This window comes from Oreochromis niloticus, linkage group LG2, assembly GCF_001858045.2.
Source record: "Oreochromis niloticus isolate F11D_XX linkage group LG2, O_niloticus_UMD_NMBU, whole genome shotgun sequence".
In the NCBI taxonomy this organism is placed as follows: Eukaryota; Metazoa; Chordata; class Actinopteri; order Cichliformes; family Cichlidae; genus Oreochromis; species Oreochromis niloticus.
In genome coordinates, this window is record NC_031966.2 from 28022628 (window position 1) to 28156995 (window position 134368).

At 41.0% G+C, this 134368-nt stretch overlaps 1 protein-coding gene across 4 annotated transcripts; it reads left to right on the forward strand.

Annotated features, from left to right (window-relative positions):
* The first annotated feature begins 6107 nt into the window (after nucleotides 1-6107).
* Nucleotides 6108-93845, forward strand: LOC100695922 (glutamate receptor 3). 4 transcript variants are annotated; one of them, XR_002056380.2, is made up of 16 exons: nucleotides 6108-6401; nucleotides 6854-7012; nucleotides 30513-30752; nucleotides 50186-50373; nucleotides 63176-63229; nucleotides 64256-64417; nucleotides 65142-65309; nucleotides 65689-65793; nucleotides 67870-67974; nucleotides 69817-70023; nucleotides 72058-72431; nucleotides 72934-73132; nucleotides 82686-82933; nucleotides 83712-83826; nucleotides 86689-86803; nucleotides 88225-88361. XR_002056380.2 is itself a non-coding variant. In XM_003445880.4 (16 exons), the coding sequence occupies exons 1-15, from the start codon at nucleotides 6323-6325 to the stop codon at nucleotides 88468-88470; spliced, it is 2649 nt and encodes an 882-aa protein (XP_003445928.1). In that variant the 5' UTR covers nucleotides 6110-6322; the 3' UTR covers nucleotides 88471-88472; nucleotides 92011-93845. The 4 variants fall into 4 exon arrangements, 3 of the variants coding, with proteins under 3 accessions (XP_005467962.1, XP_003445928.1, XP_003445929.1); XM_003445880.4 differs by lacking the exon at nucleotides 86689-86803 and adding an exon at nucleotides 92011-93845 and having other exon boundaries at nucleotides 6110-6401; nucleotides 88225-88472; XM_003445881.4 differs by lacking the exon at nucleotides 83712-83826 and adding an exon at nucleotides 92011-93845 and having other exon boundaries at nucleotides 6111-6401; nucleotides 88225-88472.
* Nucleotides 93846-134368: the final 40523 nt, after the last annotated feature.

The following is a 134368-nucleotide window of genomic DNA, read 5'->3' on the forward strand; positions in this document are numbered from 1 at the left end:
CCAGAGGAACTCGCTTTTATGATTACTTAAATTAGTTCCTCAGCAGGGCAGGAGTGATGTGAAGAAGCACAGCAAAGGGTGGAAAAATGAAAAACTGAAAGGTGAGTAAAGCCATAAGTGAGAAAAGTCAATGAAATGGGGTTTGAAAAGCCCCTTTCATACATTACAAGTCCTAAAACTTGCAAACTGTTAAGAAGAAAAGCGATGCACTTTTTTTTTCGTTGCAGAAAACTGCCAAATTGAAGCCATCATTGATGATTTAAAACAAATGGTCTCAGTGCCTCGTTATCCGTTAGATTAAAGCTCCAAGGTAATCTGCACCAGATTTAAGAATTTATCCAACCACCTGGTTCAGTAGCTGCGAGTCACGGGTGCCAAGCCTCTGATCGCAGCAAAGGAGGGTGTAGCAAAGCAGATGTGTCACACAGAGCCAGATTTGTTCTTGTCACAACAGTCTGACATAAGCAGGATGGACCAATTAATTATGTTGAGATTTGTTCTCTTTTGATTGCTCAAGAATTATCTCCGTGCACAACGAGCTTTGTTTTCATGTGATCTTGAAATAATTAAAATGTAATCATCAAAGTGGTGTTCTTTTAGCGACAAGAGCATTTTCTTTGGAATCCACCTGCGGTGTTTTGTTTTTATTTGGTGGCTTTCTTTTCGCCTTTTTCTCCCCATCTCCACCCCCGCCCCCCTTGTTTTTAAAGACCAAATCCCTGCGTACACCCAGACCTGCGGAGCTGACTCCCACTGTTCACCAGAGGAGGCTGTAGGCAGCGAGGCGCTGTCTCCGACACAAATGGAGTCACCAGCTGTTTTTTTTGACCTGGCAGCGAGGAGCTTCACTGGAAACGCAGAGGTTCAGAGAACCTCCTGCAGACCCACACATCTTGGCACAGATGCTCTTATCAACCAGTCGGAGTCACCGGCTCAGGTGAACTCAGCCAAATGAGTGTTGTAGAGTCGGAGACACTGTGGCCATAGATTACATCATCATATGAACCTTTTACACAACCCAGATGTCATCCAATGATACATTTTAGGCTTAAGAATATGAATATAAAAATATCAGCCATTTGAGTCCCAAATGCTTGCAACACTGTAGATTTTTGCTTAATTAGAGTGAGAGGAAAGCCTAAACTCGGATCTGCAGAGCTGCGTCTTAAGCCATACATAGAGGAAAAAAAGCCATAAAGCACTGCAGTGTTTGGACCTTTGAATTTAAAAAAGAAATTGCACAAATGTTCTGAGGTGCATTCAAATAAAAATAATGATTTATAAAGTATCCAAGTAATAATATACTCAGGAACAGATGGAGAAAGACTAAAATTGTTTCACATTTTGTTGCTTATGCTGATCCTGCATCCTGGATACCCACCTTTAAACTGTGCATGTTGTACATCTTCTGTGCTGCCAGGTTAATAAAAAGTTTGCTATTTGTAGCTTCTTTGCAGGAGCATCTGTATTTGAAGCATTGTCTTCTGTCATGGCTTCAATGTTGTCCTCTATCAGATTAAGATTTATTGTCAGCGCAAAGAAATTCAACTGTTTTTATTCCTCTCACGCTAATACAGTAGACACACAAACAGCAAAGCTGAAAGGCAAGTCGAATGCAATGGATTTGCATATCCCTTCATCACATATCAAGAATTTGCCTCAAGGGGCTTCACGTTCTGTAGAGCAAACGACACCCTCTATCCTTAGACCGTCAAGATGGATGAGGAACAGCTCTCAGTAATGGGCAACGCGGAAACAAATATGTAAACTCAAGCTTGACTGCTTGGCAGAGGCACAGCTGCAAGGTGGCAAGATCCTCTGCCAAGGCAGGAGCTAAGTTGGAGGTTATGATGCTGTCAGTTTGTCTTTTACAAGCTATAAAAAAATAGCTAAAAGCTGAATTCCATGAACTCAGATGCAGATTTGGATCTTTTCATTTGAAATTGGGGGTCAGGGAGGCTTTTGGCTTTGGTGGATGTTGAACAGTTTGCCTCTATAAAACACCACAGTGTGTTTTAATTCAAGTAATCAATATGTGACGGAGGTGCAGCCTTTCAGCTGTAATTCAAGGGGTGTTACATCAAATTTTCATTAACTATTTAAGAATTAGAGATGTTTTTATATAGACTCCTCCCATTTTCAGAGGCTCAAAAGTAATTTGGCAATTTGGTGACAAACAGCCTTGTGGCTAGGTAAGGCATGTTCCATTATTTCATGACAAATGAAGCACATTTAATGCCTCAAATTGATTCAAAGCACTTTTTATTGTAATTTTAAATACAAATTTTAAATACCTGTCACTGCAGGTGAAGGAGTCCATCAGTAGGCTGAAGAAAAAAACAAACAAACAAAATAAATGAATCAGAGAGAGACCGAAACTTTAGGAGTGGTTAAATCAACCATTCAGTACAGTTGGAGATAAACCATCTGGATTTCAGGAGCTTGACCACACCTCCAAACATGCCACTTCCGGTTCTTATCTATATATGACACCCCCAGCTTTACAAGCTGCTTATTCTCACTTTCTTGTCCCGCCCTCATCTTTTTTCAATTCTTTCACTTCTCATTAGTACAAAGGGATCTGCCAGGCCTGGGAGCCAACGCCATTCCCCTCTGAGGCTTTCCCCAAAACGCATCTCAATTCATGTTTAAGCCATTTGCCTTTATCTACTAAAAACACTGTCAAACCTAAAACGAGGATGTGGGCCCAGATAGTGAATCTTAAAAATGATGAATGTCTACGAAAGCTCAGCAACAACAAAAGGCCTGAAAACCCACAGAAGACAACTGGAGTGCATGATGGCAGATTTATTTCCATAGTTAAAAAACAAACAAACAAGAAAACCACTCAACAATTGAGACATGCCTTCATTAATGGAAATACAGGTAATCTACAACAATATACGAATCACTGATTATACTCGGGAACTGGAAGACCAGATTGAACTTTCCCTAAAAACATCTCAAAGAAAAAAAACCTTGGACTGATGTGAAGCCAAGGTGAACTTATATCAGAATGATGGGAAGAGAAAAAGTATGGAGTGAAACAGCTCATTAGCTGAAGCATACCACATCATTTGTCAAGCATGGTGGAGGTATTGTTATGGTATAGGTGTGTATGGCTGCCTGTGGCCCCTGGTGTTTATGGATGCTGTGACTGCTGATAGAGGTAGTAGGATGAATTCTGAAGTGTACAGGGCTGTACTCTCTGCTCAGAATCAGCCACATGCTACTGAACCGATCAGACAGAGCTTCACAGTGAAAATAGATAACGAGCCAAAGAGTTTCTCAAGGCAATGACGGAGATAGTCTTTAAATGACCAGGTCAGTCAGCTGATCGCAGTTCAAAATCTGCTTTCAAGCCAGAGAGACCAACAAACAAGCAGCAACTGAATGCAGCAGAGTATGTCAAGTGAGAAAATGCGTCACTTGGTGATGTCCATGACTTCAGTCAAAGGATTTTCAATCAAGGAGTGAAAACCTTTATAACCATTAAAATAAAACCTTATTTTGAATAGTACATTAGTTTGTCCAATTCATTATGAGCCTCTGAAAATGGGCGACTCTGTATAAAAAGGCCACTAATTTTAAAACTATTCCTAGAAAGATTTTTGTTAAAGCCCTTGAAAAAAGCTAAAACTCCTGCACCTCAATCACATCTTGATTGTTTGATTTAAATTCCACTGCCCTGGCGTACAAAACTACAAAAATCATGTCTTTGTCCTACAAAAATATGAGCCTAACTGCATTCAATATGTTCAACGTTTATGCAGCAACAGCAGAAACTTTCCAGCTGGCCAGGAGCCACAAGCACAAAAAAGTTTGAGAACTACCGAGATGAGGCAATCTGTGGCAATAAATAATAGAAACTCCTTCCACCTGCTGATTATAAATGATTACCACATTACACATGTTCACATGTCGAGATTATTTTCTGATCCTGGAGAAAACATAAGCTTGTTATGTCGGGATGACAAAATAATTACCCAGCAATCACGAGCAAATCAACTCTAAAAATAGCTGCACTTATTGCCTCCAGACCTCCCACAGAGGCACGCTGTCATTTCTAATAAATATTAGAGTTTCTGACTTATTTGCTCACACATCCTCTAATGGGCAAAGAGGAAGGTTCCATCCTGTTGTGTTAGGAGGAGGATGCAGGGAACAAATGAATAACTCTTGCTGGTAAGGCTTGCCTTGCTCTGAGCTATTGCCTGTGAATCATCGTCATCATCGTGAGATAAAAAGAAACATCTTTTCATCTGCTTTTTAGTCTTTTCATTACGCCTGCTTGAGTAACACTCCTCTCAAATCCCCCAAAAAGGCCGGATCAGATAATTATTTGTTTTCACATAGATTGTATCTTCACATTTACTGTAATTCCTGCAGAGGATAATGCGCCATGGCCAAAATGTCCTAATTGCAAATAATGCAGCACAGTCATCGTCATTTAATATCAATTATACTGAGGTCTTATCTCAATTACTTGGGCTCCCCTTGTAGCGAATAATGCTTTTTCTTTGTAGGTTTTGTTTGAAATGATGCATGATTAGGTTGGTTTACACAGAGAATCAGCATGTACTGTAAATGATCTATTAAATTGCTCCTTTGGTATTCCTCCAATTAACTGTTTTGCATCGCTTGTGACCAAATCAGCAGGTGGCCTCTCATTCCCCCTCAAACCACAGCCCGTTCTATGCTTTGGGAGTGACAACGTGTTGCAAACCACCGATGAGATTTTAAACCAGGCTATGGTGTGATGTGAATTTGTGGAAATAGCAGGCTAGAAAAGTCTCCAGGTCATGGTTTAACATTGATCATCATGACTTCAGCCATTAGGGTCAAGTAACCAACATCCTGAATTTTGGACACAGAAGCAATATAGGGACCAGAGAATCGATGTGATGTCATCGCAGTTTTTCCCCAGAGAGCTGCCCAGTGGGGGGGAGCAGATGTCATCTGACCCCTGGTGAAAAGGAAGTGTCACTCTCTGATGACGAGGTCATACAGCATCATTGCTCGGTTGACACGGGTGACTAACACACACCTTCACATGCATGATCCCGCTTGACCAGCTGCCCCATACTTGATCTCACTGCTGGCTGTTATAAATGCCAATAAGAAATATGACTGCGAGAAATCAGGTTACACCGTGATGCTGCCTTTTAATGCAAAATAAAAATAATGGTAGAAAGTTAAACACAGAATGCAAAGTCTGCCCTGTGTTAAAAGGAACTCAGTACATTGCAATATCAATAGCGGAAGCCCCAGTCATTTGGAATGCAATTAAAAACTCAATTTTCAAGGCGCTTTGGTGAGGGTGATAAATGGGCCAGTAATCCCTTAATTGTTCTCTCTTGAGCAGAATCACAGGGGTGATAGATGTTTCAATAGAGGAGTACAACTTAAAGTAAATAACACGAGTTTGTTGATGGCTGTCTGATATTGGATTATCCCCAAGTGGTCAAAGAAAGCCGAATATGTATTTTGTATGTTTATATTTTCAGGTGAGGTAAATAGAAACACTGGAGTGTGCATGTTTTTTGCTTTCTTTTAGACTAGTTTTTTTAGACGCTTTCAGGACCACGGACAGTTCTGTTGGCTCTGCGTACCCAGGGCGCTCTGGGTGTCCTACATGTATTTATCACACATGTAGCCTTCAAAGTGTTGTTTTCTCGACAGTGGATCTATACAGTGATAGCGGAATTTCTTGGACACAAACTTTTTAGATATACCACAAACGTGGAAACAGAAAAAAAAAAACCGCAGGTTGAATCATATGGTGCAAATCCAGCGTCTTCATCGAGCCTTGAAATGGAGCAACTACCACAGCGGGAAGCGGCCGGGCTGTACGGAATCATCGGCCACCTGAGATTGCAGTGTTTTTCTTTTTATTGTTATTTTATTTTTTTATCCTTTAATTGATTCATCCCACAGTAGGCTAATGTCGCAAGTGCTGCTCTTATAACTTGCCGTCGCTTGCTAATCTGACGGGCTGAGGCTTTTTTTAATTTAACATCAGATCAAGTTTGACCAACATTGGCGGATCCAATCGGAGTCCAGATCAGCTCCTTCTTTCCCCCACCACCCCCACCTCTCCTCCCTCCCTCTCTCCTTCTTGCTCACTCGGTCCCCCTCTCTTTCTTTAGTTGCAAAAAAAAAATGCTCTGCAGCTGGGCAGCACCTCAATGAATGAATTGGTGCACTGTGAGCGACCATCATCTATCCGCTGGATTTTCTTTTGCGCCCGGCTTTCAATCCAGAACATATGAATTTTCTTAGGCAGAGCCTTTTAAGGAGTTGAACAGACAGGTCGGAGAAAATGGCACAGCGCGTGGTTTTCTTTCTACTGTGGCTCTTTGACCGCTCATTCGCTGGATTTCCCAATCAGATCAATATCGGTAAGTGTTTTGTTGTTACACGGCTGCAGATTTGTGATTTTTGGTTTTAACGGACATATGAACTGCAAGATTGCGTTTTAAAGCGGATACAGCGCGCGGAGCTCTGCGCAATGATAAGAGACCAACTTGATTTCTCATATGTTGCAGGCTGAAATCCAGTGAATTTAAAAAATACATTAAAGCCACCACTGACTGTGTCACTGTCATCGTTAGGGTTTTTATTAAACATAAGATATACGTGACACTGGCGGTTCATCTGCGTTGTCCGAAGAGTTACAGACAAGCGCGCGGGTTAAAAAATAAATAAACATAAAAAAATTCGCATTCTTTTAAATAACAGCGGCGTGTTTTAAATCACTATACGGAGTTCTCCCTCACTCCTTAAAATGCCGGTCAGAGCTGGCGGTCGAGTGTGAGTGCTTTGTCTGATCTCGGGTTTTCATCTCTTCCAGGGGGACTGTTCATGCGTTCCACGGTGCAGGAGCACAGCGCGTTCAGGTTCGCTGTCCAACTCTACAACACCAACCAGAACACCACTGAAAAGCCTTTCCACCTCAACTACAATGTCGACAACCTCGAGTCGTCCAACAGCTTCTCAGTTACCCATGCCTGTAAGTCTGCTTTTTTTTCTCCTTTAAAAAAAAATGTGTTTCTGTGCACGAAAAGTGACCGCGATTATTCACGAGCTGATAGATGTTGCAGCATCTGCAGGAGGAAACAAAACAAGTTCTTCTCACTTCACTGTGATTCTTAAAGTCACAGCGGGGGAGAAAATTGGGACGTTTTCTCGCACAAATCTTTGTTCTAATAAAATCATATTTTTTTTCTTTCAATATATCCTGAATTATCTAGAAATTACTCCAACAATGGATAAATCCTTTAAACATTTAAATGTGTCTCTAACATTTTTAACGACATCGGCTACAGTTAGGGAGCACGCAGTGTTAGCACATTTATGGCACGGAGTTTTACATGAGCTGGTATGAATCCCACATTGTAAAAGAAGTTCCCTTGGCAACATGCAGTAAACATGCTGCCAGTTGCACAAACCCGGTGTCAGGGGCTCAGCCCTGGAGGAGTTCACATCTTGTAGTCCAATTTCATGGAGTTTATAGATTTTCAGCGTCTTTGTTATACCAAGTAGTGTAAATGTCTTTAATTTCATCACACAAATGATGTTTTGTCTTATTATTTGGTTATCAGCCTTCCCTTGTGCAACTGGTGTAACTTTGCTTAGTGGCTGATGTAGTAAATAACCTGTTTCTGTAATCCTTTTGGCTGCAGTTTCTTGAAATAAGCAGAAACAGATTCAACACGAACAAAACTGGAAGAAACAGGCTCCGGAGAGCCATTTTGTTATGTCATTTCAGAGGAGGAGTTCAGTTTAGGCTGAATGGCTGACTTTGTGGGCACACAGCTCTGTCTGGATGGTGAGGTTGTGTCCCTGTAACCCCTCTGTGGCACGCTCATAATGGCCCCTCTGACTCTCCCTGTGCCAGAGCGCCTCCGCCTGCTCCGTCCTCTGACTCCCCCCTGTGTTACAGTGCATCTCCCCCAGCATTGCAGAGTCAGCTCATTAGCACTCAGCCCTCATAGCACCTCACCGTGCTGTCATTGGGTGAAAGGGGAAAAAAATCCATAGCTCCCCGACCAACGCCAGCAAATGAGTTGGGCTCAGACCTGCAGAGGAGGTGGGTCTGAGCAGTGAGGGAGATGAAGCAGAGCATCCTATCACAGGCAGCAGAGCTGCAAGTGCCTTAACAAAGGCATCCATAAGAAACAATAAGCAAATGAGAGTGAATAAATAATAGATAGTACCATGCAATTTCACGCGTGTTGAAGAGGAAGGGAAGCATAGGAGAGGAAGGCTTGATATCAGAATCTAATTAAATTTGGGGGCAGACAGAGTTTTAGCAAAAGGAAGGGGATCCTGTGGGAGACGTGACCCCATTTCCTGCTGCCGTGTCTCTGCGTCTCCATCAAGAGCACTGTCTCAACACTGCCTTAAACTTCAGATGAGAAAACTCTAAACCTTTCATGATGCAAAGAAAAAGATGGGCAATCATCAATGTCACAGTGTGGTGCTTTAAAATGCATGTTTGATAACTCGTTCTCTGGCAGAGTGCTTACCTGCTACATCATATTAAAAAAAATAAATAAGTTGCGTGCTTAACACACAAAAAGTCTTCTTAATTGCAAAATCAATGCACGATCTGATGCCTTTGTCGAGCGAGTGCCCTGAGTCTCTTGTCAAGCTGAGCTCGCAAACTGCAGACAGCTCATGCTGAGCTCACAACAGTCCACAAGCACCTCCGATTGTCTCTACCGATGTACTGAACAAAATAGAGATGACGGTTATTAAATATCACTTATCTGCTGACTTCCAGGCCTAAGAGATTTTGCCTCTAGTGATTGAGGAGCTCTTGTGCTCCGGGTTTTACTTTTGTCAGCACTGCTGTTTGTTCTGCAAGCTGTCACAATTATTTAGTGGACATTCAGATTCTCCTTTGTCATCAATAGCCCCATGTGAATGACTCAGACCTTTGTCAGCAGCAGCACACATCTACTCTATGAACAGACGCGGTTTTACAAAAGTAGGGTTCAGGGAGTGTTTTGAAACAAGCTCCAGTGCTTTGATTAAGATGAGATCTGGCTTCTTTTTGTTTTTCTCTGCAGTTTCACATTTGATATTGCTTTAGTGAGCGTTCCCTCTTTGGTCTGGGACAGCCAGTGCCAAAGCTCTCCACTCTGACTCATCATAAAGATCACGCCCCCTCATTTGCTGCGCATCCTTTAACACATAATGCAATACTGGGAGAGCAACTAGAAGGCGTGCACAAATTCAAATTAAACTTCAGTTTAGCTGCTGAGCCTTTCAGAAACCAAGCGCAGAAATCCACGAAGGCCTGGTCTTGTTTCGGAACCATTTCTTTCAAGCTGGTTTGAAGCTGTTAGCACGTGCTGTTAATTGAATTAGTGGCCATCAGAAAAGAAAAAAAAACAATGCGTGGCTTCAGTAATCCTCGAGGCTTTGCTTTGTACTTCAGTGACTCGGCGTGTGCTTTTGTGGCAAGACTGTTGTTGCTTTGAAGTGACATCAGAAATTGCGAAATGTGTAATTACCAGCGGAGGGTTCCATAATAGCCATGGAAGCTAGGAGTCAGGAATACCCACAAAGAAGGCAGGAGTAGTTCAAAGCAAAGGGTACCAGTTTGAAGAAAGCACAGCAGACAGCATTAATGCTCCTGATGGTCACGGCTAGCCAACTTAATGGCACCACTATCCTTTTCTCTGCTGTTTACCCTTCTTCTTCTTCCTTTACCTGAGGCGGAGGGGGGAAAAAAACATCAAGCCCTCTCTGCCTCTCCTTGCCACGCTACTTATTAGATTACTCGCCTTGATTCCTGTTAAAGGCAAATTTTGCACTGCTTGGCTTTTGAATCTCATCTCGCTATTCCTCATTCCTCATTCTGTCATTAAGCTAATGGTGTGTGTCCCCTCTGCCAGCCTTTTTTACATGGTCCTACCCTTCTTTTATTGAATCCTGCAGCTCCTTAAACCTTGTAGCAGATGCTTTTCTGGCGCCACCGTTCACCCACCTTCTCCCGCCATTGTCAGCCACAGATAAAACCGTTTCACTCCGAGAGCGTGGAAAAGAACACAGGATAAGACTGGACATTTTGACTGCATTTGTCTTTTTTTCTAGTTACAAGAATAGGAAGAAGGACAAGAGAGTACCTGCAAGGTGCAGGGTGTCACTGTAAAGAGAAAGAAGGCGAGAGGAAAGGGATAGTTTGAGATTTCAGGAAAAGCACGTTTGCTATAAATATCTAACAAATATCTTCAACACAGCTCTGCATGTTGGACATTGTGTATGTGTTGCACTCGGACTCGGTGTCAGATTGGATGTAATGCAAGACGATCTCTGGCGATCGTACGTGGGAATACTGTAAGCATCGGAATGTGCGCGAAGCCTATTAAGGCACATTTAATTTAATGGCCGCGAGGAAAAACTCCAGCAGATGCTTGTATTTACACTGAGGTGGGGATATCAGCATCACTGATGAGCACCATCATGAATACTCCAGAAAGCAATGCCTAATATTTGTCTAGACACTTCCTTCGAAAAATCATCTTTACTGACCTTTACGCCCACTACATCTGCACATGTTGCTGAGAAACACCAACGGTGTCTTTACACCAGCGGCCTGCTCTGTGACTGAGCACATGTGGCAAATGACATATGTTGCGGAGCACACACTGAAAGAGCCCTTACTAAATCTTTGCATATATTTTAGCTTTTAGGGCTGTTGTTGTGGAGGTGGTGTTGGTGGTGTGAATGGACAGTAAACAAAGCGACAGGGAGATGTGTTTTTTGCAGTGCGTGGTCTGAGAGAGACAGGGTATGGCCGAGAGAGGCTCCTCAGGTGATTGTGGAGGTGCCACGGTTCTTGTTCTCGCAGGCTGTAACTCAGTTTGAAAGGTGTGACGAGGGAAACATGGCAGCTGAAAGAGGGAGAGGGAAGCTGGGGGGGAGGAGGGATAGAGACAAAAGACTGCAGTGAGAAAAAGCAAGAGGAAAAAGAATATAAGTAAGGATTTTTTTTTAAGGTTGCTAAGTGTGTCTGTGTGTGCGTGAGTGTATAACCAAGGCAGAGAGAGGGAGAGCTCTTTAGGCTATGGAGGGGGGAGGTTGTACCAGGACATGCCATCATAGTCCAGCTGTGTTGGAAGCACAGATGGGGGTTTGTTTGTGGATGTACGAGCCATGTGCTTATACACATTTGTGTATGCATATATGTAGAGAGACGTGCACACACCCTTAAACACTACAAGTCTGGTCTGGACCTTCATATTTGTTTCTGGGTAAATTTCTGTGTTTTGTGCCGAATGCCTCTTGACACACTTCATCATTCATCAAAAATTAAGGTCAGGGTAAAAATATGGTGGGCTTGCTCCATGATTTTGGTGCAAAAATAAGAGAATTTAAGAAATTACATAGTTTTATTATATATGCAGACTAGGACTTTTTGCAAAAATAAAAATAATCCCCCAAATTAAGCTAAAACATGTATTTCATAAGCACAGTGACTGTGCAAAATCCTCTGAGGCTAACATAAGCCACGCTACAGTGATGTGAATTTGAGGCCAGCAGGCCGGGGCTGTCTCAGAGGCCTGTTTGGATGGCTTGATATGGGCCTAAGTCAAATGAGTGCTACAGAAATGGCTGCGGATGAGGTTACATGCTTGGAGAGCTGCAAAGCCTCTGGGAGGGGAGCAGGATGTCAGCAGAAGAGGGTGACTGACAGCCCTGTTTTCAAATAACACACTTAAAATGTAAATTTAAACAAAAAAACAGAGTTCAAGGAAAGACGACAAGTTATCGAGTTAGGGACGCTCTGAACTGATATGTCAGCTATTTGTGTGAGACTGACTTAAACAACTGGACAACTGGAACAATGATGGATTCAGTTCTGTGCTGTCCTGTGTGCGCTGCATCACGTGTCAGCAGTGCACTGGGACACTCGCATAATTTAGCTACGAGCTCACGATCTCGTTTTGATTGTGAACAGGGGTCAAGTGAGTGGATGAAAACAGAAAAACACAACTCATATCGCCATTAACATAACAAGCTCTCGTCAACTTGATTAGCAAAATACATTCGGTAACTAAGATGAAGTGATAGAGAAACCTGAAATTTTTTGTCTTGATGCTACTTTGAATCCCATATGGGGCTTAAATGATTTACCAATCCTTGCTAATGGCAACTGTGTCCAATTAGGTCACAATTTGTAACATTTTTAATGTGTTATTATCATTATTGTCTTTTAGGAGCTACTTTGGAATCATAAGTAATTGTTAACACAAGTGCTACAGTAATAACTGCTAGTTTAGTAGCGCACTGCATCTCATGCTTAATGTTACTGCTGATACAATTCTAATGAGTTATCCTGAATTTCTTGCAGTTTTCTTGAAATACTCCTGGCATGATTTCAGCCACTGCTACTGTTTGCCACGGTCGCATGAGGCTTCCTGGTAAAGCCAACACAAAAAAAGGGCTGGAAAAATTCCAAAGGCCAAATCTCCGAAGGGAACATTATTTTGACCTAATTTGCTGGTCATTAGATGCCCTTCGCTGTATTTTATTAAGTCGGGCGCATAGCTGAAACAGTAATGAGATTCAAAATACAAAAACACAGAACACACTCCAAGGCAGTGTCAACACAATGAATTTTTAATCAGAATTTCAAAAGATCTTCTTAAACCCAACCTGAGGAGAAGTGCTGCTGTCGGGGTGTTATTTGTCTTGGAATCAATGTAGCTGGCAGATGTTGTTTGTTAAAACAACAGATTTCCTCCCTTGCCACCGCGGTGGCTTCAAATCTCCATTTATCTTTCACAAACGCCGGGCATTTGGCCACTTTCAGCAGCTGTGAAGTACGAAAACTATAAGGAAGTGTAAGGAAAGAGCTTTTTGAGTTTGAAATCAGCAGATCCCATGATCACATCAAACATTTGTGTTGCTGCTTTTAAAGATTTCTCCAGCTTCTGACAGTCATCAGTCTTTATGGGTTTTTTTTTTTCAGAGTACTCAGACCATCTGGCGAATGTTGGTGTCTTTGAATTGTCTATTGATTTTCTTTATGTATCTGCTCAGTTTTCTTGGGCAAATATCATAAATTGTAACTGATAAGGGGGAAATGGTTATAGATGAAATGTCATGGCACACTGAAGATATCATTATCAGCAGATGGCATTTGCTAAGATAGCCAAACAGAATGATTAGAATTTCCATTGTTTTAATGTGATAACTGATTCTTTTATATTGTGAGTGATTCAGTGATTGTGGGCTTTGAAAAAAACAGCAAGACAGCCCCATCTATGCTTCACACATCAGTTCACCACAACTCAAATAATGGTGTAGTTTCTGAACTATAAGTCAACAACGACAGGCCAAGTCTGCGTTCCTTTATTGAAGATGATATCAACGCTGCCCTCTGATGAACAAGAGGAGCTGCCTGACCACATAGAAGACGGCAATAAACACTGCAGGGACCACACAGGAGGAGACACGCAAAATCTTAGTGGTCCATTAAACAAATTCGCTGCTGTGAAGGAAACACTGTTTCCGACGAGGAATGGCGTATAAATGCTGTGCATTTTAAGTCAAAACCAACAGGGAGGAAGCTACAGGTTTTTTTTGTTGTTGTTGTTGCTGTTGTTGTCGTTTTTTCTCTTTCTATTTTTTTTTAACAAACGGCTCATCTCAGGTGCATCGGGGATGTGTGTGCCAGCAGTCTAGCTCCGTGTGATGGCTCTTTTCCATTTTGTTAGCTCAGTGAGCAAAACTTTTCGAGGAGAGTGGCCAATGTTGTTTGTGGCAGAGATTATATTTCATTTCAAAATGTCATTTACCTGCATGGAGCAGATGTGAAAAGCCAAGGGAGGAGTAGATTAAAGAAAAGAAAAGGAGGCGCATTTTCAAACCTTGTCACTTGTAAAGATCTGTAACATTGTAGTCAGCATTTTTCTTTTTTTTTAAACTTTTATTCTCCCTCTCTGTCTTTCTCATTTCTATCTCCACGTCTTAATATATATTTAAGCCCATTACAGTTATGTTCCTGCAGCTATTGCAGTCACACTCAGCTAGCTATTGGCTATTCACTAGACTCCCTGACAATACCCGTAATCACTGGATCAGTAATCCCCCTGCTTGAGCTGGAATAGCACATCCGCATCGTGCTTCATCGGAAGTTTCTGCATTGGTTTGGCTTCAATGAGTCTTAAAGGAAAGAAAGAGAAATCTCTGGTCTTCTTCAGAAGGAGCTGTGGACTGCATTGTCCTAACCAAGGTCAGACAGCGTTTGAATAAAATCCTTTTATGATCTTTCAAGAACCTCGAGAACCTCGTTCATTGACACCGTTGGTGCTGTCTAAACATACCAAACCACTTGGATTAAATCATCAGCAATTTATTGTTATGACGTTCCTCTGCATGTGTGTTGGACTCAGTTTTATTTGTGTGTGTGTGCTAAAGACAATCTAAAATGAAGAGGACGTCACTGTTGTGTTGTGTTGAATTCAAAACACCAACAGGGAGTGTCACGATGTACTCTCCCAACGAGTAAATATTGGATCACAGTGCGATGGGGCTTCCAGCTCTCCGTCTGCCGACTGAGCAGATTGATCCGCACGTTTCTGGCCTGTTTCAAAAGAGGCAGTCGCTAGCAGAGCCCTGCCAAAGCGGCATGTCTGTGCAGAAACAAGGGCTCCATCATAACTGATTGCTTGTGACAGTTCACAGTCGCCGGGCCACTGAAGCATCATAACCTTGTGAAACTAGTGGATGAGCACTCTAGCATACAGGCTGAAGGAGGGGAGGAGGAGGAGGAGGAAATAAAATTATTAGCATATTCCTTGCAGTGGTAGAAAAAACAGAGAAAAAATGCGAGTAAGACTCGCTGTGCCGTGAATGTGGTTAATATTAAACACATCTTACACAGTCAAAGACATAATGCAGACCAACACCTTTGCAGATTTACAGCCAATTACGGCAACAGTTGCAGAACAAAACCCCTAGCAGTGTCAGAGAGAGAGGGAGGGAGGGTCAGCTGGTGTGATGGAAGTGCTAATGACAATGAAACAAGAAGATCTTCTGGCAGGAGATGAGGAGCAGAATCTGCATGGCTGTGATCGCTTTAGTTGGAGCGAATGCTGCCACCATTACAAAAAAAAAGCACCAATTTATTTCCGAGTGTTTAAATCTACACAGGCGCTGTGAGGAGAAGAATGAATAACAAAACAAGCGTGGGTAAGATTCTTTGAATCTGTCGTGGGTAACTATAAAGTGCTTTTGGTGCTGATGAAGGTTGCTGTCCATCATTTTCTCCAACTCGCGTTGGGAAGACACGCATCAGGCAAAAATGTTTAAATGCGGCATGGCGGTGTGGTTGTGCTTTACATATTTCCTACTGGTATTCTCCCATCCTTAGAGCTCACTATCCCCATGAGTGAGAATTAAATGAACATGATGTGCTCTTTCAACCATGACCCTCCTCTCTTTCTCTCTCCAACGGTTAATTCGGAGAGTGCTGTTGTGTGGCTCTTGCCATTTCACACATGGCTACGTAAAACCTGTGGGCGGTAGCTCCCAGGCCGCTGTCCATGTTAGTGTGTCCATGCATAACTGTGCTGTGAAATATTGAAGTGTTCTATCATTCTACCATCAACTATTCGGTAGCCGTCAGTGCCATTCCTTAATTTTTATTTTTCAACCCCACCCCCTCCCTCCATTAAAAAAAAAAAATCTCGGTAGTGTGGCTTTATGTGGCGCAGTGTGGCCTGCAGATCAGGGAAGCAAACTTCATCTGGACCCATGACAGAGCTAATCCATCGCAGCTGCAGAATGAAAAGGCCGTTTGGAGTGAATCTATTCCAGAGGCCTCAATGGAAAGCTTCTCACAGAAGCCGGTGCCCTTTGCAGCCATGACAGCGTTAGAATGTGATGAAAAAGGACATGAACGAGTTCAGTGGATTAGCCATGTTTGTAAAAGAAGGGGACACTGGACGAGAGAGGCACAGTAGATGGAAAGATGAAGTGACCAGCAACAGTGTTAGCGCACGCTGGGTTGTGCACATGCAAGTGGTGTGAACTGGATTCTCAGTAGTTGACACAGAAGCTCCCACTTGTACGCTGGAGTTGAGTGTTTGGAATATGCTGTCAGCTGATATGTGAGATTTTATACATCTCTGTGGATGAGCCGCACCCGCTCTGTAGCAGAACTGCCATGGCGGCGATTTGAAGAGGAGCCAAAAGTAGGACTTTTGAAATTAACTTTGTGTAAAGGAATGTACAATATTTTTAAGGGTGGATGCGGAATAGCACCTTTCTATTTCTGCTGGAAATGGAGAGTAAGCCTGAATAACATGTATTTCTCCAGTGTGTCAAGGGCGCGCATTTCTCATCAGGCTCGCTTTATGTGCTTTTGCTTTCTTCTCAGGACTTTGTTCATTCTATTTTCCTTCTGCCCATTGTAGTGCTGCTAGTGCTGCTACTGTACATGCACCATCACTAAGCTGTAAGGGGATAGACTTTGGGTCTTTTATGCGTAAAGAAGCTTAAGTTTGGAAATTGCTCTCGTGTGGCCAAAGTTTGTGAAAAGTCAGTGAACATTTCACTCCCAATTTCTGCGGTTTGTCTCTGAGTAAAGCTTTTTAGCCCTAGGACACCATGTAACTGAATGAAATATTTAGGATTAATGAAGCCTCTTGTTGCACGAGGGGTTAACCAAATCTTGCAATGGGGACTCAAAGTCTGAATTTAATAAAATGTTATTATGAAATTTAGGCCAGAAAAGTGTGATATCAATCATTGTGTATTTAAAAGAATGATAAAGAGTTTTTAGTTGTAGTGTCAAGCCACCCGTGACATTAGTTATACCTAGAGTAATTTTGTGAATGCTGGTATCTTGGAGCTCAGCTGCATTACTAAAAGTTGGTCCACTGGGCCAGTCAGTCAAGCGCCAACAAAACTCCCGAAAGAGAAAGCAGAAATGAGCAATATGCAAAAACGGCTATCAAGCCTGTCCTTTGTTTGCAAAGCTGCTATTGTAAAAAAGTAAATGGGTTCTCAGCATCTCAGTAAAAAGGTGCAACCAGCTTTTTGGAGGTATGACCGAAAAGTGATCTGAGAAAAAAGCCTGACTTGAATTTGACTTGTATCCCTTCAAGGTAATCTCCTCAGGCAGCACTGCACCGCTTTCAGCACTCCCGCTAGTTTCACTCTGTCCTCTGATTATCTTTCTTGAACTGCTTCCATTTGATTTCATGATGGAATCCAAACGTGAACTGAGAGCGTCATTTCTGCTTCAAACTGACCCAAACTTAATGCTGAGGAACATCGCTGTTAGTCAGAGTTAGAGCTTTAGGTCTGACGCAGAGTGCTGTTTGGTCCTGCAGGTTTTTCCTTTTTTTACACCTATGCAGGGAATTCATTCACCAGCTTCAGACTGTTCATTCGGAGTATTACTGAACCATCCTAAGATCTCTGTGCGAGTAAAATCCAGCACAAACTGTGGCTCGTGCCATCCTGAGCGCTCTCACAGCAGATGGTTTTTTGGCCCACCGGTTTGAGCACCGAAACAACTAAAACCTTTATGCAGGCACGTGTTTATAATTGCGTTGCATCACAACGTGATCGATCGACCGCTGTAGTTTTATCTTGCTTGATATATGATTTCAACCACTCAACTGCACAAGATCTGATTTGTTATGCTATTTGTTTCATGAAGCCTCAGATGTTGTCATTGGGTGACATGCCTGGACAGCTGGAAAGAAGAAATTCTCACTTTGTGGTATTTTCAATTAAATACAGGGTTTAGGTCAGTAGCAAACAACTGGATGTTTATACATTTACCATTTCTGCAACATCCTTCTATTATTATTATAATTATTATAATTTTATTAACAAAACAGGACGGTAATTGATATTGACATATCCAGGACATGGACAAGATACAGATAAACACAACACAAACTGGAAAACAATCTACTATCCACCATGCTCCAACAATCATTGGAATAAGGGGATAGTAGAGATATAAGAAGATGTGTAGCGTGTATAATGTGGAAAGAACTGCTGTATAACTATATTCAGCCAGTGATCAAATAAAAGAAGGGACAAAATAAGCTAATACTAACAGTAATAACAACAATCTTTTTACATTCTTGCTTGATATACGATTTCAAATGCTCGGCTGCTCGAGGCTGCGTTTGTTGTAATATTTGTTTTAATGATGTCCCAGATGTTTTCACTGGGTGACAGGCATGGACACCTGTTGTCATCCAATTTGAGAAGAACTCAAAATAACTCATTTGTGGTATTTTCAATTAAATATAAGATTTAAGAGATTAGCAAACCATTGAATGTTTATTTATTTTCTGGAAGTTGGCCTGTTTACGGGGTTTGTACAGAGCCCTATATAAGCCTTATCCATTTATCTATGTCTCAAAAAATATAGCGGCTAGTATTTTGCTTTCTCCAGTCTCTTAGCCTCATAAAATGAATCTATTACAGAGTGTCTTTGTCGGGATAAAAAGAGATATTTTAAAACCTGTGGCTTATTATGACTTGATTACATTGTAGCATGGCGACTATATCAGGCAATATATCAGACTGCTATTAAGTCTTTTAATTGGTATGTGTGCCCAGCACATCCAGACAATGAAGAGTCCACTGAGAATAAAAAATAGGAGGTCTTTTCATCAAATGAGAAAAGAGAACCTTCTTGCCTGCTATACGAAGTGGATCTCAAGTGAAGCCACTTACCAAAAATCTTTATTTGTATTTGTGGGAAAATTGGTTTTTAGAAAAGTGTGCATGCCGAGGCCCCAGAATATAAGGGGATTACAACTTATTCCCTTACATAGCTCTCCGTTTTCCATTTCAGCCTCTCCCCTACTTCCCCCTAGCATTATCATTCAGGGACGGAGCACCAGCTCAGGAAGGGCACTAATAAGATGAAAAGTGGCGCTGGACTCTACATACTTAACTATGCCGGCACCGAGGCTGAGAAGGAGAGGGAAGTCTTTAAGTGATGCCTTCAAGGTTAAACAACTGGTCCCATCTCCTGTCCTCATTGACTTATTCTATTATTCTTCACTGAAAGACAAAAGGCTCGGAGAGAATGGGCTCGGAGAGGTGCTGTTTTAAAATTCTCTGTACTCTGTAATCAAGCTTCACAAAGGAAATCCTTCATGGCTCGACTTGGATTGTTCCGCCGTCATAGGATATGGATTGCAATATGAAATTTGATTAGTGTCACCGGGGGCAAAGGCTTAGTTTACACGCACGGTAAGCAGACCTCGTGAGATTGGCAGATAGTCATCCCGTCTCAGTTTCCCTAGGCGGCACACTCTTGGCTTTGCAGGTGCACATAACTCTGACTATACACGAAAAACAGGCATCCGAAATCCCCCTAAAGGACAGAAACAACCAGTCAGAAACATTAAAATCAGACGGTGTTCACTCTAACAGCAGCATGAGACTTTCAAGACTTCTTGCTGTTCCGTCTTGCAGATGAGGAAAAGAGAAAATGACAAACACACACTGGTTTGTGAGGCACAGATGGAACTGAGGTATACGTGAGGTCAGAGGGGGGAAAGGGAGCATTTTGACACTGATGGAAAACTATGTGTGCCTGCCAGATATCTACGAAGTTTACTCTTTTTTTTTCTTTTGTTTTTTTAACAATCCATCCAAATGAGAGCAGGAACAGGAGAGGTTTGCAGCTGCCAGGTATTTTTCCCGCTATGGTGAATAGAATTCAAAACAAGTCAGTTGGGTGCAGCACTCTATACCTGAAATATCACCACAAATCTTTACTCAGGCAAGCCCAGCTCTCCTGTAGTCAAGTCGAATAATTTAGAGGCATCTTCTTATCCCATTCCTTTAATCTCTTTGATGGAGCTAAGAGGTTTTTTCTTATGTCTTCTTTTCTTAAAGGCAGTCCTTAGGTGAGCTGTTTCCTGCAATTCAGCAGAGCCAATCTGCCCGTTTTATCAGAGACTGCTCTCCCACAAAGAATGACCCTATAGGTCGATTGTGTAAGAAGCTTATTACGACCAGTAGTGTTAAAATTAAGCAAATTCTAGCAGCTGCTAGTCTGGAAATATACTTTTTCCAGCATGTTTACTGTTGTGTACGGGTTTATTTCACCGTGTAGCTACTTAAGTTTCTAAAAGGGTCCCACATGTAAATCAAGCCCCAGCGTTCTTGTTGAAAGTCAAGTGCTGGCACACCTTTGGCGGCGCTCCATCCCTGTAGTGCAGTCCACACCCGTCTTCTTCCACGATGATCCACCATTCTCTTCCTCCATATTCATTTGTGAGGAAGGGCATGCTTTAGTCCCGCAGTGCTGATTGGGAGGATTAGTGGTATGTGAGGGACTTTGTCACCAGCTTTCTGGGAAATCCAATTACAGAATATCATAAGCCTTACATGTTTCACACTTGGCTGAATCCTCCTTAAAAATGCACACCGGCAGCCTCAAAAGGGTCAGCGTTTAGCAGCTGTCCTCGCTCTGTACAGCGGTGACATCCTTCTGAAGGTGAAAGGAATGATCATCTTTGAAAGGATAAGACAGGTCCTGTAGCACTCCTCTTGCCTCTGCATTGCAGCAAATGGTAGACTACACAAGCCTGACAGAGAGGGGATTGTTATTTGTTCAATGTAATGGGCCAGTATCTCAGAGCATGGCTGTCAAGGTGAAGCGAGGGCCAAGGGTTTAGTTCTGTTATCTGCTTCCACAGATAGTCCTTAATTGCATGTGTCAAGGAAATGACATGCAGTGGACAGGGCCAGGCAAAGTGAGATTTCTGCATGTATCGCTTGAGTGCTATCAAACTGATTTTCCCAGAGATGCTCGGCAAATTGCCCAATCTTCCAGCTCCGCCACTACAATGTTATCTGAACTTTAGAAATGTCCAGTGCATTAAACATAAGAACAGCACTCTCATGCAACCTCCTGCTCCCATACTCTGCATCACAATGAGCAGATGGCATCGCCACAATAATAAAGACATCACCACATGTGCAGGCCAGGTCCTCTGTGTTTGCAGTGTATGTCTGTTTGACCCGCACGGTGCTTTTCAGCCCAGTGTGTTGTTCTGCGTTCAAAGAAAAGCATGACGGTAGGACCTTGAGGGTGAAAATATCTGTCAGAAGGAGATGGAGTTGAGAGTCATTGAGTCCCTTGAGGTTTGTTCACCGGCCATGCTCACAAGTACAGGACTATATCACCAAGATGGCAGGTGGAGAGGAAAGGGAGCTGATGGGTGAAAGGCTGCAGAGAAAAACGAGGAAATATAGCAATAGTTAATGAACCTTAGTGATGCTACGTGCGTGGACTCCGGATCTAACCTGAGTGACTCGGGTCCTCTGGTCAGTTTCACAGCTCACTGTTTCATTCTGAGTCGCAGCAGTCGAAGCTTTGATGTGTCAGGCGTTATTAACGATGGCACAAAGGCTTCAGATGCAGACCATAAACGGGACCTGAGCTCGACATAGAAATGACGTCTGCTCAGTTCTTATTAAAACATTATTTGACAGGGAGAAAACCTGATACGTGCTTTATCTGTGCCCAAATGATAAGCACCACTTTGAGTAAATAATAATTAATCATTCATATTTTAAATGTATGAGTGGTTTTTTTTTTAGCATGGGTGTTGCAGTAATATCATATTAACATAACGTTGTTTCATATAGTTCACAGAGTCCTACTTTTTAATATTAGTACTAGTACATTATTATTTTTTTAGTATTAGTTTTCCTATTTAAAAATGCTTGAAATCAAAGCCATCACTTTTATATTTAACTAATTACTTTTATTTAATTAGATAAATTAGCCAATGTTGGAAACAGTCATGTAAATGAACTGAGATACATTTCCTTCTCTTTTAATCCTGTGTCTTCGATAACAACACCGAACACCTGGCTGTGTCTTGTATGGACTTATTGTTTTTTTAGGTCAGATATCAGCCTTCTGTGAGAATGCTGTAACACAATACGAATGTTCTTTGCTAAGAAGTTGCACAGCCAAGATTGCAGGCAGCCAGTCAGACCTCACTTTGATAGATATATATGCTTATTTGAACATTAAGGTTACTGGGCAGTTGCCTTTTTGTGTGTGACTGTTATTAATGTGTCATACAAATAGGGAATCTACAAGGTTTTTACAGTTTACAGTGGTGTACACTTTATAGATACAATAAAACTCACAAAGGCATTTTCTGTCAGTAATTTGCCTTACGACGCACTTCGGTGCAGCTTAATGTGGCGAAGGTGTGATATATGAATCTTTAAATGCCATTTACAGAACAGTGCATGAGCACACAGATTCAGATTAGGTTTGATAGTCAGTTTGTGACAGTGGCTTAAACGCTGTGTATAATTATACAGGAGACACAATACAAGAATGTGACAGGGAGCATCAGTTGGACAGTTTAATATGATTGCTTGAGAACAACATTTCATTGTAATGTGATCTCAATCTCAGTTCATTTCAATTCAATTTACAAAGCACAAGCACTTTGTGATGGTGGGAAGGAAAAACCCACTTTTAACAGGAAGAAACCTCTAGTGGAACCAGGCTCAGAGAGGAGCTGCCGTTGTGGGGCGAGAAAAGAAAGTTCAGTAAAGAAAAGAAAGTGAACAACATTGGTTCAGATGAAACGGTGGGATATGGCGATGACAGCGTTCAAAACAATAATGGTAGCCTGTAACATAGATGCCACTGTGAGATCAGTTACGTTGAGAGCATTTTCTTAACTGAAAGCAGTGCGATAAACATCTCTGAAGTTCTTTTAGCAACAGGTATTTTTCCCAGTTTTACCGACTGGCATGTTCACAGGTGGTAGACACCAAAAATCATTACTAGCAATAAACCACATGTCACGAAAAAAGAACAAAACATACAAACTAGAACTATACCCAGAGAGGCCAGTACTGGGACCTTATACTCATTTATTCAGACATAATAAAGAGCACCATGATGTAACACATGCTTACAATATGAAACAGCTAGTGTGCTTTTCAAAAGGCTTCTGTTGCACCACATGAGAGAAACTGTTCATTGGTGGTTTTGGAGTTATTTGTTCATGTTTGTTATATATATTTATTATACTACAAATATGTATATTTACATTGTTTATTATATCTTTTACCAAGGTGAAGGAAAATAGGAAAGACATTCTTTCCATACTGATTTTCATGTATATGTGTGTGCGCGTGTGTGTGTGTTTGCTTGTCTTCAAGACAGATCTCTAGGTGGGTGGGCTCAAGGGTAAGGGTGAAAAAGTATCCGTAGGCTGGGATCTTTATCCCTGTATCATCCATCATGCACTCCACCAGACTAACACTCACATACATGCTTCAGGACACATGTATAGCTGCTTCCTTGTGCTTGTATTTTTTTTTCAGCCTACACAGCAGAGGAGGTATATTTAGCAGAGGGGATTCCCAGCGTTCCTCTTTACATTCAGCGTATCCTTGAGAATTAGCAAGCATGCTGACTTAATGCCCAATATTTTATAAGGCCTCGAAGTCTTTTTTCCCCTCCCTTGCACATTGCTTATACATTTAAAAAATATGCAAATTCCTGCCACAGTTTTGTGCAAAAGGATCATACCTTTATGAATCACTTCTCAGCAGCCAGAGACTCCGTGGGTACTTTTACCGAAGTTATAAAGGCACGGTACCACTGAAGTAAACTGATTGATTCTGTATTCTCTGGTGTTTTCTGTGTTATTATCATGTTTTTTTTTTTACTGTTTTTCTGTAGTCGTATTGCAATTTTCTTTAGCTTAGGTTTTCACAGCACTCAGCTCTCTACCACACAGTACAGAGCTTTGTTAAACAGCAGCATGATTGTTTGACATCATTACGAGTCACATATCAGTAATGTAAAAAATATAGCCCTGTTCTAATACCCACTACAGATGTATTGAAGCGCGTGAGTGTTTGTACCGCATGCTTTTTTTTTTCAGTGTGTGCACTGATGTCATTTAGCCCAGCAGATCATGTGAAGTATAAATAGATTGGAGACGTTGATTCAGCAGGACTAGTAACAGCTTCCTTTTAACGTTTCGCGGCACCACTGCAGTTGAGTAGTTCTTGAATCCGGCTCTACCATTTGTGTTAACGGTTTGAGGCACTTCACATCTCTATATGACAAGACTTGATGCAATTCCCCAGGGCACTTACAAGCTATCTCCCTGCGACAGCATCCCTTTTTCAGAGCAGGACTGACTGGTCCTGATGTAGGCAGGCGACAGTGGGGGGTGCGAGTAGGGGGCGGGGGGGCAGGGGGCTACGGGGAACAGAGGGAGAAGGAGACCCAGACACAGGCAGGAAATGGAGGACAACTGGCTGAGAGAAGAAAGAACGGAGCCAAAGAGAGAAAGTGAGAATGTGAAAAAATGGAAAACAGCTAAAACGATACAATCAGAAATGACATTTACCGTTAGCAGCACCCCCCCGCACCGCACACCGTCCCAAGGCAGTGCAAGACCCTGGCTTGTGGGCCACAAAAGAGAAAAAAGGTTGTTTTTTTTCCTTTTTTCTTTTTTATGAATTAGCCGTGCGTGCCTACAGGACACCACATATCCCTCTGAACGAGCATTGCAGGCCAGGCATCTCAAGTGATGCATCAGAAATGTAACATCCCTGTAGCACTAGCGACTGTCCTGATTATGGAAGGGAATGAGGGCGGCACACTGTGTGTGTTTGACCAGTGAACTGGAGATGGGATGCATGGTTCCCTGCAGCAGGAAGGGGGAGTGGGTGGGTGATGGGGGGTGGGGGGGTGGTGGAGGCACAGTTAGCTGCAGAGGAAGAAAAAATGAAAAAAGGGGGGCAAATGAGATTGGAGAATGAAGAAAAGAGAGGGAGCAGATGAGAGGGAGTTATCTATGTTGTCTTGTTTACCACACAGTCCTCATACAAGCTCCTATAATGACTCTACATGCACACAGCTGTCTGAGGACTCTTGAGTAAATTAGTATTATTGAAACTCAAGGTGACACAGAACCACTGAATCTTATTATCTGATGTGTTATTTCTTCAGAGTTGGAGACAGGCCGCTTATTTCCAAGCGGAGCAAAACATTTCTATCACGTTGATTTAATTACAGAGACATAAAGCTGAGGCCAGGACATTTCTCCACAGTAGCCCCGTCCCCTGACTGTACCATGCTTTTTTTTTTCTTCCTATCCCCAACACCAATCTTCGGTCCACTGATGGACTGGGGGCAATATTATGGGGAGGGAACAATTCGAGTGTGGAAAGAGGGAGGCGCTCAGGTGGAAAGAGATCCTGCCATGCTTGAAGAAGATGTGTGCTTTGGGGGATGACCAGATGGCTGGGGCGAAAAAAAAAACAGGCAACAAAAGAAGAGGTCAAATAAGGTGGCGAGGACGGAGGAGAAGAGAGCGGAGTTAGACAGTGAAGGACGTGGAGAGAAGTGCCGTGTGGAGAGGTGTATGACACTACTCGGATTTGAGTTTGTGTCTCCAGAATCACACACAAGGGGCATCTTGATCCTAGAAGGTTAAGAAATACTGATGCAACAAGTTCTTTGTGTTGAGACAGCAAGAGATTCCCACAAGTTTATCCAAATGAATTTCCCTTTCAGTGCAAAGAACCTGCCTCAGCTTGATCGGTGTTTCTACTGATTGCTCTCTAGCTGCTATAAATAAAAATCCCAGTGTGCTGTATGTGCTCTGCTCAGCTGCTCCACTGTCTTGTTATTCACCCTTAAAATATTAGTATTCTTAAAAAATGCATTCTAATTAATTAAATTACATTTATTAAAATTATTGGCAAAGTAGCGATGTAGGAAATTGGTTCCGCTTTCAACAATGAAATGTAAAACAAAAAGAAAGTTACAATATCGCACAAAAGCAGGTGCCTTGATTTAAGAAAAAAAAACACTTACTCATCCCTTTTGTGAGTTCCTTGCTGTTGATGATAAGAGCAAACACGACTTTGTTTTTTCATCCTTTTGCACCGAGTTAAAAAGCAAGTTGCTCGTTGCTATTTTCTCACAGCAGATTGTAAAAATTGGGAAAAAAGGGATCATTTTTTGATGAGATGATGTTTCTTTTCCACAATCATTCAAAATCAACAGCAACTCTGTCGTAGTTTAGCTTTAAGGGGTTGCAGCTCATCTTCAGGCTATGCTACATGAACAATTCAATTGTATTTACACAGTGCCAAATCACAACAACAATCACCTCAAGGCGCTTTATTGGAAAATAAAGACCCTACAAAAGTACAGAGAAAATGCCCAACAATGACCCCTGTGAGGACCCACTTGGTAAAAGTAGGAAGGAAAAACTGTAGCGAGCAGCTGGTGGTGATGGGATGGAGAGAGGACACACTGTGGACACCTCTAAGCCTTAAGGTGCCATCTTTAGTTGGCCAGTACTGTTTAAGAATGGCGACACAAGTACGATCTGGACAATACAACCATCGCACAGCTTTAGATGCTTTTGCTAGGTCTATATGGTAATGCACGTGGCTACGTGTGGTTCATAAGGCAGCCCTATCCAATCACATAACCTATTTCACATGAACACGCCTGGTGCATTCCTGAATAAGTTGGAAGTCGGAATTTCCAAGTGTGAATTTGAATCTGGAACCCCCCTCAACTTGAATTCCCTACTTGGAAAGTCGGAGCATTCCCAGAAACCCTGATTTAACAAACCAAGATGGCCACAATGAATGTAAACAGTAGTAAAACTGTAAAACTTTTCATCTGTACTGCCACTGTTGTGTATTTGTAGCTCACTAAATAAACCATAAACCAAGCACTGACCAGGATCTATCCATGAATTTGCTGCAGCTGTGTTTTTTTAACAAGTATTATTCTGTACTGTTAATAATAAATAGAATGGCTCTACCATGCTAAAGGCCAAAACAAATCCTGTTCCGACATCCGACTTCTGAGGTATCTGGAACGCAGCAGGACTCTGGAGGTGGACAGTACAGAGAGACTGAGGAAAAGAGTGTGGAGCAGAAGAGTTCACTGTGAATATATCTAAGGGGTGGAGTTTGAGGATGCTGGCAGATCTGTTGCAGTGTGCGTAACTGGTGCATGTCTCCCCCCCAAAAAAGCAGTATATCAGTTTTTGGCAGAACCTACCCTCGTGGGATCAACGCAACACAGAGCTTTGCACTTCTGTGAGGGGACAAACCGTGGAAGAAGATGAGAGCAAAAAAGAGCAGTGTGAGCAGAGCGAGAAGGGATTTCATGGACATACATGTTATTGAAACTTAGGCTTGCTCAAAGCTCAACCTAATAAGAAGAGGACAGCTGAGCAGAGAGAAAGAGGCTGCCAGATCTGGTCCCATAGGATAGGTTCTGTGTCAGTACTGGGCCAAATTAAGAGGGAGTGCAGAGAAAAGTGGGCCTCGACGAGAGCTGGAACTCCTACTGGCTCCCATTCATTGTGGGAGATTGCACCACTTACCCAGCAGCACTTACCCACAATACTGCTGTCCATCTGTTGATTCACTTATCAAGAAGCTGCGTCGCGGCTGTGTGCGTATGTGCTTGGGTGTCTGCATCCGTGCACGTGCCTGCCTGTGGTGTGTGTGAGACTGAGACTGCTTATACCTTGAACGAGGTGTCTGTACCAGGACAGATAGGGGAGGGAACAGAATTAAAGAGGATGAGGAAAATCCCAGCAGATCTCCTATTCATGCAGCAATTGTGCTAAAGAGTCAAATACATAAGCGCTGTCGTGTTGTCCTCTGAGCATCAGAACGGTTTGCATATGCTGTAGCACAGTTCTTTACAAAGTCAGATGAGTCCTTGTGGACACAGGAAAAGGAAAACAAGTTATTTTGTGTGTGTGATTGCATCTTTTCTTTGATTAAGATGGACGCACAAAATGACAACTGTCACTTTGGTGATGGATGATGATGGATTTCTTTTTTTTTCAGTTTAAAGAATACTACCAGAGATTATTTAAAGAAGTGAGCAAGAGCCGAAGCGATATCTGATATGTTTCCCCATCATATGACTTATATTTTTTTTTCCATTAGCCAATCAAAAATACATTTTAACATAGCCATTGCATAAGATCGGCTAGAGCTTTTCTCCCCGTCATCCTACCGCTGCTCTGGAATATTCAAAGTGTTTACGGATGTTAAGAATGCTTGATTACCCAGCGGGAACACTTGAGAGTCAATCAGAATAAGTGAACAGTCATTCATGATAGGGTAGGAAAGCAAAACACACCTGTAGCTCTAAATATTAGTTTACACATTAATGGCTTCTGACTGAATGGAAGTTGCCCCTGCCTAACAATTTACGCCATCCCGCCAGAGTGCGCGATGAATACACAAACAAATCAAAACTTCTCTCAAGAAATGTTGCTGATCAAAAATGCTACTGGTGCTACTGAGATGTTCATTCCCTGAAGTGGTTATTATATAGTTTGCTAGAGTGAAAATGATTGTGTAACTGTTTATTTTCTTTTTTTTTCACCTTTGGTCTCCTTAGATAGGAGTCTTATAAAACGGGGTCTTTTTTGTGCAGCTAGTTAAAGTGGTTGTTTTTTCCCTCAGAAGCTGACCTTCTGGGTCAGTCTATTGAAATGTGATCTTCATTTGCATGTCTTAAAACTGTTTTGTCTTTTTGTTTTGATGCTGTTCACATTAGATATGTAACTGAAGCACTGTGACACTAAGAGACAGTCCTGGGCCACATCACACCTACTGTACAGAAGCTGATTGGCCAATTAAAAGCATGCTGCGAAGCTTCTGGTGTACGGTTTTTGTGCTGATGTTAATGCCAGAGGAGGTTTGGGACACTATGCACCTCAGCTCTGTAACATTATGTGGTCTCCTACTTTGTGGCTGAGATGTATCACTTGATCATCGGCCCGTTTGGCACCCCGTCGATGGCTCGAATTCGTCGACCTCTTTAAAACGACCCATTCTTTCACAAATATTTGTAAAGACAGACTGCATGGCTTGGCGTTCACTTTATACACTGTGGAAATGGGCCTGAAAACACCAAGAGGTGTGACCCAATACTTCTCATCATGTAGCGCATATTGGAGAATAGCAAGCGCTGTGTGCTGTTGTTGAAACACAAACATGTGTGTAAGGTCACCGAAAGTAAAACTAGATTCACTTGGCACTCGAGGCACAAAGAGTTGTCTTTTTCAGCTCTTTCGTGGGAGGCAACAGAAGCGACGACAGGCAGCAGCGGCGCTCACAGCTGCTGTGAATGCTGCAGTGAGTCGTTCACCGTGGAAGAGGGAGCAAAGCGATAACTGGTGGGAGCTCCTAGTGGGTGCGGGAGACCTTGAGTGAATGGCGTGATGTTTCTATCACTTGGCTGCCACGCAGACACACACAAATGCTGCAATTCCTGCATTTCTGAACCACTATCACTGGATCTGTTCCCCTTCTGATAGAATGCTGTCTCCATACTTAGTGAACGTTAACCCCTTAAGCCACAGGAAAACATGTAAAGGCTCAATACAGATCAACTGCAGCCTCCGTACATAAGTATTCACAGGAAGATTTTTTTTTAAAGCCCCCTTTTTTTGTATCACTACTTCAGGGTGAGACTTGAAATAGACAAATCAAAATTCAAATTAAAAATGCTTTTACCTATCACTGGATCAGGGGCAGTTTGGGGTTCAGTATCTTATCAAAGTATAGTTTGACATACTGACTGGAGAAACTGGAGCTACCAAATCTTTCTCCATCTGCCATAGCTGATGGAACAAACATAAAGCACAACAAATGCTCCATGTGCACACAGTCATAGGTTAATTTCTTAAAAATTGCTTTTAATAACTGTTGCAAGGACCTCAAGGGAGGAACTAGTGGTAAGACAGGGTTGCATACCAGGTTTACAAGAAATGTGAAAGCATTTTGGGGAGGCAACGCTAGGAATTGTTTTATATTGATTCCTTACTAGATTGTTTTCTAAATTAAGGGGTTAATCTAAAGCCGGAGGACTCAAAAGAGCTTATAAAATAATGTGTAATAATTTTAGCCACAAAGGCTTTCAGGGTCTTTTATTGGCCTGCTTCTACCGTTCAAAAAATTCAAGTCCCCCAGTTTGTAACTCACAGTTGGTACAATATTGAGTTCTCTCCAAACCTACTCTGAATTAGCCACGTCGATATATTTGATTGTTCATTCTATAAGATATGAAAAAGTTACGTACATTGTATTGCTTATTTTTAAAATCTCAACAATGCTGGCACAAAAGACAAAGAAAGTTTGATTTACTTTTTCGTCATTTGGGTTTAACGACGCTTAATAATGATTTGAAAGAAATTGAGAAATCAATGTATTTTTTGAAGCTACATCTTAAAAAAACAAAGACAACAACATTATGATTCTGACTCTTAAGCTATTTATGTTTTTAACAATTTATCAAGTGCGCTGGGCTTCCTTTAGAGTCATATGAACCCTCGATTGGATATTATTGAGGGGTCAAGTATCCAAAATAAAGTGTTCTTGCGGAGAGTGATCATGTTTTTTTTAACTCGTGTCCTTCATGTACTTTGCTGTCCCTGCAGTTTGCTCTCAGTTCTCCCGCGGGGTGTACGCCATCTTCGGATTCTACGACAAGAAGTCCATGAACACCTTGACCTCGTTCTGCGGCGCTTTGCACACCTCCTTTGTCACACCCAGTTACCCCACCGATAATGAGGTGCAGTTTGTCATCCAGATGCGGCCTGCCCTCCGGGGTGCTGTCCTCAGCCTCCTCTCTCACTACAAATGGCAGAAGTTCGTCTACCTCTACGACACCGACCGAGGTAGGTGACAGCGCGTGCCTCGACTCGGGACTTAGAGCCAGAATTACATCACGGAAACATGTTGCAGTGACTCAGAATGGCAGACGAACAGCAGGGTTAGTAAGGGATAGATTTACCCTGTAATGCTTCATGAAAGCCCTGTAAATGCTTGAACTGTTAACACTGCACTATTTTATACAGTGGTTTGGCTGTTATGTAAATGTGAAATAAATTCACCAGCAGCTCATAACACTGGTAATAACTATTATGCTTTAAGAGACGGCATGCTCTATGAGCTATAACCTTTGGATTCTTCAAACAGTTGGCTGCTTGGTGTCAGTTAATCTTCTGTTTAATCTTGTTGTTGATATTGGCTCGTCTTTCATCTGAAATGAGGTATGTCACAGCTGCTACTAAAATGTTTTCTACAGAAATCAGAGTCTCTGCCTGCCTGTGGGGGCTGCTTATTGTGTTGTGTCAATGAGGGTTCTCTGTAGTTCCCAGATTGCATTGCCTTGTTGACGCCCTGTATATGACAACCTGTCAACGTAGCCAAGTGTTCATTTCTGGGATTTTTAATGTCAGGTGAGAAAATGAGCTCATTATCTCCCCGTAGAATAATGATCCCCTCCTCCTACAAAAACTTCAATTTATTCAAACACCACCTGGGCAGAGGGGGGAATGGATATGTTCGGGATATGACAGACAAAGCCAAATTATGTCTTCCTCTTTGTGAAGGTGTCAGTAATAGTCACTACATATTCCTCCTGCACTTTTTTTTTATTTGCCTTGTTTATTTGCTCATTATAGAAAGGTCCTGACCTGCAGATGTGCTTCAAGCCACCTGTCTTCCCTTCAGCAAGATTTCTGCTTTTATTTAGTTCTATTTTTTCATGGTCCTGCCTCACGCCCCCACCTCTCTCTCTGTCTTGCTTTGAGGCAGAATATGAAGTGTGCTTTAGCAGAGAGTCTCTGTCTATGGGTCTCCAGGCCTGTAGGGTCTAGAGCTGAGGGCCTTAATCCTCCACACAGCCTGCAGATAATATGTGGTTAATTAGGGTCACTCTGACTAGGACACTCATTGGATCTTCCCTGCGGATGCTAGCAACCCACTCGTCCTTCAGCACAACCAATACTGCCCGTCCCCCATCCTTCTGCTTTTCCACTTCTGTCTGGCAAGTTAGACCGTCTGGGGCAGAGTGGGATACATAGCGGAGGTGGGCAAAATAGCCTGAGATAAAAAAGAGAAAACAAAAACAGAGGCGGTGTTATAGGAAGAGAGTGATAACAAACAGACATATAGAATAAAGAGTGAAAAAGGGCGATAGAGGGCAAAGGAGCGAGGGAAAATAAGGAGGAGGAAGAAACAAAACACCAATTCCGTCCAGCAATTAAGGCAACAGCAGGCGCGTTTGATTTACAGCCTGTTACCTGTGTACAGACAATTCCCAGTGTACAGTACATCGCCGTGCTGAAGCCCCTGCCAAGTCACTTTTACCTCTCTCCTTTCTGCCAGTGGTGTAAGACGATCCCTTATTAGTGGGAGGACATTGGCCCCAGGAGGGGATTAAAGTCGTTTATTGATGCACTCCATCCAGCACTTTGGGGGGCTTTGACACTTGGCTCATCAAGCAGACAGATGTGTCAGAGAACCTCTACCTCTGCTTATCAGGTAGTGCAGCTCCCTTGGCAATATGGACACCGACTGCTGGCTAAACCAAGAGGAGTGACTGAGGAAATGGTCTTCAAGGGTGCATGATTTTTTTACCTCTCTGGAGCAAAAGAGAGCTGACAGACCACTCTCTGCATTTTCAAAGCATGACGGAGCCTCCACCATGTTTTGCAGATTTCTGTAAACTCACGGTTGTATCTCTCTCCTGACCTGCTCCATACATATTGATGAGGATTTTAACTGAAAACTTCAGATTTGGATTCATCAGACCTCTTGCCATGGATTCAGTCCAGTTCTAGTGTAATTTGGCAAATGTCAGTCTTTTATCCCTGTTTCCTTCCCTTAGGAATGGTTTATTGACAACCACCCTCCACTGAGACCATTTTTAAGGCTTAGGTGAACAGTAGATGGATCCAGTGACAACCTAGATGCATTTCTCAAGTCCTGTGTCAGGTCCTGGATTTCTTTCCTGTTTGTAAAGGATACGACTTGCAGATATTGTTTATCTGGTGCAGATATTGTTTATCTGGTGTAGATAGTATTTTTAGGTCTGCCAGTTCTTCTGAAGATACAAGTTTTCTTTTATGTTTGTACAAAACACTGGTTCATCCCTTGAGTTAGATGCCTCTTTTATGTTTGAAGGACTCGTAGGTCATGTTAAAAAAATCTTTAAAAAAAAATCTCTGGAACTGGTCAGGTACAAGGACTAGAACATCCAAAGAAAAACTCTGAAAGACCTTCAGAAAGTCTGAAGAACTATTGTACTATTGTTCAAGACCCCTTTTAAACAGTACAGGAAAGTCTGGCTCCTGGAAAGCACAACGTAAAGAAACAAGGCGTGTCTCATGACTTTCGCACAGTACTTTAATTTAAAAGTTTTTTATTTAACTTTTCAAACTTGAATCTATCTCTCGGTTTCAGGAAACTATTTAAAGTTCTGCTCACGTACTAACCTTGTAGTTCTCATGCTCTGACTTACAGCTGACTCATGTGAGTGGGAGGTATGTTGTGCAGTTAGTCGCTTTTAGCCGGCGGCTTGCTGATTATATTGTGACACTATAGGTCAGCATCACATCAATTTATTCTTTTTTTTTTATAATTACTTAGTATTATTATCATTATTATTATTATTATTATTATTAAATGAGCTTAAGATGTCCTCCTTCGAATGACAGAAGTAGCATGTTCAACACTTTAATCTGTCACAGTGCTCTGGGTCTCTCTTTTTTAATTTTTGTCTGAAGATTGTAATTAATTATTAAAAAGTCTAAATTATGTCCCAATTCATAAGCCCTGCATGCAGGTGGCTGTGACAGATTTCTGACTTTGCAGTATGCAAGCAGTGAAATGAACAAATAAGCAGAAATCACAGCTGACCCTCTGCTCTGCTTCAGGCTCATGTTTGCCACAAAGCACCTGCTTCGATGTATTATTTTCTTGAGTGCTTTTTTTGCCTTTTAATTTGTGTTTTATAAAAGCATTGATCATTCATAATACTGGAAGCAACTTTGCAATTATTCTCCAAACTCTTCTATTAGGGATGGAAAACACACAGCGCTACAGAGGGAGAAAAAAATCACATAGCTGAGTTCCACCAAGAGGTTTTATTCAGTCAATAGAAAAGATTAATTACAGCCACACTATTCATTTGGCTCTGTTATTGGACTGGCAAAAAATGCTTTTAGGCCTCAGTGCAGTGCTTTCAGCCGGAGAGTGATGGTCCATATGCTTCAGGCTCAGATGTATTGGAGGGAAATGGAGGTAAATTTGTACCCTAAATGCCAATATCAGACAGCTGTTTGAAAGCAGACGTTATGATGAAGGAACTGCACTGGAAGCAAATGGAGCCTCCGTAGGCAGTGTTATACCAGCCTAATGAGTGGCTACTCTCCTCTTATCTGAGGTAATATATTGACAGGATACATTATGCGTGTGTGTTAATATGTGTGTGGATGGAACGAGATGAAAGATCCAAACAGCTACTACTTTGATTCAACCCACAATATTTCATACAGGAAAAAAAGACTATCCCAGCAACACTTCTTCTCAATATCAATAGCACTCCTGGAGTTTCTTCTTTTTTTCTTCTTTGCTTTCAGCTTGCATCAGTACATGAATTTCCCCTTAAAAGCTGGAGCTCTATAGGGTGATAGGGTGAAGGTAGATGGATCTTGCCCTTTCTGTTCTGGCGGTCAGGTATGGGCAGATAATTGCCAGTTCTGTGCAGCAGAGACAGATGATTACAGGCTTTATTGTCTCTCCCAGGCACAATCAACCCTGATTCAGCAATCTCACCTCTACTTGATTTATGAGTCTCTCTGTCTTTCTTTCTTTCCTATCTCACTTCGTTCTATACCTCTTCCTTATATGTTTTTAGCTTTCTCTTATGTCCCTTCCTCTTGGAGTTCACCGTTGTTGTATAGTAGACGCCGCCTTTCCTTAAGCACAGCAAAGTAGTCAAGAAATGATGAATGGGAAGAACAAACTGTAAGCAGTCATAAGAAATGGTGCATGTTTGACAAAGGAAAACAAATTGGGATTTTCAGGCTCAGTTAGCTCAGTGTGGATGTCAGAGCGGCCGTGTTCGTAGCACTTTTGAAGTAACTGGCCCTTTGAAAACAAAAGCAGGCATACTTGATGACATTTTGCTGGCTGGAATGAAAATTCTACCTGTCGCTAATGCCTGACATTAGCTTCGTGAGTTGGTTGTTGCTGCTATTTTTGACTTTTTAATTTAAGGGACACCTTTAGTATTACATGAAACGGCAACATAGTCGATATTAAAACAACAGAAATATTTCAAATGTCAACATCTACAAAGACCAGTTGATCAGTCATGAAAAAGCAGCCTTTTGTTCTTTTGAAGTTTATAGCCAGTCAACTGCTATACATAAAATAAGCAGGTATAATTAGCTAAAATGCTATACTGTGTAAAAGTCTTGAAACACACCTCATTTACATCATATTATATATTATGGAAATGTGCAAACAGCCAGCACGTTCTCACTCCCAAAGCATAACATTTTACGCTAGGTGACAAATCATCAGTATATGTTACGCTTTCAGCCACCTAACACATCCCTATATTATGAGTTCGGAAATGATGAAACATGAGAACCGTTTGGAATGAATCGACACATGTATGTTTATTTTACTTAAATCGCTTTAGAAAACACTATCTAACACGATTAAGGTGGTGGTTAACGTTAGGGATAAGGTTAGGGTTAGGGCTGGAAAGTGCGTTACTGCAGCAGCGTCATTCTATTCGATTTCATCCACAATCCGGTATGTAGCATAGGAACACGGAAGGTCACCTTTCTCGTTCCCATGGAACGCCTCGGGACGTGACAAATCATCGGTATATTACATGTCGGGAGTGCGAACGGGCTGCAACAGCATATATACAGTACATAAAGAAAAGTCAATACTTGGTATGACCAAATGTATTCTTCACATTTTGAAAGACCTTAGAAGGCCCAGAGAACTTTTGCTCAAGAAGATTTTAAAATATTACGAGACAGTCTGGCTCCATGGAACCAAATTTTTTGTTTTCTCCTCATGATGACTCCCTTGTTGGAAGTCATCATGGGCAGAAATCCTTTTTTTTCTCCTGAATTGCCCCTATGTGTTACATATCTCACTGTCTATCCCTTTTTTTGTTGCCTAGCCTGACCTGTCTCCCCAATGTAAGTTTGTATATTGTATGTATTGTATGTATGGTCGACTAGGTCTGTCATTTCAGCTGCAGGCAACTGCAACCAACAAATAAAGCTTATCCTTATCCTTATATAAACTTTTAGACAACCATTAATGTTACATAGTGTGGCAATAATGTGATGTTTTTAACTTTTTATGTCGAATATTGACTGAAATGACATGTTGTGTGATAAGTCTGCTGATGGTTGCTGGAGCGTAAGCTTCCCAGATCTAGTAAAATAAATGCTGCTTAGTAACCCCTGAACTCCGTTAGCATTCATTTGTATTCACTCCAGTTGTGTCAATACAATCCTGTGAAAATCATCAATGGGATTTTTTAAACGTAACCCCCAAACCCACAAATAAGGGTCTATTTAGGGTGGTGTTAGCTGGACCTCTTCTGCCTATTACAGTGTCTTAGGCTAGTTATCCAGCCATGCTAACAACTGCAGCTTAATCAGGGCAGATAATCCCATCCTAAAGCTCTGTCTGAAAAGACATGAACACACAAACAGTTAAGATGCACTGTATACCTGTAAATCCAAAGCTTGACAGGCCCGCTGTGACCAGTTACTGTTGCAAAGCTGGAACTGATCAATCTGTATGGGAGAGGAGCTCAGACTTCAGGAGGATAGTTGCCTGTTCATTCCTCTTTCATCTCTGCTGTGTCATCCTGCTCTAACACCGTTTAATTCACTGAGCTACCTTTTTGCATTATTTTATTTTGTCAGTCTGGAGAGACAAGAAGATAATAGGGTAAATAAATAATAATAAAACATTTCTGAAAGATGACGGAAATATGACCGAGTCTTCTGAAAGTGTGAAGGCACTTTTTATGTTTGACGTGTGAAGAAAAATTCACACAAGAAATTCACTTCCGGCTATATTTTGTCACAAGAGCTGGAGCCGCCACCTCTCGAAATCTATCATGACGAGACAGAAGATTTTAGCATTTCGTGCAATATCTATTACCACACCAAGGCATTGATGACATGATGAAAAGAATCCCGTTGTCTCCTTCCATCATCTTCTCTACCAATCAATATTCTAAATGTGATACATTTAGATGGAAAATGATCCAACACATAGCTGAAGCAGGGAGCGCAGAGCTATTTACTTTTATCATTTAACTGCTGACAGTTGAAACTATAGTGCTCAATGTCACAGGCCCATTACAGCACATAGAAGTCAAATGTTCTCCGAGCAGAAATCTTCCAGGTGGAAGCTGTATCCCAGCTTTTAGTCTTAAAAATATCCCCAGAGCGTGTTTTTGATTTACTCTGTCAATATTTTCAATGACCCCAACTACAGCTGAGTCACTTCAGCAAACTAATCTGGACCAATAAGGTGCGTGCAGAGTATTGATTAGAGCTTGCCGCAGCCACAGTGGGGCTGGATTGTTATAAAACATGCAAATGTCTACAAGCTGATTCTGATTGATTATATGGAGACTTTACAGTAGTTATTTGAAGCTGAACTGCACACAAGCTGTCCCCAAGACAAATATATTTACTTCCTAAACAAAAGTTACTTGCTCTTTCATTATCACCCAGGCAGCTGTCTCCCAGACAACAGTCTGAACCTAAACCTAAAACAAACAAGTGAGTCTGTGATTTCCATAATAGAGGCAATAATTTGTTTCTGTGGGTTTGGAAAACAAATAACTTGATTTTTTAAAATTGACCTCTGTGGAAAAATGTAACATAATTATGCAAAGATGTAGTTATTTGTTTTATAGTTCACTGCGGTTACAGCAGTTTTTGGTTTTCAGCTTGAAATGTTGACCAGGAAAGTGAAACACCAACTCAAAATGACCAAGTAACCAGCAAATCGAAAATCTGAGGTACAAAACTGAAAAGAAGAAATGCTACATTTGTGTGATAATTAATGTTACATTAAAAAAAAAAATCTCATAAATTATGCCCTTGTTCACTGTCAGCTAATTTTCAGGCTATGATTCCAAGCAAAAGCCACTCACCCGTAGACTATAAAAAGATGAAAACTAAAAGTAAAGCTAACGTGGGAAATGGCTGCATTCTGTCTAATGGGCAGCAGGGGGGGTGACTCCTATGGCTGCAAAAAAAAGAAAGAAGAAAATAACCCTGCAGCTCACATGATTTATGATCTCAATAAACATTATCCAGAAGAGTTTATGGCCTCCATCGGTCATTTCATGTCTTATTTAATTATGTTAATTTTGCAAATTATCCCCCCATTTAGAGGATAATAGAAGATAAAGCAGTGTATGCTTTACACTGTACTACAGTGTGGTTACCTCGCATTTGACAACTGGCTACTATATAAACATGCAGTGTCCTGATTTTCTCAGTAAGAGTCATCTGTAGCTCATAATGTCAAAAAACTCTAATCTCAGGATTCAAGAAGCAGTCTGCAAACAGGTGGGCTAGGCCATGCTGGCTATGTCCATTTTGTGTTTACAGGTTGGTTTTGTTTTAAAGAACGATAGTTCTTAGGCGCATGGTGGGTCTGTTATCTCCGTCAGAAGATGGTGACTACATGTGACAAAAAAGACCGAGTGGAACAAGAGTGACACTGACAGAGGACACGCTCACAGTGCTGACATGCCACTTGTGTGACGTGCAGAACGTCAGTACAGCACACTTCACATTTTAGCTTTTCAGCTAAGTCACAGGTTCGTTGTTATTTTTATGCATGAAAGGTTTGGAGCACTTTAATTTTGCTGAACTGTGTGTAAAAAATATTTGCAAGCACACTAAAATGAGATTAAAAAAATAATCTGTCAGATCCTATTAATCTGGAGGCATCAATCGAAGACCACTTGGCTTTGTATTAAACCGCCATGTCTCCCCACAGACACAGTGAAACAGGCAGAGAAGATAACTCCTGGCCTGGCACAACTGGCAGAGGAATGTGCCAACAAGGCCAGGAGGCTTTTGAATGGGAGGATGACCGCACATAGTTAGCTTCATCTCCTCTACTTCCTGCCAAGCTACAGAACACAGACAGATAGAAAGACAGATATGTGGATGGGGTGAGCAATCATGCACAGCCGGTTGTACTGTAACCAAAGCGAACTTTGCTCCCTATTCTTCAGCGATCCCTCTAATTGGCTATCCAGAGACAGTTGCCTTTGTTCTCTGAAAGAGTCAAACAATAAATGCCTCCCGCTGCTCTCCTGCAATGTCTTCGATGGCAAACCAAATCAAGCCTGGCCTTTAATTTGATTGAAGTGGTTTGGCATTGTTCTCACTGGTGTAAACAGCATAACAAATTAAGAGATGTGACACGTTACCAGAAGCACGAAAGTGTAGTGCAAACTACAATGATTCAACACAAAAAACATGAAATATTATTGCTTATTATTCTACACATTAAGCAGCAGTGATCTGGAAAAAGATTTTTTTAAAAAGACAAAGAAAAAGAAAACACTGATTAAGATTAAAAAGACTAAGCCCCTCCCACATAATAAGTGTGGGCATTAGCATTACATTTTTGCAGCCATCATCTACATCCCAAATGCAGTGGCTCCCTCAGTTTGACAACCGCAGCTCCACACAGCAATAGTTTGTACAATAGTTCAAAGGTTATCATAAAAAACAACCTAAAGAAACAAAACCTCTCTGAAAGACCTGTGATTGGCTAACGTCTTCCATCACAAGTCAGCCTGAAAAGGAATCCAAGAGATGCTGACATCTACTTTTCTTTTAGACCACTTAAATTAAACCATGCTGAAAGGTTATTAGGGAATTTTTACCCGGTAACAAAGACTTAGAGCCTCTCTTAGCTTTAAGAAGCTGCTGTTTTACATGCTATCTCTCTAGTTCGCATTTCGACCTTCAGTTTTTCATATGTGTGGAGAAGCCTAAGCGATATTTTTCATGCAGGATTACAAACCATTAGTTGTTTCTCTCCCTTTTCAATTTGTTAAACAAATTTCACACAAATAACGTCAAGTCAAGTGCAATATTGTCACCCACAACTGTTGATTTATACTCGCCACTCGCAATGTGAGATAATAAGTGTGAATGCCAGTTCTCTACTGAAACCATGTCTATGTCATGGACCACACTTTACTTCCACAGCTTTGTGGTCTCATCACAGCCATTATAATGGCACATCAGTTGCACCCAGCTGAGACTTTATGCAGACACACACACATGCACATACACCTCTTGTGCTTTAGTGGCCCTCTCCTTCACGGCGGCTTCATAAAAACTAAATTATGCATGCATCAGAAGAATAAATCAGCTTGGACACACTGACAAGAAAGGGCACATCAGAGAAGCCATAAAACGCACAAGAAAAATAATATTAAAGAAATATGGAGGAAGCTATACAACGCTGGCATTCTTTCTCACGTTTTTATTTTGTGCACATAAAGTAGTATCACTTCCAAAGTGACATCTCAATATACTGATAATCCAACCTGCAGCAGGAACCTGCGTGATTCAGCAACCCCTCGAAAAACTACAAGTCAAGCACCTGTAAAAAAAAAGCATCATATGAGAGCCATCGTCTGTCACAATAAGCACACAATAAACCCCCGTGCTCTCTCTGTGTCCTCTTAACTGAACCTGGAATAAAGCCATTTTACCACCTACCCATTGCTAGCTTCAGCAGCCATGAAATTACTGCTGGGAGCTTCTTTTTTCATTATAACAAAATGTCCTGGCCTTTGCTTCAAGCAGCCATAGAAGAGGTAGATTGCCTTGATGGTCGGTCCATGTCACAGGGCCAATTTGTTTGTTCGAAATGACAAATAAAATGTCATCCTCGAGAGTAAACACAAAAAGTAGAATAATATTTGGACTTATTTTGTAAAAGGCTCTGTCATTACTCTTTCTGTTTCTGCAGATTAGAAAAAAGCTGCTGGGAGACTTTCGTGATCAATCTATTGTTATCGTTATCGATCATCCCCTCTGAGACGTGCACGCACAGCTCGACATGTGTGCACACATGTCCCGCCCCCCCCTGCGTGTTATAGTACGTGCTGATAATATGTCACAGTATGTGTGAGGGATAGACAAGAAAGACTGACGGAGGGGGGGGAGATGGAGACGCTCTGAAAAATCTGTGGGAGGATTTTCAGAGTGGTGAAGCAGCTCTTCTCCCTCCTGCATATATGCACTTCTAAAGATACAGACAGCATGCTGCTTCTGTTTGATTTGACATGCGCTGTCTTTCTGATTAGGACAACACTTGGCAGTAAAACTGTTGTGGTTATAGGCCTACTGTAAATACCACATCAAAGCCTTGGCTACACACTTTTGGGCTACTTTGGCGTTTGCTTCACGGCGAATGCTACGTCTCTAAAGCGTTCTCCTCCTGTGGGCAGGAAGAAGCTGAGGAGCTCTGACACAGCGCGACCTGATTTCACATCACATCACATGTTTCTTTTTTTTAAAAACAAGTTGATCTGTTTCAAAGCCTAGTTTGTTTTTTTTACTGTTAATTGTCAGTTTATTGTTTTTTTTTAGGTGTTTGCTTTCGAAGTCAATAACACACAACCTGTGAAACCGCAGCCTATTGTATACAAGTTGTGTGGTTATACCAGATAAGACTAATAGTAGACCAGATAAAGCCTTCCTCCTAAGCCCAAGATTTTGATCTCCACTGCACAAACACTAGAGGGATCCTCAGAGCCCCGTGAGCATACTTAGCCCAGAGGCAAAGACTCACCAGACCTTAAATATTTTAACTATTTATTCTGGTTTCCTTAAAAGACAATAGAGGAAAAAAACCCACACATGGTAATGTCTATATAATAAAATATAAATACAGGAACAGTTAATGAAGAGTGAGATTTTGACAGCTTGAGAATTTTAAAGAGATTGTTGCTCTGTTGTTTCACAGCTTTTCAACTTCATCCAAGGCGACTCATTAATGGCACTCGATGTAGCTGTGCACCCGTAAAGAAGTGATACCAAATATAAAAACTGTCCAAAGAAAGTTGTCCTGAAATATATAAGGCTAGTCATGAAAAACATTTGTGTGGCTTTTATGACTTAATTGTAGTTAAATGTATACAGCTACACTGTAAAAAAAAAAAATCCTAGAAAAACAGTAATATCCCGGCGCCAAAATAATACCAGAAAATAACAGAAAATAACTTTCTCATAAAAATACGGTTATTTTCAGTAATGACAATACAGTTTGTTGCCCTAATGTTACATGGGATTTTGCCTTTTTCAAGTGCTTTTAAACATTAAATTAGGAACATGTTAATGTGATTAAACAATGACATTACCTATAAACAAGGTCAATGAATACTTAAATGTACAGAAATATACAGTTAGCAGTTGGTTTAAATAATAATGGATTGCATGCCCTGGGACAGACTGACAGAGGCGAGGCTGCCATATCGCACCATCGGCCCCTCTGGCCATCACCAGTAGGTGAAGTGTCTTGACCGAGAACACAACGACCAAAAGTGTCCGAGCCGGGGCTCGAACCGGCAACCTTCTGATTACAAGGCGAACTGCCAACTCTTGAGCCACGATCGCCCTAAACAGCAATGATAATAATAATAATTATTCGATGTAACAAAAGTTTATGAGACTCATTTTATATATTTTTCCATAGCATTACATTTGAATTTAACAGTTCAATCTTTCAAATAACGGACAAATATTTGTGAAATTATGATACATTTGTGAATGTATGTTAACAATCTAAATATGCATATGTACAGACAGATACATTTAAAAAACAAGAAAATTATGGTTTATTACATTACAGTGATTTTACATTTGAAATGTGAAATCACAGTCTATTTATGTAAATTTAATGATATTCTAGAAGAACAGAACAAAACTGTAAAATGCGCAGTAAAATACTTTTATATTAGGATTTTTTTTACAGTGTAGCTCCATAACATGTTTGACAAAGGCACTATTTGTTTGTGCAGTTCTTCCTCTGTACACCACCACGTTGGATTTTAAGGGAAATATCATCAAGACGTGATTAAAGTGCAGACATTGAGCTTTAAATCGACACATTTTACAAAAGGTTTGCATAAATTGTTTAGGAATTGCAGCCATTTTAAGACACATACATACACTTAGCATAAATATAAGGACTGTTTCTTTTATTCCTAGATAAAAATCCATTTGAGGCAGCGCCTGCCTGAAGCAACGTGCATCATATGACTAACTAACTGTCAATCGTCCACTTACTTATGAGCCTTTGAAAATGTGGGACCATGTATGAAAATATGTGTAATTCTCAGAAGTGTCACTGTTCACATATTTATGGCTCTAACTGTACACATGTGGTTTTAACCACATCTTTCAATGTGTAAAATGTGGATATGCTGTCCCCCAATCACTTTCCTCTAGTGTTAACCAGACATGCAGACATTTGACACACCTATTTTGTCATTTCTGCCACAATATTGTGCAACTAAATAAATTAAATTTAAAAAAAAAACCTACAAGATGCTTAATCTAGAAATCTGGAAAAAAGAACAAATTCACCTGCATGACTTTACCAGCAGAGGTAAATGGTTTAAGCATGTTTAAAAAAATTACCTCTGAATATTCAGTTTTCCCTTGAACTACACACTTATGTAATTATCTAAAACGCATAAAGATGACTTCCCAACTGTCTCCACAGATGTTCAGCGCAACTCAAGTATCAAGCCTACAATTAAGAATCAAAGGCATTATCTCCACCGTTTCCATTCAGTTGTTTAAGATGCCCTTTTAGACCATGAACAGTGCTCAGCGGGGCGTTTCAGCTCCCCAGAGACTCTCATTTACCAGAGGATTGACAAGCTAGAGGGAAGAGCAGCCACATTTACTGCCTGCTCAGTGGACAACGCCTCTTTTTCACATGTGCTCTTTAGATTTATCCTTCAGAAATTGGTTCAGATTGAACTGGTTTTACCTTCCATCTCTCCTTCTTTGCCATTAAGTGGTAGCTTTAGTTGTTTGTGGCCGCTGTTATTTATTGTCTATCACAGTGTGCTTAACATTGACTCATTTCATTATTTGATAAGATCAGTAGAGTTTGGCGCAGTATGGATTATTATAATGCCAGTGATAATACAGTGTAATGATATGGGGTAATATGAGCGAGTGCTATACTGCAGTTGAGCCTCAGAAGCTCACAGTCAGTCGTGGCTAATGCGGAGGTGTATGGCTTGAGGAATTTGCAATATTTCTCTGAATTGCCTAGTTAGGCTGGATCGGCTGTGAGATATGAGAGAGGGCTGTGAGTAATAGAGGGGGAGAGAGAGAGATGGAGGCCTGTGACACTCTGCATCGAACCCTAATGAGAGGCAGGGAACCAAAGGAGCTGGGCAATGAGATTAGATGCAACTCAATTCAATTACTGCTGAGCCGCCACGGGTGACGCTTCAAAACTCATCCTGTTAAGATCCGGTTCACAGACGAAGAAGAGGACTGCAGCTCTCACTCAGCCACTGTACGCTACACTGCCACAACATCTCATTCGCAACAGTTCTGATTTATAAGCACACGGGCCGTCTTTAGGCTCCTTCTGGATTTGATAGCAGAGAAATGCAGAAATAATTGAGTTTTCACCCATCGCAACGGTTCCTGCACCGCATGCTCCACAAACTATACAGTTGTTTCAAGTGTGTGTTTCAGATTAAAGAGCAACTTAACTCCACTTTTTTTTATATGGGGGGAAAAAAGGCCTATCCACCTTCACATATTCAAAAATTAAAGTCAGATCCGGACGCTAGCCGTCCTCTCCTCTGTCTCTCCAGTACTCATTATACTTCCTTCATCCTAACTCTGATTCCTGTTCACTGTTTGCTGAAATAACTCTTTTGAAGATACACATTGTGACTGAACACATAGAAAGCTGTTATGAGTCACCGTAGGTCGCAAAGGCTCCAAAGGGGAAAAACACACACACATATAAATGTTATAATCAGGCCTATACAAATATGAAACATCTCTGAATGACCTCACCTGTACACGGCGCTCAGGGATGTTTCAACACTGACAAATTCAGCCGTGTGTTTTCTCTTTCGCTGCAGTATTCATTTGTCAGAGTTAACATTTATTTTGGCCTGTATCCTGGCAACATATAGTAGAAACACTGGTGCACTTTATCAGTGGAAAAAAAAACACTGCAGCATTACTGGTGGCTAACGTCACCGCCTCGTTCTTTAGGGGAAGGACGCAGAAATGTTGTTCATCAGCCCCAAACCACAGAGGTTCATTTCCTACATACATACAGAACAAAATATCAGATAACTATAATTATAAACAATGAGTTTGCATAAGGGTAGTGATAAAATTTTAAAGGCATTTACGATGAAATAAAGTGTTTTATAATCTATCATCTGAGCGCTGATGAAATGGTGGGTTGTGCAGTTCTATAGTATTTAAAAGTTATAAAATGTTTATGTGCACGGTCAAGATTTTTTGGCATTTTTTGTGGCCAGGCCGTATCTTGAATGTGTAGTTAGAGTCATCACGCTTATAGATGCTGTCCACATTGTTTACGCTGTACGGCGTGTTTGAGTCGCAAGCGGCGCGTGAAAAGTCTTCCTGTCTCGATGGCATGATTAGCACCGAGGAGCATGAGCAGCAGAAGCCGCTGCATGCTGCACGCTGCATTTGTACTGCAGGGATTTATAGGTGGTGATAAGGAAGCCTTGTTGTTGTCGTCCATAATTTATGTAGTTGACTGTATTACATTTTCAGATGCAACACAGATGTGGGGCTCCTGTGGTGGAAAAAAAAAAAAGGTGTATAGAATTTATGGCTTTTTTCCATGTTGGAAATAAATATTAGTAACAAAAGCATTTATGAGGGTCTCCAGTGGTCTTTAGGAAGATTAATTCACTGATTGGCTGAATCTGGAGGATGGACTCTGGTCCAAGAAAGGTAAGTGGCTGATGTAAATCTTGGAAGAGCTGCATGAAGTACCAAAGACATTTATTATATTTACTTGCTGGTGGAGATGAAGAAGGAACTATCAGTCTTCTCCGGGCTGTCAGATTAAGTTGCGCTCAAAGGATGCTGTTCGGTTTTTTGATAGTCCCAATCAGAATGCATGCAAACTTTTATGCTGACTTTTGAGAAAACAGCAGCAAAAAGCAGGCCTAATCCTTTTCTGGACAGACTATTTACCACCACTAGATTCCATCTCTTAATTTCCATACAAATGTAAAACTAGGCAGGCATGGAATCTTCTGTGAATCTTAAATGAATCCAATTGTTCCCACACAGTCCAGGGTTTGCCAGAGGCAGAGGGGGAGACAAAATGCCGCACAAATCAGCAATTTCAAAATAAAAGAACTCTGTGATTGTAATCTGATTGACAGAACAGTATATCCCTCCTCCACATAGAAGCATAATTCATGTTTTTCACTTCCCACTTCATCTCAAAAGTGAAAATAGGATTTTTTTTGTTTGTTTCATTTTCTGGACAGCACACTGTAGATGCTTGCATATCTAAAGCCCAAATTTCCAAATCATTCCCGCTGCAAGAATTTAGTTTTTCTGTCATTTAAAATTATTCTGAGACATACCATTGTGCCTTTCGAGGAGCACGGGAATCACAGATTACACTACGCTAAACAAATAGATACACGCAGCCCTGAAAGAAATGAGCACCCTATCATTTTAACCCACATGCATGGCATGTCGTACACCCAATGTGATTAGCGTGTGGTAAATGATACACTGGCATTTTTACCTTTACCAGCCTTCTCAACAGTTTCCAAACCAACAGAGACCATTTTGACCCAGTTAATCTGCGTGACATCTCTTAATGTGAGAAGCTTTTTATTGCCGGGAAGACTGCCATGCTATCCAGCTGGCTTGTGGTTGGTGAGGTTGTGAGCATATGCCTCAGGAAAATGAATAATGCATCCATGTTATTCAAACCTTCACTATGTAACTTGTGCTTTAGGTAAAGGAGATCTGAGGAAGTTTAGCACATGAGAGACTGCTGCTCTGCTGCACTCATGTAAAAATGATGATAGTTTAGAAAATGTTTTTCACTTTAATTTTCACGTTTTTTTTAACGTAACCAGTTGCGCTTGTTAAAAGTAATAATTCTGACAAATTATATCTATATCCATTTATATATATTGATATTGTTTTTAACTCACTACAGTGTAAAGTTTGAGACCTTTAACCCTGGAAAGACCTGTTAGCTAGACTCACTCTTTACATACAGTAGTATGTAAACTGTGTTTTGCTACAGGTTACATTCATAAGCTATGAGCTGAATCCTTAGAGCCCTGTCACCTGATAACCAGGTTGCTGCATAACCTTGAGATCTGGCAGCTTAATGTCTCTAGGCAGTATGCCACCGCTCCTCTGGACAGATGACACAGTGTGTGTCGGTCTCCACTACTTGCTGTACTGCTTGCCAAAAGGTCGTCTGGTGGAGATGTGGCTGTGTGCTAAAGCAATGTTGGCACACCAGAAGCACAGACACACATGGTACAGTAGTCTCAAAGTATTTGGAAATCCAAAAAATAACAACAACAAAAAAAGAGAGCTACTTGACCAAATGAAAAAGAAAAGAAATGCAGAAGAGAAATGCAATGAGTCACAAAGAGGCTTCCTTGTTAGAGCTGCTGTTGTTGCTTCTTTGGTCTCTGTGCTGGCTTTGTCGGCTGTCTGCAGCCGGTTCACGGAGATAAAGTTGTACAGAAAAATAGCTCAAAATAAATAACAAAGGTAAAGTAAAAAAATAAATAAATAAAAGTAAAATGTTTACTTTGCCCACTTATTTCATATTATGTCAGACAATTTCCATAACAGCCTCCACAGACAGGTTTTAATGGTTACAAAGTCTGCTGGGTGTATTTAAAGGGTAAAACCACTCTGGTAGTCGGTCACCAGATTGAAGTTAAACATTGTTATTGACTTCTTAATAATGTTGTCTGTAATTTCTTCCAGACTTCATATTAAAATGCCATATCAAAATTGAATCTGTTTGTTTGCCTTTCATTTCCATATTGATGTAAAATTATGTTTAGCAGGCAAAAGTATCAGGTGTCTGAATGAAATGGCCCATGCACTAAACCTGCCAAAGTTTGGCTAAAAGAAGCTAACTATAAAAAATAAATTTTGTAGGTTGTTGGCATGCTCTTGGTTTGAATTTAGCAACCTTTGAAAGTTTTTAGTTGGATGCCAAGTCTGTCTGTCGTTTCCTTATTTAACAATATCATAGCATGCGTTTAGTGTTAATGTTTGTCGCTAATTTAGTCAATGTGAAGGTTAGCAGGTTAGAATGCCACAACTGCTGTAAGCACATTATACCTGACATAAGGTACTGCAGGTATTTAGTTCAAATTAATTCAGTAATGTTTTAATGTTTACAGTGCCAAAAGCAAAACTTAAGCCAAAAAATAAACACTAAACCTAATTATAAAGAGAAGCCAAATGGACTGTTAGCTAGCTGTGAGACAGTCAGCTAAATCTGGGATTGTTATTGATAACACAAGAAGCTTTGGTAATTCTGACTATAAATGATGTCAATGAACTTACATTCTGTAATGGTGGGAATGCTTATGCGCATACTGTTGTGTTGTTTGTCTTCTAGTACAAAAGCTAATGTGAAGGCTAGCAGGTTAGCATACTTTTCGACCTGCCACAACTGGTGTAAACATACTGTACCAGACAAAAGGTACTGTAGGCATTCAGTTCAAATCAATTCAATAATGTTTTAATGTTTATAGCACCAAAAACAAAACTTAAGCCAAAAAAATAATTACTAACTCTAATTATAAAGAGAAGCAACATGGACTATAAGCTAGCTGTGATACAGTCAGCTAAATTTGGGATTGTTATTGATGACACAAGAAGCCTCAGTAATTCTGACCATAAATTATATTAATGAACTTATTCTCTGTAATGGTGGGAATGCTTATGTGCATACAGTTATGTTTTTTGTCTTCGTGTACAAAAAATAAAATTTGGGATATGTCCAAAGGATAAACCATATTGAGGGTAAGGGTCCAAGCACTGCAATCTTGCTGGCTTTAGGACCACCAGGAATTCATTTAGTGGTCTGGCTTCATAATCATCTTCTGTTCTTAGCATAGACACATGATTCCCTTGGATTATTTAACATTTCCCATCCATCTTTTTTTTCATCCTTGTCTCTGCTTTGGAGCTTGGCTCCGCTGCCTTGAAGAGTTACTTTTTGCCCCCAACATCGCTGTGATGATGTTGCACAGAAACAAAATCTATATTTGTCTACATGTTTGCCAGAGCATGCTGTTGCTGAAAGATTATTTTTTCTCCTCGTTTCCCTTTCTGTATCAGCTACCCACATGACAGATCATGTGAATATTATAAAAAATGTGAAAAATAAGCTTATTGCACATAAATGTTATGACTGCATTCTGCTTGGCCTAATGATGTTTGATTTTCACATCCTCTTCATCACGTTCATGCCCATTTGTTATACACTGGAGACGATTTAAGCCACTTTTATTTCAGCTTGTCCTACATGCAATCTATCCCTCCAGAAATATGGTTACATTATTCATTGTGTGGTATGTGATTTGACCATAGTGTTTCTGAGCACTCTGTTAAATGAAAATATTTCACGTGTGAATTAATCATTAGAAGGGCTCATTCTCCATTCTTCTGGTATTATAATGATCTCTTGCTACCACTGGCTTGGATAAATCTTTCATTGTCTTTATCTTAAAATGAGTTGGCAGGATCCTCCAAGGAGACACGGGCTGCAATGTGTTTCACCGCACTGTCAAAGTTAACATGTGGCTGAGCTAAATGCCATAATTTAATTGATGCCAAGTGCAATAACATCACCCACTGATCTTTTAATAATATGGAGATACGATTCCTGTCCTTTCACTTCATTATGATACTGCCTTGTCAATATGCAAATGTGAATTAAACACACACACACAGGCACACAAAGTCTAGACTCTAGACAATATTCTAGTGGGCTTGCAGACTTTGTAATGCTATTTTAGATTGTAATGAGATGGCCTTTAACCTCTGGATTCAAGCAAAAACCTCTCCAGAATAAATTAGAAGCCACTCGGTTCTGCATAACTCTTGATGTGTGCCGGTCGAGTTTTTTTTTTAATCCTCTGAGTTACGCTCTCTCCCTCTCTCTCTCTCTGTAGGTTTCTCCATACTGCAGGCCATCATGGAGGCAGCAGTCGCTAACAACTGGCAGGTGACCGCTCGCTCTGTTAGCAGCACAACGGACGCAGCCGAGTTCAAGCGCATCATTGAGGAGATGGACAGGAGGCAGGAGAAGCGCTATGTGATTGACTGCGAGGTGGATAGGATCAACACTATATTAGAGCAGGTGAGCCTCTGAGCCTCAGTGTATAGGCATGCTCATTATATCACCGCCTACGCCTACACTCTACCTCAAGTCCTGTTTTTTTTTCGCTTGCAGTAGTAGCAGACTAAAACAGCAGATATTAAAAGGACTTATTTTATTATATACCAAAGTTTATTTAGCAGTCTTCTTGAACACTAGTTGCATTTTTTTCTTTGGCTGAGACGGAAGATCATTATGTCTAATAAAAATTGTGCACTTGTCAGGCTAGGTTAAAAGAAAATCCAGCATTGTGGGAAATGTAGTCTCTGTAGGTTGTTTATAATACTTACAGTCAGGATATCTTTGTGTCTTTTTTAAAGTGCTGCCAAAGTTTCAGTGTCGAATGACTGATGTGTAGCGTAAAAGGCGTTAACCTCCAGAACTCTGCAGGTCCTCTTAGCTCTGTTTTATCAGGTTTAAATTAATGTGTTCCTTTTTCACAAATGTATTTTTCAGTTGTAGAAGGCAGCGCTTTGTGGAGAAAAAGCTCCACTTTATCAGCAAAGTGATAAAATCAGAAAGAAACATTTAATCCGTCTATAATTTATTATCTAAGACTTTCAGGTTTTTGCTAATACTAGTGTTTTTTATGTGTGTGTTTGACTCACCATAGCTAATTTTGGAGCCAAACCTTTCTTTTTTCTTTCCTATACTCGCTCAGTTTGGGATCACCTAAGGCCTATGAGAAATAGCAGCAACGTTGCCTATTTGAAGAGCCCTATTTGGCATTGTTTGGTTGCAACGTCTGATGCTGTCTCGTTTGAAAATCTTTGTGTATTGAAGCTGCCCGTGAGCCCAAGGTAGCGAGAGGTCTGAGCGTGAGCAGCCATTTGAAGAGACCACTGATGATGCAGCCCTTTTAATCCTTTCCTAACAACCCAAAACCCCTCCGTTCCTCTATCACGTCCATTGCCTGAGGAGAAAATGAAAGGTCCACCAGTCCTTGTAGTAGGGGAAACACAATTACCATGAATAGATGAGTGGCTATTATGCCATGCATCTCCTCTGCTCGCTTGCTCCTCTCCAGCCTGCACCCCTGCCTGCTGCCGCCTGCTTATAAGGCAATCAGTTCCTGAATTGGATTCTGCTCGTTAACATTCATTTAGATATTGGCTTCTCTTTGCCTCACAATATCCCCTCAACGACTGTTAGTTTCACTTGTTTTTTTATGAATCTAATTTGATCCCAGAGTCATAGTTTAAAACAGAATTGCTTTTAGTATTAATTTGCTGTGTCTAATTTAATTCTTGAACCGCAAATTTCCTCCCTTTACAATCCTGGGACTATATCGAAATACGTTTCCGTTCAAAGTGTTGGAAAATGCTTCAGCTTTTAAGAAAAGCTTAGAACGCTCATTACACATCACGTGTGAGGCATATTAATGGTTGCGTTTTTAATTGCTTTCTCCCTGTAAACAATAATAAGGATGCGGGGCAGTAATCTGTTTGATGTTATTCTGTTCCTGTCTTTGTTCCCATTAATGATTTTTCTTTCTTTTTTTATGTTGAGCTCTTTCCTCCTCAACATGCGACGATAATCATCATCATTCATTTTTCTGCCTTGGCTTTTTTTTTCTACAGAGAGGGGGAAAATGTAGCTTTTGCAGAAGCTAACCTTCAAAGCAGCAGCGTGCTCAGTTTCGCCCCTTGTTTCAGTGACAACCTCAGCGTGGGATGGTTTTTTTGTTAGAGCTAATTGAAATAATCCGGCTAGCTCTGCCAATATAGATGAGTCATGAGGCATTCAGGGAAGCTGCTGGACTTCACTCTGCAGCTGCCTCCTATCGGGCCATTATACATTGAAACAGGAATGGACCGTCTCCCACGGGGGCAATCATGCCAAAAATGGCACCCACTGTCTGCTATGTGGTAAAACCCGCTGCTTCTACCTGCTGTAGTAGTTCTATTAACCAATGATTGTCGACAGATAGAGTTTAATCTATGGCGGACTGTTGGCTGAGTTCGAACAGAACCGGTGTGCAGGCGCTGGTGTCTGCGTGTCATAATGTTGCTCCAATCCGTCAAGGTCAGTGCCTGTTGAGAGAGGATCATGACGCAGAGCAGATCCAGCTAGCTGATTGCTGGGGGAAATGGGAATCAGCTCGGTGGCTTAGTTTTATGATTTCAGTCTGAGTAATCCCACTGCTGAATGGATTTTTTTTTCTTCCTTTAAGCAGACAATGATGTTCGTGAAGTGTCGTTATCTAGCATGGGAAAGTGACGAGCTTGCACAATTGTTGCACAGAAAGAGAAACCTCTATGCTCTTCATTAACACCGCTTTTGATACAGTGCCTGTGAACGCTCTGCTGGTTCGATCTAGTATATTTATTCAACTTCCAAATGTCAGTATGGTTTAAAAGTACAGATATTCTAGGCATCCTTAAACTTAACAGTTTTTTCAAGGTCTTTTTTTTTTTTACTTTGTACTTTTGAATAAAATTAGATATAATAGATATTTGGGTGTTTTTATAGTCATTGTTACTTCTTTTTTGTATTTTAGAATTTTTCATTTAATATAAATGAACAGCAAAATAAACTATCAAGTAATTAGACTGCTGCTCAAATGCTAATGCATCACAATTACAATTTCACAGTCAAAACAAAGTCTTTAAAAAATCGGTCATTGTGCATACTTGATACTTTAGGTACAGTATATTGTGCCATTCACAACTAGATACCGTAGTAAAATGTACTACAGTTCAGGGCTAGCTTGCATAATTCATCAGTGTGGTAAGAACATATTGTCTGAAGAAAATCAGCCGTGGGAAGCAGTTATAATGTGAAAGTCAAAGACCTCTGTGTGCACAGTTCCATTCAGGTATCAGCTTTACAAGTAGTATTACCACTAGCTATACAGAAGCACAGCAAACACACAGGTTAGCTGTTTACCTTTAAAAGAAAATAATTTGTAATTTAGAGGAGACTGTAGACCACTACTCTTTATCTGATGAATAACAATCTAGTAAAATGTTCTTATGTTATTCTTCTGAATAGCTAACTATATAAAAGGCAAGGCAAGCGTGGGCTCTGTATATAGCATCTTTCAACAGCGAGGTCATCCTGAGTGCTTTTTACAAGCTTTAAGAAGCCTTGCAATAAAACTGAACATATGAACAAGCTGAGAAGGTAGAAGGCTTTTTTTTCTCTCTTGATCAAATTACTATGATTAAATTGTTATTTAAGTGGTCGTGGTTCCCTTCTGAAATCATAATCAATTAATTGGCTTGCTTCAGTTCACCTACCATGTTCTTAAGTGAAGGTTTCTACATACAAACACAAAACAGAATGTGCCTTTTCTGTGGTTGGCGCCCACCCACCCACCTGAACGTTTCTTTTGTTCCCTTCGTTTTTCATTTGACATGATGTAAAAGCTTCATAAGAGAAGTATTTGCATACTGCTGCATCAGGCCAAGTTTTGTTTACTCGTACGAGAGCTGACTGAGCGTCCCTACAAATTTGTTTTGAGATGCTGAGGAGAATGCTACGCCCGGGCCATTATCATTTTATGCTGTAACAACCACTCAGGATTTATCGCCTATACAACTTCTCCATCAATACTGCACTGCAGATAAATTAACCCTATGGCAAACCTTCCCTTATGACTAGAATATCAGACCCTCTGCCAGCTCTGCTCTCCTAAACATATCCAATCAATGTGTTTCATTGAACCATCTAGGTTTATGATAGCATACATGGACCAAAATATTTATACCGTTAAAGGAGCCCTGTAAACAAACAGCGATCATCTCTGTATTGCTACCACTGGTGGTTTTTAATAGTGAGTGTATGTATTCCGGCCTCTGAGTGTATGCTTGTTTACTTGACTGTATGTGTTGTCATGCCTAATCTGATTCATCAGTGAGATTGCTCGTACATGTATCAGTTTCTGTGCTCCTTGCTGGCTGCCTCTTCTCCTGGGATTTCTGCACTGGAGTCTGCTCAGAGGCAACAACCTGCTCATCACTAGTGTAAAGAGAGACAGGCGGGCAAGCAGACAGGAAAGAAAAAAACAAAATAATAAATTTAAAAAAAAACACACACACACACACAGACAGACAATGGCATCTTGGACAGGCCCAGGGCAAGCAAGCTGTTCAAAGACAGGCTGGCAGTGAGCACCCTGCCAGCCACAAAGCTGCATTTTCATACAGGAAAAAAAACAATAAGAAGCGAAAAGGATTCACTGAAAGAGCAAGAAAAAAAAGTAGGTGTATTTGGGGATTTGTTAGAACAACATTTTGCTGCCTGTAGAGGAATTAAGGGTGGCCACATTGCCTCCCCATGGAGAACTGGAGATTGTCCATCCGTTTCTCCCCTCTCCAATAGAGAATTCTGAGAAAACCAGCAGTTCGATGTATTATAGAATCTCAAGTCTTTGCATGATATCGAATTTAAGAAAAGGGTAGGACGTTTTACCACGGGAGATAAGAAGTAGTGGGAGAGGGAGAGAATGGATGACAGATCGCCAGCAGCAGATAAAAGAAGGCTGTCAGCAATAAAAAGAAGAGTCTCGATCAATGTTGCGGATGACTCAGTGAAAACCCAGGGATGACATATTGTGACATGCTGGCAAACATGGATGTGAGTGAAGGTATTAAAAGAATGGGAGGAAAAAACAAATCTGAATAAATGCACTCTGGCAACCTCCGAGTTACAAGTAAAACACCACCTTAAACCCTCTCTTGCAGTCATCGCCCTTTGATTACAGATCGTTGAGAAAACTGCTAAGAAAGCGAGCTAATCTCTCTACTGATATAAAAGACGCTTCTGATCTCAACATCAGCTCGTTGCCCCCATGTTGCTGAAAGAGGGGCTGATGGAAGCATAGCTGAATCCGTGCTGCTTGATGTAAAGCTAGGTGCTGCTTTCAAATCCCTGACACCAACCTTGGGTGTTGAGGGCCATTTACTAACTGTGATTATAGAATTAAATGGGATTAAAGTGTTATCATTAAAAAGAATGTGACCTGCTGACTCAACCAATGAATGAGAGGCTGAGACCCGGGCGCTGTGACTGTGAGATTTGAACATGTTGCCATAACTGTGTGAGAATACAGTGTATAATATTGCAATATATAAACCAGAGGAGCCCCTTTCACCTTATCAGTCATGCGAAATTGCCTCGTTCATTTTCAATAAAAACTGAGTAAGCCATCTTTCTCTTTTAAAGTTTTGGCACACAAGCATGTGGCTGTCTCTGCTACGTTTCCGGTGATTTCTTCCTCCCAAGGTATCAACTCTAAGTAGTTCTTGTATCTCAGCGCAATGATAGACATAATCATTTGAATATGAGTCAGGTGTTTCTAAAATGTTCTGCATTTGGGGGAAGGCCAACACTTGTGCTCTCTTCAGGGGCATATATCACGGCTGCCAAGAAAAGCATCTCAGCCACAGCCGCTATTCGCTGTTAATTAGAGAGTGCTCCACTAAAAGCACTTCTACCAGCGCCTTGAAGTAAAAAATGGGAGTTCGAAAAAGGCGAAAGTCCTTTTACATCAAAGCATATAAAACTAAAATTCACCCTTCTGCCCCATCCTATTTGAAGTGGAACACTTAGGAATCTCTACAGTCGCAAGATTATACAATGGAGTCCAGAAATGTACAACGGGCAGTGCCACACTTTTCATAATGTTGGCCATGTACACCACCACAATAGATTTGAAATTAAGCCATTAAGATGCTATTGAAGCTCAGACTTTCAGCTTTAATTGATGGGCCTCAATAGGAATTACAGGGATTTTCATACACAGTTCTAAACTATAGTCAAACTATGCCAAGAAAGTTTGTTTAAATTTGTATTGGAAACAGTTGTATGTTCGATTAACTAAAGACAATTTGCTACTTTGTATTGTTGTGATATTTAAAAACACACAAATATTTGATATTTCTATGCACTAGAATTTCAAACTCAATACCAGTACCCAGGAGTTTGCTGCCTAGCGCCCACGTTAACATTTTCCGAGTTAGCCAGAGTTGCTAGTTGCTGCTACACTGATAACTTACAAAATGCTAATGTGGGTCATTGCTAATAGGTAAACGCTAACATAAGAATGTGTCCTGGCCAGTTTAACATTCATGATAACAGTTAAGTAATTTAATGTAAATTTGAAGAGCTTTTCTGACTACTTTTATACTTACTTTTACAACTTATAAAATGCTAATTTGGGTTATTTCTAATAGGTAAACGGCTAACCTAAACATGTGTTCTGACCAGGTTAACATTTATGCAGTTAAATAATTTAATGTTATTTAGAAGAGCTTTACTGACCTTATGAAACTCTTCATAAAGGCCAGGGCATCCCTCTTGCTTCACCAAGCTGCTGTGCTACTATTCTTGTAATTAGCTGCTATCAATACTTTTGCAAATGGGTATCTAATGTAATAATAGATTTCAGTACCAATTAGTGTCCAAGAATCCATTCTTTTGAGAACTCTGCTCAGTACCAGTGTTAGGGTCTTTAATCAAGAAAAGTAATGTATTACACCCACAGTTTTCTTAAAAGTAATGCAGTACATTACACTACTGATTACATTACTTTCTTATTACTCCATAAAATGACCTAAAGGGCACTGTCTCATAATTACCAGTTAACAATATAAACCTTAGGCTACAATCCTACACACCAACACAAATCCCTGACCTAATGAGACCGCACATATGGTCTTTATTTTAGTGTTTACGTTTGAACAGAGCCGACAAATGAAAACTAGCCGAAAAGAAACTTCACAGCGATCACCACAGTAATTCTACTTTAGAAACATTAACAGGTAAAAATGGAGGCTACAAACCTGACTGCTCATCACTGCCTGTGTTACCTGTTGAAGATCAGGCTTTGACTGCTGGGCTGGGGTCGGCAAACACTCAGCTTTAACATCACTCTGGGTTCTTGGCTAGCTTTGTGTTAGCACGCTGTCTGTGCAGATGCTTGCAAAGAGCCAAACTAATGTTAGCAGTATGATGCTTGAAAAAAAACAAATATTGTTGCTTTTTTTAGAATTTTGCTTTAAAAAATGTCTCAAGCATTGATTCTGGTGACAACAGACTGACAAAAAACCAAGCAACAAAGATCTGACATTAGCGTAGAGTAAAACACCTTTAGGCATATCACATCAGCATCTTGAGCACCATGAGCAGCAGCCTTTCAGTCTATGAATTTTAAATGTTAGCTAATGTCAACTCAGCAGCCAAAGGGGAGACTGAAAACACACATCTTAGCTTTCACTGTATGAGACTTACTAGGACTGACATTTAGTATTATAAGTCATAGCACAGCGATGGAGCCATTATCACTAAAAGTGAGTTGCAGTGAAAGTATTAATATTCATAGACTGTTGTTTCCTTAAACAAATACCTGTTTCTGACCTTGGCTTGAGAGTAAAAATATAGATTACTTCAAAATATTTGTAAGCACAACTCACAAATAACACCAATGATTTCACATCATTGGTCTTATCTTCCGTTTTAATAGTGCTTGATTGTTAAATCAAACAAAATTGTTTGTCTTTGTATTCTTTCTAGTAGAATATCTTTGAGGTAAAAAGAGTTGAACAAAACAAGATATTCAATTACTTTTTTTTCACTAATCTTAAAAATTAAAATTTAAAGAATAATCAGCCAACTGTTAAACTGTGAAGACTCAGTAAAGATTCATTTTATGAAGCCCTATGAGTTTAATGATGCTTTGGATTCTGGGTTTCCATAGTTCAGAGAGAGGCTAAAAACTATTGCATCATTATTTGCTTGTCTTTCATATGCCTCACAGTGAATGGTATGATATTTACAAACTCTAGGGAGCCTATCATTTTCCTCCTGCCTCTTCGTGTGTTGTGTGGCAAACTCTGCACTGGAAAGGTCAAACTTGGAGGAAGATGTTTATTAGAAACGTGTAGCTGTAGTTTTGCATTTAGGACTCTCTGTCTGGGAGGTCTGAAGCAGGCAGAGACTGGATGAGGGTAAAGTCAAGGTCACCCTAGTTGTCAGGCTTTAAAGAAAACTGCAGTCTGCAAAATGCAGGCTTTCTTTCAGCTGCAGAACAAATGGCTGTGGGACCAGCTAGTGGATCGATGTGGAAGGGGTAAAGTGTACTAAAAAGAGGAATTACTGAAGGGAGAGACACACCAAGCACACTTCTCTTCAGTGTCACCAGGACATGGAATAATTGGCTAGTGGGCTTGTGCTTGTATGGACAGTATGTCCTCTAAAGATGATAATCAAAACCCAAAGAATATTATAAAACCCACAGTTTTAAAATATTCAAAATTAAAGACAAAGTTAATAAAACCGTTCATAAAATTATAGCAGTTTAACCATAGCAGCTAAAAATAATAGTAAACAACAGTTGAAAATATTTTGAGGAGCCAAATGTGAAAATAAATATCACTATATTATTTTCAGCACAGATTTACATAAAAAGTGTTGGCAGGTGAAAGAGCTAGCCCTGATTAAAGTCGAGCAGCAAATCATCTACCAACACCTCTAAAACTCACTAATTAATACACTGTAGCCTATTTGTTAAAACTATCTGCAGACTTTGGTAGGTGGACTTAGTTAAAAAAAAAGTTGTTGTTTTTTTACATGTACATATTTCAATCAATTGTTTTAGATTTTTCTGGCATTTATTTCTGACGGGAAGGAAAAAATATTCGTTCTTGAGCCACTTCTCATTTCCTTATATTTTGCTTCCAATGACACTTTTAAAGAAGGGAAATACAAAGAAATGAGAGGCGACTCAAGATGTGTTTACCACACTGTACAAATACATACAGTGGCTAGAGTCAGTATAGCAGTGATTTTGTAATTTTGTGCTTGCAGATGTTTAAGGATTGTGTCATGATGAGCTACAGTTCATTTCTCTTTATAATTATAATAGCTTCCGCTCAGGTATAAATGCCCAAACCCCCCAAAACAACTGATGAAAATATATACATGTAAAAAAGAATTAATTTAACTAAGTCCACCTACCAAAGTCAGGAGATAGTTTTAACAAATAGGTTACAGTGTATTAATTAGTGAGTTTTAGAGGTGTTGGTAGATGATTTGCTGTTCAGCTTTAATCAGGGCTAGCTCTTTCACCTGCCTACACTTTTTATGTAAATCTGTGCTGAAAACGATAAAGTGATATTTAGTTTCACATTTGGCTCCTCAAAATAATTTAAACTGTTGTTTACCGATATGTTTATCTTAGCTGCTATAATTTTATGAACCGTTTTATTTATCTTTAATAGAGACACCTTTGAATATTCTAAAATGGTATTTGGCTTTTGATTATCATCTTTAGAGGACATACTATCCATAGATACACAATGTTTTAGGAGAGGAAGCAAATTTTTAGGATGGAAAACAGGGAGACAAGTTTGAGACACGCCTAATTCCCAAGAATTGGACCAAAAATCAGTGGCAACAAGTCCTATAGAATGAAGAATCTACATTTATTTTTATTTTTCAAAAAATATGTACATTAATAAGTTTACCAATATATATGGAGGATCTCTGGAGATACAACAGTGAGTTTCTACAGCCCTACGTAAACACAGTGGAGGTACTGTCATGGTTTGGGGGTTTATTTCAGCCAATGATGTTAGAGATTTTGTTAAAATTGATAGAAAGTATTTAACCTGAAAAGGATTTTGGAATACCATCTGGAAAGCATCTAATTTTCTTCATTTTTCAGCAGGACAATGATTCCAAACACAGCGCTAACGTAGTAAAAGCATACATGGATAGAATACTATCCGTCATGCACTGGTCTCCTCAGAACCTAGACTTAAACATTATCGAAGCAGTGTGGCATCATCCTGACAGAGAGCAGAACTAAAGGCAGCCAGCATCCAAAGAACAGCTGTGACTGCCCTTTAAGAAGCTCTGAGAACTATTCCTGAAGACTACTTAAATAAATGACAAGAAAGCTTTCTTAGAAGAGAACTGGCTGAAGAATAAAGGTGTTTGTAGACTAACAAATATAGTGGACTATTGCTCTATCAACAAATTAGAAACCACTGCTGTCTCTTTAGATGTAGAGAAAGCATTTAACCAGTGTGGTGTGGGGTTGGTCTGTGCCCCTTTGGCAATCTCGCTGTGTAAGGTGGGTTGTCCCACACTGGGGGGTCCGGCCTGTGTCTTGGCGGCATGTGGGTACCCGCAGACCCATAGGGTGGGGTGAGGTGCCCAGGTGAGGGAGCAACTGTAGTTGTAATTGAATGGATGGCTGTTTCTTGTAACTCAGTATGCAGATCAGCCCCAAGACTTGGGACTGATTTCCACACTCCAGCCTGATCTCTGTGGTGGGGAAGGTGGATGCTCCCTTGGTGACCTAGATTATTGTCATTGTGGACAGTCATACAAATAAGGTTCTTGATGGAGGGTTGTGGGTCACGTAGGTCTCAGTGGGTAGACCCAATCATGTGCCTCTGTTGGCTGGTGACCTGGTCCTTGTTTTTAATGTCACTGTAGTCATTGAGGGAGGTGTTCACCCTCTCCACCACTCTCCACTGGATGCTGCTACCCCCCAGAGCGTGTGGTTGGATAGGCTGGCATGGTCATTGACCCACTCACTTGGTGGTTTGGGGTGACTTGGATCTATTCCGTGTCGGGGAAGCAGGGGGTGGTCTCTGCCAGGTACTGGGCGGTTCTTGGAGGCCTAAAGGTGTGGCCTTACGTCTTCAGTACTCTTGAGGGCTGCGAATGGCCTGATTGAGGCTACCTATCCTCATTTTCAAGTATATTTCGTCACAAAGACACATTCCCACTCTCTTTCTCTCTCTGCCACTCACACACACACACACACCAAAAGAAGATTGCTGATTTATGTACCTGTGCATTTTCACAAGACGAAGAATAAAGGTGGTCATATCAAAATCGACTTTCAGAACATATTCCCCTTTCTCTGAGCTGAAGTATTGTGTGTATAAATACTGCAATATTAAAAGGACTTTTAAAAAGAATGTTTAATTTAACAACGAAATCGGTCCATGTCACCTGGAGCAGCTGAGGGTCTCGCTGTCTGCCTAATTAAAGAGGTTGAGGGGAAAGGTTTGTGTACTCTGGCTGGAGGTTCTGTGCGTCTCTGTCATCAATGTCTCGCTGTGCTCCATCCCAAGGTTGCCTCTTGTAGCCGTTGCCAGACTGGCTGCGAGCTCTAGGTTGCAGGCAGGTGGTGAGGTCTTTCTTTGCCCAGTTCCTGAGCAGGTGTGATGAGGCTTATGGCCAGAGTCAAGGTTAGCACACAGTGAAGGAAAGTGGAGCCACTTGGTTTGTCCGGCGAAAATGCAGCAGTGCAAAGAGTCCAAATTGGCTCGTGGAGAATTATCCTGATCTGTCTCGCTGTGATTTCACTGCAGTAAAAGTGTTGCAGAGAGCTATTTTCATGAAGCTTTGTGTCACTTAATCATTAGAAGGAGATTGATGGATTCTAACAGTCGTCTCTGGCTATTTCTGCATCATAATCAGCTCACTTCCTCTTTGTTTCTATTTCACTTTTTTGGGTATGTTCTTGTCTGTCTGACATTCAGCAGTGGTGGAAGTTTAAAGCCTTAATGATGGGGAGGCTGTCAGACCCACCCAAGCAGCTTGATGGCATGAGTGAAAGGCTTTGTGAGTTTGTGAAAAACACTAACGATGTCTCTTCCCTTCGTGGGCAACCTTCAAATGTCCACAAGGAGACGAGTGGTGTGTTTGATTTTTGAGTATGCTCAGTCCAAGCGAGGGAGGTTGTTCAATCGTTTGCTACTGCTACCGCTACTGCTACATAGGTCATCCACATAGGTCAGTTAAAATGATGCTATAATTGTACTTGAAGCAGGAGAAACTGTTTCCCTTTTTATTTTTTCCAAAGACCTTTTTTTGTGCCAAAATGCATAGATGCAAGAGTGCTTTGCATCACTCTCTCCTGCTCTGTGGGAATGTCATAAACGACCCACTGTAACAAATATCCAACGTCCCCAGCCGAACACGCATGCACAAACAGATGATAAACTGACAGTTTGTTTTTGCAACGGAGCCAGAACATGTGCAAACATGCTGATTTTGCTGTAAACTTGTGTTGCTCTGTTTGTAGAGCGCAGATGAAAACTGAGACATGGTTGACAGATTTTCTGCATGGCAGCCACTCAGAAGTCCATCCGCATAAGACTGCAAACTCATAAATAACAGACCTCACGAGGTCCGGCTGAAAAAACCTGTCCAGCATGTAATGCACAGACAAGCCAGAGCTGTTTAGAGTTTCACTATTGGATTTATCTGCAGGGCCAGAGCAAAAAAGGAAAAAAAGATGAAGAAAATCTAGAATAAAAGACAGCATATGGTTAGTACCACAGTGATGGAATGGCTTAGAACACCACTTACTATTTTCAGACAAACTGTGTGGGTTGAAACATGCTGTTATGTTCCAAAGGTGTGATATTTTCAAAGCAGGAAGAGATCTACATCTTACTCTCTCGCTATAAATTCCTTTGAAACAACTTTCTACCTTCTGTCCAGCAGCTACCGAGGAGTCACATCCCAGCGCCGTGAATGACTTAAAAGCGAGCGGAATATTCAAGGATGTTCCACGTTGCTGCTGTTTCTCTCTCATTATCAATTCCTCTTTAATGTACACTCTCCCCCCCAGCAGCTCCCCTTTCTTGTTATTCCGTAGAAGATCTGCTTTGTTTAAACATCGGTGGCGGCATCCTGCACGCTCGCGGGATGCCGCCGCGTTTACTGTGATTGCTGTAGTCACTTACATTAGCCCTGGCTCTTAACTCTCATCTCATGGGTGGTTTACTGTATCGATGTTTTTCTCCCATAGGTTGTGACCCTGGGGAAGAACAGCCGTGGTTACCACTACATTCTGGCCAATCTTGTGAGTAATAACTATGTTGCTCCCCTGGGGGGGCATGGGGAGGGGGACACCAGCTTTTCTTCTGCATGGAGTCTAAGTCTCAGCCTTGAGCGCAAATGTGCATGGACAATAAGTGGATTAAAGGCTTTTATATAGTATACTGTATATAGACTGTATATAGTTTTTTTCTCTGTATATATATATAAGGCTTTCAATGTTTGTGCCTCATGCTTTATAAATCACAGTCCAGCAGTCACACTACATTGCAATTTTGCTTCAGTATACAGTCATATTTGAATATCAGTGAGCATCCTTAGCAATAAATAAACAGGATTTAACCTTTTTAACGATCCTTGGAGGGCAGCCATATTTTTTCCCTTCACTCTCGGGAATGTAATGTTCATTTAGCCTTGGTATTAGCATGAGCGTTTTTAAGTGAAAGGCCGGCCCCGCTCTCACTCGCTGATCTCCTGCTGCCATTTCTCCGACTTTAGAAGATGTGATTATGCAGCAGTCAGACTCGTGTCCTTGCACAACATGACACAATTCTGCACTTAAAAAACAGTGATTTGACCATAAAAAGAAATAACTGTCATAGCTCCAGGGTCAAGAAGGAAATTTAAAGGCAGCTGGTGCGGCGTAAGTTTTTGAAATGCATTAAAAAGTGTTAGGGGGGCTTTTTTTTGTTGTTGTTTTTTTTAACATGGTAAGGCTTTCTGAATGAAACTAGGCCAGCTGGTTCAAGTAAAAAATTTAGAGTCTACAGGTATGACACAAACTCTAAAGTATTTTCTGGCTGCTTGTGTATGTGAAAATGAATTCAGGTTCCACCGCAAAGTGTGAAGAGAAACATTTGCTTCAGTGTAATTGCAAACACATGCTGCTCTCTCCGACAGCACAGGATCCTTAATAAAATGCACCTTGCGCGCTGCCAGAATGGCTGCTAATATTTTGTGGAGCTTGGCCCCGGGTTATATTAAAAAACCTCAAAGAAAAACAAGTTACATGAGTCTCATCCTCACCCGTTTCTCTTTTGTCTCGTCTCAGGGATTTTCTAATGTGAGCCTGGACAAAGTCTTCGCCGGTGGAGCCAACATTTCAGGGTTTCAGATAGTCAACCCTGAGAACCCGATTGTGCAGCAGTTTATTCAGCGCTGGGAGCGGCTAGATGAAAGAGAATTCCCAGAAGCCCGAAACGCCCCTCTGAAGGTGCTATGCTTGCAAGGCCTTTCATTGTGCATGCGGAGTGCAACGATCATCCTTTCTAAAGTGCTGCCTATTGGTTCTTCTCCTCTCATCCTCTGTTTGCCTTTGTCATTCTCTTGTCTTTCCCACCCTTTGCTTCCTCTGTCTTAGCGTTGCATCCCTCAGAGCAATCGATATATTGATAGGCAGTGCAAGCCAAGGTTATATTGCTGCTTCAATTTACATCTAATTAAACAATGATCAAGAAAGAAATGGATTTTGAATGGCATTTAATTAGATTTTGTCACGGTGCGCTGGTCAACAAACAAGTGGCTCTAGCCTCAGTGGTGAAAAGGTCAGGTGAAGTTGGAAGGGAAGTGCGTGGGAGATAAAATCATGCATTAATTCTCTATTTAATTCTCCCCGCTAAAAAGTTTTCAAAGAGGTCCTGACCCTTAGAAAAGTCCTGGCTTTTCTAATCCAATCTATCTAATCAAGCTATTTTTAGCATGAGCAAGCTGTCAGAGGTTTCGCCAGCGCCGCCCAGACTGACCCGCCTGGCAAGCGCTGAAATGCAAGTCATGAGAGCAACATATAGGCTGCACCAATTCCACCAGGATTTTTCTCATTTTAACAGGTTTACTAAAAAAGCAGCAGTCTTTTTTATTTATTTGTTTTTACCTCACACCAATTCAGCGTGTCTTTAGCTGTTTTGTTGTCTGACTTGCATGTGTGTGTGTGTGTGCAGTACACTTCAGCTTTGACCCACGATGCAATCCTGGTGATAGCAGAGGCCTTCAGGTACCTGCGGCGCCAACGTGTCGACGTCTCTCGTCGAGGCAGCGCCGGAGACTGCCTGGCCAATCCCGCTGTACCTTGGAGCCAAGGCATAGACATCGAGAGAGCTCTCAAAACGGTAGGGTGGGGGCGGGGCGGGGAAAATGGAGAGCGAGTGGCAAGCTAAAAACTAAAGAAAGGGCTGGAGGAAGCGAAGCACAAATAGCAAGTGAGAGAGTGATAAAGATGGAAAGTGACAGAGAGAAGGGAAGAGAGTGTAGAGCTATTCTCCTCCCTCTGCCTGCAGATATCTCTGCACAGAGCTCACTCAAAAATCCAGGCCCTCATTACCATAAAACTACATCTTTTATTAAAGCGTATCCAGTTCATCATTTGATTAACAGACAGCATGCACTTCAGTAGCTCCGTGGACTCCAAGTACCTTAATGCCAGCTACAGTATGCACCCTGGGTTATAACTACTGCACATTCCACTGTGTCTTTTTGTCTGCCCATTAGGTCCAAGTGCAGGGGATGACTGGGAACATCCAGTTTGACAACTATGGCCGTAGGACCAATTACACCATAGATGTTTACGAAATGAAAACAGGTGGGCCGAGGAAGGTAAGAGAGACCGGTGGCTGTCATCTATCAAATGTGACGTACAGACCTGATCAAAAAAACAAAAACGAAAAACATTTCATCTCTCTCTTTAAAAAACCTAACAGCTGGCACACATCAAAATCATGGAATCTGGCCAAAGTGTAATTTATAAATGATTTATTTCTCGGCTCTAAAAGAACAAAACTCAGTGACTGTTGGTCACATGTTGCCTCGAGCCATTTAGAGCCTAATGCATGATTGTGCAGAAGTGGAAAACATTTTCAAGCAAGCCTGTACTGCCATTTATTAAAGTACTGAGGGCCAGGTGGGACCAGCAGGGCTGAGAGGACAGCAGAGAGTAATGCTGATTGCCTTTCTCCACCTCTGTTAGGTAGCAGCACTGATGAGCTATGCCGAGTATTACAAGCCCCACAAATCAGTCGTAGCCTGCAATCTGATAGCTAAAGCTGTCCTATCAAAAGAATGATAGAGGACTATTTCGTTGCTGTAGGATAGCACAGATTTGATATTTGGTCCTCTTCTGACAGTAATTACCATTCAAATAACCAATTACTGTAAAGGAGGATCCAAGAATTCCTCTGGCTCCTCTTCAAAATGCTAATTCCCAGTGGTACATTCACATTATAACCAGTACCATATGATGACCTCTGGTTTTATTTCATAACCTCTCTGAGTTCCAAGAGACAGCTGTGAATTTCTCGTTAGCTGGATAAGTGTGGGCTCAGTGTGATGTGATGTGTGATTATGCCGCCTGCCTCCCAGGCCTCTAAAGCCCACACTTCAATTAGTATTGCAAAGCCCTCACAGCTATCCCTACACTGTCAAACAGAGGAGGAGAGAGCGGGGAGAGGGGCCGGGAGAAAGGAGGTCAGCGGGAGAGAGTGAGGGAGCGAGGGAGCGAGGGAAGATGAGACAAGTCGGGCAGGCTGGGCGGCACTTTGTCATGGACCTGGAGCCCCAGTCACCCCAGTGACAATTTCGAGGATGAAGGTTCTTAGCTGTGACTGTCAGGATTGATGCATGGGCTGATATCTGTCCCAGCTGCTGGGGGGTGAGATCAGGACAGTGCCACTGGAGCAACACTCCGTGACACAGGTCCCAGCAGCCGTGTCCCTCGAGCAAAGTGTCTCAAATATCACTCAAGGACTAGAGAGCCTGGAATAAGCATTTAATAACGTCCAGCACCGCCCCGCCCGCCACCCCCACATCACCCAGTCTGCCAAGTGCACTTAATACAGCCACAGCTGTAACGATCGGGAGCTCAATTCTGAGGCGTCTGCTGCTTTCTAGCGCCCCCACTTGGTGCTCAGTCTCTGCTGTACACCTGTTTGTCCCAAACATGAAAGATCTCATGCAAAAGGAAAAAAAAAAGAAAAGGAAAAGAAAAAATGCAGACCAGATGTGAAGGGAAGAAAAATCCAAGCCAGCAACAGTTAGACTATTGGCAACAACATATGCAACACGTTTCATCACGAGCCAGAGCAGCCATTATTTCAGATGGGCAAACAAACACTTGACATTGGTTTGACTTAAGCATCTGTAGAGCAGAATGCAGGGTAACTACAGCGGCAGGACTGCGCAGAGGAAAACTGAGGAGCCACTGCAATATTATGCTAAATTATTAAACGTGTATGCAGTTCACAGGTTTGAAGATCAATTATTTACCATAAAAAGGTGGAAGGGATTGAAGTTGCCATATGCTCACGGATTGCAAAGGAGCAGATCGGCTCCCGCACAGTTGGGTATCTGAATTTTGGGTGGATCGTAAAAGGCAAAAGTCCCTCTGTAATCACATCAGTTATCTGCACGTTGAATGCAGAAATGTAAACGCAGCATTCTGTTCCCAGACAACTGTAAACCTGTTTATCTGGTCTGTTTTAGTACTCTGCTCAGTCACTGCTGTTGTGGTTGAACATCAGGGCAGAGGCAGCAGGCCTCTGGGGAATGCTCCGTTGTTTTAATGAGCTCTGCAGCGCTGCATTTCCCTGTAATATTTGTTCATTTCCCTTCTGTATGCTCACTTATATCTGGACCGTGGGCCGGAGTGCATCACTAACCGCTGTTTTCTCTTCGCAGATCGGGTACTGGAATGAGTACTCGCGGTTTGTAAATATTATGGATCTGCAGGTCTCCAACGACTCCTCAGTGGAAAACCGAACGATTGTGGTCACTACTATTATGGTACACTTTCCACGCAATTTTAAATGTTTCACGTATTCTGCCACTCAAGGTCATGGTGTTGATTCCAATGAGTGATACATTCTGTCCTGGGCGGGTAGAACCACATCTTTCTTGTGTTGCTTTCCATCCACTCACTACACGTTGAAACAGTCGGTCCGGCTTGGAGGAGTGTTTCAACTGTATCCGTGTGGGTGTCAAAGCATTTTGATTTTCCATACTTCAGTGGCCTGTCGTAGCAGTGACATCACAATAATGGTATAAATGATTATGGTTGACTCCATCAGTTACAAAAAAAAAAAAAAGCATACAAATGCATACGTAAGTAGATCTGTCTGTCCTCATCAAGTAAATGTTCAATGACACTTGGGATAGACTGGCCGCAGAATGACTACAGAATGATACTGCAATGGTTTCCCAGGTGGTGCAAAGCAAAATAAACAGAATTGGAGGGGGATGAGAAGGTGCTGTATTTTTTTTCCTTTGTTATCTCCCCTTCAATCTATTTTGTATTGCTCCTGCTATGTGTTCTGTGTTGAAGTATGCACAGCTTGTTAGCCTTTTAAAGGGAGGATCATGTTCCTTTCACAAAGGAACAAATGATAACCAAACATATTTTCAATTTCTTTTCTTTTAACTGGATTTAGTAGGTAAATGTTTCGGGCTTACTGGACGGCTCCCATATTTACTGACTGTTTAATGGCATTCTAATTACCTGTTCTCCGCAAACAAACGCTTCAAAACGGCGAAGAAAAACATTTGGAAAAGTGATAAGTGTCCATGGGATTTATGCAAAGCTAGATCTTCATCTGTATTCTGCGCCGTAAGCCAGCGTCACTCAATAGCGAGAGGAAACATTTAACATCTCTAGGTGAAAAATACAGTCAGGAGGCAAACACGTGTTAACAAGAGGAAAATACTCAATGGATCCAAGGTGAGGGGATACGTTCAGCACAGAACAAACAAACCATTGCTCTCCTACTTGCACTCTAATTGTGTGTGGCTGTAATGACAATGCCTGCTCTCCTGAGCAGTCCTATTGTTTGATAATGATGATGATGTGCTCAGTAAGAGAAAAGACGAGCTGCACCGGCATTTTGAAAAGGAGAGGAACACTAGCACGCTCCTGCTCTCCTGATCTAGTTATTTTATTTTACAGAGTACTCGTTTGCTCTTTTTTTTTTCCTAGATAGCAAACAACAGCTTTTTATAATCATTTTATTTTATATTATGTTTTTTTTTTTTGGTTTGATTTTTTGGGAATGAAACGGCCTTTAACTGCGCATTGATGCAATGTGCTTGAATATGTCGAGATACTATGGGCACTCTCTGATCCCTCTCCTGTCACTGGCATTTACTTATGAAACCCATCCCCATTCCCATCCCCACCCACCTCTGAGCTGACCCACACCTTGCCTACCAATGACTCCCAGCCCAGCTTACACTGTGAAAGTGAAAAACTTCTCTTTCTTCTAAATTATCTGCCACTGAAATTATTATCCTCTTTTCATTGACCCGCTTTATTATGCCACAGAGTTGCACCCTTGGGCTCAAAAATGGGTTAGGTACATTGGCCTTGGTGTTTGCTGGCTGCCACCGCTTGATGAAAGCAGTGTGAACACTCGATCACGCTGCGGTTATCAGTGCGTATTTGTGCATTCGCAGGGCATCGTCTGTGTATGCACGACTGCATGGATGTGGTTATAGCAGCTTCTCATATTCTGTGTGTGTGCGGGAGTGTGTGCGTGCACGGAGTTATGTGAGAGCATGCATGCATACATCTGTATAATGGAATCTGTGCGATGGCATGGGAGTGAATAAACCAGCGTGTGTTTGAATCAACAGGAAGCTCCTTATGTGATGTACAAGAAAAATTATATGCATCTGGAGGGGAATGACAGATATGAAGGCTACTGCGTCGATTTAGCATCTGAGATTGCCAAACATGTTGGAATTAAGTACAAACTGTCTATAGTAATGGATGGAAAGTACGGAGCCCGAGACCCTGAGACCAAGACGTGGAACGGGATGGTGGGTGAACTGGTCTATGGGGTGAGTACTGGGAGTCTCACTGATTACATGACAGTTTGCAAGGAACTTCAACATGAGAGGAGATCTCATTTTTCTGTCTTAAGGTTATCACCAACCCATAGTGAACTCATCAGCTCTCACCCAGTGCAAAAGCCTAATGCTGTCCCAGGAAGCTCAGCTGTGAGTGAATTTGTCAAATGCAGCCTGAAGCATTGGGGAGTTGGTGATCATCTTGAGACGGAGAAAATGAAATCATTTCTCAGTGCTGTTCATTGCAATTAATGCTCTTTGCTTTAGCCTGAAAATCCTAACTCTCTTGCAGGCGATACCGAGGTAGGTAGAAGGCAAAAGAAGGAGTCCATATGGCAAACACACTGTAATCACTTTGATGAATGAAAGAGTGTATGCCTTTGAAGTGATTGTGTAATTACGCTCAATGTTTCATGTGTATGATGAATACGCCGCATTGTAAATTCACAGCTGAGAAAATCTGCTTTAGAATCAACAGCTAAATTGTGGCTTGCGGTTTGGAACAACAAGATCCATATGTGGCGCGCTCCATAAACGTTGAACCTCTCACATTAGCGAAGGGTCACGCCGTGTTTTACATCTGACGGCGCCCGGGCCCGTGCGACACCTCCAGCGATCCAAAATTGCCTCCCCTCTCTCCGCCCCATCCAACCCCGCCGACCCGCTCACCCTTCTCTGAGGCCACAGCGGTTGATCGGGGGCCAAATGCAAAATGCATGAGGGTTTGGCTTCCTCATCTGTTCAATTTCCTAACTATCAGCTTGAGAGATTGCCTGGTTTGATGTGCTATCGCCACCAAATTATCTTTCAGATGGGAAAAGACCACTCCTTGCAGATGGAAGGGGAGGAGGCGGGGAGAAAAAAAATCTCCCAATCACATCTCTGTCAAGTCTTTCCAGGCCTGTAATTTTACAGCAGGTGGGCCGGGACTAATAGTTTTGTACATTTTGACCTTTTGACCAGTAAATTAATTTGATTTTAGTTGTCTTTTAAAGGTTAGGCCCGAGGCTGCTCTTTATTGCTTTGTTTCCCTCACCATTGATTGAGTGCTGCTTACGCCCGCACCCCGGATTAAATGGTTATAGCCGCTCGCAACGTTGTGTTGACAGGGCAAAGAAAACAGTCGTGTTTATCGGCTCTATTTGTGTTGCTCCTCGGCTGACCTTGTAAGAAACATTTTCTGCCTCCCGCTGATTCAGTCCGACGTTTTCTCGGTTTCGCCGCAAAAAAAAGAGAAAAAAAACCCAACAGCCCAGGCCGATATGAAGACTCGTCTTCTGCGTATTGTCTCCTTTGAAGAGGAGCAGTTATTTAATTAATCACACACACACACAAGCTGCAGTAACACTGTTGAACATGATTAATTATTTTCTTCTGCCTTTACAGAGAAACCCATTGTGATTTCTAAAAAAGCAGCACCACCTCCGTGGATGTGTTTTGATAATATAATGTGATTGAAGCAGCAGAGCAAAGGAGGGAGATAAAAAGAAACAGCTTGGGAAAAAAAAAAAAAAAAAAAAAAGCTAATGCCAGAATAAACTGTTTGGGAAACCCGGCGTGCTGAATGCCATGTGATGAAGTGTACACAGGGAGGGCTCGCAGATTTCTCTATGCAGCAACCTGTTTACATTTCGCAAATTAAAAGTTAACAGTTCTAATTAGCGCGTGCACTTAACACTTAATTTTGCCTTGTGTTTGATTGCAAACAGTTTGTTTTGATTCATTTAGCGCTCCAAGTGTTGGCTAATATCCCAGGTCACGACAAAACACACGGCGCAAATGTGACCGTGCTTTCCTTCTTTGTGTGCGTGACTGTGCATGTGTGTGTGCGTGTGTTTGTCAGCCTGTCTCCCAATGTGGTGGCTCATTTATGAAAATGATATGTATAAAATGTGTAATAAAATGTTGTTGTTTTATATCCCCCTCAGCTCCAGCCATTCAAACATAAAGAAAAGAAATAAATAAATAACCTCTTTCTTTATGCAGGTCATAACTAACACTTGCTGTGCATGTCCCTGTTTCCAGAGAGCAGATATAGCCATTGCACCTCTCACCATTACTCTGGTGCGAGAAGAGGTGATAGACTTTTCCAAGCCGTTTATGAGCTTGGGCATCTCCATTATGATAAAGAAGCCGCAAAAGTCCAAGCCCGGTGTTTTTTCCTTCCTGGACCCTCTGGCCTATGAAATCTGGATGTGTATAGTGTTTGCCTATATCGGGGTGAGCGTGGTCCTGTTCCTGGTCAGTCGGTTTAGTCCTTATGAGTGGAACCTCGAGGAACAGGATGAGACCAAAGACCCTCAGACTCCCCCCGATCCTCCCAATGACTTTGGCATCTTCAATTCTCTCTGGTTCTCGCTGGGCGCCTTCATGCAGCAGGGCTGCGACATCTCCCCCAGGTGGGTCAGCTCCAGTAGACACAAGGAGTGGACAGCAGATGAAAATAGAAAAACAAATCTGATGACTACATGAAATCTTAATTTTCTGTTCTTCTCCTTTTAGGTGTTCATTGCTTTTGCTAATTTTGCATTCATTGCAGCTATCATATGTGCAGTGTCAGTGTCAGTGAGTGTACGATGAAATACTCATCACCGTAGTAGACAGATCAGTACGTTCCACAGGCTGTGAAATGACCTTTGAACCCTGATTGTTTCACAAGCAAATAAAGACTTGGATTGGAGTACATTTAAATAACTTGCATTTACTTGTTCCGTGGAAATGTGCTGTTTCAGAGTGCTGATGCAGCACCAGGTTGCCGTTAATGATTTACATGGAAATTCTGATGACTGATGCAATTAGGTACATTAAACACAACTGGCAGATCTTAGCTGGTTGATGGCCACCACATGCCACCGTGTAATTACATCCCGTGTTTCCCTGTCATCAACCCCTCTCTCGCAGGTCTCTGTCAGGCCGAATCGTTGGCGGTGTGTGGTGGTTCTTCACCCTCATCATCATCTCCTCCTACACAGCCAACCTGGCTGCCTTCTTGACAGTTGAAAGAATGGTCTCTCCTATAGAAAGTGCTGAAGATCTGGCCAAGCAGACAGAGATAGCATATGGCACTTTGGACTCAGGCTCCACTAAAGAGTTCTTTAGGGTGAGTAGTGTCAAGAAACTGCTTTATGCACGCATACACACACAGCACAACACTAATCAGCCAGCGGCTCCTTTTTCTTTCAGCTCAAATGGCAAATAATGCGTTTGGTTTAAATATTTTGCACTCAAGCGTGCTGAATCATAAAAAACTGCTCTGTGCAATGTCCTTGATCAACTCCTCCTTGCAACTTTTCCATTTTGTACCTTTAGTGCAGCACTCTTGACCTGCACAAGATTGCTCCAAATGAGGCGTGTTGACACAGAAGCAGTTCTTGAACTCTTATGACACAAACGTGAAATTTATGCAGTACTACTGCAGTGTGCAACCTTGAGGCACGGAGCCTGTCAGCAGAAAGCGTGATAACAACACGGAAGACTCAGAGGTGATAAAAACAGGAGGCTAATCAAAGCACCCACATCAGACTCAAACTCAGAAGGGTCAGTTCATGAAGTATAATTAGCTAGCTGGCCATGGCAGGCAAATTGGACCTGATGAAGAAGAGCCCTGTAGGTCAAACAGAGCAGTCTGAAAGACATTTTAGAGGGAATAAGCAATATGTCAGTCAGCGTGAGAGACTAAGCAGGCAATTAGGTCATAAATTAACTAAAATCTGAAGCAAAAGTGTATTAGTCTCCGAAAGGCTACACAGCAGTTAGATAGTGCCCATATCTGAGACGATCAGGCTTCTGATGTGAAACGCAGAGATGGCTAAAGCTCATGGCCGTGGCTACACTCGCAGTCCAGTGTGGAAAAAGCATTAACGAAACAGCACTCAGCCTGTGATGACGAAAAGGCAATATGACAGTCTTTTATCTTACGCTCCCTCATTACTCATCAGCAGGAGAGAAACGATTCATATGTTTCACAGCTGCAGCCTGTTGGCAGAAAGAGCACTTCATTTGTATTACCCCTGGGTTGCGTTGCTCACAACAACAAAATGCGAAGTCAAATCTGTGTTTTTTCTTTTTTTTGGGGGGGGGGGGGTTAAGACAAAGAGGGGAAAGATAGTGTCTGCACAGCTTAATGTGTAAAGTCCTTTTCTTTTTAAGTCTGCAGACTCTGGGGCTGTTTAAAAAAAGGGGCTGCACTCGACAGTAACGTCGCACATTCTAAGGAACGTGGCACATGACCGCATCTTTTTTTAATTCTCTATACAACACCTCATAAATCTGTCATCACTTTCCCTTTCACCAGAGATGCCGCGCAGGTGTGTAAACAGTGTACTGTACGCCTTTGTGTCACAGACATGACGGATGCCAGTTACAAATTAGCTTTAGAGTTTGACGACGGAGCCACCGAAGGTCTGCTGGTAGGAACTGTCTGAGAAGTGGTCGGGAAGTCGGGAGTTTTCTTGTGTTCTGTATAATGAGTGTCCTAGATACATCTCCGACTCTTCAAATAGGAAATGACATGTGTGAGCTGCTCTTCCAAGGGACTTTTAATTAAAGCTGTAGAAAGCTGACAAGGAAAAAAACACACTGATTAATCGGAGTTCAAGTTCTATTTCAGATCTGTTTTCAGGAAATACATTCAGGCTTAATTAGACCCATACGGCATCAACCAGCTGGAAATTTTAAATCAAGTCCAAAGTTTCAAACAAGACATATGTCATCATCTCTGACACTGCTGGCCTTGAATTTTTCATGATTTCACCTGGTTTATTTTCCAGAGCTCCCTGACAAAGAAGAACAGTGCTGGAAAACACATTTATTACCTTTTTAGTACAAAAAAATACATAAAAAAAGAATATTGCTTGTGATAATAAGCTACCAAGCTCTCTAACTCCTGTGTGGATTTTAATGTATTAATATTAGTTGAATTATCCCATTATCTACTGGAGTTCAGACATTTCTCCAAGGCTGTTTTCCTCTGCGCCTGATAAATTGACACAGCTGACAGTGTGGCAATATTGCCATCGCTGTGCACACCTATGACAGAAATTTTAGAAAAGCTGCAGAGGAATTTTCAGAGAGCGGTGTCAGAGTCTGCTGATTCTGCTGCCCACAACAAGCTAGGACAGCTGGCCTGGGAGTCCGCTGACGTGCCCAGCGGAAGCCTGACTGGCTCTAGGCGCTTGGCACCGCCTCTGCCCGTTCTTGGCTCGCCTTCCCAAGACTACCCTGCTTGTTTGGGCACCCTTCTCTCCTCGGTCCTCTGTCTTCAGCCCGTCTGCTGCAGTACCTTGAGACAGTGGCGGGATAGCTTCAAGCTTCGTAATGCTCTTCCTCAACACAGCAGCTGTCATGCTCTACTGCACTGCTGTGGTTTGTTTCATCATTTGAATTCCTGTCATGGATCTTTTCATGCAGCCAGTTGAATATTTGGGTTTTGGATGATTAGAAAATGATGAGTTGTACCAGCGAGGCCATGTTTATCCTCTTGATGAGGTTTTATTCCATCAGAAAGGCTTGGCTCAGTTACATTTCCAAATGTACATGGAGGCAGAAGCTGGATCATAATAATGGCCGGGATGATAAAATGAGCTGATGTGGCTGTTTAATTATGTGTAAAGACTGGGGTGAGACCATCAAAGACAACCACACTGCTGTCCCTTCATGCACCTCATTTAACAGTGTAATAATGAAAGAATGATAATTGCACGGAGAAATGAGAGTGCAGCATTGTTTTCTATTGTCCTCATAAGACTGCACATTACCCGCAAGCCTCAAGAGCAAACATCATGCATCTTACTGATCTGCAGGTGTGTTGGAGATGAGAGCAGCAGCTTGAGTGCAGTCACCAATGCATTTTACTAAGCATGAAAATCAATTTCACGTCTCAGCTACTGTGGTACAGACACGGTGGCTTCAGCAGGGTCCAACGCAATGTTTAATAAGCAGCTTTTCTTTTTTTATGCAGAGTAGACCTGCATTAGGGCAGGGTAGCACGAAGAAGAGCAGTCAAGGAGATTTATGCAAGAAATTCTTAGGTTGCCCTGCAATCATATGCAGCGCATTGTAACACAACTCCCCGAGCTCTTGTCACTTTGTGTTTCAGTACAGTGCCGGGTAAAGGGGTGGCTCCTATAAAGATTAGAGGCTGTTTGCATAAAAGAGAAAGCTGACAAAAGTGTCTAGCGCAAGATAGGCATAACCTCTGAGGAAAAGCACCATCCTCTGAGGGCCCGGGCGAACTTTAGATCAGCGGCAACAGCGGGCGCGAGAGCGGTTATTGGAGTCCAGCAACGAGCATCAAAGACGAGCAATTGGTATTCAGGGTGTAGCATGTGGCACTTCAATGACAAAGTACACCCCCAGAGCCTCAACTTTCATCTCTGCATACTTGAGATACAGGTAGTCCTGGCACACAGGATATTGGAGGAAAGTGGTGATGTCTACAAACAAAATGGAAGTGAAGTAAAGTCGAATGAAATGTAGTGGTGGTGTGTTTGGAGATGGCCTTTAAGATACACAAGCAGTGGAGCGTATGTAGGGGAGGCTATAATGAAAGCAGCCGGCCATGCCGAAGGAAGAATAAAAAACAGGTTGCGGTTCGAAGGGCAGTGGACAGCATCCTGGAAACGCTGCGTAATTCCAAATCAATACAGATTAAGCGGTTATTTAGAACACAGAGGTCAGTTTCTTTGACTTTGGACTTCAAACACGTGTTTCTCTGTGAACATTTTAATGACATTATTAGCAATATTGCAATAATAGAATCTTCAGCTGATTTCAAGGAGAAGTGATCTTCAAAATACAGAAATGCAAACCTTCTTCGTCTTTGTTTTCTCTTCCTCTGCATCACAGAGGACTTTAAAGACTGTTTTCAGGCCAATAAGCATTCTTCTCTAGATTGCAAAGAGATACTTACAGGGTAACCTGATTAGTTTCAGAGGAAAATCTTTTGTATCTAAAGTAGTTTAAGGTGAATAGTGGGTAATGGCAGAAAAAAAAGAATCTTCCTTTAAAGTTTTAACAGAACTTTTCTGCAACTTCTTTTGTACTCTAAAATCCAAGACTTGTGTAAATCCAAACAAGACCATGTTTCACAAACTTCTGCAACTCGACTCAACTGCAATCTCATGTTTGCAATCTCATGTTTCTTTTTAAGCAGTCAGTTTGAAACGACCATATTCTTGGGGATTTTGTACTCTACGATCAGTGACCACTTACTACAACTCTTCACTCACCTCCTTTCACTCTCTGTGTGTTTATACACCACTCTGCATTTAATCATTAGTTATTATTAATCTCTGGCTCTCTTCCACAGCGTGTCTTTTGTCCTGTCTTCCTCCCCTTCACCACCAACCAGTCGCGGCAGATGGCCAGCCATCCCTGAGCCTGGTTCTGCCGGATGTTTCTTCCTGTTAAAAGGGAGTTTTTCCTTCCCACTGTCGCCAAAACTTGTTGATAATGGGATTGTTGGGGTTTTCATGAATCTATTATTGTAGGGTCTTTACCTTACAATATAAAGCAACTAGAGGCTACTGTTGTTGTGATTTGGTGCTGTATAAATGAAACAGAACTGAATTGAACACTTGCTCTAACAAATTACTGTTTTTATACCAGAGTTGAAAAGCTTTTGTAAAACAAAAAGACCTTTGAGTGATGCTGGAACTTAGTGTAATTAGTGTAACCTTCCTTCATTTATATTAAAAACACAAAACAAAAAAACTACAATAAAACTCACTTTTATCCCAACTTATATTTGAAATCTGGTTCTTATGTCAGTTTCCATTAAGGCAACGACAGCAATACTTCCATTCAAACATTAATGATGCCGACCAACATTTACTGGCTGGATACCCTTTTAATTAAATATCTTGTCTTACATTGTGACACAATATTTTCGCATAGGAGTCATTTACTAGCAACTACAGTGTTTTAGTGTTCACATCCTACTGGGAAAATGCAATCCATAAACTGTGAACCCACTGCAGGTATTGGAGACTCACTAACAGAGCCAGATGAACCACCGTTTTTCCCCTGACTGTTTTACTCGAGGAAAGTCCTGCTCTTTTTATTCCTCCTCTTAGGTCGGGAGGCTTAAATAACAGACCTGAGCCTGTCTTTATGCAGGAAACTCGCAGTTTCAGACAGATTTGCAGGAAAACCACCTACACAGATGATGTAACAATGTCGCCTAGGTAGGCAGATAGGTAAGTAGGAAGGAGAGTAGGCTGAGACTGACTATTTAGGTACTTTGTTATAAAGATAGCAACACTGTGATTGATCTTAGTAATTTAAAAGACATCTAGAGGAGGAGGGTTGTGGCATTTGCATGATAGCGAACACAGAGTCATGCAACACAGGCATCACAGCCATTCCCTGTCAAATGGTGGGAATCTCATTTAGGACACAGCAGTATATTCTAACAGGGCCATTATATAGTGTAAAGGAGTGGCAAGTGTATAAATCTGTATTTATGGCCGTATTTAACTGCTCAACAAATTGTCTGTTCATTGATTATGGACTTTTACAGTCATTATTCCCTAATTGAATTTTAAATGACCACCATAGATGGGAATGTGAATGATTACATTGTAAGGGAGTAGGCTCTTAGTGGGGTGTTCGTGTGGGTGTACTGTACGTGCCATTGTGTTGCCAGTATGCACATTTGTGAGCCAGCATTCAATAATCAAATGTCCCTCCCTCCCTGCTGGGCTCTCTCACTGAGTCTTATTTTCTCTGTCTCTATCTTGTCTAAGCGTCTCAGTGGTGACTTTAGCAGAAGCAGTGAAACCAGCCTATTTAGGTTTCGGTCGCACTCGGTCCCCACTCCCCGTCCTGCTATTGATGAATTGACTTCATAAAGCACTGAGGCAGCACACTCTGTCGTCAGTAATCAATGCCCAGATCCATTCTTTTCTCTTCATTCTAGGAGGCGTCTGGAGCTTTCCCACCGCTGAACAGATGAGCCCCGTGTCTTTGGGGAAATGTCCTCCAAAAACTAGCGTCCCTTTCACGCTGTCTGACACATGCAAACTGAAGACACTGAATGTGGCTGTTGTCAAATATAGCACATCTAACTCGCCTCATCTGTTGTATTTGAATTAAAGCAGAGCAGCTATCGTTACAGCTTGAATTGCTCTTTATCTGAGCTCTGAACATTTATCATGCAGGCTTTTTAATTTGTGTTATGCTGCTGTCTCATTTCATTCTCACCCTTGGCCCGGTTAGACTGTGACAGATGCCAGCAAACAAATTCTATATGATTACATAAAGCAAGTAAAGCACTTTTGTTAGGTCAAGGTTAATGCTTTTGTTTATTAACAGAAATGCATCAGAGATGGATTTGCTCTAGTTACAGGGGGCTTTTTACCAATTCATGTGCCTGTGCTCTGATCAGTATGTTTGGCCGCATAAAGCCACAGGTGTCAGCACGTTAACGTAACGTTAACTTAAGTGTATGACAATTGTGTCCATTGTGTTTTTTTAAATTAAGCATGCTAAATATATAAAATATCAAAGGTAAAGCATTTTTTGTACAGCAAACTGTCATGTTCCTGTGAGGATCATGAGAGGATTGTTTTCACAGACAGGCACCAGGTTTTATCAGAGGGCTTTTGCACCCATTGTCCCTGGCAGGTCCCCGAGGTCCTGTGACTAGGGCCTGCTGTGGGTGCCCTATACTAAGCTGAAAAAAAAGGAGACAGTTTTCTGTTCAGTGGCCACCAGACTGTGGAACTGTCTTCTTTTCGATTTTAAATCAGTGGACTGTGGTTTCTTTTAAAAGCCAGTTAAAAACATATCTTTTTAAATCTGCTTTCTATTAATTAACTTCTCTTGCTTTGTTTTTTGTTTTTTTTAGCAGTTGTTGGCTGTTGTGAAGCTGTCACGATCCTGGGTCTTTGACCCAGCGTTTTCACTTTACGTTTTGAGTTTTTAATAGTGCTGTCAGCGTTAATCTCGTTAAAATGACGCTAACGCCATAACCGCATTAACGCGGCAAATCTCCGTTAGCGAGTTAGCGCTGATCGCCCTGTGCGTGGGGCTGCATGGTGCTAATGCGTTAACAAGCTAACCGCGCTAACGCATAGACGCTGTGCAGCCCCATGCACAGGGCGATCCACGCTAACTCGCTAATGGAAATTTGCCGCGTTAATGCGGTTGTGACGTTAAAGTCATTTTAACGAGATAGCACTAGTTTTTAAGTTATCCCTTTAAATATGTTGAGTAATGGGATTATCATTTGGTTGCCTTAAGTTTACTTTAGTTATGTTTCACTTAGGTCTTCTGTGTTAGTCTGTCATGTTTCTTGTCTTCTTGTCCATGTTGTCTAGTTCGTGTTGTCATGTGGTCGTGTTCCAGGTATCTTTGTATCCACGTGTCCACGCCAAGTTTCATGTTTAAGATTTTTCATGTTTATTTTTAGTTTCCCCAATTTAGGATGTTTATTGTTTATTCTCATCTTTGTTTGCCTTAGTATTTTTCCATCAGCCATATTAAACGGCTCGCCTTTTGTTTATATCAAGTTTTGTTCCACGTTCAGTCATGTCTGCATTTTGAGTCCACTCCTCACATTCATACAGTCTGCTTCGGCATACTGTCACAGAAGCACTTTATGATTTTATATTTTGAAAGGTGCTATATAAATAAAGTTTTACTCACTTACTTACAAGCTTTAATAATAGCAATGCTAATGATGCTAATAGTCCAGGGGAATAACAAAGTCTAAAAACCAGGAAACACTTGGAATATCTAGCTCAGGGCAGAGAAAGGATACACAGCTAGAGGGGATAGCTCAAAAAATGGGCAAGGGAATACTGGAACAATATATACAAAAGGTAATGACTCCCTTTATACCCAGACCCAGTCTTGTTATCTTAATTGACTAACATTATGAATTATTCATTCTTGTTACACTAATGATTTGTGGTATGAGGAAAAAAAAGACCACAGCAAAGTACGCTATGTTGCCAAAAGTAAATATTCCACTGTCAGCTGTTAGTGGTATTATGGCAAAGCAGAAGTGGCTGAATTGCTCCGTCATAGAGCGGATGCTGAGGCGCATTGTGCATCCAAACTTCATGTGGCCTTAAAATTAGCTCAAGGACACTGTGTAGAGAGCTTCATTGAAACTACAGCTCTACACATCCAAGCCTTACATCACCGAGCTCAGTGCAAAGCACGTTGCCACTGGACTCTAAAGCAGTCGAGACTTGCTCTCTGGAGTGATGAATCACGCTTCTCCATCTGGCAATCTGATGGACGAGTCTGGGTTTGGCAGTATCCAGGAGAACAGTATGACTTTTTGGACAATTTCATGTTCCCAACTTTATGGGAACAGTTTGGGGATGCCCCTTCCTGTTCCCACATGATCGTGCACCAGTGGACAAAACAAGGTCCGTAAAGACATGGATGAGCAAGTTTGGTGTGGAAGTTCTTAAATGGCCTGCACAAAGTTCTGCCCTCAACCTGAAAGAACACCTTTTGGGGTGAGTTAGAGCAGAGACTGTGAGCCAGCTCGTCCAACATCAGTGTCTGACCTGACTAATGCATTTCTGGACGAATGGTCAAAAATTCTGATAAACACACTCTTAAACCATCTAGAAGCTGTTATAGCTGCAAATGGTGGGCCAACATCATTTTAAACCCTGTAGATTAAAAATAAGATGCTTCTCCAGTCCATGTGTGTTTGAAAGCAGATGAGCGAACACTTTTGGCAATATCGTGTATCTCTGGCAGATTTTGGCATATCAAATGCTACGTTCATTTTCTACATGCAAATTTACGATTTTTTATTTTTTAGTTAAATTCCTTTTGCTCTTCCTTTTTCTGGCCTTTGCTTAAAAGAAAGTGTGTTGGCTTCTTTTTTGTTTGTTTGTTTTTTAATGTGGGATCCAATCTTCAGCACTTGGAAAGTATGGCTCATCACTGCTTGGACCAGGATCACACCGGGACGTGTGAAATGCCTATGCCAAAATAAATCCAGCGGCATTGAATAATTTAATTGATGCTTATTATAGATAGTGCCCGACTCCCCCAGATTTTACAGGCTCACTAAGCCTGTCTGCGGGCGCCGGGAAAATGCTCATCCTTGTCACTTTGTGATGGGTTGCCTTGTTGTTCGCTTCTCTCGCTTCGTCTACAGTGCAGAGTCACAGTTGAGATATTTCATTAGCAGTGTTGTTGAAATAAATGAATGTAATAAGTTCTACAAGTTAAATTAGGACCATAAACTCAGGCTCAGCCCACTGAGGCTGAACTTTCAGGAAACGAATCCGAGGCCTGTGGAAATTTTTCAGATAGAATGATCATTACCTGCAATTCACACCCTTTCAATTGTTAAAGATCTTCTTTTGCATAACTGGTTTTTCCATTCAGTGAATTTCAAGTGACGTACTTAAAGGGTACATTTTCAGAATGCTGATAAAAGGAATGGATTTTGTAAATTCTTGTACTTCATGATCTCATAAAGGTCTCTCAGCTCTATTCCCTGGAAGTATTTAAAGATATCACACATTTTCATTCTAAGATGTCTATAAATACTTCACGATGCCATTTTTTAAATCGTACGATCACGAAGCACAAAAATCTGATGAAATCCATTGCACATGTGTGATTTTTCAGATTTCTAAGCTACTCCTTTTCTCCCTCTCTTCTCTGCGCAGCGATCCAAAATAGCAGTTTACGAGAAGATGTGGTCGTACATGAAATCCGCTGAGCCCTCTGTGTTTGTTAAGACCACACCCGATGGCGTAGCCCGGGTACGAAAGTCGAAGGGCAAGTTCGCCTTTCTCCTCGAGTCCACCATGAACGAGTACATCGAGCAGCGGAAGCCGTGCGACACCATGAAAGTCGGCGGGAACCTCGACTCGAAAGGCTACGGTGTGGCGACGCCCAAAGGCTCAGCATTAAGGTGGGTGGAATAATATAACAATATCCCCTATGTTGTTATAGTATTCCACCTACCCTGATGTCCCCCTGTTGTCATTCTCTTCTCTTCCTCTCCTTACTTTTTTTTTCTTGTTAATGGACACAGAGGTAACGGTTGTATGCCTTTCATTGCACTTGGATACAAAAGTTAATTAATGATATTTAATGTTGTATTTCTAAAGAGTTGCCGTTTTATAGCAGAGCAGTCAAATCCAGATAATGAGGCTAAAGCTAACAATAATTTCATATTTATGTGTCTCTTACTGCTTTTCTCTCTCCATCGATCTCTCCTTCTGTCCCGTGTGCTGTCCTACCTGACTGTTGTGTTGTCACTTTTAATTTAACAGTTCAATGGTTTTTCAATTTAGCCTTTAAAAGCTGCGCTGTCACTTGTGACGAATGTTAATTGCATGATGTTTGTTGTTGTTACTTTTCTTCTCAATGACAAGTGTCCCCATCCCGCACACTTCAGTTCTAAACTACGTAACCCTTTATGCCACCTTTTTCCAAGATTTAACACTGTCTCTACCTCATACGAGCCTTTCTTTACTCTCTATATTCCTGAAATTCTTAAACAATTTGTCCTTTCCTAGACCATTCTGATTTTAACCGATAGTTTTCTGTGCATAAGCCCCCTGCTTTGACAGTGGTAGCCTCTCTACCATTAACTACTCTCATGATGCTTAGTACGATTATTACCTTGCATTAGATTTCTCACGGACCTGTGCATTTTCTTACAAGTTATGTTTTATCGTTTCAAGAAATGCTGTTAACCTGGCAGTTTTAAAACTGAATGAGCAAGGCCTCTTGGACAAATTGAAAAACAAATGGTGGTACGACAAGGGAGAGTGCGGCAGCGGGGGAGGTGACTCCAAGGTCAGCCTCGATGTCACCACAATCGGGTACCATAGTGCAGAGTAATCGGCAAGGCTGTTGGAACAAACCGACCAGAACCAAACCAACTGTCTGCCCCCAACCAACCTGCTGCTGCCCCAGAGGCAGATTACCAAATTTACCGACAGTCTGACCAGACGGCTTAACGGCTCAGATCAAACTGAGGTGCTCTTGCTTAACCAACAGAAAAATATTTATGGATGCTGAAGGTAAACTTCTACAAGACGAAGAAGAGTACAGAAGAGAGTTAGGACACGTGTTTCTGTTTGACAAAGTAGTGTTTGCAGGAAATTTTGAAAAGGACAAACGTGAATGTGTCTGCCCTGCCGCTGTGAAAGGTTGAGCCTTGTTTATTCACCCTTACTCACGTGTGGGACAGATCACCCAGCCTCAGATATTAGGGCTTTATTTAGGCAGCTTTGATGATGAGTATAGCCAGTTGGTCTAATTCAAGAACAGACTTTGCCAGCGACACTGAACTGAAAAGGCTTTCATTTTAGGTGAGATGAGGTAAGGTGAGGTGAGATTTGCTAATCCTGTAAAATATGGCTTCGCAGTACTTTACCACACTGCTGCTTCACTTCTATGACAGTGGACCACAACTTAAAAGCCAGTTCACCTTAATAGGAAACAAATAAAAAACAGATCAACCGCTAAACGGCCGCTCAACAGAGGCCGACAGGAAAGCAAGGGGAACAGCGGCGTCTTGAGGGGACTAAGCATTGCAGGCAAACGTGAGAAGTCTAATTAAAGAAAAAGACTTTTTAATGGGAGCTCTGGTAAACCACCTGTGGTTTGGTTCCACTGCATGCAGTTCTAATTGAACACATTAATAACCCAGCTGTGACCCTTTTGACCATCAGATCTCTCCATCTTTAACATGTGGTTAAATGATGAATAACTGTCCTGTGACAGCTTAGAGTAATGCCACTTAGACCTAAGTACCATTAAGCATTGTGCTTCTCTCTCCAGATTACATATACCATAAGGCACGAGTATGATATCTTTTAAAACACAGGTCATTTTTATGACAAACGATGCTGTCGACACACGTAGGATGATATAGGTGGGGCGACATGGCGACATTACAGTCAAGCTGCAAGATCCCATGAAATGCAGATTGTGTGTTTACGCTCTGTCATTTCTGTCATGATTGGCTTGGACTCCAATGAGCAGGTAAGGAGCTGCAATGCATTTTTGTACTCACCGCAAGAGGCTTCATGAAGACACGTAAAATAAAGCTAAACAAGGGCTTTCATTACTGAAAAGCATTATTCAGAAGTCACATTCTTTTTCAGTGTGTTGCTAACATTGTTGTGTTCTGTAGTCAATGAGCTCGGGAAACCTCCCTGTGCTGTTCAGAGCTTTTGAAAGCATCTGTCTCTTGCGCTGCCATCGATCTATTATCATGCACAGGTATGTACCGTCTGTCTGTTTCCTGGCTTGTTTTGACTCTCCGGGACTCAGTGGAAAGGTCTGATTAGGTGGAAATAAAGCGGCCTGAAGCGCTGTGTTCCAAACAGTGAATCGCCTGGCCCCTGTCCTGCTCGCAACTACATGCTCCAGCCGACATCAGGAGATGCACATAAGCGTGCACGCGTGCTGCATGCGCACGCACTTAACACTGCTCTTTCTTGCCCTTAGGCGAAACACGGCGCTGCCTAGATTGAGTTTCAGACACAGAGCATGTTACAGGGTAATTGCATTGTTAATCAATGTCTCTCCAAGCCAAGACAATGGTATGGTCTTCACAGTCTGTTTCTCCAGATTGGCGATGAGGGATATATAGTGGTGTAATCTTCTCTCAGTGCATTATGCATTGCAAGAGATCCCCTCGGGGGACATTGTTCCCAGGGAGCAGTCACTAATTTATCGATCCACTACATTTTCTTTGCTTCCAGTTTGCTTTTCCTTCTGACAGAGAGATTTACCTAAACCAATATAGTCATAATACAACTACAAAATGTGATCTTTATTGAGCTTTGCATTTTTTTTTTTACCTCCTCTGAAGTAATTTACCCCAATAGACTCTTATGCAAATGTCTGTTGACATGCAATACTACAATATCGTGATGTACCTTCTGGAGATATCAAGCAGCAGGAAACAGCTGTGTCAAACGTCAGATTGTGCAGCTGCAGGCAAATACGAGATGAGTTAAATTCCGCCGAATCTTTTTGAGCTTAGTCCTGCAGCTGCCTGCAGTTTAGTTGGGACACACTCATCTGACACTAATCTGGTGTAATTGGAAGATAAGGTTTTCTTAGCGATATGTCAGGATAGAACATGCGAGAATTAATTAGGCTTTCACTTTTGGGCACAGTTGCTTGAATGGGAAATTGGTTGTAATACCTCCAGAATTGACTGTTGTCACTGCGGTGACAGTTAGCATTAGCCGACGCAGGATTACACTGACATTGCATATGCAAAGGTTTCTTTCACTGCTCAGATTTTTCTGTTTGTTAAGACAACGGCTCATGTTGGAATGAACTTGTTAAATGCTGCACTGAAAGCCTCTGCGACTACTACAACTCCCCCCCACACACACACACACACAAAGAACCAGTGTGCACCAAGGTGCTTTTTGATGTTTATAGACTTGCAGATTGTACTTTGCGTACCTGCTTGTCGCCCCATGAACAGCGTCTGCCGATTACTCAAAGCGATATGGGTAGGTCCTGGCTTTAGAGTAGGGGTTTAAAGGTAATAGGTAGAATGCCTGCTCTTTGTGATGTTGAATAGCCAGGTGCCCTGCTTTATCGCTTTGTAAAGTATGTAGTAGTTTAAAAGTTGAATAACATAAAATAACATAATATAATGTTATTTATGTTATTTCCCACGTGAAGAACTCCTGTAAACCTTGCAGTATTGAAACTCAGTGAACAAGGCATCTTAGACAAGCTGAAAAACAAATGGTGGTACGATAAGGGTGAATGTGGAACCAAGGACTCTGGAAGTAAGGTCAGTCGCTGCAGGTCTTTTGTACTGATTCCAAATTGCATTTTGACGTACTGTTCATATGCAAGACAAAGACTTCTCTGACATCTATAGTATGCATTCTGTTTATTTGCTACACATAGTTTTTTTCTTTTCTTCAGTTTTTTTGCCACGAGCTGTTAACACAGCTCACCGGTGGCTTTAATCTAAGGCACTGTTTCCCCAGATTCACCGTTTTTGTTTTTTTTTTTCTTTTTATGCTGTAGAAATGACTTTTTGACAACATAAAGTCTCATTTTTGTGTGTGAAAACTGTAATGGTAATGCTGCGGGGACGTTTCTAAAGTGCCTTTAAGACACACTCTTTTGATTGAATCACAGCAGTTAATAGTTGTTGATAAATGCTATTTTTTGCTCATTTTCATTCTTGACATTCATGATACTTTGACCATTATGCTGCTGCTTCTATTTACCACACTGTTAATGAAAATTTGATTTATTTGTGTTGTTACTAGTTTGCATCGAGATGTGTCTATTAGATTCTTTGGCCTCCTGTGGTGTGATGAACAAGCAAAGCCTCTTATTGTGATGATTTACACAAATTCAACTTCTCGAAGCGGAGAGAGCACCGTAGGGTGTCCTCTAAAATCATGTGGCTGCTTTTGGATGAGGTTAGAGGTTTTGTTTGCACATTACAAGAAGTTGACGAATGTAATACACCCACTATTTAACCCTCTGAGATACAGTTAAAGCTTCAGATTACAGGTTAGGGTTGCTAGATAGCATCATGGTAACGCCATGCTCATAGGGTTAAACTGCAAATAGTAAAACTCCAATGAACAAATTTTATTGAATATGTTTGGTAAGTGAACAGCAGCAAAATGGTTTGATATATATTTTTATATAGTGTTTTTTAATTGAGCTATCATTCATCTACTATGAATTTGACTGTATTGTATGACAGTGTTGCCATTAGAGAATTGAAAGGGCAGGGATGTTCACAGCTGTCGACCTATGCGATACTGACCAGCTTCCTTATATGGTCAAGAGCAGAAGCCATTTTACATGTATGAAGCATAGCGACAGGTTAGCTCTACATTCACCAGCAAGAGTTGGCTTCTTTCTCCTTAGTGGAGAATGGTTTGACTATATCTGAATCTCAAGCTCCTCATAAATTTGTAACATAGCAATATAGTTTCAGTTGAAATTGCAGCCTTAGCAGCTCGTTACATGTTTAATTTCTGTTGCTTGTAGCTGTTAGTAACCATAAACTCCCTTTGGTAGCATCAGTAATATAGAGCATGATAATCTAGAGTATGGTCATTTACCACTTAAGTCAGTTTTACTGTTGAGTCGAGGCTCAGTTTGAAGGATGCAGGCTGCATTTTGTTCTTTTGCCCTAGCTCCACTGCAAAACTCTTAACGATGTTATTCACTTCCCCCCAGGACAAGACAAGTGCTCTCAGCCTAAGCAATGTGGCTGGTGTCTTCTATATTCTGGTCGGAGGGCTGGGGCTGGCCATGATGGTGGCACTGATAGAGTTCTGTTATAAATCACGACAAGAAACCAAACGGCTGAAAATGGCCAAGAATGCCCAGAATTTTAAGCCGGCTCCCCCGACCAACACCCAGAACTTTGCCACATACAGAGAAGGCTACAACGTATACGGAACCGAGAGCGTTAAGATCTAGAGGTACGTCGCCTCGCCTTACTGTTCCCATACTCCATCGTGCACTCTGATGAATCAATCAGCTTCCTGCCATATCAGTCAGAATTAACTCTTCCGCTGTCTGTTTGGTATGTAGCCGCTGTTTGTGAAATTGTTTGACGAAAGAGCACAGTGTTGTTTATACTGTGTAGCATATAGCTTTGTGTGTAGCATATCAAGCAACATGCCCGATCGTATCAACCCACCAGTGTATGCTGTTCTTTGTTTTGTTCTGTAACACAATTAAAAAAATAACCCTGAGAGGTTAAACACACTGCCACTTAAGAAAACACGAACAAAAGGACACAAAACACAAAGAAAGGTGAATAAAAGGCAATGAAAGAAGAAAAAACACAACAAAAGTAATAAACTGGTTCTTATACGACACTTTTCTACTCTCCTTGAGCATACAAACCACTTTGTACAACCTGCCTCATTCACACAAGCACTTTCTTCTACTGCTAAGTGCTTTCTATTTAACATTCAGACACATTCACACTCTGATGGAGGCATCGGAAAGCAACTTCATCTTGCAAAAGAATACTTTGGCATGCGGACTGGCTCGAACCACCAACTTTCCAATTAGTAGATGACCTGCTCTACCTCCTGAGCTACAGCCACCAAAAACCTGTGTTTTGGGGGAGACAGTAACGTGGCATAAACACTATGGACTGCACTGAGACATGCTTAAAAGAAGTGGATGAATCATCTGTGTCGTGAGAGGGGAAAAGATGCAGGATAATGTGTGTTTTAATCGCATGATTCATATACATATTTTCCATTAGCCACTTGTAACTTCCGCAGCTGTTCCGTCACATTATTGTTTCCACAAAAACACTTTATTTCATTTTTTTTTTTGGATACTCTTGCTCCTTTTTTAAAATTTCCATTGGGTTTTGTATGCTTTTGCAGCTTTTTTCTATTTGCTTGTGTTTTCTTAAGTTACAGCGCATTTGACGTCTCAGGGCCACTGTACTCAGCAGGTCTCAAAATGAGGTAAAAACAACATTAGATAAAGAACAACAACTATTAAACCATGTCATCATTTAACAAAAAGTTAGCTAAAATGCAAAAGCATTGTGTGAAAAGCTAAGTACGCCCATACTGCGTGCTCAGCAATTAAGATTAGCAACCAAATACTGCTAATCAAATGTACTGGATTAACTGATCAACAGCAAGTGTGAGTGTGTCTGTAAAGGCAGCAGGTCCGGCAGAATTCGGGTGTGTGTTAACACAATGCCAAAGAGAGAAGACATCAGCAATAATCTTAGAGAAGCAATTGTTCCTGCCCATCAGTCTGGGAAGTCTATTTCCGAACAATTTAAAGTCCATCATTCTACAGTGAAAACGATTATTCGCAAGTGGAAAACATTCAAGACAGCTGCCAATCTTCCCAGGATTGGGCCTCCCAGCAAACTCACCCCGAGGTCAGACCGTGCAATGCTCAGAGAAACTGAAGGAAATTTAAGTTTTTGTTTAGAAATCCTTTTGTTCTCCTAAATTATTAAAAAAAAAAATCTTTAAATGTTTTCTCGCTTACTTTTCTGGCTCAGTCACTCAAGAGTAAAAATCAGATTGCAGCACAGGTTGCCTGCTGGGGTCGACATATCATAAAAGATATGTAATTTTAAAAAAGAAGAAAAAAAAACGCTGACAGATTGGCAACATGTTGCAATCAGTTGCAGTCACTCTGCAACTGAGTGGTCCACGGAACATTTCTTTGCAACGTCGTTGCCAAATCATTTTATTTTGATGTAAATTCCTGTTCAACATTAATTTGCATGTAGATGGCAACAGATTTGTGATTTTTGCTGATTTAATACAGTTAATTGGTGTATTATGTCAGACAGTAGCATTGAAGACAGTAGCTGACTGAAAGTGGTTGCAGACCTGGTTCCCCTCTTCAAAGCAACCATTTCAAAGGTTCATTGCACACAGTCGTGATAATTTCGTTTGTGCCACGCTCTCTAACCATTGTTTCCCCTAATATGACTGTAGCATTACTGTTAAACTTGTTGCTTAGCTTTTCAGTTTTGGGCTCCATGTAAGCACTAAATTCTCCTCTGTGTTCACTACCTAATCATTTGTCCTGTACAGGAAGCTAAGATACAGTGCAAGCTTTTCAGGAAACTTTATTTACCAAAAAAAAGCTGCATACTTCGTCTGGAAATATTACATGTAAGAGTGCATTGAATTTCCAAAACATGCTGTGTTTTGTGAAACCTCTTGGCTAAAAAAGAATTATAATAGATGTAGATTCAGGTTCTGGTAAGACACTCACATCTGTCTAAATTTCTGACCTCAATGAAATTGTTCCTTATTACTTTAGGGGTCTTGCAAATTTCTGCTTATTTAATACAGTATTATCTTCATTTATGGCACCATGGCCCCATTTAAGGTAAAACAGACAATAAAGCATGATATATATGCAGCATCCTCAGGTTGCTGCATATAGTCAAAAAAAAGGCAGCAATGTGCAAAGTAGCTAAAATGTGCAAAAAAAAAAGCATTTCCAAAAACCAGTGTGCCACAGCAGGCGGCAAAACCAAATGAAACGGGCCAAAGGGTGCTAAACTATCTACTGATAAAGGAATATGGGTTGTGTGATAATTCTCCGAGTGTTTATCACTACAAGCAACCTCCACCATACTGCACAGAGCCATTGCTAATATAAATAGTGTTTTGCAGCTTTAAGAACATCTACCTTATCCTTACCAGGAATCTAGACCACATCATCCTGAATGATCCACAGAGTGCACTGACCTGTTTTCATGGGTTTGTTTTCTACGCATAATTCTATTGGAAAAAAAAATACTTCCACAGAAAATGTCAGTAGAGGCCAGTGAGAAGTTGCAGACTGCCTGTGCAGCAGTTCTACAGAAATGCACTGAACAAAGATAAGCATGCAATGATAAGGACATAATTAAATATTCATTTTGGATTCGATCAGATTGTTTGCACGTGTGCTCTCATTAGACACAAAGTGTGACTTGTCAACAGATTTTCATTGCCTGGAGAACACATTTTTTCAATCAGTTCTTTATTCTGAGCGAAGGAATCCACCGGCACACATTTCTTTTCTTTCGTTTCGACTGTTTATACAAGAGGCTTCTGTAGTGTGTTTCTGTGTTCTTCTGACTGGTTTGAAGTGGGCAGGACTTGGTTGGAAAGAGGTGATGTCATGTGCGTCAGACAGTCAAAGCCTGATCACAGTCGAGGGAGTTGTTTGCCTTTCCTTCCCACAAACCGTGTCAGCACAGTCATGATGAAATAGATTAGGATGGAGGCAGAAAGATGTATTTTTCCCTCATGTAGTTAATTTGGTTAAAGATATTTGATGTTGATGAGTGAATTGTAGAGCCTTTCAAACAAAGCTTTATATAATAAAAGATACTGTATTTCAGCCAATAAGGAAATCCCCACATTTTATTTTGTAATAAAAAGTCATGTGTTTAACATGAGTTGTCCAGAACAAAAGTTAACTTTTTCCATTGTTTGCTTTTGTTTTTTTGTGCTGTCACAGGTTTAGGAAACATTTCCATTTTCCCTTACAACTGTGACTATATCTAAGAAAGGCACAGGATCACGAGGATTGCCAGATCCTCCTGGGCGGACACGGCACGATAATCTGCAATGACGACACGACTGGACTGGTCATGGGACGAGCCTGCGCGGTTCCCTCCTATCAGTGCCTTATGGAACTCCAAGTCCAATCAATGCAACTCATTGATAATATTGCTTTTTGCTTGAAACGCATACAAAACAGAGGACTGGTGCAGTAATATATCTATATATATATATCTATATATATATAGATATATATGACGTGACATGAATGAGAGAACAAAAGCCATCATTTGCAACCCTAAGCACATTTTGAAGTGCCAGAAAGACGACAAATCTCACATGACAAGTGTATAATTGGTTTCTTGTATTTAATGCGATCAGATTACTCTTCATTCTTCTGCTGCCAGATTTTCACTGGTTCTGTGTGTTCAGATTATTTTATTAGATCCACACAGTGCACTGTTACACACTGGTTACAATGACATAGCTTTTATACTGCTCTAAGTCACTTCTAGTGACCATGTACTAGTTTTAAAAGATAGATTTATCTTATTAGAGTGAAATGCCATTTCAGTCCAAAACAATGACGTGTGTCGTTTGTACTCTGAACTCTGGTGCTGCTGCCACTGTCTTCTGAAAGTTTGACGGGACCCATGGAGATGAGAAGATGACCTGGTTCGGCTTTCACGCGCTACGGGACCAGGTCATAATTCACACTTCCGATACTGCCAAGAGTGTGTTTTGTATGACGAGTGTGTAAAGCAAAGTATTCATGCCTGGGGAAAGAGAAATCTGTTTGTGATTTACAGTTTGTAAAATATCAAAGGGGCACTGACTCACTAAGGTTTGTCGCTCCGAACAGTGTTTTTTCCTGAGTCATTCAAGTCTTCTGTACATCAAAGTAAAACCAAACAAAAAAGGGTAATTCAATTGTAGATTAACTGCAGTCCAATTAAAGGATAACAGTAATGGCTTTTAAACTGTAGTATTTTGGATTACCTTACCATTTTCTTTAACAACTGCACATTTTACAATGAGCTGTGGTTCGCTTTTTGATTTGATTTCCTTTAATGAGCATTACAGTGTTTAGTGACTTCACTTAGTAAATGAAAATTACAAAACAAAAAAAAATTATGAATAAAATGGAAAATAGATTTCTACAAGGTTAAACCAGGGAGAGTCCTGGAGCTTAGCACATTTACATATTGCTGTAATAATTTCTTTTCTTTCAAAAAGACTGTGATTCCATAGGATTTAGGGAGACACTTATCAAATCACCTGAAACTATGGGCAGATAGTTTTATATATATATATATATATAAAAATATTTAAAAAACTGACAATGTGAAAAAAAGAAAGAGCAAACAGAGAAAGATGTGTACATTTAGATAAATGAGAACTATTTATATGACACAATTGAATATTGATTTCCCCTTTTTTCCTCCTTATTTGTTGTTTTTTTTGTTTTATTTTATAAGAAATTGCATGTGAAATCAATGATGCTTGACGAGCTCTGCTACTCACAAAGCCACCTTAGGTTTAATGCTAGAAAGCCAGCCCTAGTAATTCTTTTAGTAAAATCACTTTCACCTTTTTTGTTTTCTATTTTTTCTCTTTTCTTTTCGTTTTTTTTGTACGTCTCACCTTCTGCAAAAAGAAAACATAATATCGCCAGGCGTAGTAGTGGGTACAAAAGAGCAAAAGATGCATGCATAATTTGCTGAACCTCATTAGTGAGGCGCTGTATAGAGAATTTTAATACATTTTGTAAATAAAAATGTACAGAAAGGGTTCCTGTGTCCTTGTGCGTGTGCTTTCACAACATTGTTTAAACCCGTCTGCGTTGAACAAAACACTGGGGCTGATTCAGTGGCCTGAAGGGATTATAGGAAAACATCTCAGCAGAGGTTAAACACACTGCATACTTTAACTCGAGCATGATACTGTTGGAGTATGAGCATCCCGGGCAGCCCGCTCCTTCTCCTTGCAGACAGCAACACAGAGAGCAGAGTTTTTCCCTATACTAGTTCAATATTGATCTGTGGAAGTATGTGTGCATGTTTTGGATCAATAGTTAGCACCATCTGCTTCTCTCTCTCTGTCTGCATTGCATCCACTGATTGAGGGCTCCATTGACAGCTTCATCTGGCATGTGATCTTTCTTTTGCCTTCTCTCTCCATCAGATGCTTAGCGACACAATCAATAATGTATTATTATGGCCGCAAACTGCCCGCACACAATACTGCGCACGCACACGTGTCGCATCAGTCATAATTTCATCGCGCGTTTTTAACTTTTTCAGACTATTTTTCAGGGAGGACGCGTTCATGTGGATTTACTAAAACAAATCCAGCCAATGGAAAGGAGGGTGGGGGGTGTGGGGGGGCGTTAATCACGTTAACTCTCAGCTTCTTATTCCCACAGTGTAAATTCTCACATACACTGCAGAGTAAACCAGGCACAAAGCGCAGTAGATTGGCCAGTCTGTGTTATTTTACTAGTCTCTGGGTCTGCATTGTGTGGTAAAAATGAAATTCCTCCTTCCAGAGATGCAGCCTGCCACAGCTCAAATAACAAATCCAACATGGCAAAACACCAGCTTTTTTTTTTTTGATTCATTTCTGGATGCAGACTCTATGATTCAGGATTTATTCACTGCACCAGTCCTGTGGAACAGACTTGGGCTGCATGAAATGCCACTCTACGATCCAAACAACCCATTTCTGACAAAGCATGAAAGGATATTGCTTTTTTTTTTTCGTTCTTCCTTTGCTTCACTGCCTCGCCTTTTGTCATTTTTTTCCCTTCCCGTTTTTGTCTTTTATTCTTTGTTATGCCTGGACTGCATCCAAATAGGAATAAGACAACGTGGGGGAGTGGTGTGCAAAGATGGCACTGCACTGCAGTAAACGATGCTCATGAGACTGTTCGCTGGAATTAGTTTGTTCACCTGTCAAAGGTGGGTGGGGGGGAGGCGACACAGTGGCAGCACTTGTGCTGCAAGACCAGGAGAAAAAAACAAAGGGGCAACAAGCAATTAGGACGAGTCCTTTCATTCAGAAAGTGACACGGGGAAAGGAAGTGTTAATCTAATCAAAGGACCAGGAGAGGACATTTCCTCCCACAGAGGACAACTCATCATCCCCCACTGTGGGGTAGCACACTTTCTCGAATGTGCTGAACTGTGCGACTAGAAGCTGGCTTCTCGTGATCACTGCCTCTTTGGGCCTGTAGCTGTGAGACTTAATCTGATATAACATAGGCTCTGTCACTTTATGTGTATGTGTGTCTGTGTGTGTGAGAGAGAGAATAAGAGAAAGACAGAGGGAAAACTGAAAAGGCAGAGGGAGGACATGTCATGAGGAGGATACTTTGATTACTGTAGAATAAAAGAACTTTCTGGTTCAATAGCTCTCTCACTTTGCAGCTTACTGCAGTCTTTCGCCCTATCTCTCTCTCTCCCTTCAAGGACACAATGAATAAATCAGATTCCAACTCAGTTGTTCTACTTCTCCCTTTCCTCCACTTTAGCTCTTCAGCTGTCTTCAATTGCACCTGAAGAGACCTGCACTTGAAGTTCAGTTGACATTGATCAGCTTCCAAAACATGTGCCCCGATATTTAAACACACACAAAAAAGTAACTCAAAGTCCTTGCTGCGCGCAGAGCACTTTTATCCACTGATTTTTGGCATAAGCACTTTTATCCCAAGTGCAGCTACATTCTAAGCTCTGTTCTTTCCTGTTATGCGATGTTTTAGCATTACCAAATTCTCATTTGCTTTCATTAAGCTTTTTGAAGTGCATTTTAATGAATGCAGTGACAATAAAGATGTAGAGAGGTAACATGGAGATCATATATGGAGCCTCTGGGGCACCTCGGGAAAGATATGAAATGAATATTAGCACAGAAACATCATTTGTATTCTGCACTTGAATAATTTACACTAACCGTGGCTCACAAGTCATTCTTTAACATCAACCGTTACATAAAGGATTTACATTTGCTTTGTTTTTGGTAGACGTGTCTCCCATTTATGCAAAACGTCCTTCCTCCAGACGGTGAATAATGCAGGTGTGACTCACAGAAACCATACAGACAGCAAGAGGAGATCCTGTTCCTGTTTGATCAAACCTGAATGGGCAAGACTCGTGATACGACTTTGAACACAGTGTGATCGCTGGCGATAGATGCACCAGTACATGGATGTGCAGAGACAGCTGCTCTCATGGGAGTGTTGTGCATCAGGGTCCACAGTTAATAGACAATGAATGGTGCAATATACAAGACACATACAGTCGACTACCATCCTGACAGCAAAACACTTCAAAGTGAAAGGTCAGACGAGGATGGAAAAGAGACGCTCAAGCCCTCAGGAAGACGCTTCTAATATAAAAAGGCACCTACTCCAACAAAAGCCTTCTCTCAACTGCTGCTGCATACAAGCAGCTAAAGAAAACATTTTAACTTATGTTGGCTGGATTCTCATGTGATCGGTAGCTAAGAAGAAAAAAATTGAACACTTGCTTCAGTTGTCTCAATTTGACAGACAGTTGCATATCACAGAACTCTCCCGACTCTGTGGTCATAATCAAAAACTAACCCCCCTAACATAAAGTCTCAGATGCTTTTCTTTTTCATTAACCTGCCCCGCTGATACCTCAGGTCATAATTTTCTACATTTCCATTTCTCATTTCATTTAAAAAGGGACTTGGGGAGGATTCAGATGGCGTTGAACTCCTTGTCCAGAGCTCAAAATATCTTGCGTCTGCGCTACATTATTGATCGCTAAAGCTCCAAGGAGAGCTTGGCAGTTCTTCTACAACAGGGAACTTCACCCTAATATTAGGACTCTCTGGGTGTCTAACAAAGCCTTTGCACTCTGATTCTGAGGGACATCTGTACTTCATCTGCAGTCACATTTATTAACATATAGGTGTAAATCATGCACATGTGCACTTGATATAAGAGACACTGGCATATTCTTCAATTACAAAGCAAACAAGTCATTTTTACACTTTGGTTTTTGCAAATAAACAAGTTAGAGCGTGCTACTTGGGACATTTTTGAGGTGCTGCTATTACTATGACTTGTAACCATGGTGTAGATCTATAATAGCTGTTTCCATATGTTGGCTGTCTGGCTGCTATGCAGCCATATAGCCTGTATAACAAAGACTTAGAACATGTATCAACAGGTGGATCCCTCTTTAAATTCACTTGTATGATTCTAAACAAGTAAACAGAGATGAGATCGAACAGGATCTTCACAACACAGATGAAAACCTGCAGGTGTTACAGGACAGCTGCAAGACAGCATGGGCCCATATCCCTGCAGAGTGTTTCTTAGCATCAAGCTGAATCTGTGCTTTGATGAACTGGAGGGAAAAGCAAGTCCAGTGCAGTGTGCGTGAGCTATTCAGTGTGTTGAACTGATTTATGCCAGCTTTGATTGTTCATGTATGTAGGTTTGTACTTTCACTGAACATGTGGAGGACAGAGAAAAAGCACTGAAGGGATTTGCTGTGTTGTGATCACAAAGATCAGAAAAAAAAAGAAGGAGGGGCCGAGGGCCTTCAGAGCTTTATTTAAAGCTCCATTAGAACTGACAAGGAGCTCAGTGTGACATCACATCTGGACATTGCACTTGTTCATTATAGCTACAGGCTGCAGGCTTTTATACAGAAATAGATTTGGCATACAGTTGAATGCAAAATCATACCCTTTCAAATATGTTGGCCTAGATGTATTGCACACTTCAGTGTACATTTATGAAATGAAATGATCATTATTCATCAGCTGCCACAAGCTGTCTTATTTCTTGCAAACAACAAATTGCCTTTGTGTCTAGTCTTTTGAGTTGTGCTGGTCACTGGTCTTCAGCACTGGCTTCTGCAGTCTAATGTGTAATCCAAACATCATAATAGCTTCTCTGTGATGCTATGATTAGTTCCCACAATAACAAAAGGGAATATGAGTCAGCTGTGGTCCTGCCCCCTAGAAACCACCGAGTGGCTGATGCTGAAATTTCAGCTGCATGTTGTTGCTCAACTGCAACATTTCCTAAATCACTACATGATGGATTTTTACTAAACTGTGAGGAATTATAACAGTCTCACGTATTCATAAATAAACAGATGATCCCATCGAAAGGTCACCACGAAATTTCTTCACTCGTACATGAGTCATATGCAGTGATATCAGACACTGATCTGGGCCATGCTTCCCAAAGGCTTCTTGAAGCTTAAATGATTGTAGCACATGGAATTACAATCACATTAAGATTATCTTAGCCTTGAAGGAATAGTTTGACATTTTGGCAGATTTTGCTTATTGGATTTTCTTGCTAAAAGTTAAAGCCCTTTTACAGAGAGAGTATTTCACAATATTTAAACAGGCGGGTGACGAATTAAAGTTTTATGTGTGTGTGTGTGTGTGTGTGTGTGTGTGTGTGTGTGTGTGTGTGTGCAGTCTTATAAAGCCTTTGCCAAATCAAACATGCAGATCATCAAAAATGAGATATCCATATGAGATCACTAGAGGCTGAAGTTAATGACCGCCACCGGTGCTGTTGACCAGCAGGGGGCTGGTGGAAACTACCTTACTATTGGCTGAAGACAAAGGAGAAGGAGAAAGGGAACGCATGTTTGGACATAGTGAGATAGAAGGAAAAGCAGGATATGTGTGAAAAATAATATGTACATATATATATACATATATTTAAAATCTCCCTTTTCACTGAAGCTTAAGTCCTCTATCAGAGGCTTGGGAGTTTGAGGGTTTTGCATAGTATCTTTATGTTTATGTCTATTAAGACCCCCATTAGCAGCAGCAATGCAGCAGCTATTTTCCAATTCTTACCTGTTTCTAGGACTGCACTCTTCTGGAAATAGATCTTGGATGTTGTGCCTAAAATCTGCTGGAGCCACTCTTTCAGTTTCAGCATTAGAGCTTCTAATACTCCTGTTACCACTGGGACCACTTTGGACTGTACCTTCCACATCAGTTCCAGTTGTTTCTTCAGCCTCTGGCACTTCCCTATTTTCTCATGCTCATTCTTCCTGATGTTGCTGTCTGCTCTGACTCCTACATCTATTGCAACTGTGGTCTTCTGCTCCTTTTCAACCACCACTATATCTGGTTGGTTAGCCAGTGGCTGTTTGTCTGTCGAGAAATTGAAGTCCCTCGAGACCTTAGCCCTGTTGATTTCAACAAACTTTGGTGGTGTCTCCCATCGGGACTTGGGGACTTCTAGTCCATATGGGGCACAGATGTTTCTGTAAGCCTTTCAGTGTACGCTGCCCCAGCTTGCATCTTACATCCTACTACTATGTCCTGGATAGTCTCTGGGGCACAGTCTGCAACTTGGGTCCTGTTGGCTGTGGTAGACACTTGTCTCTGTGGATCTGGTGGTTGGTGCCTATTCTTCTGCTTCTGTGATCAGAGTCTCTTTATTGTCTTTTAAGTCGGCCTTTTCTAGCCACTGGTTTAGTAAGATTTCTTAATGTCAGCCACTTTCTCTAGCTGTTGATGGTACATCTCAATGCAGGGGTTTGGTTGTCCATGATAGTTCGCCTTCCTCATCACTATCTGTCTTCATCTGCCGGAGTCATTCTTGGCGTATCTTATCTTGTGGGGCCATCTTCCCGATGTGTTCACGGATGCTCCATGTTTCATCCTGGACACTCACTCCTGTATATCTGACATTCTACTTTCTGGCAATTCTCTCTTCAGTCCAGATCATCTGAATAGTTATTCAGCCACACTTATCCAATCCAAATGTCATCTTGATGTCCTCGCTGTAGATCCTGGCGAGCTGTCTCACTCACTCTTTGTGTACAGCTTGATGTCATCCATCTTCAGGAGGTTGTTGATGGTCACTCCACTCCAGAATCTATATCCATATACACTCTTAGTGATGAGTTGTCTTAGGATGATGAGGCCTATGCAGTGTAGCAGTGGGGGCAGTGCATTATCTCGGTATATTCTGCACTAAATGGTAACTTCTGTGATTGCCTTGGAGTTAGACTCCAGGATTATCTTCCACAGTTCCACTGAGTTCCTAATAAATGTTATTAGCATACTATTAATCTTGTACAGTGCCAAGCACTCCAATATCCATGTGTGGGGCATTAAGTCGTAGCCTTTCCTGTAGTCAGTCCACGCAGTGCTTAAGTTGATCTGCTAGGTCTTAGAGTCCTGGTGTACAGCTCTATCAACCAGGTGCTTTTATTCACTTATTTGGCATGATGGTAAAGAGCAATGTCTAAGTATGATCTTAAATCCATCCATCCATCCATCCATCCATCCATCCATCCATCTAAAATTACATGTCAATCACAAGACGTTAGCCAATGAGCATATAAACCCTCTCTTATATTATCGTAACTGTATACTCTCTTTGACTAAACCAATCAGTGTCCCTCACGCTCTGTGAAAGTGGGAGGTCACTTCCATCAGTACAGAAATGTTTTATTATCAGATAGATGCCATCACTGACAATCACCGACAAGTGGATTCAAACCATTACAGGAAAGACCCCCCTCATTATGGCAGATCCCTCAATTTAAGGCTCAAGCATTTGGGTTGTCCTTTAATTTTCCATTTGTTTCACTGAGGAGGAACGAAGTGCTTGATTTTGAACAGCCCTTAATATTTTCCTAGGTATAGACTGGATGTTTGTATGATGCTCACTGTACTAACGGTTCGTTTTGCACCATGGAGATGCCCATCACTCATGGCCACTGAATCTGAACAGTCTTGGAGTTAAGCAATGACAAATAAAGTGTGTGTCTGACTGTTTGAGATTAGTTATACTGTGGGATTTATATAATGTAACAGAATGGCAACAATTGAACCCGACACAATAATAACTAGATTCAAAGGAGTACATTATTGTAAGTTGGTTTCTGTGCAGTTAAACTCTGTCTGCTTTGAACAGGAACACGTGTTGCTAGCATGATAGCAACTCGTGGCATTCTTCTTTTCATTTTTCTTTTTTTTCCACTTTTAATGTTTTTTAAATATTAGTTTAATTAGTTATTTAGAACTTTACACACCTATTACACTCTTCTAATCATTTTCCTTATTATAGCTGGAACCAGTCTCTTAGAATACCAGCAGGCTTATTTCCAAAGCAAAGAGCTCTGTCAGTGTGTGAAAGTGCGTGAAGTCCCATCAATGTTTTAAAATACCAGGCTTCAACTACTCCTGCAACAAAGTCAAATGAGGTGCAGGCCAAGATGTTACTTGAATAACAAGGATGAGCAGAAGCAGAGAAGTAATTTCCTTCTCTCAGCGAAGCATCAGAAGAGAAAAACAGTGTGTTTGTGTGTCTGAAAGCAAGTGTGAGAGGCAGAGAAAAAGACATGGTAATACCCTAGTTGTTTGATGTTTCTATTCACAACTGACAGCAGTTACAAGATAATAGCACTGCTTTTTAAATTTGACAAGCCCTTGAGCAAATAAATAAAACGTAGCCTCTGAATAAGAGGGAGTAAAAAAAACACAAAACCTGCATGAGACGCACAGAGCAACTATGCCCAGCTCATTACTGTTGGAATAAAGCATGTGCGTACAGTACAGATGAGCGACACAGTCCACGTCTTTGAAAAGGAAGCGATGTTCCTGTCACAGTTGCTCCACTAAAACCTAATTAAAGCACAAAAGACAAAGCGTCTCTTACTAGTCGCCCAGGTAGGTAGAGAGGATGTACCTAAAAACAACTTTGAGCCATCATCAAAAGTTATATCAAAGCTCGACTGTAAATTGCTTTTCTACACTCCCTTTTAATCATGCATGCTAAGTTTCAGTAGATGAGGTGTATAGTACAAATGCCATGAGTGCTGCGTGTTGGGCATAGAAATGTCTATGCACACAGGAGTCACTAATGATTTTCCATCTGACGCATCTGAAGAAAAATGTCAATTTAAGAGAATTTCTACATATGCTGTTTTACTATACTGGCACTGCAAGGACGCCAGAAATTTTAGCCTCTGCTGATTTTGCTTAATGTTGGAGAATTAATGAGGTGATGTTTTATTCTCCCCCAAGTCTCGCACTTTCAATATTTCATAAAATCCATGAGGTCGGGGTAGCAGTGTTTGCCGAGATTCATCCATAACTCGATTATCTCTGAACCTTAGAGATGCTTCAGTCTGTTCACTTCACGTCACTCACATGCGAACATTACGAGGATTTTCTGTAGAATATTTACATCTCTGTGTTAATGTACTCTCATTTTGCAGTAAGGACTGACAGCATGAAAAGAAAAAATGAAATCCAGAATTGTTTAAAAAACGAATCTATAGCATGGGCTCAGTTACAAGTTGTATTCATTGCCCTGGACAGTATCATTTCCCATCATCTCCAAACTGAAATTCCAGCCAACATCATGGGGAACTTCTGAAGGGAGGCGGTGGAAACACTGCCTCGTCTACATTCAGTGCAACTGCTGTTTCAAGTGGAGTCATCAGCATATTTTTGAATTCACTGTCATTTCCTTCATTGACCATAACAGCAAATGCACTTCATCTGCTCCGCCGCTTGAAGGACGCTATACAACAGGGACCAGTTCAATAGAAGTGCCGAGCCCGCAGGAAAACCACGTCCAATCACAGGGAGCGGACAGGCGCGCCAGCCTGAGAGGGAGAGAGAGAGGGAGGGAGAGAGTAGTGGGAAAGATACTGTTGCCCACAAATTGCATTACTGGAATGCATGAACAAAAGAAATGGGTCCGATCAATAGATTTGCTCGAAATGTCAGGGAGCCATTTATGGTTACTTAATGCAAAGTTAAGAGTGAAACTTTGCTGGTGCACTGGGTAAAATGTCTTTCACATTAAAAATGTATACACAGCTACTACCGCTAACCTTACACGCTGTGGACTTTTCCTTAACACAAAGAATCTTTCACACTCAGAAGGTAATGAAGAGAGGAAAAACTTCAAAAGAAAGGATCCTTTAGGAAAAATGCTTTACAGTGACAAATTTATGGGATTTTTCAATTGTCTGCACATAACACCCATGTCTTATGAGGATGGCTATTTTTGAGCCATCTCCCACAGCAATAGCTCAGTTTAATAGAACAGTAACAGGATACTAGCCTAGAACAGTGTTCAATTTGATTACGCAGTTCATGGGGACTGCGGACTTTGATAAAGGATTGATTTATTTTTCAGGGAGCTTGAAATAATAATCCTCTGCTAAACCTTCATGGCCTCCAGGCTCAAACTTTTAATAACGTTAAGCGAGAGATGAGAGTAGTGCATCACTCCCGGGCCTGGTGCAGCTAGCTCTGCTCAACCGCTCCCTACAATTGGCTCTTCCTGTAGTTGTTGGTGCCTCTGCGAGATGGGCTGTTTGTTTTTGATTCTTCTATAAGCCATCAAGAAAAGCACCCTTGGGATTTATCTTCAAAGTCATTTGTGTTCTTAAATACCTTGTGCCATGACTCATAGCGATGCCTAGTGTTTACAAAGACAGCAGCTCTTTTCTAAAAGGCTACAGGATCTGTATGATAAATGCGGAGGTTGTTATTAAAAATTATAAAAGAACATGAAGGTTACAGGCTAGGTGAGGCTGCAACCAAATACAAAATTAAGAAAGGCTGAGATGAGGGCACAAGAGGGAGGTTGCGATATAAACAGACTGAACTGTCTTGAACTGCCACTGGGGGCTCATAAAAACTGAATGGAGACTGCTTTATGTGAATTATTTAAATCTGGTGGACAAAAACCATACACACGCTGCATTCTTAAAGAGCACGGGAGGGGATGGGCATCATCTTCATTTAGACAAGTAAACTGCATTTAGAAAGGAGACCCTGACATAAAACTGAGATGGACTTGGTTTGTTTCTTCTACGTATATGACCGACCATGCTTTTGTATACACACGCAGCTATACTATACGCCACAATACAGCCATTTAAAACAGCAGTAAATGTTTTTGACATATTTGCTTCCTTGCCAGGAGAGAAAATTAACTCCCACTCCCGTATCTCCCTGGTAAATATGAACCAAATGCCAGAGGGTGGTTAACAAGATTACTGGAGTTCAGCGCACAACTGCAACAGGGTTTGATATGGTTGGGGAAAAAAATGTGTTTTAATTACTGATGTTTAGATCGGTCTCGTGGACTGCATCTTTGAGGGTTGCTTTCATGTGGACGTAACAGACAGATATATAAACACCTACCTAAGTGTCTCCGAGACTACAATTCGACATGATGACAGATGAGCTATGCATAAAAACACAGACAGGCTCACAGGATGAAAAAGTATACCAGCTTTGTTATCACCGTGGGTAAAAAGGCTCAACCTTAACGTATATGTAAAACATTTGCTCAGTATCGGATTTTGTGGTCGAACATGTGCTTACACACAAACACACACACACAAAACTTACTATGTAAATGCCAGTCTTCAGTGTTAGGACAAGTTTGTAAGCCCTGCAATCATGTTGAGTGCAAGCAGGTGGATTTTAATCTTGGAAGAGATTAATGGTGATTTGAAGTCTCTAAAATTAATATGAAGCGAGCGAGCTTAGCAGGAAGACTGGATACACAGGTTACAGCTGGCATGGCTCTGTCTGGCTTTTAAAACCTATTATGTACTGCAGATAGATTTCGCTAAAACTAGCAGTTGCACTAAGCAGCCTCCAGGGCTGAAAACTGAAACTGAACAGTGTCTGAAAATAGTTACAGAGGCAGGTATACACACTTACTGTCTCCTACTAATCACGTCACATAACCTCAGCCCCCAAACTGGATCTCTCAGCCTTGTTTTTGATGTTTGGTCCCTTTGGAGATTTTTTATTGTGCTTGTGGTTAACCACAATGGAATATCCAGCAAGTCTGTTCCCCAGTGTAGGTGACCCACATGATTTTTTTAAAGTCAATGACTGCACGGTGCCCAGGTTATGTGTAACAGTTGGTATGAAGTCTTTTTTTCTGACATGTGTTTGGTGTTGTAAATGATGGCCATACATCAGGTCTTCCTTGTCTAAAGAGCATTGTTAAATCCAGTTTGTTCAGATCCAGCTGCCATGTCCTTTTTAGAGAGAAGAGGCTATCTCCTGGCATATCAGTGCTCAGTGTTTTTCTAATTTGTCATGAACTTTAACATTTATCATGCTAACTGAGGCTTTAAGAGTCTTAGATTTTGTTAAAGTTTCTCTGAGCATCACATGGTCTGATCTTGGGGTGACTTTTGTGGAACGTCCACTACAGGCAGACTGATGGCTGTTTTGAATTTTTTCCACTAAATCATCTTTGTCACAGTTGAATGATGGATTTCAGCTTGTTTGGAAAAGGCCTCACAACCATTCTGAGACTGATGGGCAGCAACAGTTGCTTCTTTAGGATCATTGCTGATTTCTTCCCTCCTTGGCATTGTGTTAGCAGCATAGCACCATAACCAGAAACTCACAAAACATCTCCTCTTATAGAGGTGATCACACATGCTGATGATCAGTTAACCAAGGGCATTTGATGATCAGAACCTGGCTGCTACTTACTCTCTTAAATCTTATGGAAACAGACGAAACAACAAGTGAAACAACAAGTGAAACAACAAGTGAAACCTTGTACTTTCTTTTTACCATGATTTTAGGTGGGCAGTGTGTGGCTACAGCTTTACATTCACTGCACAAACACATGATAGCAACTAAGCACATTCCCTAATAGTATATGTATCAAAAAAATATTTTATTTGATTTTTGACATAATTTTTTTTATGTAACTTGAACAGAAAAACTTGAAATCTGTTCTTACTGGGAAGCTGCTCAAGAAAAACCACATGAGCAGTAGCAGTTACAAAGCAACATCATTTATTTATAATCATGCTGGCACCTGGTAAATGTAAGCTCAATATTAATTCTCTTCTAGCTTTCTTTTGGTCCCCAGCTCCAGAGGGAAATACCAAACCCTATAGGGACCAAATGCTCCACAGCTAGTGGCTTGTTGCTGAATAGAGCTGCCTGCTGTGGCTAAAAACAAGGCAATTAAAGTAGCAAGAGAAAGCAAAAACAGTATCATTTTAGAAAAGACAGCTAACGGTGGGCTAAAGCTTCATAAAAGCTCCATAAAGCCCAGGGAAGTGTTAGGTTCAGTTAATAAATCTCTATGTGCTTGTCATTATGAGCCATGCCTTTCATGCAGCCGCTGGATCCGTTGTTCATAGCAAAAGCATTGATTATAGCTGCCTTAAGGAAATGAACTCTCATGTTTTCGACAAGAAAGACTGTCACATGGAATCTTATCATTGCGATCTCAATAATGCATCAAAGTGCTAATGTTTCCATCTGACTTGTGCTATGCTAATAGATATACCAAGCCCGCACACACGGCTTGATATCGTTAGGTTGGTATCTGGCCTTACCCGCTATCATCAGAGCAAGATGTTATTATTTCACCAGCCAGCTCTCGTCTCCCACAGCTACAAGAGCTCATTACGATTGATAACTGATAGCATCGCTTAATCATGACTGGACAAAGGCCATGGCCATCCCAACAACTCCCCTGATTGAATTAATAGTATTCATTAAGCCCCAACGAGAGCCTTTACAGATGCTGCGACCTTATCCTGCCACTCCATCTTCTTGGGGATGACTGAGGTAGCATGCATGCGTAGGATAGAGCAGGAGATGAGGAAGAGAAGAAGAGAAGAGAAGAGAAGAATATTAAGTATGAGAGAGGTGTTCATTTTACCACCAGTAGACTGACACATTCCCACTGGGAGGATTGGTGCCAGTGCAGATTGTCCCAGAGCAGATTACCATCAGCTTTGCAGTGACTTGAGCATGCCCGGACTAATGGTCCTCCAATGCCACATTTCATCAAAAAACTCCTGAAACATATGTGAACAACATTGCAGGGAAAGGGGGAAATCATTTCTTCCTCATTAATAGGACTAACCTGAGGCAAAATATCTGCTCAGGGACCCCAGACCTTGAGTTAGAGGACATCATTCAGCTGCTGCTTTAAAATCAGTACTAGTATGAACGTGCCTCCCTGTACATTATGAATCATTTACAGCCGTGCTCTAACAGCTTGCTAACATGCTGCTGTGCTTTCTCACTCCCCCCCAAGCAACCCTAAACCAGTAGCTCAGGAATACACAATAATTTTGACCCCATATGTCCATGCAGGAAAGCAATGTTATGTAGTTAAGGCAGGGTTGCACACTTTTTACCCCACAGGGAGGGCTTACCGAGGGGTTGTGGCTGACTTCACTCTTCCTATCCCGATGATGCTTTGAATCTGGTTTAAGGTTGACTAGTTAGGACTGATCTTTGCAGCAAGTTCTTCGGTTGTCTGCTGCTTTGTGGTCCTAGGAAATAAGACCTTTAAAGAGTCACAGCTACTAAAGTCTGTTTGAAGATTTATTTTTGTTTTTATACAGAAAATGGAATGCTAATAGTATCTCACATATATAGTCAAACTCTACATGAGTAGACATCCTTTATTGATCCTTGAAAGACGTAAGCTTGTGGGGGTAAGGGGGGCACACAGGCAGACAAGAACCAAGGACTCTCCTGCTCTCAGGCTACTTCTACCAGCTGTAATGTTTCTTACAAAGAAAAGCTGGGAGTGAAAATTCTTCCAATTTTCGTGGCATATTTATACAGTTATATAACAGAGTTTGGCCCTTACAGTTGTGAACTATATTTATATGTTGTCTCTCATGCATTAGAGTAGGCAGGTTATAGAGATTGAACTGCAAAATAGTAATTTTCCTAAAGGTGAAGTGACTAAACTTTAACTTAATCATCAGCTCTCTTTAAGATATTGACTATGAAACATCATTTGCATCATTTAAAGTTAATGAGATAAGATCCCTTTGCCCTTCAAATATGGTATCTTGTACCTAGCTTATTTTGACACAACAGGAAATCTGTAGTAAGAGCTAAATTATAGTGTGATATTTGGCATCTAGTACTCACGACTAACTCTTTAGCTATTTTTTTTAAATAAGTGCCTGATAATAAGAGCAAATGCAGTTACGAGGAAATACCCTGTTGTTGTTACCGCAGTTATTTTAGGTATGTGCTTTGAGGCAGTCAGAGTGGTTGTAGAGCTTGCAAACTTAGTAGTTTAGCATTTTCTTTGTGAGTTTTGTGTATGATTGAGACGATATTGCAGACAATGGACAAAAAATTACTGTTACATTAAGAACATAATGAATCTGGGATCATTTTTACCTTGTCTGTCAGCTTTGTCTATATGAAATCAGCTCTCAGAGATAAGTGGCTAACTTTAAAGTGAATCTATTGAAAATGGGTGTGATGTGGGAAGTCAGTAGCAGCGTGGATGGTGTGATCCATTCACAAGATGGTCCCCAATTATGACTGACTAGCATTACATTCACTAGCATTCACTATCGTTTCCTTAATGTACTACAACTGTAATAACAGAAATCCAGTCATTTTGATCTGACCTCTGATTGTGTGACTTGTCAACTGGCAAGTTAAACTAATGTGTGCGACGTATAAATAAGCAATTCATATTCAATTTTGGACTTTTTTTTAATCTAATGATCATCTTCATAAAAAGAAGACAATCTTTACTAGATCAGGTAGATTTACATTTATGGAATCTGTGAACATGAAAAAGGTTGCTTGACAGGACAGAATGAAGAAGACTGCGTTTAAAACATTGATGGCTTTCTGTAATACAGATAGCCTGGCAGTAAAACATGAAAATGAAGCAGCGGGGTCGGTAATGATTTATGCAATCGACTTCATTAATAGTCTAGCAGCTCTGGAGATATGGGCTGGGTATGTCCTTAAATTAGTGTAATGCGTCAGGTGATCACAGCCATATGTAAAAAATAAATAAATAAATAATTTTTTTTAAAAACCAACATCCACACAATTGTTCTTATATCACCAGGAGCTACACAGACGTTGCAAGTGTCTCACAGGAAAGGTTAAACTAAAAACATCTGTACTTGTTGCACATTGCCCCCATGCTGCGCCTTTACACTGGATAAACTGGGTTAATCAGATGAGTATGAAGCACTGCAGCAAAACATTGGAGGCTTGTTGCGGTATGGCGCCCCCTATTAAAACACCATCACCATCACGCTGCCTTTGTTTTAATAACTGTTCTTTGAAGTGCGTATATTGTGCTACAGAGCTTCACATATTAAAACAGACCAGGGGCATGACACCTGTGACAAATAAGTTCACATCTTATTAGTTTGTAAAATGTTGCAAAGTGTACACTTTAGGCTGAAATTCTAGAGCGTAGGCTAAGGTTCGGGAACAAATTGCCCAGTTGTTCTACCCTATAGCCATGCATCAATGTCAGGAGTGTGCACACACATTGCACTCCCCCATTGTGAAACATATAGCTGACTAATGAATGTGTGGTAAACATAGCATTTCTTCCACTTAGTCACAGCTCAGTCAGTAATTACACAGAGGGATAGCTATCAGGCTAACACTCAATGTATAAAGCTTTAGTAGGTCGTCTGCAGTGAGACTGAGAGGGGAGGGAGGGATAAAGTCCCCGGGAAAGCTTTCAGGGTATCAGATTTGAAAGGAACAGCCGTAAGTGCACAAAGGGAAAAAAGTGTGTGAACCCCATGAAAATGTGTTTATAATTATTAGCTCTGTTGTCATTAATAACAACAAAAAAAAAACACGCTTGGGGAAAAACTCTGTTTTCTGCTAGTAAAATATTTTTTGGCATTGTACATCCTATAGCTCATTTAGCGCACATGGATATGGACGAGGGAGGTGACGTTTTTCAAAGGCGCTTCGCAGGTCAAGATACTTTTCCAGTCTCCTTCCTTCTCTCTCTCTTTCTCCTTTCTCACCTTCCTCCGCTGTGACTGGTTAAGACGGTCACGGATCATCTGTGAGCCTGTTAATTAGTCCAATCACTGGCAAACAGGCCTGCATTATCACTGCAGCACGACAGTCTTTCAAAGCTGAAATTAAACCATGCACACCACTGCTTGGGTGCCAAGGGGAGTAGAGATTTAGCTCCACTGGCACTGTGCATGGATAAATCACCACCACTAAGCAGCCTGTAGCACTGCCATGGCAAAAAAAAATACAAAAATAAAATAAAATGTGCTGCTGTTTATGACAAAAAAGACCATTATATATGATGACAAACTAGTGATGAGCACTTTGGTTCAAAGAGAAATCGCTCTGCAGCTTCAAAGCGAGGGAAAGTCTGTCAGAATAAGAGTGGAGAGACAAAAGAAAAAAGAAAAGACTGAAGTACATGTAGAACTGAGAAGAAGAAGAAGGAAGAGAGATGCCCAGAAGAGCCAAGGTTCTGTTTTTATTGAAGGGAAAGACGAATGGCAGAAGATGTGAGAATTAAGTGAAGGATAGGATGAAACAGAGCGGATGGGAAAAGGCAGTGAGTGGAAGTATGTGCATGAGCCAGAGTGTGTAACAGGCATGTTAGTGTCTGAGTGTCTACGTGCACAACTGTGTGCGTACTTTTTCTGGCACAGACTTTGGGTTGAAGGAGTATCATGAAACTGTTTCCCAGCTTAGGGCCTGTTTACTCCCCTTAAAATGCAGATGTTGGTAATAAATCCTGCGTTTGCTCATTTATTTGGGGAGACTGCACCTTGCTTTATTAAACCCATCTATCACTCAGGGCTCCTGAATCAATGGGATGCAGAGGAAAGCAGTGTCAGCACAGCAGCACGCAGGGAGAATACCAGGAGCTTGGAGAAGTTAGAATAGAGAATAAATAGCTATAGATCAAAGCATCTCTCACACATTGTGGATGCGTGGTGTCAGAGGTCAGCTTCTTTATTTGCTTGGATATGAAAAAACCCACTTAATTGGAAGTATATGCCAACCAGTTACCTGTAGATATGAAAGTAGCTTTATTATTGCATATTCTAAAGTGGAAATTCTCTCAATTCTGTGTGTAAATGCAGACTAAAATACAGTCAGGTAATTAATCACACTCAATCTGCTTTTTAGCATTCAAATATGCAGCGTTATTCCATACGGCATTCATTTAGAGAGATCCGGGGTGAACTGCTGCAATCCGAGCCCATCTGGAGACTCCCTCCCTGGGATTCACTCTCCTGTGGTACAAAGGGCCACATCAACCTCTATTCCACAGCTGCCACATCCACCACCCAGTCTGCCAGGCGCTTGTTAAATAAGTCTGTCTCAGCCTGCGGACCTGAGCAAAAGGAATATGGAAGAGATCTGGCTCAGCGCAGGGAGATGAGAGAGCAGGGAGAGAAGAAAGTTGGAGTGGAAAGTGAGAGTGGGAGGGGATAAATGGGTGGAAGGGAAATTTGGAGTCTGCAGTGAGAGGTGAGAGAGTTTCTATGAAAACAGACATCAGAGGCTCAAGATTGGTTTGTACTTTTTCGTGTTGCTGTTAATAATGTAACCGACACATGCAGCCAACTCTTCAGATGGAGGCAACGCTATCTGAGAGACCATTTTTTTAAAAACATATTAGGGTAGCCTCCCTCCATCATTCATTCTGAACTAGAAGGGAGAGGTCAGTTACAATGGTGGTCAATCTGTCAGTGACTGATGTGTCTGCTTGTTTAATGATATAGTGCACAGAGTGGACAGAAAAAGGAAGTGACTACTATCCATAGAGCTGTGGATTTCAGTCTAAAATGAAGGATTTGACTTGCCATTCATTTCTTTATACTCTAACTCAGAGACAACGAGTCATTATATTCCATTTGCACTGTGGCTGCTCTGTAGAGAACGCATTTAAAGAGCTCAGAAAAGCAGGCTTACACCTTGATTTAAAAAGTATATTAAAATATAGAATTCAATGAATTATAGCTAACTTAAAAGGTATGAGTGTCTTAAATGTCTATATCTATATCAGTAAAAATATCGATAAAAAATTAAGATTGTGTTGGCAAAACAACTGATTAACTTCAGTGCATTTTCATCAATCAAGTGACATGTCATGGGTGCTAATCTGAAAGTGCTAATAGAGCCTATACCTGTTAGACTTGCCTGTTATTAAACCAGACATAGTAGGATTTGGCATCCCCTGTCCACCATCGAGCCTTTATTTGCTAGTGTGCTAAAGTAATTATTAAAAATATTATCACACTGCACTCAAACTCTTCCAAGGTGGTTAACAAAACGAAACTTATCTGGTGATAAATGATAAGTTATAATGATAAAAAGCTCTGTTTCCCATAACTGATCTCAGGGCGAGCAGAGCCAGCAGCAGCTTGTCTAGCACGCTGGTCTCACATCAGTTTCTGATGAAAAGACCAGAGGTCGACCCACGTTGCTCATGGACAAATAAACAAAAAAAGCTGCTGGTTTCTCATGATCACAAGCTCAACGCTTTGTTAACGGGACACAGACATGGCAGTCAGAAACAGCACACTGTAGATTTCAATGAAACCAGAGTCAAGCCTGCTTCCAGAGACAATAGCCAACTGCAGCCAGACAATAGCAGTAATTTAGTGGATGGATGTAAACAGGCAAAAGCTTAACGACAGAACGCTGTTTGAGCTTCAAGGAGATGAATCTCTCTCACTTTGGCAGCTTTTCATTGATGCCGATTTTTAAAATTCAGCAGAGAAGCAGTGCTTGCCCTGACAGAACGCCAATGCGGTATCTTGACTTACTTCATTATCAACCCTGCTGCTTTCAAATGACTTTGTGCACTCGCTGTGTTAAAAGAGTGTATATAAATAAGAGAGTGCTTTAAGATAATGCTAACTTCAGCATGCTAACATGTCCACATTGACAAATTTTAACGAGAAGATGTTTTTTACAGCTATGATCCTTGGCACCATAAGATCATGCTTAGACTAGGTAACCTTGAGATGCGTAGAACTGCTGTTCCATTTAGACATGTTTTCCTTCATTTTTCACTAACTTACCAAAAACTCTTAATTTTTATATATAGGAGTTGTCTTTAGAATTTTAAAGTTTACACTACACAAGCCACATATATTACAGTCAGGTGTTGTGCGTAAGAGGCAGAAACTGTGCAGAAACTTGGTAAGCAGGGGAGTGCATCATCATCTATCAGAGGCAACAGGAAAACTCTAGGGCATGTTGGAACAGTCACATACACACAGGCTGGCTGGGAGGTCTTGTCTGTGTTTATCGAAGGGTCAGCACCCACATCAGCTGAGCTCCCAGGAAGGTCAGTGCACACATCACTCCCATAACGCTCATATACCCATAAATCACCATCCTGATTCAAGACTATTGCTGGCAAGTCAATTATATCAGCCAATTATGCAATTATGACAGCCTAATTGCAGGTAATGTCAGTGAAAGCCCAAAGTCAAACAGAGACATGCAACAAACTGAATACTGAATGCAGTCTGCTTGGAAACATGACAGCTTACAACATGTCTCCTAATAGCTCTGTACAAGCACTTAGTAAATATTAAAACAAACAAGTCACTGTTATCTTATAGTTCCACTTATTCAGTTGTGTTCCCACACATTTGAGAATGGACTGTGAGTGATGTAGCTGAGTGGCTTACACAAACACTTTAAGAACAGAGACAAAAGCTCTAATTTCATGATTTCAAGGACTTCTATTGGGCGGGATAGTCTTAAGGTTCCATGACGCTCATGCATAAATCATGCAATCATCATCAATGCATATTCACGGAGGCTGCATCGCTCTGCTTCGCTATGGGGGATAAGAGGGAGCCCGGACTGTGACAAAACCCAGCTGATTGTAATGAGCTTTTTTTGTGGCTTCCTGCGCTGACAAAACAAGCCTAAATTAATCATGATACCACCCTCCTACTGCGGCAAGGAAGCCTAATGCTTCCATCGGCACACCCTGTCGCAAATTGGACCCTGAGACAGAAATTTCTATGATGCAAATAGGACTGGGCTCCAAAATGCTTTAATTTAAGTCATTCATAGAAAATGGCTGAAAGAATATGTTTTCAGTAATTGGCTTGCCTTTATGAAACATGACTCAAATGGTTGCAGTTTGTTTGTTGCACCATCTGCAGTGAAAGGCATAGATAAGTGAGAGGGATGGGGGAATAAACAGGAGCAGAAATACACACTACAGCTGGCGTCACAGGAAGCTTAAGGTTTATGTGTTTGTGTGCGTGCATGCACTGAATTTTTCAGGGTGAGACTTGGTGTTATTAGATTTTTTTTTATTATTTTTTTTTGCACATATTAGCCGGCATTGATTTTCCATCTCTTCCAGACAACTTAAACCCTTTCCATTACTTCAGCATAAATGTTGGATTTTGAGCTAATAACAGGAAGTTCTACCAAAGTACATATTTCTAAGGAGGAACTTGCTATGTGTAAAAGTTTGTCACTTTTAATATGTGTTTGGCACATAATGCTCTCACTATTGCTGGATGAACTGGCTGCCCCCTTTGTTGTTTTCTGTGAAAGTTTCCATGCAGAGAAGAATATATATCTGGAGAGTGTTTGACATTTCTTCTTCTTTAAAGATTACTACAACTGTGGTTCTGATGTGGTTATGCTAAAATGTGTTTTTGTAAGGACTGCCTTTCAATAATAATGTGTTAGTTTACCTAGGAATATATTATTTTATAACCCCCAACACTGATCATTTCAGTCTCTCTCTTCCTAGCGTTTTCCCAGCACGGGGTCCCCTGCATGGCTCTGTCTTCTCCTTTTGGATCGGTCCCGGGTGTCCTCTGGGGCAAGATCCACTGCGCACATGTCTTCGGTGATTGCGTCCATCCACCGCTTCTTTGTTCTTTGGTCTTCCTTGGGGTCACCGGCCTCCAGGGTCGAGTCAGAGGGCTGTTCTTCACACCGAATTCGTGTTTCCTGCATCTTCTTTTCGATTGGGGCAACTCTGAGTTGTTTTCGATCTTCATTCGTCACACGATCAAGGCCACCATCCACCTGAGCATCTTCATTTCCATGGTGTTGAGGATCTGCTCGTGTTTCTTGGTGGCCAGCCAGCATTCTGCTCCATAAAGGGACACTGGCCATATGACTGTCTTGTAGATCTTAGCTTTAAGGTGTTCAGGCATCCTCTTATTGCACAGGATTTTTTTATGGATATTTTTAAGGACATTTACTGACAAATAAGATGACTTCCTGTGTGGCGAGGTGCTTACAAGACGTGTGCGCTTCAGTTTTAGTCAGTGTATTTGATTGATTTGTTACATAGTATAAAACATGGGTATAACTTCTGCATCAGAAAAAAGAAGCCAGTGCAGAAGTGTCTCAAAACTTCATTCTATCTGAAAGCCACCAGATGGTGTTAACCGTACTTGCAAAAAGACTTCCTTCCATCCTATCGAAAACTCTTGACCTCTATAAAGACTTTCTTATGAATTTATGGGCTCAGTCACTCGTCTGGCCTCACACTGAATAAAAGATTAAGTCTATTTTGTAAATCTTGGTCATGTTTCAAAATGGAGGTTTATCCGTGCTATGAAACTACAAGTTCTTTGGCTAACATCTTGCTGATCCTGCGTCACTAGCCAATCATCAGTTGCCCAAAAGGCAACGGCAGAAACAATCATCTCGAGGAGACAATATTGGACTTTAGAAATCAGTGGCTGCGTCCATTTTTTAATATCGCCCATGGTCTGTTACTTAACATTAACTAGTAGGTACCTGTGTCTGTGCCTTACAACTTGCTAACCTTAGCCAATAGTATAGCACTTTAGCCTTTTGTCAAAATATTGTTGTTGAGACTTCAAAACACTGTAGTTTACAACTGATTAATTTAAAATTAATCTATTAAATATTTTTAACAGCATGTATGTTTTAGGCATGAGGACTAGCTAGCATGCTTTCAAATGTACTCCTGCTATGGCTTAATCCAATAACAACTCAGTAGACAGGCTAAAGTTGCACGCTACTTTCATATAGTAGCCTGACCACAAAAAGCACTGACCACAGTTTTGCTGAGCTGTGTGAAAACAGAATCTCATCTCAAAATAGTCCTGAGTGTCTTTTGGCTGCCAATTCTGCAATTCAAATAGAAACAAAACTGAAAATTAATGACAGCATTTTAATGGGACTATTAAATCATTTCCTAATCGCACTGCAGTCAGCACTGACAGTCCAAAATTAAAAATCTGGGAGCAGTGTTAAATATGTAAAATGTATCATTTCTGTCAGGACATTATCCAATAGGTAATGGCACCCCTTATCAGCTTATCAGCCATCTGAAGGTGTCCTCTTGGTCAAGGAAAATGACACCGTGATTATCCTACGACAGGAGGCTGAGAATTCTCACATGATCTATGTCTAACCTACACTTGCCCCGTGCTTCCATTACCTAGAGTGCCAGAGGGCCCATGGGACAAGCGCCATCTACACAGGAAGCCAAGAAGCAAGTGAAGGCAAGGAGGGAATGAAGACAGGTGCTAGGTGGACGAATGAAACATGAATATATCAAAACGACTTGAATGTCTTCTTCCTTGGCAAACACGTTGCCTGGGTCGGGTAGATCTAATTCCAGCCATATGCCTCAGGGATATACTGGGTCTTCTCATTTTAAGGCTCATCTTCCCCTTTTTTTGCATGTTCAACATTTTGCGATAATAGAGAAACTGGGTCAAACTACCACTCTCATATTCCAGTCTCATGATTTTAGTGGAGGGAGAACTTCTGAGCATTTGCATTTACTATAAATAAGTTGGCATAACTTCAAAAAACCCTAAGTTTGCCCCGCCGCCTTGAGAATATGAGTGAACTGAACTTATAGGTGGAACAATTAGTCTCCTAATTAATTTGAAAAATTTTAAACCGGCTAAGCTGAATTAAGTAGAAAGAAAGTAAACTACAGATTACTCAACAGCTCTTGAATCACACGCACAAACATTACAGTCAGATTTGCTTTTCACTCACTTCTTCTCTGTTTGAAGAGACAGTTATTAATTAAACAATAACAACTCCTAATCCCAACAACTCCTGATTGATTTTTTTTAAGTGGGTGGGATAGCAAAGGAATTTTAATCTCTGCCATCTTGAGCAGACATAAACAATTTAAGAGTAATTTTAGTAAGTTTTTTCATATCTTTCTTCAAAGTGAAAAAAATAAAATCTGGAGAATTTTACAATAGAAACAAAAAGCTGTCTTTTAATATGCTGTTCATGTCTTTGTTAAGTTTAATGAGTTGAGTGAACTCTCACTGCACTCTTCATTTAACTAATCATTTCAATTCAAAGTTTGCCAAGAAATGGTCGTTCATGTTTATAAGTTCTAAAGTGCTCTTGAAATCACTGGCTATTGTCTGAGAACTATTAATCTACTTAATAGGGTTTTTTTTAGAAAATGTAAATGTAATTGTAAATGACTGGTGGATGAAACATGACACCTTGGGCTAGATATCTCTTGGTTACACTGGAAGTTCAAAAGAATTGATATCCACCTACAGAGGCTAAGTTGGCAGGAAGTCGGCTTATGTGGTAAGGCATCAGTGATAATAATCCAATATTTTACTATAATACACCAAATCTATGTCTGTCTCTCTTCCCTTGAACCCCTCCTACACAATCAGTTCAACAACCTGGAGGGTCTTACCTATATCAGATATTATGACTTTGTCACATTACCTAGCCTACCCTACCAGTGAGGTAAAATAGCCATCACACTGACTGGCAAGCACCTAAAAGCTATACATAAATGACTACAATCACATTTATATAGCAAAGCAAAACGGCATCATTACAGGGGCCTACAAAAATGGCCTACTTTTTCAGTCCAGTATTTATCTCCTATTTTTTCACACAAGAACCAAGTCACCCAGCCCCAGAAACCAGTCAGTGGTTGTTGGATATAGCTGGCAGTCACTATAATGGAAATGGTTGTGGTTGAGGTTGAGGTGTGCAATGCTACTCTGAAAACCTTGTGAATGCTTTGGTAGTTAGCAGTTTGCCGTGTTCCCCCAGTTGTTTGCTGACAGATGCCACAAATACTTGTAAACTATTTGCCAAGTGACAGTAAAACTGTAAGTCCAATCCAAAGCAAAAACAGAGGCCATTTGCCTCAAAAGTAGAAGCTGCCCTTTTGAAATGCGTTGTTTTAAACAGTAAGTAAAGTAAAGTAAAATTTCATTTATATAACACCTTTCAAGATAAAAAAAAAAATCACAAAGTGCTTCACAGAAGCAGAAACGGACATACAACCTCAAACAAACAGAATCAACCAACAGCAGGTTTAAACAGATAAGTCACAATTTTTACTTTGAAGGCAAATATTGGCCATTTACAGTTTGCATTGCCCCTTTTCACAGTAAAGTAAGTAAATGGTGAAAGTCTGCAGATAAATTGGTATCTTCCAAGTTGGCAGTCAGCTACCAGCCACCCTAAAGCAACAACTCACCAACCGCCCAGAGGCGACTGACCAGTCTCTGGGGCTCTTGGACGGAGGCCTAAACAAGACCTGCTACCCCCATTCCATGACTTCCCTGTGTATGAGGAAGTATATCAGTTTAGGAGCTACAAACAAACCAAACAATACTGGAGCATGGGCATGTACTCGTTATTTTAAAATATAACACTGAGAAGGCTGATTTGCATAAAGAATACTTTTATTTAAATATATTTTGCAAATGCATGTATTTTTTGTTTAATGTTCATGACTATTTGAGTGAGATACAAATCACTGTTAAATTAACTTCCAAACAATAAAACCTACGTTAAGTCTAAGAAGATTAGCGGATTCCACTAAATTGCAGTGTAGTGTTTTTATGGTGTTATAATATTACAGCTCTCTTCTTTATACTGGAAACTAAAACAGCTAAATCTAATTCAGCAAGTGAACCTTGGTGACTGCTGTTTTCAAGCAGAATATGGAAAGAGTTAGTCAGACCACTTAACTGCAGCGTGGAAAAAGAAAAGGGGGGAAAAGGTGAAAGGATTACCTCTAAGAAGAACTCACTGACTCAAGGTTATCAAAACCAAAATCTCCCAATTGCAACAAAAATGGTGTGCTATTCTCAACATGGAACAAAAATAAGAGAAATATACACTTCCTAAGGGTTTAATATGAGAACAGGGATGCCCCAAAGTAATTTACCCAAAACGGCCTAGCACATGAATAATGCACAAAAGCCATACAATAGCAAAAAAAGAAAAAGTACTTTAATGGTTTTACCTCGCCTTATACAAACTATCCCAAGAGAGGTGACATTACAAAAAAAATTATATGAAAACTGCAGCTTCCAGAGCAATATGAGCCATAATAAAGTTGCTGACTGCAGTAAATATGACTCCCATCTTAGCCTGGAGTTTAACCGGTGGTGAAAGACATTGAACTGAAGACTGTACAGACTGGAGTGACTTTGACAAGAAACTTGGTAACCGTGTTTATCGATGCACAATCATCATTTTAAAAAGCCTTTAACCAAGGTTTCCCAGGCAGAGGAAACAGGCAAAGGGAAGATGAGTGGATGGATGAAAGGAGGAGTAGGAGAGAGAATAATAAGGAGAGAGCAGGGGGGAGAGATTGAAAGCATGGGCCCTAGGACTGAGCCTTTCTAACTGAGTGAAGACTATAGGCGGCTATTTGGACGCCACCCAGACACCTGGAGCTGTTATCAGGTTGCGGTGAGTGGTGCTTTGAGAGGGCTGTGAATGGGAAGCTGGAACTCAGCACTAACAGGCATTTCAAGGCTCTTTTCCTCTGATGATGGTAGCGTTTTAAAGCAGGTCAAGCTAACGGGGCAGCACCCGGGACCTCTGAGCCCCAATCGGCTTCAAGGAAATCTTCCTGAATGAGGGGGGACAAGTAGACTGCCTAACTTCGAGGCCAGCTCCTGGAACTGCATTACACACATCAGGGAACAGAACAGCGTGTTCAGCCAGTGATACATCTGCAAACATACAGTAAATAGCTGTGCATACAAACACAGATGGTCACGCTGTCTGTTTGGATTGAGAAAAATGGCAAACTTTCCATGAAATCAGAAAAATCTCCTAGAAATCTTTAGTATGGAAAGTAATACCGTGTATAAAAACTGTGCAAAGTGTGTCAAAAGCATAAGTATTGTTGATGCGGACGATAAAAACAGCAGGTAATAAATGTTGGCATAACTTTAGTTCTGTATTTATTAAAAAATGGTCATATGGTTGGAGTGCAAAGTCATAATATGTGAAATGTGGAGGAGTTTTAATTGTGTAAAGGTGTACGGTAACAAAATGGAAAATGCCTCGACTCCAGTGCAGCACAGCAGTAAATTCTTTTACTTTTCGCTGCTTATAATTGGTCTTGACCTTTTCTTGACCACTGGAGACAGAAAACATCATTTTCCTATAAGAAAAATAATGGCGGTGATTGTGTGGAAATATGAATAAGTCTTCGCACCAACAATGATTCTAGCTTCAAAAGGATCAGCCACAATGAAAGCCTGACAGTCATTCGTCTTTAGGTGGTGTTCTGGCTGAGTGGAGTTGGAAGGAAAGGCAGAAAGAAAGAAAGGAGGATGAGTTTTTCTCTTTTTTTTCTTCCCCCACTGAACATTAGTCCTTGGTTGTGTCAGTCAGTGCTGAAGCAGCCTTTTAGTTTCTTAGCTGATTCCTCTACTATTCCTTCTGAAATGCTAATATGGCAACTTAGTGCGCCATCGTCAGCCTTTCCCAGCCTCACATCTTTATATCTCAGGGACGAGATTGCGCTCGCTCGCCCATTTTTCATCCCTATGTCTCCTCTTCTAGAAGTGCACACAGAAAAGCAGAGTTTAAATTCCCACTTATTTAGAATATCTACAAACGTAGGAGAAGGTCAGCGATTGTGTAAAATTTTGCATCTTCCATGACAAAAAAAACAAACAAAAAATACAGCCGCATGCTATTGAACACTACACCTTGTCACAATTCGCCAACGCGGTGACCTTTCTTTGTGCTGAACTGAAAAGAGCCAATTTCTGGAACCTTTATCTGCTTTGCGTGTGGATGAAAGCTATAATTTCAGCCGTTTCTCCAAACTTCTTTTGACAGTTCTTTCAGTGTACCTGAATCCCCAGGGTGCCCGCTAGAATATGAGAGAGACACGAGTGCTTTCACAGTCTCAGCACAAGGTGTCAAATTCTTCCGGATGCAGATGCATGCCAGGTTTTACGTCCTCCTGACAGACACATCTACTTATTCATCCAAGACATATAAATGCGATGGCAATTAAAATGCCTCTGTGTATCAGTCAAAACCAGCGCAGTAAGGAGTTTGAATTTGAGTGTAACAAAAGAATCTGACGGCATCTCGCCTGTATGTAAAACCTCGCGTCTGACTTGCTTAGGAGTTCTCGGAAATTATACTTCACATTATGACTGCAGAGCGCCACGTCCTCCTTCTATTGGACCTGCTCTTTGGTTGGCTGAGTCCTTCCCTGGTATCTATTCTAATAAGCGGCCGAGTTAATCGAGAGCATAGACCAACACAGCTTCCCCCTGGGAGCATCCAGGCAGTGCTGCTGACTGTGGCGCTGACAGCCAGAGAGCATTAAGCACAGGGGTACCGCTGCCCAGTGCAGGTGCTCAGTGAACCATGACGGTGTCATTTCTTTTAATAGGGCAGCTTTTTCTTTTCCTCGTTTTCCTCCTCTCCTCTTGTTTCCCACCCTCTTTCTTTTCTTCTCCTCCCGTCTTATATTTTCTTTCTCTTCCTTTGTTCTGCCAATCATTAACTCTTACCAGCCTCCTCCTTCCCAGTTCTCACTTCTTTTGCTTTCTTTCTTTCTTTAATCCCAGCTCTCATCTGCCTGTTTAAAATGCAAGACGTAGGGATGCAGTTGTTGCCGAGAACCCCAACGGCGTGTGGGGAACTCTAATTGGTTTGCTTAACCTTCAGAGCACAATGAGCAGGCTGTAATGAAGGCTCATGATTCATGGCCAGGTAATAAAGCTGAAGAGGGCCGTTTACCCAGCCGTGCGCGCACACACACACACACAAGTACTGCAAGACGCTCTGAGTAACGCACAGCTGCATATGGGATTTAACACAACATCGGGAGTATGTTGTCAGACAGGCGTATGGTCCCTAATAAAGCCCTAAGCTATTCTACTCAGAGACTATTGAAAAGCATTCCTTGTTGGCAAGTGATTTTCATCAAAAACATGCAACCAACATGGCAGCCAGGTGCGGGTAATTTAAATGTTGGATGCCAGGAGGGAAAATGATCAGAGCGTGTGACAGTTGACAACATAATGTAAAAAAATTTCAGTTGAGCATTTTTTCACGTGTGACAAAGAAAGCTACACAGGTTGTGCGCAGGTTTGCGGCAAGCATGTTCTCTCCAAAGGTCCCGTGCATTTCACTTTTTTCAGCCTAAAGCCAAGCCAACCTATCAGCCACGTGTTTCAACAAAGGCCTTTCAAAGTGGACCCTTTGCACCCTGAGAAGACACTTATATGAGAACTAAGGGGAAACTTGTTAGCACCACAAGGCAAGGCTTCTCAGAAAGCTGAATTAGCTTGTGTGTGCATGTGTCTTAGTGTGCTCCTCTCTGCATGTTTGTGTTGTGCATGTTTGATGAAGTTTTTTAATGAACTGGCAGACTCTAGGTGGATATTGCTGTGTCAGGGTATAGTCTCCCTTTTAAGGGCTTCTGAATAAGTTATGATATTTGGAGAGATAATGAGATGGAGGGAAGGAGACAGAGGGCGTGAAGGAGCTGAGATCATCAGCACAAAAGTCGTAATGCAAAGTGACAGCTCGAGGTTTCCAAGGTCAAACTCATTTATGCAGACCAAAAACTTTCACCCTTTTACAGTTTTTGCTACATTTGAGCAAATAAATATACTGGAGGTGAAAACGTATATTCAAGCACATTGTCAAGACTTTATTTTTATCTGGAAATATTTACTTCAAGGTGTAGACAGCAATAGTTCCATTGCCTTTTCCATCTAGTATAAGCGTATTTACACGGGACTTGACCTTAACAAAATAAAACTTGGCCAAATACCTCCCCCTATAAAGTCGGACTTCTGCTCAGTCACAGTGAGAAATGTGGGGATTGCAGCAGCTAGATGACATCGTTTTTCAGCCTAGTGCACCAGCCAAAGCCACTTGTATGAGCTAATGAAACTGCAACACAGCAGTCTGACTGCTGGTTCTTCTACCTGCATGTCAGGGCAACATTTCAAGCTTGCTTTCACTTCAGCCTGAGTTGACACGTTGGAAATCAGAGGAACCCTGATGCTCTGAAGCACAGATGCACTCTGTCACGTAGGTGCAATGAATTATGGTCATTGCAGTTCACTAACAGGCTCTCGGGGGCTCGACAGCATTAAATCTTGATAGTTTGAAAACTACATCATTTAGGCTTATGTATCGTGACAACTGCAATAAATCAGGAACAGGGTTACTACTAATACATCCTCAGGCTAATGTCTTCTGTAAATGCTAACAATCTTTGCTGGTTTACACTACAGATTACCAATACAGTGTAGAAGTGGCCTTGCTTTTAAAAACACATAATAATGAGGAATGCACTTAAACTTGGAACAACTAATCCAGTCTGTCTCAGAGAGAAAAATAGAAACAAGTCAAATTAGCCTTTGCAGTTCCCAGGGAAGAATCGTGCACTGCAATTTCTCGGAAGTGGGCAAGTTAACCAGAGACACGTGTGTCCCATTGTACTACTGTGTACAGTGCATGTTGTTATGTCTCTGTTAGCAATGTCTGATACTGTTGTGATTCTTCAAAGGAAATGGGTCTTTGACGAGAAGCTGCAGAAATACAGCTGGAAAAAAAGAAAGAAAAACTCAGGCAGTACGCTGACATTTCGAAAAAGGATTATCAAGTGCAGCGGATATGGTTGTGTAGTTAATGTTACATTCAGTCCGCTGTCTTTCATGTTAAAAATCAGAAGGAATCACTGAGTTCGGGGATTCTTGTTAACATGCCACCTTCAGATGTTTGCTGAAGAAATGTCACCATGTTAATCTTGTCCAGTGATTTAGCCTTCCCTATCAAGTTTAACCTGCAATGAATATCAAACAAGTACATTCATGCAGTGTTTTTTAGATTATGTCCTGCTCTGGACAGCACATGCAGCCTATAGTTGAAAAGGACTGATTAAAGAGCAGAGTATAGTTTAGAAAGACTGCTGCTGCTCTTGTTGTAGATTTGCAAACATAAAAACCTCAATGTTACAAACTTATCTGCCCTACCTGCAGCAAAGAGCATGCCCCACGAAGCTGATTTTGCTATATGCTTCCAAGGACTGTCTGAGACTCAACAGTGCTACAAGCTTCCCAAGTAGAACTTGAACAGAAATTCAAGTAACTGGACTGCAGAGGTATTGTAGTCATCGCTAGGTAGTTCTAATAACTGAACGTGCCTCAGTTAGAGGTGTCTGTTATTAGTGAGGGTGACCTCAAGTTACCTCAAGTTACCCGAATATGTCTATACAGGTTAACTTGTATTTCATTGTTGTACTGGTTGCTTAGATTTCTTGAGCTTTAACCTCATGCTGTCATGCTCGTACCAAGCACCTTACTTCTTCATAGTATGAACTGTAAGTCATCCATCCTGGACACACATATTTCTTCTCGAATACTGGAATAATGAGTTTCTTAGAAATACACTGGTCAGTCCACAAAGTTGTTACAAATTTAAGTATCTTAACAGTTTATCAAGCAACAGTTTCAAGAGCTATCCATGATCATTGGAGGGTCATACTACTGACTTTAGTGCTTCCCAGTCCATCTCTGCGAGATGTTTGGAACAAAATCCAGTACAGGTATTCAGGGTTCCAAGATGGTAAATCTAATGACTTGTCTTTTATTGCAACCAGGCTGAGACATTTGGTGTGTGTGCTTAGCTGAGGAGCCAATGGTCCAAAGCTACTATGTGCGGGATTATGACTGAACACCTGTAAGTCTGAATCCTGCCTAGAGCAGTGATTCCGTAGCACTGAGGATTTTCAGTTTGTCCTGGACAGCCATGAAGGAGGCCATTCATGTCTGGGTTGTGGGACAGCCGAACAATGGTCATCTATCTCCAATGTCGCACTCATGTTTGCGGAGAACCTTGTGCACAGTATTACTTCTGTGCAATACTGCAGATTTTGGTAAGTAAATACTCGGCCATTACTGCTGATACCAATATCAATACCAACGCTTTGGACTTCAAAAGGCAGCATGTGTGTCATGATTTATGAATCATCAACAATTAGCCAGATTCTGAGCACATTTTCACCACTAAATCACAATGATTTTTCCTTTCCACAATAACGACAACACAATAAAACCAACCTTTCAGCTTTTCATGTACTTTAAAACTGGGTTTTTGTGGAGACCCAAAATGTAAATATGCCTGTTTCAAATGCACATTGGGTCAACTCCTGCTGTTTAAATGTTATAGGCTATAAATAAAAGAGGTGATACCGTCAACACAAAATGCATCAGACATTTTTCATAGTGCATGTTTGAGGTATATTTTTTTCATTTCCAAAAAATAATTGTTTAACACCAGTCAGTGGGCTACATACTGAACTTACCGGAGAAAAACAAAGTATTGATCCTATCATGCTAGTATCAATCCGATACCAGTACCAGTGTTGGTACAATGGATGTTTGGATCAATCCACCCACCTCAGAATACCCCTCATATCAAACAGATCTGCACTGATGCAGATCAACCATCCATCCATCCTAAGAGTATCTGTTGAAATAAAAATGCTTAAAATGTCCACTTTAATTCTTCACTTTATGGCTAATGACTGTAAAATCTAAAATCAGATTATATGTGAATCATACTAATGTGAATGCCGTTTTTTGCATAGTTCTCTGAGGAGTTGTTATCATAACACGATGATACTAAAGTGGTCCCTGTATGATATTCAGCCCTGAACAAAGAGATTTCAGCAGTTAAGAGACTCCATCAAATTTACAGTTCAAAGTGTCACGAGCAGCATCACTATCATTGCTCATTGTATCTGTGTTGGTTAGAAAGAGAGTCAAAATGACACTTCAAAAAGTAATTTGTTCATTTCAAGCAATCGAACCTTTGCAGCTTCTGCCGGGGCATTTTAAACTCTTGCTCTTACTGTGTGCTGAAAATAACTTCTTTGTGTGTTTTTCTCTGGATGGCCTTTTCAGAGCTTCCATTTGTATTATTTTCTTTCTTTTTTTGAGCCTGACCATTCAGTTGTATGAATGGAGGAATGCAGTTGTATTGTTTAACTAGAGCCATTTTCTAGTGAAAGCACTAAAGTTATTTATCTTGTAGAGTGCAGGTGAACTCACCCTGTGAGGGAAAAAAATGTGAACGCTGACCTGAGCAAACTGGTATTTTTCTTCCCAGCAATCACCGTGCAGCTAAGAAAGAATGCTGTGTTGAGAATAGGAGTGAAATTTAAGGAGATAAACAAAAGTGCGCGCAGTTGGTGGTAGATGAAATGGACTGAGGTCACTCGGTCTCAGGAAATGGAATGCCTCACATAAAAGAGTGGTAAACTGTCGTGACATGATATCACAGAGGATTCACTGAAGTCAAATCAAGGGTACGAAACTGGTGTCCTCTACAAAATATTCTTTCCATTCCAAACTGAAAGGAAATCCAAGCAAGTAAAACACATAAGACAGGGAGAAATGAATGAAGAGGGTGGCACAGAAAGAGAGGCGGGAATGTAGATTACCTCTGGGGTCACCCCAGGTGTGCCTCTTGATCATGCTGTTGGTCTGGCTTAGAGGTTTTGATAAGGGTAGTGAATGTTTATTGAAGGTGGCAGCCTCACACGAGTCTCAGAAACAAACAGCGCGGAAAACATCCAGGGAACAGAGAGGCAGTAAACCATCATCCTGGCACGTATAAAAGCTCATATAAACATGTACCCCACTCATATTTCACCCTTTTATTGGACTCGGCTTCCCAGCATATCCAAGATACACAAGTGTCTACAAGAAGATAGTCTAAATTATATCTCTATCGCTGTACCTGCTGTGGGTTACTGAGCAATTTGATGCCTAAAAACCCAAAACGTAAACACTCCTCTGATAATGGAGCTGGCAGCAAAGCATGAAGAATCTGAGTGGGATAATAGCTCACAGTTTTGTGATTCATATCTCATGAATTCTTTCCGGTGGCATACTTTTCACTGTCGTAACATAAAAACACAATAAAAAAAAGGCACTGAGAAACTTCGTTTTTTTGATATATATTAAAAGTTATATGTAAGCTTTTACAAATACAGATGTGCACCTTTCTATTTATTGCATTCATTCCAATCTTCCTATATGTCATGCATCCGGTGTACTTCAAAAAGCTTAGAATTGAAAGAAAGTAGACCCTTTTTCAGTTTTAAGATTCTATGTATCAGGACATAATAAAACATAATCTAGTCCTTAGCAGGTCTTAAAATTAGGTAAACACAACCTCAGATAAATAACAAAACATATGACAGTGTCATTGATTGATTTCACAAAAATTAGGGCAGAATGCAGAAGGAATGTGTGAAAAGGTACATCAATAGTGCTTTCATAGGAGTTACAAGGGTAAGTAGCAGCCAGGTCCTGCTAATCAAATAAAAGTTTGCTGGTCTAGCGTGTTCAGCGTGTGTTGCCAAGGAACAATGCCAAGGAAGAAAGACATCAGTAATGATGCTAAGCAATTGTTGCTACCCATCAATCTAGGAAGGGTTATAAGGCTGTTTCTAAATGATTTGAAGTCCATCATTCTATAGTGAGAAAAATTATGCACAAGTAGAAAACATTCAGCACAGCTGCCAATCATCGCAGGAGTGGGCGTCCTGGCAAATTCCGCTCAAGGTCAGAAAAAAAACAAAAAACAAAAGGTATATGTCTAACTCTACAGGCTTCGGTTAGCATTAGTGTTAAAGTTTGAAATTCCAAAAACATTGAGCTCTGCTCTCTAACAGAATATGGCAGCACAGCTTAGGTTTGTTTGGCCATAATGCACAACCCCAAACACAGCATATCAGCGCAAACACCGCATACTAACTGCCAAGCACGGTGGTGGAGTAGCAATTATGTGAGCTTGTTTTGCAGCCACAGGACCTGGGCACTTTGCAAACATTGAGTTGACCATGAACTCCACAGCAGTAAAACTACGACAGAATAACTGAAATAGAAAAGAATCACGGTGCTGCAATGGCCCAGGCAAAGTCCAGATTCCAACCCCACTGACAGGCTGTGAGAAAATCTTAACAGAGCTGTGCATAAATGAATACCCACAGACCTCAATGAACTGAAGCAAGAATGTAAAAAAGACTGTGAGAGACTGACAAAGAAGAGTCATAGAGAAAACAGTAACTTTTGCTTTGTTTTCAGGTTTGCAACTATCAAATTTATGACTGTTCAGGGATAAAAAGGCTCTGATAAACTTACCACAATACCTACAGGAAAAAACAGGTAAAAGCTAACTACCAACTGGTGAACCTTATTGGTATTTAGAGGCGACTATAGATGACAGTATTAGCCATATACTAAGATCATCCTAATAACTAACAAACATGTTAAACATGTTGCCTTGTTAATTATTGCTTACAGTAATAAGTGAACAGTTGTGTTAAATCGTACACTTTATTTTCATGTCCATAAAATAGTTATAAATAAACACTGGAGCATCTTCCACTCTGCACTTAATGTGACATGAGCATGCTGCATGTTATCCTGATCTTCAGTTTTTTAATAATAACAATATACTAATGCTAGGAGTGTAACAGACAAGGATACTCAAAGAGGGCTGACCTTGTCCCAGTGCAAGAAATTACCTTTTCATCTTTGTTTTATCAAAACATCACATTTTAATATGCTGTTCAAAAAATTACACAAGCTCTTTTTGATCAGAGTACATCAAGTCAATTAAGATTCTGGGATATTGAGTTGTTAAAAAGTTTTAACTGCTTTAGTGTTAAGTGAAACAACCATACAGAGGTTGCACAGGTAGTCCAGAATAGCACATCAATACGTGCCATTGCCTGAAGGTTTGCTGCGTCTCCCAGCACAGTCTCAAGAGCATGGAAAAGATTCCAGGAGACAAGCATTTTCTCTAAGGGAGCTGGACAGGGCCATCAACCTATCAGATGTACCGGTATCTGCTCCTTTATGCAAGGTGAAACAGGATGAGCACTACCAGAGCTGCAAAATGACCTCCAGCAGGCCACTGCTGTAAATATCTCTGACCAAACAATCAGAAACATGACAGACTTCATGAGGGTGGCCTGAGGCCCCGATGTCCTCTAGTGGGCTCAGTGCTCACTGCTCAGCACCGTGGAGCCCAGCTGACATTTGCCACCAAACAAAAGAATTGGCAGGTCCACCGCTGGCACCCTGTGCTTTTCACATTTGAGACCAGGTTCACCCTGAGTGCATGTGACAGACGTGAAAATTTCTGGAGAAGCTGTGAAGAACATTATGCTACCCATAGTATTGTTCAGCATGGCCAGTTTTGTGGTGGGTCAGTGATGGTCTGGGAGGCATATCCATGGAGAGACACACAGACCTGTACATGCTAGGCAACAGCACCCTGACTGCCATTAGGTATCACGATGAAATCCTTGGACACACTGTCAGACCCTACGCTGGTGCAGTGGGTCCTGAGTCACTCCTGGTGCACGACAATGTCCGGTTTCATGTGGTGAGAGTACGCAGGCAGTTCCTGGAGGATGAAGAAATTGATGCCACTGACTGTCCCCCTAAATCGCCTGACCTAAATCTAATAAAACACCTCTGGGACATTATTCTTCAGTCAGTCCAGCACTGCCAGGTTGCACCTCAGACTGTCCAGGAGTTCAGTGATGTCCTGGTTCAGATCTGCAAGGAGATCCCCCAAGACACCATTCATTTTCTCACTGGTGAAATGTCCCACTTTGATTTCTTGGGTGTTTTTGAATTCAGCCCCCTGTAGGTTGATTGTTTTCATTTCCATCAAATGATGTGGCATCCTTTCATTAAATGGTAAATGGTAAATGGCCTGCATTTGTATAGCGCTTTTCTAGTCCATAGGACCCCAAAGCGCTTTACACTACATTCAGTCATTCACCCATTCACACACACATTCACACACTGGCGATAGCAAGCTACATTGTAGCCACAGCTGCCCTGGGGCGCACTGACTAACATTACTAACACATTACCCAGTCCTTATCAGTATGAATATCCAGCATGATTTTTTTCCCCACTAAAATCTGACGCGTTTTCAAGAGTTCCTTTCATTTTTTTTAAACAGTGTATACTGCCTAAACAACAACACTTATAGGCAAAAGTTGCTTTTAAGCACACAAATTTCATAAAACCATTTACATACATTTCAGGTGACACAATTCCAATGTAAATCTTTTTCTCATGTGATTTAAACTTCCACTTTGTAATCATGCAATCTTTAGAAATGCAGAGAAAGAGCATAGAGCTTTACATTTGTGTTTATTTGCTTTATTATGTATATGGGTCAACAATAAGGCGTACTTAGTACCTTTTGTCAAAATGTTTTGGTGTTACTGGACGCAACTTTAATGTTGAGTTGTTTCTTGCAGCAGCAGGCAGCTTTTGTGTGTGTGTGTGTGTGTGTGTGTGTGTGTGTGTGTGTGTGTGTGAAAAAGCTCTGAGAAACACACTCTGTGACACTTTCCAAATGGCAGAGAAATAAAGTTAGTGAGTGAACATAGTGGAGCACTGAGGAGCTAAAGAGCCAGATAATTCCACTGGGAGAGATGAAAACTTGAGCTAAGCTGGAAGGAAACAGGATTCCTAATGAATTCGAATGGTGAACTTTTTAATGTGTCAGCCTTGTGTTCACAGCTTGCTCCACTTCCCTTTAAATGTCCAAAGAAATAAATGAGAGCTATAAACTACAGTATTGTGCAAGTCTTGAGCCACCACTCATTTCTTTGTCTTTTGCTAGGAAAATGGGAAATACATGCATTGATTTGTTGAAATGTGCAAACACACATGGAAATACAGTATATACAACAAAAGCAAACATGAGTTTGTACAATTCTAACAAGCTTGAAAGTCAATATTTGATATGACCGCCTTTATTCTTCAACACAGGCTGAACTTTCTTAAGTAATCTTCAGAAATAGTTCTTCAGGCTTCCTGAAGGATATTCAAAGCTCTTCTTTGGATGTTGGCTGACTTCTGGTCAGTTTTCTCTCAAGATAATCCCACACTGCTTCATTAATGTTGAGGAGCAACCTCTGGGGAGGCCAATCCATGTATCCTGATACTAATGTGCTGAGCATTTTTCTCTCCAGGTATGCTTTCACTGGATTAGGGATTAGTTGTCATGCCCAAAAATGAAGCTGCTGTCTATCCAGTGTTGTGTCTCTTTTCTGACCTCCTTTGGATTCCATAAGACTCAATGACACTGACTTTCCCAGTCCAGTTCTTGTGTAATTTGGCATACCTCAGCCTTTTCTCCCTGCTTTCCTTCATTATGAATGGCTTCTTGACAGCCACCCTTCCACTGAGACCAATTCTGATGAGTTTTTGGTGAACAGTGGTTGGATCACCTTAACGGTCAGATGCATTTCTTAAATCTTGTGTCAGGGTTTTGCTGGATTTTTCCTTTTCGTTAATGTATGTTATTAAGATACTGTACATAGTTTTGTAGCCCTGATACTTCTTCTTTTGTCCTCCATTGGTCCGGTTTCCTCTATTTTTTTAAAGATATAATGCATGGCATGCCAAGTTATTCCAAGTTTTTAGTTTTTAGTTCTTCGAGGGTCACCTTGTTGGTGCAAAAATACTATTTTATACCTGTGAAACTGTTTTCTTTGGCATTTTGAACAAATACGTTTTTGAGAAAGGCTGCTAGTTAGAAAGTATCTAAAGATACCATTTAAAATTGGTTATTTGATAAGTTTTCTGGCATGGGTAGACACATCACTGGCTCACTCCTTAATTTATGTGCCTCTTTTATGCTTTAATGATTCATAGATCTGTGTTATGTAGTTTAAAAAACATTTATCTGAAAATGGTCAGATACAAGGACTGGACTAAAAATGAGTGAAAATGTAAAAAAAACAAAACAACTTTTGCTACTGAACTATTCCTCAATACCACTTTAAAGATTACATTTCCTCGGAAGCAAAATATAAAGAAACGAGGGGTGACTCAACACTTTTTAATATAATCCTGTTTAATATAATGTTTGATATCAAACAGCATATAAAACTACATCATGAATTGCTATAAAGAGACTAATCAACCAATGATGATTGGTTAATTTATAAGAATTTCTAATAATTTAATATTCTGAGAGTTGGATTGCATATCCTAATCTTCATTTTTGATACTTAAAAGTCAATTTTTAGGAAGAGTGCAGCATTTCTAGAATGTTTTTAGATTTTAATGTGACAGCTTTTACTTTACAGTTTGCGGGGGGGGTTGTTGTTGTCTGGATTACTACATATGTAATAAATATCTATTAAAAGAGTTAGTGAATTTCTGTTAATACTACTACTTCGCTGTAAATGTCCTTTGTTGCATGCCATACTCTCCTTTCTCAGCCTGTGTTTCCTGCCTTTATCTACTCTGCCCACATTTAACAAAGGCGAAATACTACGAAACAATAAAAAAATAAGTCCTGTTAATGAATAAGTCCAAATAGCATTGTTTCCCTTGAACACCACTGCCTTGAGAAAAGGCACAAAACAGCATTTTGCATGTTAAAAAGGCCACTAAACTAAAGCGATTCTTTGTGGAATAATAAAAAAAAAAATCAATTAAGTTACTCACACCGGATTGGTACTGAATTGCACACAGCAGTCAGCAAACAGAAAGCAAGGGAAAAAGAGAGAAAGGTAAAGGAACAAAAGCAGCACAGTACAAAAAGACCAGAGAGCAAGAGAGAGAGAGAGAGAGAGAGAGAAAGAGAGCTCCAATCTTGATAAAGACTCTTAAGATAGACACCCACAATGTGAGTGAGTGAATCATTGTCCGGGGAAATGGCAGAGATGGTCCAATTTACCGGAGATTTATAGGTAGGAAATCAAATGCCACAGTATATCAATTAGTCAGGGTTACACCTCTGCAATTCAATGTGCAGAAACAACAAGTCCTTCCTGAGAAGGTGATGTACGTGGTGGAGAGGTCCAAAACAATTTACTGTAGCCTGTAGTGGCATTATACTGTTGGGTTTGAATCGTTTTAGCTCAAATTTGAGTCCTTCTAATAGCAAATGAAAGTTGATTTGAATTTGCGTTCTTATCAGTGGGCTGGAGAGGAACTCTTCAGCCAAGACCATCTTCCAGCAGCCTCCCAGAGCCACGAGCCGCAGCCCAACCGCTCAACTCTCCATGGCAAAATATAAGAGCGCCTATTCCTTCTGCAAAACTCTATCATCTGGCAGGGAAAGCCTCTAAATCTTGTTATAAGCTCAGAGAGGATAGAGTGGCACACCATTTATGAACGCCGCATTGAAGCCCGGGGGACGTTATAAGAATTACTCCTGCTCTTTTCAATGCCAAAAAACCCAATCACGATAAAACTGGTTTCATTTGTCACAGGCTTTAATGTTGAGTTGTGTTGTCTGAAACAAGGGAGGGGATAGAAGATAGGCGCATTGAGTTGAGTTTGACCTTTAGCTAAGGCCTCCTCGAAAGCAAATGCGTTTTTTTGTTTCGTTTTTAAATAATGCAATAAATAACCTAGGGCAATCCTTCATATACATTTATATAGATTAAAAAAACATTTTAAAATGTGACCATTTGTCTGAAAATACAGGAAGTGCGTGCGCTTGACTATTCCAGTCCTAAATCATCTGCTTCTCAAAGTCATTGTGCGTGCTGCTTGGATGAGAAGCGTGGCAAACGTGCTTAGGCTGAGCCCTCAGTCACAGCTCCTATGAGGGTTACTTTGAATATCTTTCTCTCTTCAATTTCACTATCGTATGCTAACAATGAGGAAATGACTTCTCAGGAGAGAAAGGGGATGATGCTGAGGACACAATCTCAGAGATGCTATATGAGGCTATGCAAGATGTATTTAAATGTTAATATGCAACTTGCATGGCCCTGTTTTTTTTTTTTGTTTGTTTGTTTGTTTCTTGTTTTTTCTTTTTTAGTTCAACTTTATGAGGGCACTGGAATGCAACGTTATTGATTTATGGCTTGGCAATGCTGCCCTTCAGTGGCAGCTGACTAGAATCACTTTTTTTTTCTCCTCTAGATGAGCTGGAGAAAGGAAACTAATTGTGCATGGGGGAAAAAACGTGATGATGTAGTGGCAGTGGGAATTGGCTGAACCAAAAGAAATACAATAATAGATTCTTATATTTGTACAGTGGTAAACTTCACAGTAATATGTATATAGAGAGAGTACACAGTGATGAAATACCATTCATTGGAATTCCAAAAGCCACTCTTCATCATTATTTAGCCTGTAATATCGAGTAAGACCTAGTATGTGTCTCCCAGCCTGAAAAAGTTTACCTCCATA

Excerpts from the sequence above, each read along its gene's own strand:
- LOC100695922 (XM_003445880.4), top strand. The coding sequence starts at position 6,323 with ATGGCACAGCGCGTGGTTTTCTTTCTACTGTGGCTCTTTGACCGCTCA. Across the intron at positions 50,374-63,175 it reads TCAACACTATATTAGAGCAG|GTTGTGACCCTGGGGAAGAA; the intron begins GTGAGCCTCTGA and ends TTTCTCCCATAG. Across the intron at positions 65,794-67,869 it reads AAACAGGTGGGCCGAGGAAG|ATCGGGTACTGGAATGAGTA; the intron begins GTAAGAGAGACC and ends TTCTCTTCGCAG.